Raw genomic sequence first — 144,179 nt, forward strand, 5'->3', positions numbered from 1 at the left:
ATAGCTGCATTAGTCCCTAACAAGAGAGTCAGCCTGTCCTTTGAAGCTTTGAAGTCAGGCATTGTCTTCTCATTAGCTATGAAAGTCCTAGATGGCATCTTCTTCCAAAAAAAGGTGGTTTTATCTATTCTGAAAATCTCTTGCTTAGTGGAGCCACCTTCATCAATTATATTTGCTAGATTTTCTGGATAACTTGCTACAGCTTCTACATCAGCATTTGCTGCTTCATTTTGCACTTTTATGTTATGGAGATAGCTTCTTTCTTTAAACCTCTTTAACCGACCTAAGCTAGCTTCAACTTTTTGTCTTCAGCTTCTTCCCCTCTCTCAGCCTTCATAGGATTGAAGAGAGTTAGGGCCTTGCTTTGACTGGATTAGGCTTTGACTTACGGGAATGCTGTGGCTGGTTTGATCTATCCAGATCACTAAAATTTCTCTATATCAGCAATAAGGGTGTTTAGTTTTCTTATCATTCATGTGTTCACTGGAGTAGCACTGTTCCAGTTTGCTAATGCTGCCATTAGGCAAAATACCAGAAAATGGGTTGGCTTTTATAAAGGGGGCTTATTAGGTTACAAATTTAGAGTTCTAAGGCCATAAAAGAGTCCAAACTAAGGCATCAACAAAAGGATACCTTCACTGAAGAATAGCCGATGGCATCTGGAACACCTCTGTCAACTGAGAAGGCACATGGCTGGCATCTGCTGTTCCTTTGCTCCCAGGTTGTGTTTCAAAATGGTGCTCTCCAAAATGCCTCTGGGTCTCTCTGAGGCTCCCCGGGGCAAACTCTGGGCTTCATCTCTTAGCTTAGATTCTTCAAACATCCTTCTGTCCACATCTCCAACCATCTCTAAGCGTCAGCAAGCAGCTGTGTCTGTGCCAGCTCTTAGCTTCTCTCTTAAATACTCCAGTGAACTAATCACTAATCCTCCACAGAAATAATCTAATCAAAAGTATCACCCACAGTTGGGTGAGTCACATCTCAATGGAAACACTCAATCAAAAGTTTCCACCCTAATCAAAAGATTACTAAATCTGCCCCCACAGGATTGCATTAAAGAACATGGCTTTCTAGGGGACACAATATATCCAAACCAGCACAAGCACTTTCAATTCCCTTCAAGAACTCTTCTTTTATATTCACAACTTGGCCAACGGTTTGGTACAAGAGGCCTAGCTTTTGGCCTATCTTGGCTTTTGACATGCCTTCCTCACTAAGCTTATTCATTTCTAGCTCTTGACAAAGTGACTCTGCCTTTCACTTAAACATAGAGACTTTTGTAGTGTTATTAACTGGCCTAATTTCAATATTTCTGTGTCTCAGGAATAAGGAGACCTGAGGAGAAGGAGAGGAACAGGAGAACAGCTGGTCAATGGAGCAGTCAGAACACATATAACATTTATCCACTAAGTTTACCCTCTTGTATAGGCATGGTTTATTGCTCTCCAACACAATTACAATAGTTAACATCAAAGATCACAGGTCACCATAACAGATATAACAATAATGAACAACCTTGAAACACTAAGGGAATTACCAAAATGTGACACAGAGACACAAAGTGAGCACACACTGTTGGAAAAATAGTGCTAATAGATTTGCTCAACTCAGGGTTGCCATAAACCTTCCATTAAAAAAAGAATCTGTGAAGTGAAATAAAGCAAAGCATAATAAAGTAAAGCATAATAGCATGAGGTATGCCAATATGTGTGTGTGTGTGTGTGTGTGTGTGTGTGTGTGTGTGTGTGTGATTAGTCAGGTTCATGGGAAACAGCTATCAGTTTGATGTATGCATTTTTATCTTTCTTTTAATCACATTATTTCTAGCCTAACCACAAAGAGTTTAAGGCATTAAATGATTCTTATGAGATAATCAAAATTCAAAGTCTTACTATGTGTAAATCTTGAGGATTTAGTGCTGCAAATCCTTCATAACCAATGAAGCATATAACCTGAATATGACTGTTAAATTCATTGTTAAATATTTCCCATCATTTTTTGCATATCAGGAAACCTAGCTGCAAGAATTATAAAACAATTATTTATTGAGCAGTTTTTACATACCATGCATTATATGAGGTGATGAGCAAAGATTCAACCTCTGTCCTATGGGAGCCCCCATGAAAGAACTGGAAAGAGGTCTATAAAAAATACAAAATAAAAAGTAATTACAACAAAATTCATAAAATCATTGTGGAAGTAGTAACTATGCTTGGTGAATCAAGAAAAATTTCACAGAGAAATTATATTTGTTTGGAGACTCAAAGAGTATTTACTATATATTTACTGATAGATCTCTACTTTCATTTATTTTAGGAAGAACTCTTGGCACAAACCAATGGCAGCCAATAAATTGCTTTTAAAGAATCCCTCATTTCCTTTCATCTCCAATAAACGGAGGTGTGGAAACTTGGCTGGGAGGAGTAAAGGCCTCTTCCTATCTAGTGTTTTCTCTTGTCCTAATAAGACCAGGAGTTGAAGTGTCCTCTTGCATGGAACATGGCTTTAGCCCTGGAGTGCTGAAAAAGTTTAGGGATCATTAAGCCTCTACAATTTAAGTGTTTAAATTAAATTTGCAAACTTAGAAACCAACTTCATCTCTTAATGACTGTTCCAGTTTGCTAATGCTGCCATTACACAAAATACCAGAAATGGATTGGCTTTTATAAAGAGGGTTTATTTGGTTACAGAGTTACAATCTTATGGCCATAAAAGTGTCCAAGTTAAGGCATCAAAAATAGGGTCCCTTCACAGATGAATTGTCAGTGTCATCTGTTGTCTGAGAAGGCACGTTGCTGGCATCTTCTTCCTTTGCTCCCAGTTTGCATTTCAAAATGGTGTTCTCCAAAATGTCTCTCTTAGCTGCAGCAGCTCTGAGGTCCTTCTGTTTGGGAGCTTTTATAGGGCTCCAGTAAACTAATCAAGACCCATGCTGTATGGGTGGGTCTGTACCTCCATGGAAATAATCTAATCAAAGGTATTACTCACAGCTGAGTGGATCACATCTCCATGGAAACAGCCTAATCCAAAGATTCCAACATCAACACTAATATGTTGGTCCACACAGGATTGCATTAAAGAACATGGAGTTTTGGGGACATAATACATCTAACCTGGCACAATTACTTAAGCAGCAATTTAGGATCCTATGGCCAAATCATAATTGATATTTTTCTATGAAATCACAGGTGGGATACAATATTCGTTATTCATTGTTATCCACTATTCATGTATAGACTGTGATAATGCTAAAGAGTAGGGAATATATGAGAATTCATGGGTGAGGAAAATGTACTTTTGGGTAAACGAGTTTTAAAAATTCCCTTACTTTGTTGACTTTGTAGCAAAGTTATTTTTTCATTCATTCACTAGTTTAGAAAAGATTTATTGAGTGTCTATTGTCTATTAAATAAGGACTTTTTCTCACACTTTAAAGACAGGCATTTATTGCATATATTATCATGGTGTTGTCATGTTAATAGTGCTGTTAAGATGATAGTTACAGAAATCAGAAAATAATTTTATTTTCTTTGATGATAATTGCCATCATCACATTATCAACTTTATTCTAAAGTCCAAGGTTGCCCCTGAATCACCCACATGAAATTTGCAATGAGAAGGCACACCTCTAGACCAGTTTCTTAAAAGACCATAAAGCAATGCCAAAATTTCTCCAAAGTCGTATCAAAAATGCTTCTGAAATTCTCTCCATAATTTTTTTTCCTGGATCTGATGGTAGTAATTGATCAAATCCATATCACCTTTTAATTTGTTTCAGAAAAGGGAAAATGATGATGTAGCTAGTTGAATATTTAAAGTATAAATTTAAAATTCATTTTAAGCGATCAATTACCAGACTGACTTACATTTACATTAAAAAATCTGTTTTCAGATCCTTTTATAGAAACCACTGTTTCCATGGGAGAATCAAAATCAAATGTTACCTAATCAATCTGCTTAGAGCATAGTTTCTTAGCATGCAGCTGACATTATGTGCAGGGATTGCCACCATATTTTCATTACATATGAAAAGTTAAAAGAGTATCTGAAGCACAAAATGAGGCCAGATGGTATTTTGTCACTACAAATAAATATCCCAATATTGCCTTTATCTGTACCTCTTGCTTTCCAAACCCTCAGTGCACACATGCTCAAGATGACTGATTAGTTTGGAGGAGGTAAAAGGATGTGATGATCAAGTTCATCTTGCTTTAGATTATGCCTCAGAAGAAGAAAGTGGAAACGTATAAAGAAGAACTAGATAGGACCAAGTAAAGGAAGCTTGCTCAGGCCATTGAGAAGAATACTAAGAGGATGAGAATATCAAGATAGGAGTTAGTTCCTCTCTTTGCTCCTCCTCTCTTACCTAATCTCTTCTTTCCTGCCCTCTTTCCCTTCATACTTTTCTTTTTAGTTTTTTCCCACCTTTTCTTAGTCCAGACTACATGATGACCTAGGGATATAGTGAACGACAAGGAGGTTAGCAGCTGGAATAGCAGCTCTAATTGCATGTCAAATACTTTCCCCTAAATATTTTCATGGAAATGGGCTATTTTGTTTTGTTGTAATGCTCTAAGTCCCCAGATACCCAGGGATTTAGAAAAAAGGAAAGCCCAGAGAAAAATCGAGTTACTCATAATTTCTAAGATATCTGAGGTGGTATAGGTCTCATCCCTTTTAGCAGAAGAAGGCAGAAAGGGGTGTTGGCAAAAGCGAGCATGGAGCTACATAAGAGAACTCAAAGCAGTGCCATGGGCTGAGGAAGCAATATCTCCCCCAACTGTAACTTCACTGGCTGTGAGATAGAATCCAGACCCTTTCAGTAGGTGCAAAAGGAGCCTTGCTGAACATATTGAGGAGAAAATGGGGTATATGTACATGCATTTGGTGGGTCTACAAGGCATGGGACAGGTGTAGAAAAAAACTACAGCTTTAACTTTGTCAGTTGTATAGTACAAAAAATGACTTCTGTTTATATCAGCATGAGGGTTCAGGTCTGGTTTTAACAAGAACTAAGACCTATGAAGCAATTATTCATTGTGTTCATAACAAACTTGTGTGGTAGATATTACCACACCTATTGTGCAGGTAAAATAAAAGTTGAGGCTGACAGTATTGTCTAAAGTCACAGGGCTGGGCTAATGCTGTCACATGTAATCAAAACAAGTCCAGACTTCAAATTACATTATTTTATCCCCACAGCAACTCTTAGTAATACTGTCTCAGCATTATTGATCATGTTATGCTTACAGTTTTCCTAATAAGCACACTTTTGTTCTTACCCATCCCTCTAGAGAATGATAATAATGATAATTATTATAACTACCATTTATTGTCTGTGTCAGGTACACGGTGTTTTGGCATCTATTACTTTATTTAATGTTCACAACATTATAATATAAGCTGTCCCATCATTTCTAGTTTGCAGTTGAAAAAACTGAGACAGAGAACAGCTAAGTAAATTCCCACCCCCAAGTGATAAATGCAGGACTTGTACCCCAGCACTATGACTCCAGAGACAATGTTCAGCAACTTCTCTGAAATCTCACTGCATTTTATCTGTACCTCTGGTATGACACTTAAGTTATCATTTACGTACTTGACTCAAGGCACATTGATCATTGATTAATATCTATGTTTTTCCTTATGTCTAGAATTGGGCTCTATACAGTAATGGCCTCAATAAATGACTGTTGAATTAATTCATGGTTTTTTATTTGCTGTATGGTTTCATCTATGTAGAGTGCAAAAGGGAGAAGATGCTACGAGTTATCTTTACATTTCTGACATTTTCTTGCTCTTGTTTAGTTCCTCAACAATTTGAATGACAGATTTTCAGAGATTTGGCTATTTTAACAGAGTGTCTATATTCTGAGGAAAAAGAGAGTGGTTGGTTCTAACAGCTAAAGTTCAATTACCTCACAGCGAGTGCACATGAACACTCTAAAACTTCATTGCGTGTTGAAGGTTTTAAATTGTTGGTCATTTTGCAGCCCAGAAATTATACATTTATTAGATATTTTACTCTTAATCTCAGAATTATTTCACTTCTCCAAACTAGTCTAACCTACTCATTTGCATATATTCATAACAAGAGACCACTGATACTTCCACTTCTTTTCCTCTGTAATGTGAAAGCATGTTTTCCTAATTAAACCTTCCCAGGAGCCAGAGAGATTTTAACTCATCTTATCTTGGATAGTAAGAGGTAGTTACTTTATACACAAGAGAAACTAACTCTACACATAAGAGAAAAGGTATATATCATGTTATTCCTAAATTGACATTAATTAATTAATTAAATAATCATTACATGCCTACTTTGTCTCAACTGCTGTTCTAGGCATTAAAAATATAACTGTACCAAAAAAAGAGAGACAAAAATCCTTGCCTCACCAAGCCTATATAATAGTGAATGGTAGAAAATAATCTAAAAAACATATAATTATATAGTTGATGATAGTTCTATGGAGAGAAATAATAAAATATGGATAGAGAATAGGAGGTGTTTGGGTTGGGATGTGATTAATTTTGAACAAGATAATCAGAAATGGCCTCTCAAACTTTGAGCATTGGCCAAAATAGTTCAGGAGACGAAGTGCTGGGCATGCAGATATTCATGGAGGAGTGTTTTAGGTAGAAGGAATGGAAGTTCAAAGGCTCTCAGGGAGGATAATCATTTGGATGGTGTGAGTGACTGGGGTGGGTGTGGAGAAATAGAAGATGAAATCAGAAAAGGCATCATGGGACCAGGTAACATAAGGACTAAAAGACCATTGTAAAGGCTTCCGGGATTTGCTTGGAGTGAAGTTTTAACCAACTGGAGGGTTTTCAGCATAATAGTGACATTATCTAATTTAACTTTTTTTTTTTTAAGTTACTGCTGTATACTGTGGTGGTTTGAAGCTGTAAGTACCCAGAAAAACATGTTCTTAAATTTAATCCATTCCTGTGAGTGTAGACCCATTGTAAGTAGGTCCTTTTGATAAGGCTACTTCAGTTAAGGTGTGGCCCATTTCAGTCTGAATGAGTATTAATCCTCTTACTGGAGTCCTTTATAAGAGAATGAAATTCAGACAAAGAGAAAAAGCCACAGGAAAAAGAAGCTGAAATCAAGGGCACTTGGAAGAGAAGGAAGATCAGCAGATGCTTCCATGTGCCTTGTCATATGGCAGAGGAGCCAAGGATCACTGGCAGCCAGTCTTCAGGAAGAAAGCATTGCCTTGATGATGCCTTGATTTGGACATTTTCTCAGCCTCAAAACTGTAAGCTAATAAATTCCCATTGTTCACACTAAACCATTTAATGGTATTTGCTTTAAGCAGCCTCAGAAAGTGAAACATTTATATATTTAAAAAAATTGTAATTTTAACCACTTTTATGTGTAAAATTCAGTTGCATTAATTACTTTTCCAATGTTGTGCTACTAAGACCTTCCATTACTAAAACCTTTTCATCACTCAAAACAGAAATTGTTTACCCATTGTGCAATGTCTTCCCTGGTAACCTCCAACATACTTTCTATCTCTGTGAATTTGTTTATTATGGCTATTTCATACAGATATCATACAATATTTGTCTCAGTTTATTTCATTTAGCATAATGTTTTCAAGGTCCATCCATGCTGTAGCATGGATCAGAACTTCATTCCTTTTTATGGCTGAATAGTATTCCATCATATGGATATACCACATTTGTTTATCCATTCATCTGTTGATAGAAGCTGGATTGTTGTCACCTTTTTGGCTACTGTGAATAATGCTATTATGAACATTGGTGTACAAGTTAACTTACCTTTAATAGGATCACTCTCACTATTGTGCTGAGAATAAACTGAAAAGGGGCAAGAATAGAAGCAGACATTTAGAAGCTATTGCAAGAATCCAAGCAAGGGTTGGACCAGGGTGGCAGTGTGAATGTGGGGAGAATTGGTTGAATTCTGGATATATTTTGAAGGTATATTTGAGAGAATTTGCTTGCTTATTGGATGTGGAGTATGAGAAGGAGGAGGCAAGATTGACTCCAAGGAATTTGACATAGAAAACTAGAAGAATGATGGTTTCATTAACTGGGATTAGGCATTTGTTTCATTTCTATATTTATTTATTCCCTGCCTTGTTCCAAAAAAATGTTGGAGATGAAATTGTCAAGCACTTTCTGTAATTCCAATTATATCTTTCTCTCTCTCCATGTTATTTGCCTGCTCTGCATGGAATGTTCCAATCCACAAGAGTTGGTTTTGTCACACTGATCTCAAGACTAAAAGAGAGATGACATATTCTTCCTCAGTTTTCATAATTCAGGTCAAAGTTGCCACAGTTGTGTATCCAGCCTGCTCAGGCATATACTACCTATTTCTCCACTTTAAAAAAAAAATCGTTTCTGCTTACTTACTTGCTTACTTTCTCCTGATGGGAATAATTATGCTTTGATATTTGCAAAAGGTTTTAAAGAATTCAGTCTGTGATCTTATGTTCTATTTTCTTGATTGTATATGAATTCATTTAAATACTGGTTATAAGTCTTGTACCTATATTAGATAGCATACTTTGAGATGTGATTAAAGTTTTTGTAATGTTTTTAACCATTACTGTGAAAAATGGAAAGGCAAAAGCTAGTAAATTGCATCTGGAGGCCCAAAAACTATACTTTGAAATGCATCTCAAAAACTTGCTTCCACCAATTTACTGAGCACTTATAAAACATCAGGTTAAAATATAAAAGTAACTGGGGAAGCAGACATGTTGTCATAATATATAACATGATACAGGAAGTGCATAATTAATTTTCCTGGTAGTAACAAGGAGATAAAAATTAAATTTAACTGGAAGCATTTATGGGCAGGAAGTATTTGAGCTGAACCTTGATTGAATTTTTTTATGAGCAGTAGAAGAGCCCATGTAGAAATTAAAGAGGAGGTGAAGGACATAATTCCTTCTAAACAAGAAAAATATATAAATAGAAAAATCTGCCAATTATAAAAGTGAGTTTTTGGGTATTGGAGGCAATCTCATAGTATGGCTAGGTAAGATAAATATGCCAATTTATGGATTTGGAACCTTGGATCTTTCTTAGTTATCCCTCCCACTCCAGCTCATTGCACAGGGTACATTGCAAACTCTCACCCTATATTTGAATAAACAAATAAAAAATATAATTAAATGAATGAATTGACTATTTAATGAATTCTATAAACTAGATTTCCAGAAGACATTTTTTTTTTTTGTCCTGCAGCTGAGTGGAGGGCAAATAAGAAACAGAGAGCAGTGATCTTGTATTCACTTTCTTTCCTCACTTGCAGGAAGGTGGTGTCTCATTTTTTTAATCTTCTTGCTCCTCACCTACCTGTTCATCATCATTGGTAACCTCATGGTCTTCTTTGTCAAACTGGATTCTCACATCCACACCCAGATGTATTTCTTTATCAGTGTCCTCTCCTTCTTAGAGATCTGGTTTACTGTGACAATCATCCCCAAGATGTTCTCCAACCTAGTCAGTGAGCAGAAAACCCAGCAGGCTGCCTTCTGCAGATGCATTTCTTTCATTCCCTTGGCATTACTGAGGTTTGCCTGTTCACCCCCTGTACTGGTTTGTATATATAGTATGTCCCCCAGAAAAATCCGTATTCTTTAATGCAATCTTGTGTGGGCAGACGTATTGGTGTTGATTAGATTGTAATTGATTGAGTGTTTCCATGGAGATGTGACACACTCAACTGTAGGTGATAACTCTGATTGGATAGTCTCCATGGATGTATGGCCCTGTCCATTCAGCATGGGCCTTGATTAGTTCACTGGAGCACTATATAAACTCAGACAGAAGGAGCAAGCTTGCTACAGCTAAGAGGGACACTTTGAAGAATGCACAGGAGTTGAGAGAGGAGCTGCAGCTTGCAGAGCAACATTTTGGAGATGGCCTTTGAAAGCAGACTTTTGCTCCGAGAAGCTAAGAGAGGACAAACGCCCCAAGAGCAACTAAGAGTGACATTTTTGAGGAGCTGAAGCCTAGAGAGGAATGTCCTGGGAGAAAGCCATTTTGGATCCAGAACTCTGGAGCAGATGCCAGCCACGTGCCTTCCCAGCTAACACATTGGCCATCCTCCAGTGAAGGTACCCGATTGTTGATGCGTTACCTTGAACACTTTGTGGCCTTAAGACTGTAACTGTGTAACCAAATAAAACCCTTTTATAAAAGCCAATCTATTTCTGGTGTTTTGTGAAAAGGCAGCATTAGCAAACCAGAACAACCCCCATGGCAACATCCTCCACTACCTTACACAGTTATGACACTAGGTTGTTGCTTCTGTGGCTTCTTTATACCACTTCCTGAGATTGCATGGATATGCACACTGTCATTTTTTGGTCCAAATCAAATTCAGAATACCTTCTGTGATTTTGATCCCATCTGAATCTGTTATGTATGGACATTGGCACAAGGTTTCTCAACATTGTGGGCATTGCACATGCTGGGCAGATCATCACAGCTGTGATACTTGTGGCTTTGGCCTATGTCCACATCATCGTAGCAATCCTACATAATCTGCTGAAAAGCCTATTCCACCTGAGCTTCTCACCTTGTTATTTTCTTGACGTTTCCTGGAAGTGTAGCCCTGATGTACCTATGCTTCTCATCCAAGTGCCCCTTTTTTTCTGGGACAAAGCCATGAGCCTTATCTACAGTCTAAGGAATAAAAAAATCAAGGAAGCCATAAAAAACCACATGTGCCAGTCTACTATAATTACATATAATATCAAATAAGACAAAATATATACCTATTCATTAAGGAAGTATATCTATACCAATATCTATATTAATTGTTCAGTGTTGCTGCTGTGTATATTTTTTCTGTGCATAGAAAGTAAATTAGATATTTGGTCGTTCTGACTATTTCTGTGAACTTAGTAAATATTCTCAGAGGTTGATTAACCATAGAATTCAATGAAAGTGGGATAAAAACTCACACAGTTCCCTGGCTTATTCTTTCTTTGAATCCAAAGAGAGTAACATAAAGTGCTGCTTCTGTCCTGAAGTCTTCCTTAGTCTTTTGAAACAAAAATAAACACACACTTTTCTCTATGTTTCTGTAGCACAATGCTTAGGCCTCTGCTTACATGATTTTTATTCTATCTTATGTCACAGTTCACTTGTCTTATGTGCCTCACTAAGTTGTAAGCTTCTTGATATAGGTGTCTTTTTATCTTTATATTCCCAATGCTTGGTAGAATGTTTTGTCCATAGACACATTCAATAATGGTTTGCTGAATCAATAAATGAGTAATCAGGGACAGTATTTGTCTCTTGAAGTTATGAGTTATGGAACTACTTATTTCCATATTTTCAGATGCAACAGAAAATGGTAGGATAGAGGGTGGGCAATGGATAAAAACAAGATACACAGCATATTTGCACTAAAGCAGTTTTTAATAGTGAAATAAAATCATAGTACTTAAATAGCTACAACTACAATAAATGTATATGTTGAATAGGACTTTCTGGGAATCTAGTTCTTTAAACATAATAAATAAACCTCACGGTTTAGTCATGGTTATGAAGGAAATAATACATTTAGTCCTGGAACTCAGTTCTATTTCCTAGTTTCCACTGTCCTGAAAGATCATAATTTTCAGATGAGCTCTTTCTAAGTTTATTTCCCTGGGTGGGACCATATCATCAAATGTGTTTGTTTTATAAGGTTTATAATTATTTAGGCTTTTATTATTTCTTCAGGTTGCTATACTCAGAAATAATCATTAGTGGATTGCATCAAGCAGTTTATGTAAGATATGCCAAAGATACATTGCAAATCATTCTTTAAAAGTAAGTACTTAGCTTTATGAGAAATTTCTCCCATATCAGATCTCTTTGCTTTACATTCTAATTTTCAAAATTAATGATGCAGAATGAAATCAATGGCTTGAAGTGTTAAAACATACATGGTAGGTATTATTTAAATAGGTTTAAAATAAGTATTTTATTGTGTAAAATTAAATATAAAGTTCTTTTTTTATATACCACCTAAATGAGACATATAACAATTCTCTGGAAAAGGTAGATTTGTCATTACTATCCCAATTACATGCTTGATAAAATGAAAGTGTATTTCTAAGAATCATCTGATCATTTAATGGTGGAAGCAAGCCTTCACTAGATGTTTCCATTTTAAATCCAATGTACATTCTATTATCCAAGCATGTCTTTAAATTTCAATTACAAAGTTTAGTATAGAAAGGAAATGCCACAGCTTCCTTACTCATTGCAGTAAAATCAAGTTAATGACAGTGAAAAAAAAAAACCATTTTCAATTACATAAGGGAGAGTAAGAGATGTTGAAAGAAGAGAAAGGAAAGAATTATAGTTTTTGATTAGAGAATTATAAACTCAAGAAAATAACCTCAGAGAAGCTGAAGAGGTAAGAGTTAAAATGGATAGAGTTAATTGCAAAAGACCTTCCTATTTTTATTTTTTGAGTGATATTCTGACTGATCAAGGGGCAAAAATAGGAGAAATTTTTAAATGATAGCTAATTCTGGAAAAAAAATAAATTTCAAAGTATTAAAAGAATGATCATTCCTATTTCATGTGAAAAATTATTTTTACATTCAATTGGCATATTTGTCCCTGTTGGTAAGTGAGCTAAGAAAGTTGGACTCCAAAAAAATCCACAGTAAACAAAACATGAATTTTAATGATCCAAGTTAGGGACACCCTAGAATTTTGTGATATGAAGCATCTCCCAGGTTTTCTGAGCCCTGGAGGAGAAGATCAAACACATTGCTTCATTCCAGTGCCTGAGAAAAGGCTGAAGCAAGCTGAGTAGAGCTGATTAAACGGCTGTGTGTAGTACAGATCTGCCCAGAACAGATAACCATGGCCAAATACAGAGGTCTCCAAATTATCCCGCCCTTTAAAACTATACATGACTGCTTTTTAATGAAGCTGTCTGTGATCATCTCTAGCTTATCCTGTAGCTTCTCAGCACTCACTTTTGTACAGTGCAGCATACATTTTTTTATAGAGTGCACATGATCCCATACCTCTAAGGTGTCTACCTTGGTCTTTATCCAGTTGTCCCTGTTGCCTAAAACCTAGTAAGGGAAAGATCCTCATCTCCTCTATCAGAATCCTTACTTAATCAGGATCTCTATGATCAGAGACAAGTAAGCATTCTTCAAGATGGCAGAAGTGACAAGGAGAAGGTCAGAAGTCCAAGAGTTAAGCCACCAGGGTGTAAGAATTTCTCATTATCCTCCTCCATCCATCCCAAGGAGTTGCCCTGATACTTGTACTAATAATGGTAAGTATGCTCAGAGACTGGAGAATCTCAAACTCAAGGAACTGGGAAGACTGGTTGGAATGAAATAATAGCCAGAGAGCTAATGGAACAACTATTTCCATGGCTCTTTCCTGGCTGCAATGACTGAAAACTTAGAGAACTGAGAACTCTTCTATTATGTATCACTCTCTCCCTTTGGTGTCTCCTGTGGACTTCCATATAGCTACCTTGCTTTTAGAGAGTAGAGTTTTTATACACTTTTTAATTTTATTTCATGATGTCCATACCTGTTGGTTGAGCCATTTTATTTCTCTGGTCACAAGCTTACTACATGGTGGGATTCTTTTTTTTTTTTTTTTTTTTTTTTTTAATTAAATTCAGTTTTATTGAAATACATTCACACACCATACAATCATCCATGGTATACAATCCACTGTCCACAGTATGATAACATAGTTATGCGTTCATCACCACAATCTATCTCTGAACATTTTCTTTACATCAGAAAGAACCCGAACAAGAATAAAAAATAAAAGTGAAAAAAGAACACCCAAATCATCCCCCCATCCCACCCCATTTGTCCTTTAGTTTTTATCCCCATTTTTCTACTCATCCATACACTAGATAAAGGGGGTGTGATCCACAAGGTCTTCACAATCACACTGTCACCCCTTGTAATCTACATTATTATATAATTGTCTTCAGGAGTCCAGACTGCTGGATTGGAGTTTGGTAGTTTCAGATATTTACTTCTAGCTATTCCAATACATTAAAACCTAAGAGGTGTTATCTATATAGTGTATAAGAATGTCCACCAGAGTGACCTCTCGACTCCATTTGAAATCTCTCAGCCACTGAAACTATTTCGTCTCATTTTTCATCCCCCTTTTAATCACATGGTGGGATTCTTGATAAGATGGTCCCGGAACAGGGGAACGAGAAGTGTTGATGGACTAAAAGAAGATTGACTAAAACACATGAGAAGCAGAGTGACATGGACTTGACTTGGTTTAAATACCTACTAACTAAATAGCCATCAGACTTTACATTTTAGAGACTTTCTAATTTTTTAAAAAATGGGGATAATAATGGAAATAATAATGCCTGTTTGGCAGAATTTTCTAAAAATTAGAAATTAATGCAAATTGATCACGTAAATATATAAATTAACATATAATAGGTACTAATAGTGGCTCTTATCTCTTTGATAAAGATAAAATAATGTCTTACTCCCACTAACTCTAGACAGCAGTTCTTCTGTTCATGTGATATAGTGCATTTTCTATGATTTATGCTCCAGCTAAATTTGATTTGAATAAAATGAAACCATCTGGAGAAAAAAAAATAATATTAGACTCTCAAGAAAATAACTTAGAGATCTCTGTTTCTCCAGATGAGATGGTCCAGGAACAGAGGAAAAAGAAATGTAGCACCTTGATCTCCTCTGGTAGGCCATGAAAGCTGGGTTATTCAAATTGGATTGATATTGAAATGAGGTTTGGCATGGAGAGCCCCACTGTTCCGTAAGAAGGTTTGAAACCATCCCATTTTCTGCTTGTTTGTTTTGTAAAGTTGTCTAAAAGAACCATGCCTTTGAAAAAGAATTTCTGCTTCCTTTTTACTCCACTGAAAATAATATGTGAAATAGGATGACTTTTATCCCACATTTTAAAAGTCAGTATCATTTCCAAAGTTTTGTGACTTTCATTATGTGGTTTGTCAAATGAGGTGTCCTAATTTTTGTTTCATGACATATAAATCAACACACTCATGTAGCTTACTTCTTTTGTTCCCTAATTTGAATGATTAAGGGTGCACTGAATTCTTAAACTTCTGTACAGAGTTAGAAGAATATTCAACCCAGAATTCCTTTCTGATTTATGACTCTTAGACACTATGAAATCTTAAACTAATCTAAGAAACAAAGCTTAATCTCAACACAGTCTCTTCCTCTTACATCTGTAACTCCATTTTTTCCTTTCTAAGTTTTCATCTAAAGACCTTTCCTTCAATTTTCTGAAGTTCTTTTGAGAAACTTTGAGAGCCATAGCAAAAAAAAAAAAAAAAAAAAAAAGTCTGCCAAGTCACCCAGCATCTGTAAAAGTTAGCAGCTGCCTCAGCTTCATCTGCCTCCTAAAGATAAAGTCAATTATTTATGGCTGGTGCAATTCTGGGCGCAAGCAGGAGTCAGGAGGCTGCTGTTGGTGCTTTTTTTTTTTTTTTTTTGGTCTGCCACATATTCAACATTTTCTGTCATTTCTATCTGAATTAGATTAGACAACTCACAGCTCCATGTGAATTGTCTCTCTCTCTTTCTTTTGGATATATTTTATCTTATCAGGTTCTAGATCTTCAGGAAAAATGGAGCAGTTTTCAAAGGAAAAGGAAACCGTGAGTACAGAATTCTCAAGTGCAATTCATCATTGACATAATCAGGAAAACTGTCTCTTTTGAACTTTCTGTACTATCTTTGACAGGGACATTAAGAATTGGCTTTTGGCTTTTAAGAAGTAAAAAAGTTTAATTTTAATTCTCTTTGTGAATGTCTCACTTTAAACAGTGGACTTGAGGTTATGTCTATGTAGCATCAATATCCAGCAATGATTAAGTTGGTTCACATAGAGAACAGCTAGGTAGATTGGAACAAAATAACATCCAATTAAGATGTGAGTCTCCAAAGAATGATTTAATTCTATGGCCATGCTAGCAATGACCATCTGCAGAGTAATAATTATATTTAGGAGGAATAAAGAGAGACTAAAATTTAAACTCTATGTTGAGGGGTAACTGTGCCCAAATCCAGAGGAACAGAGGTGGACACCCTGGGGGTTTTGTTGTGTAATGTCACAAGCAGATTGGATCACTCGGTAGGAAAGTGATATTTTATGTTGTTTGACAATACAAGGTTTTATGTTCCAAAAGCCAATTACTGAGATCCTAGTAATTTGAAATTTGTTATAATTGGGTAGAATTTGTTTTAATTGGGTAGAATTGGGTAGTGTCTGTGAAGAAAGCAAACTGCAGGAATAAATAATGTATGCAGCACAATTTTTAAGTATGAAAAAAGCAAAATTTTCAAACTCCTTGCATATAATATCACTTAAGTTAATTGCCAGCCCATCTTAATTATTCACTAAAACAAGTTCAGAATGATCACTACTGCCAACACCTTTTTAGCCTTTGAAAGAAATGAAATTCTGTTTTTCATTTGAAATTTTCTCATTTACTAATTTAAACTTGTCTTTGGTCATTAGTCCAAATTAATTTTATTTCTAGAACTTAATAAATATTGGCACAAGTTTATGCAAAAAGTTAGGAATCTTTTAAATGATTAAGAATTATTAGCCTAAGGGGTAACCGTATATGTTGAAAAATGATATGAATGTGCTACAGGCTTTCTGCCAACATTTAAGCCTCTTGTACAGGCTTAAAGATACCTGGACATAGTTCTAACATTAGCAGATGTCTTGAGAAATATAAGAGAGGCAGAAAAATAGAGATTTGAGAATTAGCAGTAGACAGAAATTTTTGATTTGCAGATGCTGGAGAGCGGTGGGCCCAAGGTGCTGGAAACGGCTGAAGAGATCCAGGAGAGGCGTCAGGAGGTCTTGACTCGGTACCAGAGGTTCAAGAAGCTGGTTGTTGAGAGAGGCCAGAAGCTTCAAGAGTCCTATCACTACCAGGTTTTCAGAAGGGATGCAGATGACCTGGAGAAGTGGATCTTGGAGAAACTCGACATTGCAGCCGAAAAGAGCTATGAAGACCCAACCAACATGCAGGTCACTCAGTTCCCTAGAGCAGAGTAGGATCTTTAGGAGGGAAAAGGTTTTTATTTATGTTAATGTTGAGGGGTGGATGTAGGTACAATCAGATACCATTTAGGAAAACAAACAAACAAAAACAAAACAAAGACAACAAAAATATGCCAGTAAAGTGGAAAGTTAAAAGGTCTGAGTTCAGAGAAAATCTAAATGTGCATTTCTCCTTATTACATAGTACAATAAGACTTTGGAGGGGTGAGACTGAAAAAGAAAAATCAATGAAAAGAAGGAGGCAGTCTATGGGTTCTAGAAAGCACAAAACTGTTTCTCATAATGAACTTACTTTTAGAACTTACAGTCTTGTAATATAAATGTACATCTGGTTAACTGTAGGGCAACAGTGTAATAGAAAGATTAGATTATCTGTTCAGGACAGTAATTCAGCCTCTAAATAGTCCATGTCTTCAAATTCTTAAGCCTCAGAGTCTTATTCATAAAGGAAGCTGTCATTCTAGATAGTATTCGCTGGATATAATATTAGTCTAAAGTTAAACCATGGGCAAAACAACCAGTTGACTTACAGTTCAAGGTATTTTTGACATACCGTGTGATTTCAGTATTTCGTGGCTTTAGGTTGGAATTGAGGTGAAGTAACAGCAATGCTTCTGAAGTATCTGCTCTCCATTCCCCTCAGAAAGACATGAATTAATCAATGTAACCAGTTTTTCTAAATTGCTGCTCATGCTCCTGGTTGAATTGAAATGAGACATTTCAAAAGGAAGAATTTGATGAAAGCTCTCTGTCCCTACCTGCTTGGGTAGTATTTTGGCATGTGACATAATCATGATCAAAGGAAAGAGTCACATACTTAAAAGAAGCAATTGATGTTGAATAGGGAGCACCTGGAAGGAGAATAAAGTGACGTCATTAAATGGATTAATTGATATATGACAATAAGAACAGAGTCTGGCATGCAATAACCTCTCAGTTAAAAAAAAATCCATTATTTTAATTATCATCATCCTCATTGTGTTTTAATCTCAATAGCACTTAGTTATTCCTCTTTTCTGAAGAGAAGAAGCACTATGTGCCACTCTTATTCTCATCAAAGTTAACTGAGCCTTTAAAATAATGAGGCATTTACTGGAATTTCCCCAAAAGCAATGGGGAGAGGAAAAGGCCCTATTCTACTGTCTCTGATTTTGAGCCTGGTACTCTTTGAAAACCTAAACACAGTGGCTGTACCTGGAGTAACCATTTCTTTTAGGAAGTGATTTTTCCAACTGTGGTCCTGCTACTTCCAGGTTGGGAAACGAGTCATTCTGCCTGGAAGTACAAGGAGAAAAAATGGGACTGCATTATGGTCCAGGAACACTAGACTTCATTAACCGTAAACTCTGGTTTCTAAACTTCAGGTGAAATATCAAAAACATGAAGCCTTTGAAGCAGAGGTGCAAGCAAAATCAAGGGTCATTCGTGACCTGGAAGAAACCAGGGAAGTCCGATTTGTTGAAGGACATTTTGCCCATGAGGACACCAAGGTATATGTATGGTAGAGCTCTTGAAGAGAGATTCCTAATTGTGGATTATATCATTAGGGTTTTAGTTAATATACCCAGTATAAGCCTTGATAAAGCTGGCTTGGAACCAGTGTTCTTGCTTCATATCTTCTATCAGGGTTGGGGCAGGAAAAATGAGATTTCCTTGTGCTTCTTGGGGTAGATGGGGGAGGGAGCCACAATACAGACACTGCCATTGAATGGAATCACAGTACTGCTCATGCTCCCTCAGGATATTTTGGATCAAAATTCACACCCTTTATCCCTTTGTTTCACATTTCCCAGATAAATTGTCTTCCCCAAAGGTCCTTTCCAATTCTATCTTCTGACCTTGGGATCCTTGTGCCTTATCCTGCTTCAAACAATAGTTGCCCTCCCCTTTTGGTCTCTCTGAAAACTTTCTCCTTTGTCTAGGATGCCTCTTTCTCTTTACACTGCACATCTGACCACTACTATTTATCTCCCCAAACCCTCTCTTTTGCTCATTTCAAGAATCTCCTAAAATTCCATGTGTTCAGAAAATCTTCCCTGAATATGTATAACTGAGGATCACCATCATTTCAACATACATTTATCACTCTGGAATCCATCATAAATGTAACAGTTATGTTCTGACTTAATCCATGTATACTTCCAGTATGTTTGTTGATATAGTCAATTCAGGATATTTTTGAGGGAGAGTGGATTTTTATCTGTATGTACATTTTTAAATTATCAAAACAAATTCCTATTACATCTTTTAAGATTGGGACTTGCCTTTCCATGTTTAGTATACATAGTCCAAGCTACTGTGTCAACTAAATGTGGAGAAGGAACACAGATTTAATCAGAGTAAAACTAATTGGACAGAAGAATCTGTAATGAGAAAATCTTAAAATTTATTTATTTATATGAAATTGAAAAACATTATATTTAGTTTTGTGAGTCACTGATCCCCTACATAAATCAAAATATATAAAAAAATGATTGCAACATCTTCACACCACAATGATTCTCAGAGTCACTGAGGCTATGTTGGACAGCATCACTTCAGCCTTCAGAGGAAAATGAAGTCCATGTGCTACCTTGAGCAAGGGAGTGGTTGAAAAATATAGGATTCTTGAAGACATGTCACCTATGATAACTTCAGTTTTACAAGATATCTGATACATACTCTTCTGTGCTAACATGACATTCAAAGCTCTAAATTATATGGTCTCTACATACTCTTACTAGTTTGATGCCACTGATTTCCTTATAACTCAGCAAAATTGTAACTCTCTTCTTTTCTGGTTATCAGTTTATTCTGTTTTCTCTATGCCTTTGCCAGGTCTGCTTGCTGTATTTGAAACACCCTCTGCTTATCATCTGCCTGTCAAAAATCTATCTGTTCTTCAACGACCAGCTCAAATGGCCCAATTCTGTAAAAGGCACTCTTCCATCTTACTGTTTATAATCATTCCATCCTCTAAAATCTCAAAGTATTTTTAAAAATCTCTTATGGAAGATCATATTTGGTTTGGTTTAATAGCTGCTCACATACATGTTCCATTTCATCCTTTAGATATTTGTTGAGCAATTAATGTCCTAGAGAACAAAAGAAGGATTATTTATCCACTTGCCTCTCTACCTGAGCCTCTGAGCTCCACAGTCCCTGTGCTTCTCCTCCCCAAGGTCCATCTTGAGGAACTGCGCCGCCTGTGGGACCTGCTGCTAGAGTTGACCAAGGAGAAAGGCATCCTGCTGCTGAAGGCCCTGAAGTTCCAGCAGTACTTTCAGGAGTGTGATGACATCTTGGAGTGGATTGGAGACAAGGTATGAGAAGGAACAGCATACATATAGGACCTTCCACCCCTCTGTCCTAGCCACCCCAAAAGCAATTTAATGCAGGCTCTTTGTAATGAACTCAGGATCTCTGTGCCTGAACTTCATGTCTTAGAAATGGGAGGGATTTTGGCAAAGATTTGGGGTTATTCTGGGGGCTTTTGGCTTTGTAGGGAGTGGGTCTAAACTTATGGATCTGAATATGGAGAAGGAAAGACACAAGGACTCTGCACTGAAGGATGATTTAACTTTCCCACCTTCTATTTTCCATGATCCTTGACTTCTCATAGGTTTTTGTTCTTCTCTGGGACTGAGATGAGGGTATTGCTATATCTTTTCCTAACCCTTTGTTCCTCAAGGTCTATAAATACATAAGTTTCTATTTTTCTACTCACTGAATAATTCTATATTTAGAACTGAAGATTTACCCAAGCAAGTGCCTGAGAAGAATGCTTTTGTAGATACTCAGTATGTTAAAATGAGTAGGACTAAGGTGAATTTATTACCCATATTTCAAAATGCAAAAATGGCTGCTTCCAGGTGCTCTATCCAACAAGACTCTCTGGAGCATTACTCCAAAGCAAACTGTCTTCTGAGTCAGGGTCCATCTCAGGAAGTGCATTCCTGCTTCTGGCTCTTCCTGGAAGGAGTTATTCCAGGCTCCAACCGTATCTTTGTTTCAAGTTATTTAGGAAATGTGGGCAGGTATGTTGGGTGTTTGACACGTAAAATTTCTAAATGTTTGCTAGTAACTCATCAGATTTTTTTCTATTTATAGGAGGCTATAGTGACATCAGTAGAGCTGGGTAAGGACTGGGAGCGCACAGACATTCTGCATAAGAAGTTTGAAGAGTTCCAAGTGGAACTGGCAGCTCGAAAGGAGCGAGTGGATGGAGTGAACCAATATGCCAATGAGTGTGCCCAGGTGAGGCAGAAGCAAAAGAGTCATTTCAGGGAAAGGGCTCCAATCTTCAAGGAGGACCTCTGCCCAGTTGTAGGGGATATGAGGAAGATGGCAAATAGTGGACAGAGAGATGACTGTCTCTGGAGTAACATGTGCTGAGCAGTCTCCTCTCCCCTCTGGATTTATCCCTTATCTGTCAATGGAAATGGGGGTGGGGCACAGGAATATGTGAACACTTGTGTGTGTGTGTGTGTAGGGGAATTAATCCGCAATGAGGTAGCTCCTTCACTCTGCAGTAGGCTGATTATTCATGTTTATTCAATGTGCTCTTCATGAAGATGAACAAGAATAAGATAGCAGAGAAAATAAAAATGTTGTTTTGGGGGGATCCCTTATATGATTATTTTGGGGAGAGAAGAGGAATAGAGGAGGATTTGCCTTCAATTAATAAAGAAAATATTTAAATAAATTTGCAGTCTCTGCAGACAAGGGCTAATTATAAGAATAAATGACCCTAGTAGGTATAAGAAAAGTTGGAAGCTAGTCCAATTTTGTGTATGTATTTATGTATTTACACATAAAGTAAAGAATCTCCAACAGTTGGTTCTATTGTGTGTCCCCAGTTATAGTTTCATTTCATTATGATTGCATCTCTATAATGAGAATGATTTATGGTGTTATAGAGTCATGATTGCAGGATAAATAGGAACTGGAGTAGGAAAAATAGCCCATGTTTTTCCCATTTATGCCAGGCTACAATTCCAATAGTCAGTCCCTAAGTTTTCTCCCTCCACCAGTTTTCTCAAGTTGGGCATTATTTCAGTTACCTATTTTACTATCACTATCTAAAAATGTTACCAAAAAATTAAAACAAACATATTTTTCATGATTCAGTGAGTCAGATTTTTGGGTTTCTCAGCTGGTCAGTTCTGTTCTCACCTGATATTCCCATGAGGCAGCTGATTGAAGATCTAAGATGGCCTCTCTCTTATGTCTGGGGCCTTGGAAAGGATGATGAAGGCTTTCTCTGTGTGATTCCTCAGCATTTAGTAGACTTGACTTCTTTTGCTGTCAGTGTTCCAAGAGGGCAAGAACAGAATTCAAAGGTTTCCTAAGGCTTAGGTCCTGGAGTTCATAGAATTTCACTTATGCCACATTCTATTGGTACAAGCAAGTCACAAGGACATCTCAGAATCAAAGGGTGAAGAAACAGACTTCAACTCTTGAAGGGAGGAAAGGCAAAATAATGTGTATTTTCCCCCATCTGTCCCACAGGATGCTTATGTCCAACATGGGTAAAGTATATCCTCTGCCTTTGGGTAATGGGCCTCACTCAACTACAATAGAAAGTATCACACACTCAAGAAGGAGAATGTGGGCAATTTCATTTGGAGATGCTTGGGAATGGAAACAAGAAGAATGATGTCAGGTTGCTGTAGGGAGACTTGGGCATACGGCAACTCCTCAAAATAGCCAAGTATCCAAATAACATGATGCTTCTAGCTTAACCGGATATTCATGGATCTTATTGTTTCAGATAGTTTGCAACAATGCCTGAAAGTTTCTGCAAAATTTTGTGTGTGCATGTGTGTGTAACTTTAGGAAGAAGCCTTAGAAATAGCTTTCATTGGATTCTCAAAGTTGTCAGGACCCACCTCCAAAGAATTAAGGACTACATTACTAGAATTTGGGAAAACAAATCCGATTTCAAAAGGGAATTTTCTCTTCTTTTCCTTGGTTTCCAATATTTCTAAGGGATTTGGCAAGCATCAACAAGGTGTAATTCTGAAAATAACTTCAGAGTTGAGCAACATCTATTAGTAGGCTAGTATAGTGCTATGGGCACAATCTCTGGTGAGTTTTCTAGGTTTTGATATTGTGGCTCAAGTCAGAGCTAGGGGTCAGGACTAAAGTGAAGCTCAGTGTTCAGTGACTATAGTCATTCTCTGCTTCTGAAAAAGTATGGATCAGTGTGAACTGAGAAGTGTTTACATTATTTGGAGTGTAATCTCACCTTTGCATTGATTTCCTCTCACAGGAAGACCATCCTAAATTACCCTTAATTAAGTCAAAGCAAGATGAGGTAAATGCTGCCTGGGAGCGTCTCCATGGTCTGGCTCTGCAACGACGTGAAACCCTGTCCAATGCCGCAGACCTCCAGCGATTCAAGAGGTATGGGCCTGACAAGGGCATTATGGGAAACTCTGACATAGCATCACGTTTTTTATCTTGGTTAGTCTTTGTTTATTTTCCTTAGCAATTAGTGGCCAATACCTCAACACAAAGAGGATCATGCACTTGACTTTGGACAGTGAGGTATGGGGTAGTTAAGAAAATGGTGGCCCACATTATAGGCAAGATTGTGGAGACTGGAATGCAAAGCAATAGAAATAACAGTGGCAAATTAGTAACAGGAGCTCTGCAGAGGCAGAGAAAGCTGAATAATATTGGATGGGGGTGGAGGGAGGAGTTGGGAAGATGAAATACATTTACGATTTGTTACTATGGGAAGTATCTCTGGAGGCTCAACCATCAGGAGGCCGATGCCATTCTTTTCTCAGTGGAAACCACTAGCAAGCAAGAGCCCTTTAAATTAATTTTTACCAGTGTTTGAGAGGGCCAGGTATTTGCTTCCTTGGGTGAAATAGGATGGTCCTTGCTGTACCTTCTGTTGCTCTGTTTAGCCTGGAAGGCTTTCCTTCTTTTGCTGGAGCTTATGTAGATGTCTCACAGGGATGTGAGTGAAGCCATCCAGTGGATCAAGGAGAAGGAGCCCCAGCTCTCCTCTGAGGATTATGGCAAAGACCTTGTTAAGTCTGAGGCCCTGTTCCACAGTCACAAGGGACTTGAGAGGAGCCTTGCAGTCATGGAAGACAAAGTAAGCCATTGTTAGAGGAATGGTTCTCCCCTTGACCTGTAAGAGGCATTTGGTGGTCATTTGCACAACACCACGCCTCCAGAGGGCCCAGTAAATTCACTCTTTATAATGAAGAAGACATTCTCTAGCACTTAAATGTAACTCCAATTCTATATCTTGACTTGAATGGTGGATACTAGATACTTACTATTTTTTAAAATTAGTTTATTTAAATGTACATGTATGTTGTATGTATTTCTGTGATTTTATGACATATTTAACAATCAAAAAACAAAGATGATATCTCCAAAGATGGTTTACTAATCTCCCTCAGTAAATAGTCTGGTGGCCAGAGTATTTCCTTTCATCTTACAACACTTTCTTCTGTTAAAGCTGAATTTTGTTTCTTTTTTTCTTTCACTCACTAGAAAAGGGAAGCATTTTCTTCTTCCCCTTTCATGATAAACTCTGAGACACTTAAAACATATTATGAAATCCACCTTTGGGTTCCCTTCCTAAGACTGGAAAACCCCAACCCCTTTATCTGGAGGAACATAGACCTGCTAGAACTTGGAGTAAGCCTATATTCTTGAATGATTCTCCGCCTTTCTTCTTCCTCTCACAACTCTAGCCATCACTTAACCAGTTGCTGCTGAGCATGCACAGGGGAGTCACCTGCAGAAAGATCCACACGTGCTGTGTTTGCATTGCATCGTAGCCCTGTCCCTGTGTCCACTTTCTGAAAGCTGTCCACCATTCTACTACTTCTTTCATTTCTCCAAATTTTTTTTTTTAATTTTTGGTCTTTTTTCCTAAAGAGTTGATAATGACATTCCAAACTCCAGAAAACATTTGATTATGGCTGAGCATAATGAGGGGACCTAATGGTAACATGTGGAAAGTTACCCAGGTCCACAATTTTGCCCCAGGAACCTTGCTTCTCAAAAATCATGCCCCAAATGATCTGGCATTACTGGAATTCTCTTGCCCTGCTGAGCAGAAATGTCTTTCTGACTTACAAAATAACATATACAAAACAGTATAGAAAGGTGGTGAAGGTAACAGTTGGATCTAAACCTTCCTTCTAATACTTACTAGCAGAAAGACATTTAGAAAAGAAAATACCTTACCTCTCAGTTTTCACATAAGTAAAAGAGGAATAGAATAATATCTACCTCTTAGTATTATTAAATGAAGAATTAGATGAAGATATTAAATAAGAACATGCATGTGAAGCACTTAGCACAATGTGAGACAAAAAGTACAAGGTAAATTATTATAATTAATATAAGATATTCATATATTAATATAAATGTCATTGTAAGTCTATATTAATAAATTATCATATTATTGTTTTGTAAAAACCCTCCCACAAAACTTTGTCAGGAGGAGTAAGGGTGCTTGGATTTCCTACTAGGTTTCTTTTTCATCTCAAAGGTGAAGGAGTTATGTGCCAAAGCAGACAAGCTGAAGCTTTCTCATCCTTCTGAGGCACCTGAGATTCAGCAGATGAAAGAGGATCTAATTTCCAACTGGGAGCACATTCGTGCCTTGGCTACCAACCGATACGCAAAGCTGCAGGCTTCCTATTGGTGGGAAATCCTTCCTCTCTGTTGTTCTATTTATCTCTGTAGGGCCTGGATAGAATATTAAAAGCAAAAATAAAAGAATGAATGGTGTACAATAATAATAATAATGATAGAGGTCCAGTCCCCCTCCCTGCCCTTTTAGTTTTAATTTGCCAAGGGAATTCCTTTGCAGGCTGATAAAACCCTGAGAATCCATTTATCCTTCCCATCCATCTTTCCCTGTTTTCCCTGCTGACTTTTCCTGTTTGTATGGTTGTAGGATTCTATGAAGTGGCCCTTGAAGCTGGAAAAGCACCTGAAAAAACCTTTGCAATACATACCTTAATGTGGTTAAAAGAGGAATGTTAAGTTGTAAAAAATGTTAACAGAAAAAAATTAAAAAAAAAAAAAAATCCATGGAACTGCACTACACAGTGACCCTAAATTGACCTATGGGCTACGCTTAATAATACAATTATAAAAATGTGTTTTCATCAATTGTAACAAATGTTCCACACCAATGCAAATTGTTAATAACAAGGTGGAAAATGGAAATCCTGTATTTTATGCTTGATTGCTCTGCAAAACCACAATTTCTCTAATTTAAAAAAAAACCACAAATTAAATCCTGGACTAAGCTAAGGAGCTGAAATAGGTTTGAAGCTGCAGAGCATCAGAATAAATCTAGAATTATTTCATGCCTGTAGTTTCAACACTTTCAAATAAACTGATAACTGGGCATCATTTCTGAAGTTAATTCTTATGGCTAGTCATTAAATCAACAGAAAATAGTGTTTATCTTGGGATTTAAAACCAAGTGATGAGCATTTAATTTTTTTGAACAGGTAACTTTGTTAATTTGTGAGATTAAGGATGAGCTGTGATACATGAGGTGCTCTTAATCCTAATTCCAGTACCCTTACTTCCCACTCACTTTTCCAACAGGTACCAGCGCTTCTTATCAGATTATGAGGAGCTCTCAGGCTGGATGAGGGAGAAGACTGCTCTGATCAATGCTGATGAGCTGCCAGAGGATGTGGCTAGTGGGGAAGCCCTACTGGACAGGCATCAGCAGCATAAGGTACTGAAGAAACGTCTCCCTATTACGAGGAGGGTGGTGACCTGGTTCAATGCCAAGAAAGCCAGAAACTTTCTGCTGCAATTTGATTCCTTTTGTCTTGTGGTCACAGCATGAGATTGACTCTTACAATGAACGATTTCAATCTGTTGATGAGACTGGTCAAGCCCTGCTGGATGCCAACCATGAAGCCTCCGATGAAGTTCGGGAACAGGTAATCCAGCTGAACACACTTTGTGGGATTGTGTGTGGGGAACTGAGTCTTCCATGTTGCCTGAGGCATATCTGGGGTGGTGGCTTAGAACGCTGAGCTGCAGGCCTGCATAGAATGCCATGCAGGCCCGCCCTGTAAAGATGTGTGTCTTGTGACTACCATTGTCTTAAACCTAGATTGTATGTACCTGATGTAAACATAAGTATCTGGTGGGCTCTCCCCCACCCGAGCACCTTTAGCATATATACCTGATCTTCTGAAATAAATAGCTGGAGCAAGGCTGCATTGTCATCCACTTAGCACGAGATGCAAGTGGGCCCCCTGCTCCCTTAATTCTTAGCTTTGTGTCCGTGTCTCATTCCTGCATTGCCCTGTCAGCAATAATTGTGATTATATATTTGGTCCTCACTTAATCCCTTAATAAAATGGTAGTCTCCAAATGGGAAGAGAACAGAGTCATCTAAACATGTTAATAATATGGACCCAACTTTCACACTGCTCTCTTTCAAATGTTGTGCTTTAGCTGACTTGAGTCACCTGAAATTCTCAGGCTATGATTTGTGCTTCCTTGCCTCAGTGCCTTTGTTTCATCAACCCCCTGACTCCCACCTAATTTGAAACCTCCTTTCCAGTTTACCTAGTCCGTATATCCTGCTTTATCACTTTGTCATGCTCATCACTATAATGTAAATTCTGTTAGGACTGAATCCCATAAATCTTTGGGTCTCATAGTGCCTAGAACAGTGCCTGGCACATGGTTCACACCTGCACATTTTCCTCTCTCCTTTATGCAAACTGAAATCAAACTGCTTTTGCTACATCTTGTATGTCTCAAATTTAAAGTAAGTAACTGGAAAGCATTAAAACACTCAGAATTCCACTGAATGAAGAACTCAGATCTACCACTATGCTAACTTCCTGGATCATGGGAGTCCACGTCAGCCCCCTGACCCAGAAAGATTGTGCTTCAGTCTCAGAGTCACAGGTGCTCTTTAGGATGAGACTCAAATTAAGATTTGCAGACTTGCAGCTCACTGGATTCCAAGTACAGTGTCTAGTGCTGCATGACGGGTGAGGGTGAGATAACTTATGTTTGAACTCTCCCAGAACTTGGTGAAAACATTATAACATGGATTTTTATTATTAACAATTTTCCTCAAAAGGAATAGTAGGATCCTAAATACTTGCAAACTTGACCTGTTATCCTGGGATCTTGAGAATTTATACTGCCTTTTTTATGGAATTAACACAATAGCAGCTAGAATTTCCTGGGCAGATGCTTGAGGTGAAACAAAGGCTTTTAAGGGTTTGAGAATGTTACTTTTTCTTTCTTTGATGATTCTTGTTTCCAGAATAAAATGCAAATGTCTCAGTCTGGAATTTTAAGTGTTCTGTGAACTTGAACTTCGTCAAATGTTCAACCTGTCTGGAGAGTGCACTTTTCTCTGGAATGTATTCTATAATCTATTATTTGGAGTTTCAATAATACAATTTACCAATAGTGTTATGTCATTTTACGATGCTGAACCCTATCTCCTACACCCCCTACCCCACTCTTTGGTAAAATCATTCCCACGTTAAGATCTGTTTCCTGGTTTTTCTAATCAGAATTAATATTTTATTCTTTCTTTATACATGTGCTTTGTACCTTTTTTTAAGATTTATCCAATTTTTCCTACACTGCAGTTATTTGCTTAGATTTTAGAGCTTTAAGAGAAAAGCCCATTTCCTGTTAATCTTTGTATTCTGTAGAAACCTTTGCATTTATTAGATTCTCAGTAAATGTAGGATAAATAACAGCAATTAAATATCTTCCTGATACATTATCTCTTCCTTTCCAAAGATGGTAACCCTTGCCAACAGCTGGGCTGCCCTGCTGAAACTCTGGGACCAGCGTCAGCGTCAGTATGAGCAGTGTTTGGATTTACACCTCTTCTATCGAGACAGTGAGCAAGTGGACAGTTGGATGAGCAGACAAGAGGTAACTCCAGAAATCATTTATTCCACCCCACATTTACCACCATGACTACTGCCAGCACCCTCACATCAACTTTTGTGGGCCAAAGCTTTTCCTGGGAAATGAAGGTTGATTCAGGAAAAGAGAGAGGGTCCCTCTCTACAAGAACCCTACAGTTCCCTCATAGACAAATGTATAGAAAAATACTTAAGAACAAAGCAAAAAGGCTGTTTTCACAACTGAACATGTGGCAAAAATGAATATCAAACTGTTAAAGAATCAGAAAGAGAAAATTGTGATAAGATTCAGGCAGGGTTAATCTGGGAAGATTTCCTGGAAGAGGTGACTGGTCCTCTTGGGGCAGCTTTGAGAGCTTAGGATAGTACCTAGACTGGCTGTGAAAATGCTATGTTGGCAGACCCAGAGACATAGCTGAGAAAGTGCCTGAGGGGAATGGGAATGAGATTTTAAACTTGTGCTGCTTTGTCTCTAACTATCACCTCTCTCCACTTTACACTACCTTCCACATGGCTCTCTACCCCCTCACCTCCCTTCTTAGTCCTTGTCTCAGAGGTATTCAAAGAGGACTGTTTCTCACCAATGAAGGATATTTGGAATTTGTCTTTTTGTATTCTGCAGGCCTTCCTGGAGAACGAGGACCTGGGAAACTCCCTGGGCAGTGTACAAGAGCTTCTTCAGAAGCATGAAGACTTTGAGGAAGCCTTTACTGCTCAGGAACAGAAGATAACAGTAAGAAGTTGGTCTTAATTTGGGCATTAGACTTCATTTTTTAAATAAATCATATCGTATACCTGTCCCTAGAGAGAACCACTCCTGTAACTACCAGACCTCACATGAGGATTATTCTTAAAGGAGAAATCATTCAGAAAATTAGTCTCATACCCATTTTGTTAATATATTTCTCATTCCATAAAGAATATTTGGAATGCTTCTGAGGATGTCAGTCCATTCATTTCTTTCCGATGATGTCCATGATTATGCCTTGTTTTTTTCTTTAGTGTAGATAGAAACTATTGGATCCATATTCAATATAGAATCATTGAAATGTGTTAGATTGCTCTTTAGTTTTTCCTTTTCTAATAATATCTATACTTAGTTTATTCTTCTCAGTAATATATAAATATCTACTCTTTTCTTTTTATTATCCCTTTTTTCATCCTTGTGCTTTTCATCTAATGCTACTATATTTATAATGTCCAAGAAAATTGGCCAGTATATAAGCAAAGCTCAGAGTATTCTAAAGAAGAAGTCTTAGATTCAATATATTGTATGCCTTTGGCTGTCTTCTAGGATAGTGATGGCTTTAAATTCACATATGTCACCACCAACACTACTACAAACAATAGCAACAACAATCAAATCCCAAACCTTCACTGAAAATCTTCAATAAGCAGGGCTTAATAGGGTCCTTTGTTAATCCACATGTCTGTCCTATTGATGCTCACTCATAAAAGGTAAACGTATAAAAACTTTATAGTTTTTAATGTGCTATTGCTTATTGTATCTCATTTCTCTATTCCCAATCAATTCATCTATTCTGAGTTCTAGCAATTTGAGGGGTTTGTGGATGAATATGAGTACAAATCACCTCTACAATTTTTGACTGCATGTATCTAGGTATATAGATGTAAATGTAGATATAGATGTATATATGTATGGATGGATGGATACATAAATACAAGCATACAAACATATGTATTTGCATAAATACATATATATGTACATAAATTGGCCACTGGACATGACTATATCATTCTCTTAAAGGTTTAAGACTAGTTCAAATATTCAGCTTGTAATGACATCAGAATTGTTAAGTAAACTAAATGAAAAAAAATGTGGTACAGAGAAAGTAATTGGCTTGCCTAAGGTATACATTTTAAAATAAAATTTAAAACAGAAATCAGAACTAGGACCTAGATCTTCACACCCTCAACCTGTGCTCTTTTGATATTACCATGCTTCTTCTTTAAACATCTGCCTAATACGTGGCCACTCACTTACAGGCCACTAAGGACAAATCACTCATTTTTTTCAGAACTTAGACAGGACTGCAAGCAAACTGATTGACAATGACCATTACGATTCACGGAACATCGCTGCTATCCGAGATGCGGTATGTTCAAGGGCACAGATGCATATCTGCCTGACTCTGCATGGGGTTCAGTGTTGGGGACATGGTGACCAGGATGGGCGGTGAAACTCAGGTGTCGTATTTTCTTTTGCTGACAGTGATATTGCTCATGGTTTTTTGTAGCTGTTGGCCCGACGGGATGCCCTTCGTGAAAGGGCTGCAGATCGATGCAGAATGCTGAGGGATTCGTTGCTTCTGCAGCAACTGTATCAGGACTCAGATGACTTAAAGAACTGGATCAACAAGAAGAAAAAGTTGGCAGATGATGAAGATTACAAGGTAGGCAGGGTGTTCAGGTCTTAGACATATTCATCAGAACTTAGTTTTATGGAATTATAGTCTTGGAGCTGTGGCAATTTATCTTGTAACACTGATTTTATAGATGAGGAGACAGGCTCAGAGAAAGGAAATGAGTTCCCTAAACTATGTGGCTAGTTAAAAGATGAGATTCTAGATACTCGTTTTCTAATACCCTGCTGTTACTCACCCCTTTTCTCAGGCACAACTTCCAAATATCCTTAACAGAATGGGGGAAGGGAAACACTACTCTTCATTGAACTGCTTTTTGTCCCTTTGTCATCTCTTCTGTTTCCCTGTGCACTATCATAGTACAGAAATGTTGTATATAATCCCAATGATACATTCAAATTTATTGAACCAGACAGAACCCAAAAGTAGTCTAAGGGTTTGGTTTAATATGGACTTATACAGTTTTGTAGTTGGAAGGGAGCAACTCCTCATTTTATAGATGAGGAAAATGGGGATCTGAGTGGGCACTGATTTGCCTAAAGTTACCCAGTTATTTAGAAAATGGTTTAATGTAGTGGTTAGAGGCAAGAACTCTGGAGAACGTGACCCTGTGCTTGAATTCTTGTCCCTCTTTTTCAGATTGTATAACTTTGGGAAAATACTGAATTGTCTCTGAGCCCAAAATTTCTCTTCCTTAGGGTTATGCCAAACACATATTTTGTACTCATAAATGTTATATAATATGAAACATTACATATGCACAAATATATTTACAAACATTAACATATACAGTCAAGAGTAGAATTAGCCTTAAGCCATTGTGTCTTTGCAGTATTTAAGATATTTATCCAGGTATTAAGTCTGAAATGTATACCTCTCACCCTTCTATTCTTATTTCTCTATAGATCTTCAAGCTTCTGTCTTTATATTTCATTCTGTGATACTAGGTACTGTGTGTTTTTGTTCTCTAGAAGAGTTATGGTTCCACTGTATATGGGATAATCAGATCTTCCCTGTGAGACACATGGAAGGATGGTTCATGTACTAGGTTAGGGATAGATAATTTCCATTTTTCATGACAGCAATGACAGACTATTACTGTTTGTGTTGGATACCATATTCAAAAGAATCTTCAGCTATATCCAAGCTCAGTAGACATAAATGCCGGAGTTGATTAGCCATGTCTGCCTTGTGCATAGAAGGAGGGGTTGGTGACATGAATTTCTCAAGCATTTCCTGGCTCAGTATTTGAACTAGGGCAGCCTTTTCTTGTATCCTTTCCTTGATTCAGTTAGACTTAGAGTGAGAATAACCCCCTGTCCTCAAAATTTCTACCCTTCATTCTTTAAGTAATGGTTTCCTTTTATATTTTCGTCTTGTCTCAGGATACACAGAACTTAAAGAGCCGTGTTCAAAAGCAGCAAGTCTTTGAAAAAGAGTTGGCAGCTAATAAGCTCCTGCTCAACAACTTGGAGCAAACTGGTCAGGAGATGATTGAGGGCAATCACTATGCCTCTGACGACGTGGCTGCTCGTGTGCATGAGGTTGCCACCCTCTGGAAGGAATTGCTGGATGCTACAGCACAGAAAGGTTAGACACCAAGGTTTTGGTGAAAGGCCAATTCCTATATTCTGAAAACTACCTCTTTCATCTTCACCACCACAAGTTCACCTTCTAGCCTCTTCAAGAAGAGATAGTACCTATTTGCTGTTTTCCCCTTTGTCTTCCATCTTGTTGGTGAAGAAGTTATTAAAAACCAATCTAAATTGAACACAGTGTATATTAACGTAATTTTATGTTTTCTTCATACGTGCAATTTTTTAAAATCTTAAATTACTTTTGTTTTTTCTCTTTTCTCCTATTTTTTCTTTCTCTTAAATATTCAGGAACCATGGATTCAGTGTTGGTTAGTAACTAAAACTAATGCCCTTAAATTAGTTTTTACATATTTTGATTCTATAGACAAACATATTATGATCCAGATTATCAAATTAGACATTAATAGGTTGTTGACACCCTTTTTAGGTTCTAGTGAATTGGAGTAGCTAGTAGTAAATACCTGAAACTATCAAACTACAACCCAGGACCCTTGAATCTTGAAGACGATTGTATAAAAATGTAGCTTATGAGGGGTGACAATGTGATTGGGAAAGCCATATGGACCACACTCCCCTTTGTCTAATTTATGGATGGATGAGTAGAAAAATGGGGGAAGGAAAACAAACAAACAAACAAACAAAGGCACCCAGTGTTCTTTTCTACTTTAATTGCTCTTTTTCACTTTAATTGCTCTTTTTCACTTTAATTACTCTTTTTCACTTTAATTTTTGTTCTTGTTATTTTTGTGTGTGTAGTAATGAAAGTGTCAGGGATTGATTTTGGTGATGAATGCACAACTATGTAATGGTGCTGTGAACAATTGAATGTACAATTTGTTTTGTACGACTGCATGATATGTGAATATATCTCAATAAAAGGACTTTAAAAAAAAAAAAAAGGTTGTTGGTGCCATATGCAGTGTTCCTAAAATATTTTATTCTTTGAAGTAGGAGTTGAGGACTTTTTGCTTTTTTCACCTGTCTGAAAGTATTCAGGCTCTGTGGTGAACTCCTAGAAAATCTATATATGTCCATTTGAATGTAATATAACTCTCTACTTACACTTAATCTTACCTATTACTTTGGAGAATTAATCAAATGTTGGTAATCAAATAATGAGTTTCCCCTTTCAGTCATCCTCATGTCATGAAAATGGTCTATAGACATGACTCTCCCTGGTTACAGAAAAGATGCATTATACTAATTTGGTCTAATGTTATCTTGATTTTGGGTTTGGTGGAAAAAACATCCAACTTGACTGTAATAGGAGGTCTCTGCTGCTACTCCATAATCCCCCACCATCAGGAGACACAGAAATTGCTTAGTGGGAGTAATTCAAATCATTTCTTTAAGATCATAGAATAAAGAATTTGGCTGAAGACAGTGTGGATAATCAAAGAAGATTTTCTGAAAGAGAAAATTATGGGGCATGGTTAATGGGGAAGGACAGACACTAATAGGGGCTATGGTGGAGTTCAGAGGAAGACATTTATAAAAAGACAATTCAAAGTTTAAATGGAGCCAATCCTGCGTTCTCCACATCTCTTGTAAAGTGCAATGTTTGAGGTTGAATCCTTTGAAGAAGAGGTTAAATAGAGTGCAACAAACGCTATGAAAATACCTTAGATGGTTAAAATTTAATACAATGTTTCTCTGCCTCACTAGGAAATAATAATTTGTTGTTTAGCTTTGCTTTGAGAACTTTACTATATTAAAAACAATTACCGTTTAAAGTGATTTCATGTACCATCACATGTGACATAGCTATCATTTCTTTCCTTTGGAATATCAAAATGTATTACTCCTTAGTTAAGGTAGGATATATTACAGTGTAGAGAGGAGAAGCTATGGTACCTAATATCTTATACTTAATTTCTTCTCTCAGGGACCCAGTTGCATGAAGCTAACCAGCAGCTGCAATTTGAAAATAATGCAGAAGATCTGAAGCGCTGGCTGGAGGAGGTGGGGTGGCAAGCTACCTCCGAGTATTATGGGAAAGGCCTGGCAGATGTCCAGAATCTACTCAGAAAACATGACCTCCTCGAGTCTGCTGTGGCTGCTCGTCAGGTTTGTTGCTAGCTTTTTGGCTGATTGTGGGCAATAGGTATATGCACTGAGCTCATCAATAAGAAATAATGCCAAGGGGAAAGACTCAAAGGCAAAAATTCAAATTTTTCAATTTGTCAGCTGCATCTTCCCAATATCTCCTCTAACCCAGCCATTCTCCTTGGTGTCCAGTGTCTTCTTCCAGAACTTTGTTCACTCTTCTAAATATAACACTGTTCCCTCAATCCAGAGAAGTAGGTTCTATATATAGTTTCGTCACTTACTAGTTATATGACCTTTGGTAGGTTGTTTCACCTTTCCTGACCTCAATATTCCCACCTGTAAAAAAAGAGTTTGGGATAAATGTGCCTCTTTCTGTTCTCGTATTTTGTGATTCAAAACTTGAAAATATCCTGAGCCCATTTTTTTAGTGAAGAAAAAATGAAGCTCAGGAAAGCGACTTCCCCAATGCCATAGAGAAAATTAACAGTACGGCTAGGACTATCATGCAGATGTCTAGACTCCTGGCTTCAGGGTTCTCCCTTCCCCACCGACTTTCTACCAGACTTATTCAAAGTGGATTTATTCAGTAAGTCTCTAGAGCAAATATACTGTATGTGAGTTTCTGGAGACTTCAGTGGGAATCCAATTCCAGTTGACTCAATTTCTTATTCTAGAAGTCCTGGCTCATTTATAAGATAGATTCTGCTGTTCTCCTTAAAGGCCTACTGATCTACATTGTTGAAATACACATTTATGATGTCTGTTCTTTGGTCACTTCTGGTCAAGGGAAAAGACATAATAATAAACAATAATATGCAGAAAACAGAAAGAAAAAGTCTAAGCCTTAAGAATAGTTTGATGGGGCTCTAAATAAAGTAAAAGGCTACAGGGAGCAAAACCATGTAAAGATGGCTTTGAAGTCTAATGGGAGAAGAGAGTTTGGAACAGATTTTTGAAAGCAGGAAAAGATAAGGTTTGGTGAACAGTAAACGTGTCAACACTTAAGAAATTGGAGTATGTGATCCTATTTGGAAAAGGTAGGACAGCCAATTGCTAGGAATTGGTTTTCCTAGTGGGATTGGAGGCTAAGATATAATGTTTGCAAAGGAAATTTAAATGCTAAAGGTTAAAGTTGGAAAATTTCATCAAAAATCCTCTAGTCCCAAGTCCTCATTTTGATAGATGAGGAAATTAAAATCAAAATGGGTGAAAGAAATTTCCCAAGATAACATGACAATTAAGTGAAAATCAAGAAAAGAAGCCATATATCCCATCTCCTTAGTCTGAGACATGTTCCACTTCATTGGTCATTTTCAAACAGTACAGTTGATCAGTGATGATGATGATGATGATGATGATGATGATGATGATTGAAAATCACTTTATTACATGAAGTTGTTTTCCAAAGACAAAGCAACCTAAGAGATGAGAACTGTTGGGGAGCAAGATACTTTGGCTTTAATTCTTTATGAAGCCTTTCATTCTTACAGAGAAATAGGTATATGTTTAAAGAAGCTATTGATTGCAAATGTTATGTTCCAAATTGAGAAGAGATAGATCAAACTCAACACTTTGTGCACTAGATCACAAAGTAGAATAAGTAAAACCAATGCCTGCTGTTCCATTGCTTTTTGAAGAACTTCTCTCATGGACCATTCAATACTCCCTTCCCCCTAGAGACAAACAAACAAAAATCAACAAACAAAAAAACCTGGGTACTGCAGTTCTACCAGGTATTTATGGGTGACATCACTTGTGAAGATGGAATGCATTTCTTAAACCTCTTTTACCATATGGGCTAACAACCAAAATTTTATTTCTAGGAATACCCTTCAAAATCCTGTTCTCAAAATAAAGCTTCAGTGGCTGAGAGATTTCAAATGGATTTGAGAGGTCACTCTGGTGGACATTCTTATGCACTATATAGATAACACTTTTTAGGTTTTTATATATTGGAATAGCTAGAGATAAATACCTGAAACTACCAAACTCCAACCCAGTAGCCTTGACTCTTGAAGACAATTGTATAACAATGTAGCTTAGAAAGGATGACAGTGTGATTGTGAAAACCCTGTGGATCACAATCCCTTTGTCCAGTGTATGGATGGATGAGTAGAAAATGGGGCAAAAACTAAATGAAAAATAGGCTGGGATGGGAGGCGGGGGTGACTTGGATGTTCTTTTTTATTTTTATTTTTTATTCTGATTATGATTCTTTCTGGTGTAAGAAAAATGTTCAAAAATAGATTGGGGTGATGAATGCACAACTATAAGATGATACTGTGAACAGTTGATTGTACACCATGGATGATTGTATGGTATATGAATATATCTCAATAAAACTGAGCTTAAAAAACAAACAAAAAACAAACAAACAAAACAAACAAATAAACATCCTGTTTCTGTTCTCTTCTTTTTTCAGCTATGGTCCAGTTGGGGACTTCTATTAGTTCAAATTCACACAAGTAGATAGTGGCAAGGCAATGTCTTTGCTCTTTCTGAGGATCTAACATTTTCTGACTTTTTTTAACATCACATTTCAACCCATAGGTATGGTTCCTGCTATGCAACAAACTTAAGCCTCAGAAGTTTCCATTTTATTTGTATTTGTGGCTCATTTTAAAGATAGAGAGAAAGAAAAGATGGAAGGGGAAATGAGATAGAAAAATTCTCCCACTATTTTCCTTGTGGCCATAATTTATCAACATTCTCAAATAGTTAAGCTTCTGCAGTGCTGATTTATCTGATTTCCTTGGAGAATCCCTCTAAATATTTTATCTTTTCTGAAATATGGTTTGAGAACTACTACCCTACAAATAGCTCTTACCTCGATGTAGTGGTTCTCATATGGCTACCCCAGCCACTCTTTTTCACTAATTTAATTAGAGATCCTAACAGTATATATGGGAGTGGATCCTTCCACATGCCCTCATCCCACTCCCAAACCCAATCTCTTCCTAGTAAATTCCTGACACCCATTCCTATTTCTCCCTCAGGATCAGGTGGACACCCTCACAGATCTGGCTGCATATTTTGAAGAAGCAGGCCATCCTGATGCTGGGGATATACGAGCAAGGCAGGAGTCCTTGGTGTCCCGGTTTGAAGCCCTAAAGGAGCCACTGGCCACCCGGAAAAAGAAGCTCATTGACATCCTCCAACTGCTGCTGATCTGCAGAGACACAGAGGATGAGGAAGCCTGGATCCAAGAAACTGAACCCTCTGCAGCTTCCACCTATGTTGGTTAGTACAGTTTGAGCAGGCTGGCCGTAAACAGAGTACCAATGGTGTCTTCAAATAGTTTGAGAGATCTGGGATACAGCGAGAGGGTAGAGAGTTTGTTCTCAGCTCTTTGCCCACAGGCTCATAAAAATTTGTCCAGTCCTCCACTGGAAGAATTGTTGGTGGTGGTGGTTTTTTAAAATTGATATTGAAGAATTAACTTCCTAAAACCAGACATAAGCAAAGCCATGAATTCAGGGCTTCTGTAAAGAGCTAGAGCATACACAATTTTGCTGCTCATGCCATATATCCAGTTTAAGGATAACCCCAGATTTTGAAATCCCTTTTATTTGTAGGCAAGGACCTGATTGCCTCCAAGAATCTTCTTAACAGGCACGAAGTCATCCTGGCTGACATTTTGAGCCATGAGCCACGCATCCAAGTGATAACAGAGAAGGGAAACAAGATGGTAAATGAAGGTATGTATGGTTCAGATTGGGCTGGCCAAATCATCAGTATGCCAGTCCGCTGACTGGGAAGAAGTTTGTGGAATCTTAGAACCTCAAGGGAATTTAAAGGTATCTGATCCATCTTCCCACCCAATGCAGAAATTCCCTTTGGACATTTCTAACATATTTGAAATAGTTTTGTTTGTATAAGAATCCCTCTACCTCATGAAAAAGTTTATTTTTTTGAAAAACTGAAATTGCTAAAAAGAAAATACTTTTACCCTAATCATCAATATATTACTCTGTAGAAGTTACAGAATTCAAAATTTAAACTCTGAAGTGTCATAAAATAACTCAGATCTTTTTTATCTTTTTATCCTATAAAATTTATTTATATATATATTTAACTTTTTGATTGTAGTAACATATATACAACTCAAAATATCCCATTTTAATCACTTTCAGGTATACAATTCAGTGATATTTATTAATAACATTCACAATATTATGCCACCATCACCAACATCAATTACCCCAACTTTTTTTCACCTCAAACAGAGACTCTGCACCCTTTAAATAATAACCCATTCTTTCCCTCACCCTCAAACCCTGGTAACCTGCAACCTACTATCTTTCTCTATGAATTTGCTTATTCTAGGTATTTCATATGAGTGTTCATACAGTAACTGTCTTTTTGTTTTCCATTTATTTCATTCAACATGATGTCTTCAGGGTTCATCCATGTTAGAGCATGTGAAGTCAGGTCCTTTTACCTTGTGGTAGCTTCCGCATTTTTGAAGACAGCTCTCAGGTTCCTAATGCCTTATTGTCTTTGTGACAAACAGTCCCATTTCTTTAAATTTATCACTTTACATAGTTTCAATGCCTCTCTCATCCTAGTCTACCATATTCAGAGACTCCTATTGCTTGAATATGATGTTCAGAACTGAATATCATAGGCCAGGTATAGTATAAGCAATATAGATTACATTAGGATTTTCTCTCTAATCATTGAAGAATAAATTTCTGCCATCTAATATCCAGCTTACAAAGATATAAGTTAACATTTAGACTGCTGAGCAAACCAGATCCCAGCTCATTGAGTCAACCTATACATGTTTGTTTGGGAGTCCAGTGTTACTACACTCACCTTATATATATTTTTTTTTGATCAAAACCTCCAACTGTCATTGTGGATTTGTTTATTTTTCCTTCCAGTTTTTGTTTCATGTATTTTGAAACTCTGTATTAGGTGCATATACATTTGGGATTGTTATGTCTTCTTCATGAATTTAAATCTTTAAGAATGTGAAATATCTCTCTTATCCTTTGTAATAGTCCTTGTTTGCTACTCCAGCTTTCTTTTGATTAGTGTTTGCAATGAACACTTTTCTTCATCCTTTCACTTGTAGTCTGTTTCTCCATATTGATAGCAGATTTCTTATATACAGTATATAGTTAGGCTTTGCTTTTATTTTGCGCAATCACATGATCTCTTACTTTTAATTGGCTCATTTATATCATTTACAGTTAATGCAATCATCAATATGATTGAGCTTAAATTTAGATCTTGCTATTTGTTTTCTCTATGTTCATAGGTTCCACCTTTTAAAAAATTAATTGCATATTTATTATGATCCTGTTTTCTCTCCATATTGGTTTATTAACTACAGCTCTGTTATGTATGTGTGTGTATGTTTATTTTATGGCAGTGGCTCCCCAATTATGGCCTGGTGACATTTTGTGGTCCTTGAGACACTTTCAGGGGATGCAAAGAGTCAAATTTTTTACAATAATGCTAATACAGTATTTTGCTTTATCACTGTATTCTTTCATGCGTGTATAGAGGACTTTTCCGGAGCCTGCATGATATGTGATAACGTCATTGCTCCTATGGTTAATGGAATATATACCTGTACATTCTTTTGGTTTAAAAATTTCTGTTTTAATTTCTGATATGGTAACCATCAACAGAGATAACCCATATTGGCAAAAGCTTTTTGGAATCCTCAATAGTTTTTAAAATTGTAAAGTGAGTCCAAGAGCAAAAATTGGAGAGCCACTGCTGTTGGATTTACAGTACATTGTGGTCTACTTTCATATAATATTATACCACTATGTGAAGTACAAGATCCTTAAACAGTATATTTCCATTTCTCCCCTTTCCTGTTTGTGATATTGGTGTCACACATTTTAATTTTACATGTGTATAAACCCCATAATGCATTTCTATTATCTTCCTTTTAATAGTCAACTAGCTTTGATAGAGATTGAGAAATGAGAAAAAAGGTTTTAATATTTACCCATATATTTACCACATCCAGTGTTAGTCATTCCTTTGTGTAGACAGATATGTTTACCTGTATAATTTTCCTTCTGACTAAAGAATTTCCTTTAGCTTTTCTTGTAGTACAGGTCTACTAGCCATAAATTCTCTAAGATTTTATTGTTCTAAAGGTCTCTATTTTGCCTTCATTTTTGAAATATATTTTCACTGGATATAGAATTCGTGATCAACATTTTCTTTCAGTACTTTCAAGATGCTGCTGCATTGTCTCTTGACTTGCATAGTTTCTGATGAGAAGTCTGTGCCAGTAGTGTCTTTGCTCATCTGAATGTAATTGTTCCAGTTTGCTAAAACTGCCACTATGCAAAATACCAGAAATGGATTGACTTTTATAAAGGGGGTTTATTTGGTTGCAAATTTACAGTCCTGAGGCCATAAAAGTGTCCAAACTAAGGCATCAACAAGAGGATACCTTTACTGAAGAATGGCCGATGGTGTCAGGAACACCTCTGTCAGCTGGGAAGGCATGTGGCTGGCATATACGGATCCTTTGCTCCTGGGTTGCATTTCAAATTGGCTTTCTCCAAAATATCTCTGGTCTTCTATCTCTCTTAGTTTGTCCAGGGCAAACTCTGGGCTTCATCTCTTAGCTTAGCATCTCCAAACGTCTTTCTGTCTGCATCTCCAGGTATCTCCTAGCAACAGCAAAGTATCTGGGTCTCCTGGCTTAGCATATCCTGGGACGTTTTCATCTCTCTGCTCTCGGTGTGAGATCCCTTTAAAGGACTCCAGTAAACTAATCAAGACCTACCCTGAATGGGTGGGGGCAAATTTCCATAGAAATTTTCAATCAAGAGGTCACACCCTAATCAAAAAGGTTAATCAATCTGCCCCCACAAGACTGCATTAAAGAATATGGCTTTTTCTGGGGGAAATAATATATACAACAAGCACAGTAATGTTGCCTTTTGTTCCCTCTTTTAATCTTTTTTCTTCATAACTGGTATTCACAATTTGGTTATGATATAACACGGTGAGAATTTTTTTTCTTCAGTGTGGCAATCATTGCATGTCTTGGATTTACTTTGTTATGGTACCTCCAGGGCAGCCTTTATTCTTGGACTAATTTAGAAATTAATCCACTAGTAAGGCATGACCTTACTGAGGACTCTACCTCATTTATTACAATATCTTTCCACTTTTTTGGGTGGTAATTTTCATATTCTATGTGAGCCCTAGGAATTACTTAGCCTACATTCTTCATCTTCAGGGAGTTTTCTCACATGTGTTCATATGAATAATTGGCCAGATATTCTGGGGGACTCCTTTGCAGATTTCTGAAGCTCTGTTGCTGTGCATCTGACTTTTGTTCAGTACTCTGCACCACAGATACTAGCTGTCTTGTTCTCCCCAACTCTGGTCTCTGTCTCTTCAACTTAGTGTGACCAGGCTCTTTTTGGGTTATCTCTCCCAACACTGCAGCTAGAAACTCTCCAAACATAAGCTGCAACAGTCATAGGGTATAACTTATTCATTCCCTTCTCTCAGGGGGCACAATCCTCTGCACATTGTCTGAAAATCATTATTTGTTATAGTTGGTCCTGTTTTCTAGTTGTATATGGTGGGAGAACAGTTGCTATAGTAGCAAACCTTTTATGGGCAGAAATTCAAGCTTGCTGGTTTTTCTGTTTAATGTAGAGAAGACACGTTTTTGGAACTCTGAGCAGTGTTCACATGTAGGTGTTCTGTTTTTAAGTCTGCATGTCTTAGAATATACCAGTCCATTCACCATCACATATACAAGCCTATCATGCATTGGCACCTACTGCTTGTGCCTCCGTTGCTCTCTCCTAGGTCACCAAAAATTAGATACGGTGGACATTAATGAGAGTCACACTCACCTTGTCTGTAACTACTCCACAGGACACTTTGCTGCAGAAGATGTGGCATCTAGGGTGAAAAGTCTGAATGAGAATATGGAGTCTCTACAGGCTCGAGCTGCTAAGCGAAAGAATGATCTCGAGGCCAATGTCCAGCTCCAGCAGTACCTGGCTGACCTGCACGAAGCTGAAGCATGGATTACAGAGAAAGAACCTATTGTGGACAACACCACCTATGGGGCTGATGAGGAAGCAGCTGGGGTAAGATGAACATTGTCTAGCAAATACTCACCATATGGTACAAAATTACTAATTCAGTATTTCCTTGGTTTGTGGCACAACTACAGGTTCTGCTAGATTATTTGGGACTTTCAGAGTGATCACCTTTGGCCTTCATCTGCTGGGAAATCCTCAGGAGTTGACAGGAATCCTAAAAGATATACCACATTTTCCTATACTCACAGAAATCCATAGATTCTTTAGAGATTATCTAAATCCAAAAAGGCATGGTCAGAAATCCATGCTTGTCTTGGTCCAGTTCTAAACTTCACAGAGTAACTGTGGGCTTTCACAGCCCATCAGGATAAGATGCAGGCTTCTGAATTACTTTATTGAAATAAAATTAGGCAGGTAATGTTGGGCAAAAAGAACTTCAAATTTGTGATTACTCTTCATAACCGTTTCTCTATTTTGCTCATTGTTGTATGGGAAGCCAGTATAGTATTTCACAATGCTTCAGCCCTAGAAATAAATGAAGCTGACATTTAAAGTTATGTTAATGTTTAATCCTACAAATGAACATTATTGGCAGTATCCTCTTTGAGCTATGATGTGCATTGGTAAAATTCTTGTGAATCTTGAGTTCATTTTGATCGAATCAAATATATTAATTTTTTTAATTTATTAATATATATATGTTTGACACTTTCAAAGTTAGGATTAAACATAACTTTATAATAGATGGAAAGTGGCACCTATTAGAAATTTGAACAATCGGTGTAACTCTAACATTTCAAGTATCCCCCAGGGGTGCTTGGTGTTTCTCATACATGCCCTCTGATGATATTCCCATCAACAAATCCAGGCTCTTTTAAAGAAGCATGAGGCCTTCCTGGTGGATCTCAATGCCTTTGGAAACAGTATGCAAGCTCTACGGGATCAGGCAGACGCCTGCCAGGTAAGGAGAGCTTCAGGATCACTGAGATCCACATTCCCCAACATAAAGGAAAAAAATTCTCTTTATCACTGGTTTTTACTCTCTACAACCAAGAAAACAATTGTGAATATAACAGTAAATTCCATGATCATTTTAGGCAGGAATTGTGGCATCTTCGTAGCCTCTACGAAAGATTTAATCCAAAACATGTATTCATCGATACCTTTTTTCTTTCCTCTTTCCTTCCTTTTTAATTTCTACTTTCCCTTCTTTCTTTCTTTCTTTCTTTGCTTTCATCTCTCCTTCTTATCTTCCATCTTAAAACCCTTTCTTTCTTCCTTAGTTTTTTAATGTCTGCCGTATTCAAGCATGGATATAAAAAGTGATCCTGGCTTGCAGGAAAATTATAGTAACTTAGATGGCCATAAATTTAAACAAATAAGTTCAAATATTTGATGTATGAAGATGACAAATGCTCTCAAAGAAAGGAGTGTTCAGTTCTCCTCATAGCAGAATGCTAGAAGATAGGAAGATGTTCATAGCTAAGGTGAACCAATTTATCTGAGTTATTTTTAAAGAGAAAAGAAAGGTGGTTTACTGTGAAGACAAGGAGGAGAAGGACTTCTGTAGTTGAAAAGCTATGAGTGAAAATGCAGAGGTGTGAAAGAATCAGGTGTATTTAGGAAGTGGGAAACACAAATGGTTAAGAATGTGAGAATGTCAGGGTAAAAGAGATGGCTATGAAGAGGAATGGAGCAGGAATCAAATCAGAATCAGACAATGATATAACAGTGCTTTCAGTGTGTAGCAGAAGAAAAAAAGAAGCACACTTCTTTGTATTCAGGCAATTTTTTTAATGAGAGTCCCGAAATTCATACACTTGGAGTAGACAAAAGATAGAATTGTCATATCAAGTCAATATGCATTTTTTTTAATTTTTTTTATCTTCATTTTATTGAGATATATTCACATACCACGCAGTCATACAAAACAAATCGTACTTTCGATTGTTCACAGTACCATTACATAGTTGTACATTCATCACCTAAATCAATCCCTGACACCTTCATTAGCACACACACAAAAATAACAAGAATAATAATTAGAGTGAAAAAGAGCAATTGAAGTAAAAAAGAACACTGGGTACCTTTGTCTGTTTGTTTCCTTCCCCTATTTTTCTACTCATCCATCCATAAACTAGACAAAGTGGAGTGTGGTCCTTATGGCTTTCCCAATCCCATTGTCACCCCTCATAAGCTACATTTTTATACAACTGTCTTCGAGATTCATGGGTTCTGGGTTGTAGTTTGATAGTTTCAGGTATCCACCACCAGCTACCCCAATTCTTTAGAACCTAAAAAGGGTTGTCTGAAGTGTGCGTAAGAGTGCCCACCAGAGTGACCTCTCGGCTCCTTTTGGAATCTCTCTGCCACTGAAGCTTATTTCATTTCCTTTCACATCCCCCTTTTGATCAAGAAGATGTTCTCCGTCCCACGATGCCAGGTCTACATTCCTCCCCGGGAGTCATATTCCACGTTGCCAGGGAGATTCACTCCCCTGAGTGTCTGATCCCACGTAGGGGGGAGGGCAGTGATTTCACCTTTCAAGTTGGCTTAGCCAGAGAGAGAGGGCCACATCTGAGCAACAAAGAGGCATTCGGGAGGAGGCTCTTAGGCACAATTATAGGGAGGCCTAGCCTCTCCTTTGCAGCAACTGTCTTCCCAAAGGTAAAACCTGTGGTAGAGGGCTCAACCCATCAAACCACCAGTCCCCTATGTCTGTGGTCATGTTAGCAACCATGGAGGTGGGGTAGGTGAATACCCCTGCATTCTCCACAGGCTCCTCAAGGGGGCACTACATCTTTTTTTTCCTTGTTTTTTTTTTGTTTTTTTTTTTAACTTTCCCTTCTTTTTTAAATCAACTGTATGAAAAAAAAAGTTAAAAAGAAAACAAACATACAATAAAAGAACATTTCAAAGAGACCATAACAAGGGAGTAAGAAAAAGACAACTAACCTAAGATAGCTGCTTAACTTCCAACATGTTCCTACTTTACTCCAAGAAAGTTACCTAATACAGCAACATTTCTGTGAACTTGTTCCTACTATATCCATCAGAAATTAACAGACCATAGTCATTCCTGGGCATCCCCAGAACGTTAAATGGCTTATCTGTTCTTCTTGGATTATTGTTCCCCCTTCCTTAATTGCTCTCTAATGCTAGTTCCCCTACATTCTACATTATAAACCATTTGTTTTACATTTTTCAAAGTTCACATTAGTGGTAGCATATAATATTTCTCTTTTTGTGCCTGGCTTATTTCGCTCAGCATTATGTCTTCAAGGTTCATCCATGTTGTCATATGCTTCACGAGATCGTTCCTTCTTACTGCCGCATAGTATTCCATCGTGTGTATATACCACATTTTATTTATCCACTCATCTGTTGAAGGACATTTGGGTTGTTTCCATCTCTTGGCAATTGTGAATAATGCTGCTATGAACATTGGTGTGCAGATATCTGTTCGTGTCACTGCTTTCTGATCTTCCGGGTACATACCAAGAAGTCCAATCGCTGGATCGAATGGTAACTCTATATCTAGTTTTCTAAGGAACTGCCAGACTGACTTCCAGAGTGGCTGAACCATTATACAGTCCCACCAACAATGAATAAGAGTTCCAATTTCTCCACATCCCCTCCAGCATTTGTAGTTTCCTGTTTGTTTAATGGCAGCCATTCTAATCGGTGTGAGATGGTATCTCATTGTGGTCTTAATTTGCATCTCTCTAATAGCTAGTGAAGCTGAACATTTTTTCATGTGTTTCTTGGCCATTTGTATTTCCTCTTCAGAGAACTGTCTTTTCATATCTTTTGCCCATTTTATAATTGGGCCGTCTGTACTACTGTCATTGAGTTGTAGGATTTCTTTATATATGCAAGATATCAGTCTTTTGTCAGATACATGGTTTCCAAAAATTTTTTCCCATTGAGTTGGCTGCCTCTTTACCTTTTTGAGAAATTCCTTTGAGGTGCAGAAACTTCTAAGCTTGAGGATTTCCCATTTATCTATTTTTTCTTTTGTTGCTTGTGCTTTGGGTGTAAAGTCTAGGAAGTGGCCGCCTAATACAAGGTCTTGAAGATGTTTTCCTATATTATCTTCTAGGAGTTTTATGGTACTTTCTTTTATATTGAGATCTTTCGTCCATTTTGAGTTAATTTTTGTGTAGGGTGTGAGGTACGGGTCCTCTTTCATTCTTTTGGATATGGATATCCAACTCTCCCAGCCCCATGTGTTGAATAGAACATTATGACTCAGTTCAGTGACTTTGGGGGCCTTATCAAAGATCAGTCGGCCATAGATCTGAGAGTCTATCTCTGAATTCTCAATTCGATTCCATTGATCTATATGTCTATCTTTGTGCCCGTACCATGCTGTTTTAACAACTGTGGCTTTATAATAAGCTTCAAAGTCAGGGAGTGTAAGTCCTCCCACTTCATTTTTCTTTTTTAGAGTGTCTTTAGCAATTCGAGGCATCTTCCCTTTCCAAATAAATTTGATAACTAGCTTTTCCAAGTCTGCAAAGTAGGTTGTTGGAATTTTGATTGGGATTGCATTGAATCTGTAGATGAGTTTGGGTAGAATTGACATCTTAATGACATTTAGCCTTCCTATCCATGAACATGGAATATTTTTCCATCTTTTAAGGTCCCCTTCTATTTCTTTTAGTAGAGTTATGTAGTTTTCTTTGTATAGGTCTTTTACATCTTTGGTTAAGTTTATTCCTAGGTACTTGATTTTTTTAGTTGCTATTGAAAATGGTATCTTTTTCTTGAGTGTCTCTTCAGTTTGTTCATTTCTAGCATATAGAAACATTACTGACTTATGGGCATTAATCTTGTATCCCGCTACTTTGCTAAATTTGTTTATTAGCTCTAGTAGCTGTATCGTCGATTTCTCAGGGTTTTCTAGATATAAGATCATATCATCTGCAAACAATGACAGTTTTACTTCTTCTTTTCCAATTTGGATGCCTTTTATTTCTTTGTCTTGCCTGATTGCCCTGGCTAGTACTTCCAGCACAATGTCGAATAACAGTGGTGACAGCAGGCATCCTTGTCTTGTTCCTGATCTTAGAGGGAAGGCTTTCAGTCTCTCACCATTGAGTACTATGCTGGCTGTGGTTTTTTCATACATGCTCTTTATCATGTTGAGGAAGTTTCCTTCAATTCCTACCTTTTGAAGTGTTTTTATCAAAAAGGGATGTTGGATTTTGTCAAATGCTTTTTCAGCATCTATTGAGATGATCAATTGATTTTTCCCTTTTGACTTGTTAATGTGTTGTAATACATTGATTGATTTTCTTACGTTGAACCATCCTTGCATGCCTGGAATGAACCCCACTTAGTCATGGTGTATGATTTTTTTAATGTGTCTTTGGATTCGATTTGCAAGTATTTTGTTGAGGATTTTTACATCTATATTCATTAGGGAGATTGGCCGGTAGTTTTCCTTTTTTGTAGCATCTTTGCCTGGTTTTGGTATTAGATTGATGTTAGCTTCATAAAATGAGTTGGGTAGTGTTCCATTTTCTTCAATGTTTTGAAAGAGTTTGAGTAAGATTGGTGTCAGTTCTTTCTGGAAAGTTTGGTAGAATTCCCCTGTGAAGCCATCTGGCCCTGGGCATTTATTTGTGGGAAGATTTTTGATGACTGATTGGGTCTCTTTGCTTGTGATGGGTTGGTTGAGGTCTTCTATTTCTTCTCTGGTCAGTCTAGGTTGTTCATATGTTTCCAGGAAATTGTCCATTTCCTCTACATTATCCAGTTTGTTGCCATACAGTTGTTCATAATATCCTCTTATAATTTTTTTAATTTCTTCAGGATCTGCAGTTATGTCACCTTTTTCATTCATTATTTTGTTTATATGGGTCTTCTCTCTTTTTGATTTTGTCAGTCTAGCTAGGGGCTTGTCAATCTTGTTGATCTTCTCAAAGAACCAACTTTTGGTGATATTTATCCTCTATTGTTTTTTTTTTCTCTATGTCATTTATTTCTGCTTTAATCCTTGTTATTTCTTTTCTTCTACTTGGTTTAGGATTGCTTTGCTGTTCATTTTCTAGCTTCTTCAGTTGATCCATTAGTTCTTTGATTTTGGCTCTTTCTTCCTTTTTAATATATGCGTTTAGTTCTATAAATTTCCCCCTTAGCACTGCTTTTGCTGCATCCCATAGGTTTTGGTATGTTGTGTTCTCATTTTCATTCGTCTCTATATATTTAGCAATTTCTCTTGCTATTTCTTCTTTAACCCACTGATTGTTTAGGAGTGTGTTGTTTAACCTCCAGGTATTTGTGAATTTTCTAAGTCTCTGATGGTTATTGACTTCTAATTGTATTCCATTGTGGTCAGAGAATGTGCTTTGAATAATTTCAATCTTTTTAAATTTATTGAGGCTTGTTTTATGTCCCAGCATATGATCTATTCTGGAGAAAGTTCCATGAGTACTAGAAAAGTATGTGTATCCTGGTGATTTGGGATGTAATGTCCTGTATATGTCTGTTAAATCTAATTCATTTATCAGATTGTTTAGGTTTTCAATTTCCTTATTGGTCTTCTGTCTGGTTGATCTATCTATAGGAGAGAGTGATGTGTTGAAGTCTCCCACAATTATTGTGGAAACATCAATTGCTTCCTTTAGTTTTGCCAGTGTTTCTCTCATGTATTTTGTGGCACCTTGATTGGGTGCAAAGACATTTATGATTGTTATTTCTTCTTGTTGAATTGCCCCTTTTATTAGTATGTAGTGGCCTTCTTTGTCTCTCAAAACATCCCTGCATTTAAAGTCTATTTTATCTGAGATTAATATTGCTACACCTGCTTTCTTTTGGCTGTAGCTTGCATGAAATATTTTTTTCCATCCTTTCACTTTCAGTTTCTTTGTGTCCCTGTGTCTAAGATGAGTCTCTTGTATGCAACATATTGATGGTTCATTTTTTTTGATCCATTCTGAGAATCTATATCTTTTAAATGGGGAGTTTAATCCATTTACATTCAACGTTATAACCGTGAAGGCATTTCTTGAATCAGCCATCTTATCCTTTGGTTTATGTTTGTCATATTTTTCCCCTCTGACTATTAATATCCTTTATTGTACCCATACCAAATCTCTTTAGTACTGAAACTTTCTCCAAGTCTCTCTGTCCTTTCTTTGTTTCTCTGTCTGTAGGGCTCCCTTGAGTATCTCCAGTAGGGCAGGTCTCTTGTTAGCAAATTCTCTCAGCATTTGTTTGTCTGTGAAAAATTTAAGCTCTCCCTCAAATTTGAAGGAGAGCTTTGCTGGATAAAGAATTGTTGGCTGGAAATTTTTCTCACTCAGAATTTTAAATATATCGTGCCACTGCCTTCTCTCCTCCATGGTGGCTGCTGAGTAGTCACTACTTAGTCTTATGCTGTTTCCTTTGTATGTGGTGAATTGCTTTTCTCTTGCTGCTTTCAGAACTTGCTCCTTCTCTTCTATGTTTGACAGTGTGATCAGAATATGTCTCGGAGTGGGTTTATTTGGATTTATTCTATTTGGAGTTCGCTGAGCATTTATGATTTGTGTATTTATGTTGTTTAGAAGATTTGGGAAGTTTTCCCCAACAATTTCTTTGAATACTCTTCCTAGACCTTTACCCTTTTCTTCCCCTTCTGGAACACCAATGAGTCTTATATTCAGACGTTTCATATTATCTATCATATCCCTGAGGTCCATTTCGATTTTTTCAATTTTTTTCCCCATTCTTTCTTTTATGCTTTCATTTTCCATTATGTCATCTTCCAGGTCACTGATTCGTTGTTCAACTTCCTCTTGTACTATGAGTGTCCAGAATCTTTTTAATTTGGTCAACAGTTTCTTTAATTTCCATAAGTTCATCCATTTTTTTATTTAGTCTTGCAATGTCTTCTTTATGCTCTTCTAGGGTCTTCTTGATCTCCTTTGTATCCCGTACTATGGTCTCATTGTTTATCTTTAGTTCTTTGAGTAGCTGCTCTAGGTGCTGTGTCTCTTCTGATCTTTTGATTTGGGTGCTTGGGCTTGGGTTATCCATATCGTCTGGTTTTTTCATATGCTTTATAATTTTCTGTTGTTTTTGGCCTCTTGGCATTTGCTGAACTTGATAGGGTTCTTTTAGGATTTGTAGACCAATTGAAGTCCTTATCTCTAATTTATCAGATCTACAGCTTTGTGGAGTACACTTTCTCTAACTAACCAGCAGGTGGCGTCCACGAGCCACCGGTTCTCCACAAGCCAGTTCTCCCCTGCTTAGCCTTTTTGGTGAGTGGGGGAGTGAGTCTTGTGGGGTCCAATTGGTATACCAACCTTGTGTGTGTAGTTGGTGTTGCCCGCCCTGTATATGGGGCGTGTTTCTGGGCAGTCAGGGAGGGGGGGTGGCTCTAACAATCAAATCTCCCTGGTGATCCTAGAGTTTTAAAGCTGCTGCAATAGTCTAATCCTTCAGTTCAGTCCTGCCACAGTTTATCTCTGCCACTGACCCACAAGTCCTTGGTATTGGCGTATGGCTCCTGAGACTTGCAAGTGGGCCCCTCTTCCAGGCTGTGCACCCCGGGTCCTCTGTTGAGGGATGACTGTGCTATGTCACAGGTGAGTGCCGTCCCCCCAGGGCAGTTCTGGGCTGCTGGGCTGTGTAGGGAGGCTCCCAGTCTGCCGAAATGATGACTGAATGGGGCTTTGATAATTCACACTGCTCCACCTTCCCAACTCTGGGACAATCAGCTGAGGTTGCAGGGAAGGCTAATGTCCACGCCCAGTTTTGTGGTGTATGCCTGTTATTTGAAGCGCTTCCATCACACTGGGTTGTCTGGGGCAGCTCTGGGCTATGGGGCTGGCGATGGGCAGGAGTGTTTCCTGTCCACCAGGATGATGGCTGTGAGCAGACACCCCCCTTTTCTTGGGAAGTTGTGGTGTTTAGTGAATTTTCTCAGCCACTGGATTATTGCCTTTTGTCTCAGAGCTCTCTTAGTTTTGCTCTTGTCTTGACCTGCCCAAATTGCAAGTCTTTGAAGCTTTCTGTATTGGACTTCTTAGAGTAATTGTTTTAGAAAAAGAAAAAAGGATTAAAAAAAAGGGCCCTCCTCAGAGATCTAATGGGCTATTGAAATGCTAAGAGACAAAGCAATTAGGGCCATTAAGGAAAGGTCCACAGGGCAGAGAGATCAGCTTTTCTTTGGGATTTGCATATGAGCCTCAGGGCTTGAGCTTCCCCTTTCTATGTTCACCAGAACTCCAAAAATCCTCCGCTTTTATTTTGGAGTTTTTCGTGTTGTTTTTTCTATGCCTGTCTCCTCTCTGCTGGGCTGGCTGCTCTCAGATTCTCTGGTGTCTGGTCTCAGTCTATCTATGGTTGGAGTTTGGATCAGTAGAATGAGTTTCTGACAAGGGCTGCCACTGCAGTTCTCCCTTCTCCTTCCCAGAGCTGACAGCCCCTCCTCCCACGGGACTGAGCCTGGCAGGGAGGGGTGCGGGTCCCCTGGCCACAAAGACTTACAGATTTCGCTGATCTCAGCAGTTCCACGTTTTCATGAGTGTTGTATGAAGTATGCCCAAAGTCAGATTGCTCTGTGGTGTCCAGTCCACGCAGTTCCTGGCTTTCTACCTACTTTCCTGGAGGAGTAACTAAAACATACAGCTCACCAGTCCGCCATCTTGCCCCGCCTCCCCCTCAAGTCGATATGTATTTACAGAGCTCATGTACTGTGCCTTTATCAGGCTGTGCCCATTGGGTGCCTAAACAAGAACAGATAGCTTCGGATAGGCTCTGAGGAAACACAGGACTTGAAGGATATGGTGTCAGAGAAATCTGTAAGAAGAGATACAACTTCAACTCCAATCTAAAGAAGGGGTGTGTCATGGCTTAGGAAGAGGCACCTATTTCACTTATTTTCTCAGAGATATAACACTTGCAGAAATAAGAGTCAGAAAATACTCTATTTTCAAGAACAGGTTCTTGCCAAGGAGAGATACAAGATATTTTTTCAGGATCTCATTTTATTTTCTCAATTTTTAAAAATTTCTGTGGCTTTCCCTATGCTGTAGATAACCCATCTCCTGAAAAGAAAGTCCATATTTCCTTGATATAACAGTTTAAAGGCCAAGAGGTGAGAAGGATTGCCAGTGAAGGCCCAGAGAATGAGGAGGGTAAGAAGAGATAGTGGGTCTTTCTGAAATGTTGATGTGTATAATCCTTTTGGAACTTCTTAGAAAAGGATATTGCCACTCCCACTTTAAGAACTAGTGGTTTTGAGCATTTAATATGGTGCTGACAAACTACACATTCACTTACTAACCCTTGTTTCAGATTTCCCAGCCTGCCTGTCCCAGCATGCCTGTCCCCTGAGAAGTGTTAGAATTGGGTGTCATCTCTGAAAAACTATATTTTGCTGTTTCTCTGTTTCTGTCAACCATGTAAAAGGTTCTAGCCAGAGGCTGCTCTCTCCTGTTAGGCACAGAGACTGTCCATCTCTGGTATGAATCTAGAAGGAGGGGCTGGGGTGATATTTCCAGTGTGTTGCTAACATTCTCTACCTCCTGTTTTCATTCAGCAACAGCAGGCTGCACCGGTGGAGGGAGCTGCTGGAGCACAGAGGGTTATGGCTTTATATGACTTCCAGGCCCGCAGCCCCCGAGAAGTCACCATGAAGAAAGATGATGTCTTATTTCTACTCAGTTCCATCAACAAGGTTACTTTCCCTTCTAAGCTTCTTTCCATCAACAAGGTGGCTCTTCTAAAACCATCTCTCCCAACACTGCCAGTGTTCACATTTTGGCCAGCCAACACTTTTCTATCACTTTCTCTCTTAAATAACTAAAATTGATTGAGTAATATCTTTCCTCTAGATATTGTGCAAGTTCCTGTGCATACATTTTCCAATCTTAATAGCAGTTCTATGAGTTAGGATTATAATTTCAATTTTACAGTTAAAAAAATGACAATTCGAAGAGCTTAAGTAATTTCCCTAAGGACACATAAACCACGAGTGACAATTCTGTAATATGTTTATAGGACTGCACTGTCTCTTTCTTCTCATATCTTTGCTCATTCCTCTTCTGTGCCTGATAAAAGATACGGTTTATTCTAAATCTTATCAACCTGATTTTCTTTAGACCCATGTGAACAGTGGGAAAATATCGACTAGGATTTTAAATATATTTTTCGTAAGAGCTCAAGTAGTTTTATATTCTAATAGCTAGTAAATAAATAAATATCTAAAAATTCTTGGGAAGAAAGGAAGAAAGAATGGGATATTTTTCCTCTGAGGAAAAGTGAATTCCTTGAAGAGGTAAGATGTTTCATTATCAAATGAATTGTATTCCAGTCCCCCTTTCTCTTTGCCCAGTTCTATTTCACTTCATTGTTCTCTGACACTATCTCCATAGTGGTTAGTGTAGCACTCCCCCAGATATTCTGGGGAGCAGGGTGAAAATTAAGTAAAAATTATTCAGGTAAGTGAATTTCAGGGCAACCCACAATTTTTGGGAGTTCTAGGAAAGGGATAGAGGAGGAAAAAATCTAGTGTAAGATTGCATACACAGATGCACCAGTGGAGGGAGCTGCTGGAGCACAGAGGGTTGTGGCTTTATATGACTTCCAGGCCATATAAGAAGAAGCCTAGTTCAGTTCTGACTCCATGGGTTTTTTGTGAATTCCTTGTTGGACAGGGTATCCCATCATTAGGAGAACTGTCTTTGGGTTTTGAAAAACTCTCCAAACTTAAGGGTCTAACATCAAATGTCAGATTCCTAGATTTTGGAGGCTTATGCCTGCAATTCCTGCAACTCCTCATTTAACTTCTCTGTAATATGTAAAAATATGCCATCCAAAAGCTTCTCTTGGCCATTGGCTTGTATCTGTGCCTAGAGACATAGTAATGAGAGCAGAAACCTCTCCTGTTTATGGATTTTACAAGTACTAAGGAAGGAGTCAGGATGTACTCTCTTTTCAGGACTGGTGGAAAGTAGAAACTGATGATCACCAAGGCTTTGTCCCAGCTGTCTATGTCAGGAAACTGGCCCATGATGAGTTTCCAATGCTCCCACGGAGGCAACGAGAAGAGCCGGGCAGCATTACCCAGCGCCAGGAGCAGATTGAGAACCAGTAAGTTCTGAAACCTGAAGAACTGGACAGTGTTTGGCTAAACATTTCCTTTTGGTCAAAGACACTCTTCTTATGATTCTGCATCTGTTAAAAGATGAGAGATGTCATTCAAAATTCACAGATTTCAAGAACCAAAAGAAATACCTAGAGTCTTTCAAATACTTCAGTTTTTATATGAGAAAAGAGAACCCCCAAACTCCCTGAGGTCAGACACTTAATAGACCCATGTCTACTGACTCCCTGCCCATGGTTCTTTCACATTTGTCAAAGTTCTTCTGATTTTCATTTGAACTTTGTTTGCTACATAATAAGCTGTCTCATAATCATTTGCCACTTGGCATGTGAAAAGTTCACTTTCATAGACTGAGAAAAATATGTTGTCAGCCATGTTACTGGAACCTTGACACCTTTATTATTTTTAAATGTAACACTGTGTGTTTGTCTCTGTGCTTCTAATGCCATTTTCCTTCCATCTTCATTCCCTCCTCTCCTACTTCTTCTACTTCTTTTGATTTTTTCCTCTCTCTCCATTTTGTTCCTTTCATTCTCTTTTCTGTGCCTCCACTATTCTGTGTTTTCTCTATCTCTGATTCTGCCTTTCCCATTTTCTTGGCTTCTTCACCCAGGTACCAGTCCCTCCTCGATCGGGCAGAAGAGCGCAGACGTCATCTATTAAAACGTTACAATGAGTTTTGGCTGGACTATGAGGCAAGAGACATGCTGAACTGGATCAGAGACAAAAAGGCAGAAAACACTATGGTGGAAATAGATGATGTTTGGGAGCTGCAGAAAAAGTTTGATGAGTTCCAAACGGTGAGAAAGAGGAATCTTATCTTCTAGACATTTTCTTGAGGATTGTCGTGATTTCCTTTTATCCCCTATTTCCTCCTATGTGATCCCTTAATTTACTTCACACTTGCTAAATATTTCCCTCAAGGCCATTGAGAGCTCTGTAGCTCAGATCTTCCTATGGGTGTTGCAGGCATTAAGAACTGGAAAGGAGAGGGAGAGGAAAATAGTCAGCACAACTTTGCAGCCCTCAGTTTCTGCCACTCCCAAATCCTGCTAGGAGTGCTGGTCTCCCGCAATTCTTCAAAATTTCCCCACCACCATGCTGTGTTCCTGATGCCCAGTTTGAGATGGCTGCTGTGGGGCTTTGTGTCACATTTAATCTTGGGAGAGGAGTTGAGCTGGGAAGAGAAGAACAACCTGACCTTACAGTTTTTTAAATATATTCCTACCTTAACCCTTTTCATTCCCCTTTCTTCCCTCAATTTATTCCATTATCTTGATTAGTAGTGAGTATAAATTTATTCTTTCCTTTCTTTTTTTATGATACCTTCCACATAGAATTTTGTCAACTTTAAAAATGTGTGTGTGTATATATATATATATATATATATATATATGTGTGTGTATATATATATACACACACACACAAATATTAGTCTAGAATAGAAAAGTGAAATAAATGGGGATGCAAATATAAAATTATAAAATAATATCAAGAATGAGAATTCCATGAATGAATTTATTGAAGCATCATTTTTTAATGTATTGAATAATTTTCTGACCATAGACATAGTAATGAGCTTCCCAAAGCTTTTTTGTACATATCTCCAAATATAAACAGATTGCATCACCTTGAAACATAACTCAGTCAAAGAAATATTCTATACAAGGTGGAGGAAGCTATAGAGGTAGAAAATAATATTCTATGGTTCTGATGGTGTAACTTAATCCAGAGGAAGATTTTGAGAAATCTAGAAAAATGTACGTGCATCATACTTCAGCTTTCTTGGCCAAGTTTGTGATAGCCATTGGGCATCAGGGAGTTTAAGAGTGCACTCTACTCACTGGCAGATTGAAAGAGGGCAACAGTGTGTATTGAATGAGGTTAGGATTAGGCGTTGATATTCAGCTAAGAGAGGGCAGGGATGAACAAGTAAGTTCTTGAGAATAAGTTTTACACTGTTTGGGGCAAATCTTTTCACCCAGGATTTGAAGACCAATGAGCCTCGGCTGAGGGATATCAACAAGGTGGCTGATGATCTGCTATTTGAATCCCTTTTAACACCGGAAGGAGCTCAAATCCGGCAGGTAACTAATGTTTCCTCCATCCCTCCTCACTGCTAGACTGGGCTTTGTGAGTCTTCATTTCTCTTTAGTCTATTCAACTTTATATTCTGCAGGTCAGCTAGGTACATGGAGAAGGCAATGGCAATGTGCAGCTAGCTATGGAAAAAGTCAAGGACAAATTATCTAGTCTGACCATTTTTATTGTCAAAGCAAATATAGTTAAAACAAGCTAAAAAAAAAAGTCAAGCTCATTTTTTTTTTTTTTTTCACTTTAACAGGTGTCCTTGATGCTCCCATAATAGGTGTTGGGTTGAGGGGAGAAATGAACATCAGGATCATCAATTCAGATTAGCTTCAGGTGGTAGTATTAGCTAGTTCAGGGACTAGGAACCTGGATGTCAGGAGAATTGCATTTTAAGTCCTGGTTCTCTGTGTGTCCGTGGGCAAGCCAATTCATTTCTAAGGACCTTGGTTCCCACATCTGTAAAGCAAGACTATTGGATAGCACAATATCTAAGTTTCCCTTTACTTTTTGTTCTGTGCACCACTAAATTGAACATAAAGTTCCTGACTGACACCCAAAAATCTAACTTTCTTATTAAAATTTTGGAATAGATATGTTTGAACTGACCTGAAAAATTTAAATTGCAACACACATTCATCCCCACTACCACACACATATAGGAAATTCAGTGCTCAAATACATGAATGCAAAGAATGTAGATAAAGGAACCGTTAGAGTGGGAAGGAAGTAATCAGAAAGTTTACTTAAAGGTGTATGTTCTTATGAACTTATGGAAGAAGGAAAAGAATATGTCAGCAGAGATGGGAGAGAGGGAATGCTGGGTTTGATTCATTGTTCTGGACCTATGGTTCCTTGAAGACCTAACATATATTTATGCAATGTTCTATCCAGTTCTCTGGATTGTCATAAACCAGTGAGGAGGAATCCCCTGCCTCTTTTTGTGGTGGATGTCATATGATAAAAGGGAGAAGGAATATTTACGTGAACAATTTATTTACTGCTGCAGAAAATAGGGCTGTAAGGGACTACTTGGTTTATTCAACCGAGAATGCAAAAAGGTATTAAATTTCTCCTAGAGAAATGTGATAGCATCCAACCAATGAGGCAATACTTTCCACTCATTTTTCAGCCATTATAATGAAGCCTCTTTGGCAAAACCATCAATTGCTGCTCCAGAATTGATGGGTCCACCTGGAACATCATTTTGGGAAAAAAAGAAATCTCTCTACCATGCTGGCATAAATGAGGCCCAAATGCATGCTCTCCAAAAAAACAGTAAAGCTATACATTTTTGGAAGGAAATAACATGAGAGCAGCAATGATTTAAGTTCTGTCTAGTCTTTAGCACCACTGAACTATCTGAGTGAGCTCTCTGGCTAATGTCTGATGTGCCTGCCCATTTTAGGAGCTGAATGCCCGCTGGGACTCCCTGCAGAGGCTTGCAGAAGAACAGCGCCAACTGCTGGGAAGTGCCCATGCTGTCCAGATGTTTCACAGGTGAAAATTTTAACTCCGGAAAAGCAGTGCTCTCTAGGACTCACTCAAAGATCCCCAAGTCTAGTTGCTATGGTAGATTGACAGCTACTAGTGTAACCCTTCTTCCTGAGATAGAGCCACTTTGCTAATAGGAGACCAAGTGTGTCAGTAGTAGATTCCTTACTTGACACATAAAACACTCCAAGATAATCAATTTCACTTTTCTTGTGCCTAGACCCTAGTACGTGGTAGTCTATAAGATGGTTCTGAGATAGTGAATGAAACTTTAAGTAGATACAAGAGGCTTAAGTAATTACATTTCTGAACCAAAAGTGGATGGTAGACTACATTGACTCTGTTTATTTAAGGTTTGTTTTAACATCTGATTTCCAAACCCATATCTCCATTGAAAAAGCAAACACACAAGCAAATGAACAAAAAAACAGAGACCAAACACCTTCTCTGTGTATAAAAGTATTCTTGAAGATTCAAGAGAGAGAAAACCAAGACCCAGTTGTTTAGAATGACTTAAGATGGAAGGCCGTGAAATATAATGGTTGAGCATGTGGCTTTGCAGACTGACCACCTGGTTCAATTTTGGGCTCAGCCATTTAGCACTGGTATAATCTGGGAAAATACTTATCCTCCTTAATTATACTTCAGTGTCTTCATTTTTGAAATGGGAATGATAGTAGTAACTGTGCCTCAGAGAGCTGTTGTAAAGATTAAATGAGCCTCAGTGCCTAGCACACAAAAATTGATGATGATGATGGTGGTGGTGGTGGTGCTGTGTGGTGGTGGTAGTGACAGTCACTGATGACTCCTTGTGAGCCCAGCCAGTCTGCCTCTGGTGCACATGATTGCCCCCTGTGTCTTTACTCTCTTGCGTACCAGAGAAGCAGATGACACGAAGGAGAAGATTGAGAAGAAGTGCCAGGCCCTCAGTGCTGCTGACCCTGGCTCAGACCTGTTCAGTGTTCAAGCCCTTCAGCGACAGCATGAGGGCTTTGAGAGAGACCTGGTGCCCCTGGGGGAGAAGGTAAGACAGCATGTGCTTTCAAGCTTTTTCGACACATTCCTCTTCATGTTTACACCTAGTAAAAATATTCTGGGGTTCTTTCTCAGCCCCTTATTCTTACATTTCTCTTTATCTTGCTCCGTACTTGTTCTTGTACCCTGTCCCTAAGGCAAGGACAATAAAATATGACCCAAGACCATAAACACGTGGTGAAGACATGTTGGAAATAAAAAAACCCCTCCTAGCCAAATGGCTACCTTAATTTTCCTTGCCACTTTAGTGGGTTCCAAGTGACCATTACCTGCCCAAAGCTAGTGAGAGACAAGCAGCCAAGGATGGCCAGGCCTATGCCTGAGCATGCAGTGTTTCTTCACCCTGGGGTCAAACGCACTTTCCCAACGCTATCCTGGCCCAGAAGTGGACTCCTGAGCTTGCCAGTGGCACTCTGGATAAAACAGAGGCATCATACAGCTTGGCATTATTATATAGAACAAAAAGCACAGAAGATATCTATATTGAAAAGATCTTCACCAGCAGACTCATCATGTTGGCTAAAAAGGGGTTGGTATCATTATTTTATAAAGTAGCAAGATGCGATTTTACATCACTGATATCTATGGGAAAATGAGCACTGAGGGTCCAGACTCCTCCTTTTTTTAAGTTTTAAACTTTTTATTGTAGTAACAAATATAAAACTCAGAATTTCCCATTTTAAATGCATTCAAGTGTACAAATCAGTAGTATTAATTACATTCACAATATTGTGCTACTATTACTGCTATACACTGCCCCTAATTTTTCATCACTTCAAACAGAAGTTCTTTATTTGTTAAGCTATAACTCTCCCACCCCCTGCCTGGTAACCTATAAACTGCTATCAGTCTCTATGAAGTTTGCTTTTTCTAGTGCCTCATATAAATGAGGTCATACAATATTTATCTTTTTATATCTGGCTTGTTTCACTCAACATAGTATCTTCAAGGTTAATCCTGGTTGTAGCATGCATCAGAGCTTCATTACTTTTTGTAACAAAATAATATTCCATTGAACATATATACCACATTTTGTTTATCAATTCATCTGTTGATTGACATTTTGGCTATTGCAGTAATACTGTTATGAACATCGATGTACAAATGACTGTTTGATTCCCTGCTTTCAATTCTTTGGGGTATATACCAAGAAGTGGGATTGCCAAGTCATATGGTAATTCTATTTTCAATTTTCTGATGAACCATCAAACTTATTTGTACAGTGGCTACGCCATTCTACAGTGCCACCAGCCATGTATAAAGGTTCCTATTCCTCTGCATCCTCACCAACAATTATTTTCTGTTTTATGAATAATAGCCACCCTAATGGGTGTCAAGTGGTATCTCATGGTTTTGATTTGCATTACCCTGTGGACCAACAATATTAAGACTCTTTTCATTTGTGTGTCTTCCTTAGACAACTGTCTATTTAAGTCTTTTGTGTATTTTTATTTGGGTTATATATCTTTTGCTGCTGAGTTGTAGCAGTTCTTTATATATTCTGGATATGAAACACTTATTAGGTATGTATTCTATAGGTTGTCTTTGCACTTTTTTTATAGTGCCCTTTGACATACAAAAGTTTTAAATTTTGACAAAGTCCATTTTATCTACTTTTCCTTCATTGCCCATAGTTTTGGTGCCATGTCTAAAAAATCACTACCAAATCCAAAGTTACTAAGGTTCTCCCTTTTGTTTTATTGTAGGATTTTTATGGTTTTAGCTCATATGTTTAGATCCTTGATTCATTTAGAGTTAATTTTTGTATATAGTGTGAGGTAGAGGTCCAAATTCATTCTGTTTCAAGTGGAAATCCAGTTTTGCCATCACAATTATTTTGCTAGGAGTCAGGTTTGAGTCTAGGCTGGTTAGTGGAGCTCTTTAACCTCTCCAGGTGACCATCCTGGGGGAAACAGCGGAGCGGCTCAGTGAGTCCCATCCAGATGCCATGGAGGACCTTCAGTGGCAGCGAAAAGAGCTGAATGAGGCCTGGGATGACCTGCTGGGGCTGACAGAGGATCGTAAGGAGAATCTAAGTGAGGCCCAGAAATTCTACTTGTTCCTCAGCAAGGCCAGGTAAAGTCAAAGGCAGACTTTCACCAGTGGGGGTGGGAATCCCCATGTTTGGCCTGGGACTCCATGAGCCATCTGGGTACGGGTGCCGTGCTGTTCACTGCTGGGTTTGGATGGCACTGCTATGTCCGGTTCTCTTTACCTTTAGTAAAGACCAAAATTTCAGGGCCGATACCTTAAGAAATTGAAACCATCTAGGCTGATTAAGTGAGCTTCTGATGAGTGTACATGACATGTAAGACACTGTGACAGGAGTTGTGAGGACCCCGTACTTTCATACTATGGGGAAGCAAAAAGCAAAGATAACCGTGTAAAACATGATATGGCCCAAAACATGCATCCCTAACAAACACCAGAAGAAATTCAGAGGTGAAGAGAACAACTGATACATTGTAGAGAAAGTAGCATTTTACTGAGCATTATTATTGAGGATTTTAACCAGTGGGATAGAAGGGAAAGACATTAATGTAGGGGAACTGTGCAAACAAAGGCATAAGGATAAGACAAATACAGCATGTTCATGGGGCAGGGAGTGTTCAGGGTAGCAAGAGTCTGAATTTTATATGTCAGGGGTATAAGGAGAAGTAGCAACAAATGAGATTCAAAATGTTGGGATCAAATCCTGGAGAATTTGGAGTGTCTTTTAACAAGTTTAGACTTTAGCACAAAAATCACCTGGCAAATGCACATTTTACCTGTTAAGCTCTTCCCTCAGCCTACCCCTGTAACCTGCATCTGATCCCACAGAACCCTTAGACCCAGCTTCACTCACCATTAGGAAGGTTTGGGGAAAAATGTGGTTTGTCACCTTCAAGTACCTTGCTCCCTCTGTCTTTGCCTGCCACCTTTCTGAGTAAACCTGAACCTTAGCAGGACCAGAGAATCTCCAGCTTGGCAGGTCAGGCAAATCCTCATCATATCAGTCTACTTGGAGAAACTTTTAGAGTTGAGGGTGGGTCAGGGATCTAGTCCAGATGTTTCCTTCTAGTAACATCACATAGGTCAAACCATTTACCCTCTCAGAGCTCATTTCATCATCTCCAAAATGGAAACAAAAGAATTACTAGCATTTTATACAGGATTATTACAAGCATTGAAATCTATATATGAAGTGATTTTTCAAATGCAAGGGTTTGCTATCCTTAAGTGATACAGGGCAAATCGTTAAATCTCAGATGTGTGAAGCATGTAAAGTCAGATAGAAGACATTAATCTGGAAATGTTTACTAGAGAGGGAAAAGCCATAGGACAGACATCCCTGTAGAAGGTTTCAAGGTGTTCTTATCAATGCCAATGCCAATATGTCTGTTTGTCTAGGGACCTGCAGAATTGCATCAGTGGCATTGGTGGCATGGTGTCATCACAGGAGCTAGCCGAGGACTTAACTGGCACAGAGATCATGCTGGAGCGACACCAGGTGTGACTGCAAAACCACAGCCACTGATCACTTGATCTCACAACCACCCTTCATTTTACAATTTTTGGTGTAATCGGCCTCACCAGTTTCTGCCCACTTTTTCCCACAGGAGCATCGTGCTGACATGGAGGCAGAAGCTCCCACCTTCCAGGCCTTAGAGGACTTTGGTGCACAACTGATAGACAGCGGGCACCGTGATAGCCCTGAAATTGAAAATAAGCTTCAAGCTGTCAGACTAGAGAGACAAGATTTGGAGAAAGCTTGGGAACAACGCAAGAGGATGCTAGACCAATGTCTGGGTTTGAAGGTACAGAAAATTGCCAATAGCTGAGCAGGGTTAGTCTCAGTCTGTTCCTTCTGTGCAATTTTACATGGTTAGGATAGGCTCTTAGTACACTGGCCTTTCCATGCGGTAAACCAAGGGCACCTCTTGAACATCTGACATTGGATTCTCTGCTTTGCAGACTGATCATTGTGGTGTTCTTTGCCCTTATCCCTGTTAGAAAAGCCAAACAATGTGGGGGTCAGTCCTGAGCATGGATTTCAGTGATTGTCATTTATTTATTTACTTGCTTGCTTGCTTATTTATTTTTTTAATTGAGAAAATATGTGTGCAGGGCCCTGGGGACACAAAGATTGATAATATAAGATCTCTTTTCTTAAGTGGTGAAATTAGACATGTTAGTTCTCATAGAGTAAGGTGATAATTAATAAAACAAAAAGCATGGATTACTCTGAGGTTAAAGAGGAGGGAGCAATACACATTTTTTTTTTTTGAAGGAAGAGAGTGGGGCTGTCACAGGCTACTCTGAAATGTAGCGTTTACTGGAGTCTTACAGAAATAGCTAGCAGGTATTTACCAGGTGTAGAGTATGGGGAAGGGTGTCCCAATTTTGGGATATAGCTTATATAAACACATAAAATATATGTTCAGGGAAGAGTAAAAGATCCAGTATAGATAAGATTCATGGCATGAGTGCTGTAGTATGTATGGTGCTGTGTGTACTGTGTGTCCCATAAATGCTTTGGGTTTGGGGGTTATGGCTATCAGAGTAAACAAACTCCAGTCTTTTCTTTCCTAGGAAAGATGATCTGACATTGACTTTTCCCTTTTCAAAACATCTTAATAACACTTGTTATTTGCTATGTGGCTCTCTTGTCTTTATCTCTGCTTCAAACAAGGCAAGTTCTTACCTCATTAATTCTAATTTTCCTGATTTTCCCAATACCTCTAAGTTACTTTAGATCAATCTCTAATTTACCTGCCCACTCAAAGTTCCCTGTCAGGGAGACTCTCCCTGAATTCACCTAACATTCATGTGTCTCTGACCTGTAGAAATTTGAGGGATGACTGGAAGATTGTCAAAATGCTAATACTAACACTACTAATAATATCTTCTCATTTTTAACAAAAACTCATAGACCCTGTTCTAGTTTGCTAATGCTGCTGGAATGCAAAACACCAGAGATGGATTGGCTTTTATAAAAGGGGGTTTATTTGTTTACACAGTTACAGTCTTAAGGCCATAAAGAGTCCAAAGTAATGCATCAGCAACCAGATACCTTCACTGGAGGATGGCCAATGGCGTCCGGAAAACCTCTGTTAGCTGGGAAGGCACGTGGCTGGCATCTGCTCCAAACTTCTGGTTTCAAAATGGTTTTCTCCCAAGACGTTCCTCTCTAGGCTGCAGTTCCTCAAAAATTTTGCTCTTAATTGCACTTGGGATATTTGTCCTCTCTCAGCTTCTCCGGAGCAAGTCTGCTTTCAATGGCCGTTTTCAAACTGTCTCTCATCTGCAGCTCCTGTGCTTTCTTCAGTGTCTCTCTTGGCTGTAGCAAACTGCTCCTTCTGTCTGAGCTCTCATATAGTGCTCCGGTAATTTAATTCAGACCTACCCTGAATGGGTGGGCCAACACCTCCACGGAAATTATCCAATCAGAGTCATCACCCACAGTTGGGTGGGGCGCATGTCCATGGAAACACTCAAAGAATTTCAATCTAATTAACACTGATAGGTCTGCACACACAAGATTACATCAAAGATAACGGCATTTGGGGGACATAATACATTTGAACTGGCACAGACACTTATGTATCAATTCTCTATAATGTGGATTGTACATTTCCTTGCTGCCAATTTGAACTCTAACTTTTAATATTTCCCACTCTTCATGTTTCTCTAGTTGCCTTTCTACTCCCTTTGCCATAAGAGATATACTCTACTTCAAATAAAGTTTGGAGTGTGTATTGCTTTTAGCAACCCATGCTAGTGCTTAGTCCTTTTGTATTTCTTGAATTAAGTTTGCAGATGTCATACTGAGAGAGGAAGACATCTTTAATTCTTCATCCTCTCTAAGGAGTCCTGTGACCTTTCTTTAAACCATATTTCTTCTTTCTTAAAAAAAAAAATCCATGATTTATCTCACCACAGTTTATCTGCTGCTAAACAGCTGTTGAGAATTACATAGCTCAGGTCTTTCTCAGATATGTCTGGCAATCATAATGCTTGGAAAAAATATATAAGTTTGAACTGGAAAAAGGGGTGGGTTGCTTCCAGGAGTTGGAGGAGGCTATTCTCCATATTCCTGAAGCCACTACACCACAATGAGAACTGAGGCTCTGGTCCCTAGAAAACTTTAGGAATATCTCATTGTTCTTTCTGGAGGGCTTACTGCCTTTCTAAGAATTAGACCAGCATTGACTGAGCATTGCTTTTACATTTTGAACAAGGTTAACTGCATTTATAGTTTATCCCAAGCAAAGATCCATAAGGAAAATTATACATTGAACAACTGAATTAATGAATGCATTCATGGGGCCAGAATGCCAAAAAAAAGTTCCCAGGAAATCAATATCCACACATGTAAGATAATTAAAATGTTGATGTGGTAAGTAAAGGTGGGATTAATCAGTTTACTGTTCACATTTTACCCCACACTCAATTTCATTACCCTCCCCCACCATGAACACATACATACATACACACACACACACATACTTCTTGGAACAATATTAGAATTCTGCAGGATCTCTTATGGTCAATATTATGAGAAAGGGATAAGAACATTTCCTTTGTCACCCTGGAATGAATGCACCATATGCCTCTAACTTTATTCCCCATAGTTGTTCCAAGGGAACTGTGATCAGGCTGAGAGCTGGATGGTGGCCCGTGAGAATTTCCTGAGGTCAGATGACAAGGACTCCTTAGACAGCCTGGAGGCCTTGATGAAGAAACGTGATGATTTAGACAAAGCAATCACTGCCCAGGTAATAACAACTAATATAATAGTTCCAAGAATAACTACTAGTGATATAACAAAAATCCTACACATTTGCGCAGTTTTATCATTTATAGGTATTTAGAAACCCATTTGCTCCTTGTAGAAAACTCTGAGGTAGTCAGGCACCCTCTACAATGGCCCTTGGACCCCATGTCAAAGTTGACTGGTGGTGACTATTAGATGTTTCTCCTCCTGTTGAGTTGAAATTCACCTCTCCTGTACAAGCATTTAAACTTTTGTTCTGGATCTGACCCCTGAAGCTACAAAGATAGCTATCTCTATTGCTTTCTAGGAAGGAGTCTTAGATTGCTCCAAGAATCTAATACCCAGGCATCTGGACTCTTTCCTTTTCCTTTCTCCAGGAAGGGAAGATCACTGACCTAAAACATTTTGCTGAGCAACTCATAGCTGATGACCACTATGCCAAGGAGGAGATTGCTGCCCGACTCCAACGGGTGCTGGACAGGTCAGGCCTGGGTGATTGTTTTGCGAGTTACAGGAAGATGTAGCAAAAAGACCTTTTTGCTAGCATTCAGCCTGAAAGGACCTTTCCAGATGCCTAAAAGTGACCTTGGCATCTTGGGGAACTTTCTAACCTGGACTCATAGAATGAAAGGGTTGGATGGTACATTAGAAATTATCTGATTCAGCTGTTGCATTTTATATCTGGAAATAATGAGACTGTGTGAGAGGAGAAGGGACAGGCTGGTGAATGGGAACATTCATGGATATGACATCAGAGCTTGGGGAAAGGGTGGAGTGCAGAGAGTGTTCTGACCCTTCCTCCAGGTGGAATGCTCTCAAAGCACTGATGATTGCTGAGAGGACAAAGCTTGGAGACTACGCTGACCTGAAACAGTTCTACCGTGACCTCAAGGAGATAAGGGAGTGGATCAGTGAGATGCTGCCCACAGCCTGTGATGAGTCCTACAAAGACCCTACCAACATTCAGGCAAGTTCAAAATAGGACTCTAAGAAAACTTCACCATCCGCAGATTGTTAGTTGAATGGTCATCCTCCTATACTGAAACTCCCCTACTTTTGAGGCTGCTGTCCCTGCCCTTAGGAATTCTTGAGTCTGATGTGGAGTGAGTTCTTGAGAAATACTGACAGAAATATTAACTCTTCCTTGTAATCAGAAGTTAACTTATCCTGCTTCCCTAAAAAAGAGGATCAATTTTGTTTCTGCTTTGCCTTCAGAGGAAATACCTGAAACACCAGGCTTTTAAAAATGAGGTTGATGGCCGAACTGAGCAGGTAGAAGGAGTCATCAGTCTGGGGAGCTCTCTGATTGAGCGGAACGCATGTGATGGCAATGAAGAGAACATGAAGGTAGGGTTTCAGCTCAGGATGAGTTCTTGGCCACAAAGGGACATGAACAGAAATCTTTTTGCTCTTTCAATATTTCCATCTATAGGGATATGGAATATTTTCTGTGGTTTAGTCTTCCCTTTGATTGTTGCACAACAGAAGAGGAAAACAGATGCTCAGACTTTTATCACTTCCATCATACCCAGTATCCAGAACTCCAGGAAAGCTTTTGACTTAATTCCTAAGTCTTTTCATGCTTGTTCTATATTTTCTGCTTCTACTGTCAATCATCCTTTGGCATTTGGATTTCAATCTCTTTAATCAGACTGGCACCCTTCCTTCAAACTACCCTTTCTTCCAACACCCACAGTTGTGTCCCAGATTAAGTATAATTGGTTTAAAATTTATGACATTCAAGTACCAGCAAATTTTGGTAAGTCCCTCCTCTCCTTCCAGAGCCTCCATACATTGTCCTCTCAGGTTATCACAGGATCCAGGCCTCTAACCACTCTAATGACTCCTTGCTTTCCTTGGGTTAGGAACAACTGGAAGAGCTGGAAAAACAATGGAACCACCTGCTTGAGAGGACAACTGACAAAGGGCAGAAGCTCAATGAGGCCAGTCGCCAGCAGAGGTTCAACACAGGCATCCGGGACTTTGAGTTCTGGCTCTCAGAGGTAATAGAACCTGGAAATGTTGGGGGCACAGGAGCATCAGATGGATGGAGATGAGGGACACCTGTTTTGCTACAAGAAGGCATTGAGACTCTAAGTCTTTCTGTACAGTAAGGATGTAAATTAACCAACAAACTATCCAGTAACCTAGCAAAACAGCAGAAATGCCAGGATCTCAGCTCATCTAGGGGAATTTGTGTCATGGAGAAATCATAGGTTGCCTGTGTTTGAAGAAACCTTGAAGACCATCTAATCACCCATCAAATTCAGAAATCCTTACTGTGCTGTCTCTGACAAGAATTTTTCTGGCCTATACTTGCAATATATATATATAAAATGGCAGGGGAAGCATTAACTTATAAGGCAGATCATTCCATCTTTGGGAAGATTTCACTGTTGAGACATTTTCCCTTGTATTGAGCTGAAATATGCCTGTTTTAATTCTCTCCCTAAAGACACACACTAAATTAGAATAGTTTTCTCCTTGGCTGTTTTCTTCAGCTGTTTCAAAATTTTCTTCACATCAGTTGGTTTCAAGTCTTCAGAACATGCATCACTCGTTCTACTGATCACTGTGGTGATCAGAACTGATCCTGATGTTGAAGGTAAGTCATATCAGTGCAAAACAGAGTGTTCAGAGTATTAGAGGATCCAGTATTCAGGATACTCTATATATGCTGATGCAGCCTAAGAATGTTGGTGACTCCTTTCTTGGGAGGAATGTGTTGATCCAGTATAAAGGCCTAAAAGAAGAGAGGTTGCAGTAGGAAAAGGAAATCCAAGCTGAAACGGAAAGTTGAGTTGAATTTAGATGCTTAAGGAAAAGCCTCACTGAAATCCTCTTTTGCCCTCTGATTCTTCTCTATCCAGATTCAGACTTTGATTTCACACTGAGGAATAAAATGCAAGTGCAAGTCCTAAATCTCCGTCAGTAGGGTTCCATCAATATGATCATTCATATGTTGCCTAAGCTGGAAGAGACTTCAATGACATTAATGATACTAACCCCACCATCACTTCCAACAGCAATTTACTGAACATGTGGCACTTAGCAACCATCACAACAACCCTGTTCAGCCAGCAGTATTAAATATTTGTTTAATACTCAGACATTTTCAGCAACCTAACAGCTAGTAGACAGCATAGCCAGCATTTAAAATCAGGCCTGACTGATTCCAAAGATTAGTTGGAGCTTATCACACCCCCTCATTTTCCCCAAGTTTCTCATATCACCCATCGCATGGTCTCTTGAACCCAATTCCCAACTCTACTAAGACATCTCTCCAAAGTCTAGTAGTCTCATAAGTGTAATATATGCCAAAGCTATTGGAGGTCCCATAGCTATGTCTAGTTTGCTATCACTGCTATTCTTTTCATGGAGGGAGGGGTTTAGACCAGGATGTACTTCTCTAGTCTTTGCTGTAAAGTCTCTTGGAAAGCTGCAGCATTGTCCATCAAACCTCTTTTGAAATGCATCAACATCTTTTCATTGGAACATAGAAGCTGATTCCTGGGCAACTACAATGTGCCAGGTACTTCATATATCTTAATTGACTTCACCCTCACAAAATTCACAAGACCAAAATTTTACTGATGAGGGCACCAAGGTTTACAGAGAAATTAGGTGATGGATCCAAATACACAAAGACATGAAGTGGAAGAATTCTGATCCAGTGTGAGCACCAAGCCCACATTCTTTACATCATACTACCCATCTCCCTGGATTTAGAAATGCAACAATATTTTTTTCTTCTTCTTGATAGTTTTGCTTTGTCTTATTTTAATGCCTATTTATTTGGGAAGTAAACTTTGTGAAGTCTTTTCATCAACCAATTCATTTGTCAAAGATTTAATAATCAAATGATTCTGTACTACTTGGTACATGTTGCTTTATAAATATGAATATAAATCACATATGAAATCAATACCTTTTTAATGACCTTTCGAAGCAGACACCAAAGCAAGGTACATGGAACAAACATAAGTAAAGATCTATGATACCAGGAAAGTTACTGAACTTGTTTACCTGTACTATCCACAGTAATGAGTACACTGTCTGGAAAGCAGTAAGCAATTAATAAATACTTGTCAGATAAATGAATTCATACTTGAATGATTGATTTTGTTGATCCTTCCTGGGAAGAGTTTGGGGACATAGTTGCTAAACTTGTTTTCCTTAAAGCCGTTTTTCATTCGACACCTTTATTGCTTATTTCTCCATTCCCAGGCAGAGACACTGCTGGCCATGAAAGATCAGGCCAAGGACTTGGCATCAGCAGGTAACCTGCTCAAGAAGCATCAGCTATTGGAGACAGAGATGTCGGCCCGAGAGGTAAGTAGTGCTGGAATCCCACTCCACTGGCCAGGATGGAAATGCTTCTGATTTTTTTTCCTGTGGTCTTAAAAGACCATTTGAGAACGCAGCCTTTCAAAATTGACCTTAGTGTTCTCAGCCAGCACTCATTATAATAAGGCCAAACCCGGGTGCTGAAGAGCCATTTTAACTGCCATTGTTAGCCAATTATCATTACCCTATATATTCTAAGACTCTGAGAGGCAGATCTTAAAGTTATCTTGTTCATTTTTTTTCCTGATGCATGCATATAAAGTTACTATCTTCCAAATCTATTTGATCTGGTATTTTAAAAAATAGAAGTTTATTTTACAGAATTGAATAGAAAAAATAACATCAGATGGGGGTATGTGCCCTGAAATTGTAAAGTGTAGACAAAACTAGATATGGACTCTGGAAATTCTATAAAGGATTCCTCTTAATACAAACCACAGATTGGTCTTGGAACCAGTGAGGAACATTCTGGTTGGTATCAGTTTCATGCTGAAGAATTTTTATATTACCAGCTTTATTTGATAGTTTAGATACACCAGAAAGACAGGAAGTCAAAGGTTTTCTAAGTTCAAGAGTCAGGATTTGGTGACATTCCCTGTGACATCACTAAGGGACAGGGTTAGAATGGGAATAAACACAGAAGAAGCTGGATAAGGCCTCGCTGGGTTCTATGGCCAGCCTAAGAATGTTACCAATAGAGTAGTTCTTGTTGAGCATTTCAATCAATCAATCAATCAATCAGTCAATCAATCAATCAATCTGTGACTGCCAAATTCAGTGTTGTGAAGAAGACAGTCTTGTGTGAGACAGAATGCTTGCTCGTCAGGATCTTGTTTTCTAGCTGCGGAGAGAATACAGGTGAAAACATCAAGAACATCAAGATAAGGAATAAGATGGGGAAATGTGAAATTCAAGTAATACAATCATGCTATCTACATTTCTTTCTGATCTGGTCTTTAGTTAACCTGAGTTAAAAGAGCACACTATCAAATCAACTACCTTCAAAAACAATCTGTGTTGATTGTAAAACTATATAGCTCTTAAGGTGTGACTGTGTAATTGCAAAAACTTTGTGACTGACTCCCTTTATCCAGTGTATGGACAGATGAGTAAGAAAACAAAGACAATAAATAAATAAATAAATAATAAGGGGGATAAGGGGTATGGGATATTTTGTGTGTTCTTTTTTATTATTATTTATTTTTTCTTTTTTTGGAGTAATGAAAATGTTCAAAAATTGATTTTGGTGATGAATGCACAACTACATGATGATATTATGAACCACTGAGTGTACATTTTAGTCAATTATCTGATATGTAAATGTATCTCAATAAAATTGCATTAAAAAAGAGCAATTTATGTGACCTAGTCCTTGAACCTGAATAAGCAGTGCGCAAAGGTCTTGGGTTTGCTTACCGTGTCAGTACTGTTTATTGAGCACATTGGGATTTTCTAGGATGCCCTCAAGGATGTGAACGAATTGGCTGCTGATCTGCTCTCCAGTGGGACTTTCAACACTGAGCAGATTGTGGAGAAGAGGGATAGCATCAACAAGCGCTTCCTGAATGTCCAGAATTTGGCAGCTGCGCACCATGAGAAACTGAAAGAGGCCTATGCCTTGTTCCAGTTCTTTCAGGACCTGGATGACGAGGAATCCTGGATAGAGTATGTACCATCAATTCACAATTCATGGATAATCCAAGAGGGTAGATAACCCACCAAGCAGGGTTCTAGTTGAAACTAAAATGGAAACTGTAAGTGTTTCTACCAGTTGGTACTACTTAATCATTTTTGCCTGTACCTAAAGTTAGCATTGTTTTTATTTTTCCAAATTTCCCTCGCTGGATGCAAGCAGAGGGAGATGAGCATGAAGAGAGTGGGAAGCAGCTAATATACATGCTGGAAACAAAATTAAAAAACCATATCTGTTTGCTCTAAATAGCTTATAAAATGTGCATTAATCATGGAGACAGCTAGGCACGTACAGCACTTACACAGATGAAGAAATCATTGTCTTTTTTTCTCTATATTCAGTGTGTCTTTTATGGCACTGGGCAGGACACTGGACAGAGAATGTTACACAGTGTTTGCCATGGTTTTCTTACTACCTCAATTTCTGTTGTAAAAAATATTATTGGCAAAATCTTAGCAAATCAACTTATTTTCCCTACTGTCCATTTAATCGGCCTCATTAAGTTCCTCATCTGCAAACCTACTGATTCTTACTAGTAATCAATGAATTAGAAGGAAACATAGTACATAAGGTTTTTCCCTTCTATCAGTTTTCTCCATCGCTGGTGCAACAAGTAGACCATTGTAGAAGCCAGAAGATAAGATAATCTTGTCTATGTCATTTGTGATGCTTTGTGGTTATGTTCAACCTTTTCACACTCAGAGCCATCCCAGCTGCCTATAGTATCAGCCCTTTATTTCCATTCTACTTAACTTTATTATTGATAATAATATACAAAAATAATAAAAGTCCCAAAGACCAGGTATGATTTTCAATTTTTTTTTTCTTGCGGGGGAAGAGAAACATCAATGTTATGTTCTTAAGCAAAGAAGAGAAGATACACAGGTAAATAATCAAAGGTATGAAAGGCTGGCTGACATAACTTTGCACGTGGTAGAGATTAGCATGTTATTTTAACTTGTAATTGCGTAAGTCAGAAGTTTGCCTGCAAGCCACTGCCATTAATTATCTTTTTGTTGTTCCAGAATTTACCACCTCCTCTGCCTCCAGGCACAAACATTCTTAGAAAACCATTAGTCAAGGGTGTTCTCAGATGTCTAAACCCTAACTTCTCTGTTTTCTTTCTTTCCAGGGATAAATTGGTACGAGTGAGCTCCCAGGACTATGGGAGGGATCTGCAGGGTGTTCAGAACTTACTGAAGAAACACAAACGCCTAGAGGGGGAGCTGGAGGCACACAAGCCAGCCATCCAGGTAGGAATCAGAATATCAGACCCAGAAAGACAGAAATCACCTAATACCAGTCTGTCATGTTAAGAGTAAATAGGATGGGGTGACAAGACATGCAGGCAACATACCAAGGTAACACAGAGTTAGTCGTAGAGTTTACAAGTGATTTCTTCTCCTACACATTTTGTCTCCTATAAATAAAAGAATTCTGCAACAGGAACCCAAGATCTTCCATGGCAGAGCACTTCTAACACTGGGCCCAATTGTTCACAAGTGGGATGTGGGTTGGGAAAGATTTACTTGAATCATATGGTAAAAAGTTGAGTCTGAATCCTGGCTTGGGCAGCAAATCAACCTTTGACCATGAACAATCCACAAAACAGATGGTGGACAGTAGCCTAGGATATGAACTGAGATATTCACCAGGAGACCTGGTAAAGTTTAGCATTGTAGATCATCTTCATTCTTTCAGGATTTGCAGGACCACCCAATGTAGCACAGGAGTTTATAAATGATCTGGAAGGTACGAAGGGCTAGATACTTTGCCAGGGGATCATGAAGGGTAAACAGGGAAAGATTGTGGGGTGGTGGAACATGAAGGCGGTGTGTTCTTCAGAACGTGCTGGATATGGCAGAGAAGCTAGGAGACAAAGCTGCTGTGGGGCAAGAAGAGATCCAGAAGCGGCTGGCTCAGCTTGTTCAACATTGGGAGAAGCTGAAGGACTTGGCCAAGGCTCGGTGAGTGAGGGACAGGCTGTCCAACTCTTCCTGGGTTGATGTTGGGAGGATACTTAAGTGCCTGTTCAGTATTGACTACACTCCCCAACTGCCAATCTCTGTATATCTTTTAAGTTCTTGTCAAAAGCCACATTTTACTTGATGCCTTCCTCCATTTTCCCCTAGCCCAAAATGATCACTGCTGCTGTGTTCTAAATATACCTCTCCTCCTGCATTTTCTTGCAGTTGTCTGCCTTTTATCATTGTCCTATGTACGTAATCCTTCATACCAGGGAATTAGCCACAATTTCCGGTTTACCTTATGTATCTACCAACAGTTTTAACTTTATATGCAGCAGTTAGTAATGAAGTAATGAATGAATATTTTTTCTCTCTCTTATAGCCATATAACCAAGAATGAACAATTTCTGTCTATAATTTCCTGTGTCTTGGCAGTGGGAAGAAATTTCTTTCTGGAAACTAAAAGGAAGATTCTTTGACTTTGTCATGTCTTCATGATATAAGAAAGTGCTCAGAATAGAAAGAAACACTGCTTAGCTGCTGCTATTTTTCAACTCTGAAGTCTAGGCACTTCCTTTTGTTTAGCCAGCTTCCTTTCTCCAACAAAACTTCCTAATCAGGGATAATGTCACATAGCTTCTGGGGCTCTTGTCTCCTCAGCTTCATAGGAGGTTGCATCGCTGGCCCATAAGCACGTGAACTGTGCTCTGGCCCAGTTCCGCTGTGGTTGGCTTGTGTGAATAAGCTGGATTGCTTTGATGGGATCATGCCACCATGCTATAATCCACTGCCTACCAGATTTTCTTCTCATTGGGTCCTACCTCTGCTCACACACCATTATAGAGGGCTTCATTTGGAAGAATCCTTAGAATACTTGCAATTCATGGAGAATGCCGAGGAAGAGGAAGCTTGGATCGGTGAAAAGGATGCTATGGTTGCACAAGGGCATTCTGGAGATACATTGGCTGCTACTCAGGTAAGGAACAGGATGAATGGAATAATTTTCTTCCATTTAATATGAACCTTTTCCTAGGAAGTCAGTGTTTTTACCTGTGAAATCTGAATCTTCCTCCTGATGGGAGAAGGAAATGAGGGACATATAGATGATACTACCAATTTTAAACATGAGAAAATCAAGGTCCAAAGACATAAGGGACTTATTTCCAAGGTCATGAAACCAATCAGGTGTGAAGGTGCAACTCAAATTTAATCCTGTGATCTGTGAGCTGTCTATGAGTCCAAAGTCATTGTGGTTAAATATAGGTAAGCCTTTCCTTATAGAGATAGATTTTCTAAACTTCCTTCAAACCTTGATGTTACACTGATTTGGAAAAATTCCTTTTATGCTTGGCCATTGGTTTCAGCTTCTAGAAAATATAGTTTCAGGGTAAGTACCTTCTGGATAGAGTGGTCCCAGAGTTTAGAGACACCTTTTGAAAATTCAGGATTGGCTTTCTCAACAATAATGGACATGTTCTCAGTGAAATTCTGGACTAATCGGGATTTTGAGAACTTCTGAAAGAGAGATTACAAAACAATTTTCTAGGGGCCTTGAGAACTGTGCATAGAAGCCTGAAAACTTAAGGATTTACTAAGAAACATTTATGGAGATTGATTTACTTTTGTGTGCTGGCATGAAAGGAAAGACTTATTAAACTGACAGAAGAAAGCTTTAAAGTCTGTACAGCATATAACAAAACTGTGAATTCCTCCTATTTTGAAAAGTCTTTTGGGGACATGTGCACACTGCTGCATATGTTCAAGCATTTTACATTTTACCCAGATTTCTCCGATGGTAACATCTAGAAAAATTATAGTGCAATATCACAACCGAGATTTGGCATTGATACAGTCAAGATACGTAACATTTCCATCACCACAAGAGCCTGTTGCTCTTTTACAGTTACACCTACCCACCCTCATCTCCTCCTTAACCCCTGGCAACCACAAGTCTGTTTTCCATTTCAATAATTTTATAATTTAAATAATGTTGTATTAATGAAATCATACAGCGTGCAACCTTCGGCGATGGACATTTTCCAATCAGCAGAATTCTCCGGAGATACATTCAGATCTTTGATTAGTTTATTAAGATTCCTATATACCTACCTTCAGTGACCTCTTTTGTGGATAAAAACCTTACTTTCTGCTTTGTTAGGTTCCTGGGTCCACATAAATTAGCTGATAGTAGAAGGGGGGATGTTTCCTTAATTTGTGAATCAGGATTTTCTTCAAAATTATGCCATGTTCTCCTTTTCTTTTACGTATAAAGAGAAGATATTTCTAAATCATCACTTATAACTATGAAAGCCACACTCAATGTTTTTGACAAATTCTCTAGGCTTTTAGTGCCTTCTCAATATTTTTTTCCTGAACATTAAGTTAAGAAGGCTATTTAGGAACATATTTAAAGGGGGGACAACTAGATTTTATTTAAAAGAAACATACATTAGATGTGCAGTATCTGAACTGCCTGAGATGTCCAAGGGGAAATTCAGCGAAATGATTGGGTAAACAGGGTGAAGATGTCAACGAGGCTGCATTTCATGCTCTTTTACATGCAGAAAAACATGATTAAGTCAGGCATTTCAATCTTACAAAGTAGATCATCTGTCTAATCTCCATACAGTTTCTTCATAAAAATGAAATATAATACAGCCATATAATATAGTGTAGTATATCCTGTATTAAAAGCAGTAAACATCTTATTTTAATGTCTAAGAATGCCATGTATCATAATTTTATTTCCAAAAGGTGATTTATAAAAAGTATGTTAGTCATATGGATTCATTTCATTCTTTACCCTGGTTTCCTATGTGGTATAGGGAAAAAAATAATGGGTGCCTTTATGACAAGAGATGGACAAAAAAGGCAGGAGTGATAGTAGCAAAGGGTGGGTTGTGCTGTGGTAAGGGTTGTTATAGGTATTTCTTAGGAAAATGTGAAGGAAGATGCAGAAGTACTGCTCCTCGTGGGTCTTCATTCCTCTCCATTCTGCCTGCTGTACAGGCATCATGTTTCCAGAAAGCAATCAGAAATAGAGAAAACTTGGAGTCATATTCAAAGACAATTCCTGGTTCTTTTCACTCCCCCTTAGTGTCTATTTTTAATGTAGGGTTTTCTTAATATTTAATATTTTTTCTGCTAGATATGATATTGCATAGAACATATAAATTTAAATATGGAGAAATCCTTACATATCTTCTCAAATAGCAACCTCATTTCAAAATGCAGAAAGTTTAGAGTCACTAGCAACAGTGTCCCTTGTATTCCTGACTCTTCTCTCTGTTAAGATTGTCCCCTTTGACACGAGTTTGGAGAAGCATTTGGTAGAGCTGTGCCTGAAGAAATGGGCACTCACCTAGTCTGCCAGTTTAGCTGAATCAGCCCTGGTGAAGGGCAGCAAAGGAAGCCAGAATGTGGGTGTGGATAGATTTCTCAGTCCTGGATGTTTTGATTCTCACTGACTCATTTATGCAGAGCTTGCTGAAGAAGCATGAAGCTTTGGACAATGACTTTGCTGTCCATGAGACCCGAGTGCAAAATGTGTGTGCTCAAGGAGAAGACATCCTGAATAAGGTGAGCTAGTCCAGGGATTTCATGTCAAGCTTTTCATTTTCAAAAGGGATTGGTCCATAGTGAGTGGGGAGCTGTGCTAAAATCATAGGAGGGACTTTAGTAATCACGTGCCATTTTTTATTCTTAACAAGAATTATCTGCTCAGTTGCCTTTTCCTGGAAATTCTTTCTTTCAGGTTTTTATAGGTACACCTTTCAGATTTCTGTAAATTTTTTTTGACACTCTTACTCTGCTATGTGAAATATGGGGTTTATCAAGATCTTATCACTGGCTTTGGCCATACATTATTGTAGGAACTCTGAAGAAATTTGTTTGTAAGCCTGTAGGGAGGGGACCCCACTGAAACTTCTTTGTAACTTGAGAATCATTCCTCTGTTTAAAAGCTTATTTAAACAAAGCTTTCAAGTGCTATACAAAGAATCTAAACAGAGATGATTCATGTCTTCTGAAACTTACCCAGCCAAGAAGTCCACACTTATGTATATGACAGATATAAGCAGAATATCCAGATGCCAGATCAGAAAAGACCATCTGGGACATGTAAACATAGTAGAATAATGTCATCTGACCTAGAGGAGAGAATTATGTATTTGGAATGAGAGGCATGAAAACTTTTATATGGAACTAAAGAAATTCAAATTTCTAGCTCTGGACGCTCATCAGTACACCTGTCTCTTTCCCTCTTCCCTCAATCTTTGTGTTGCAGGAGGAGAGCCAGAAAAAGGAGGAAATTTCTGCCAAGATAGAGGCTCTGCATGAGAAGACCCTATTTCTGTCCAAAGCAGTAGCTGGTTGGAAGCACCAATTGGAGGATGATTATGCCTTTCAGCAGTTTAACTGGAAGGCTGATGTGATCGAAGCCTGGATAGGTATGATGTGTCAGGGCCAGGGTCCCTTTGGTTTGAGAGATGCTGAGAAATGCCATTGGTAGAGTGGTTTCTGGGGCTTTCTCATTTACCTTTGGAAAAGGCATGCTTCCTTCATCAAACACCCTCCATTCTCTCTGGACATAGTGACACTCACACACAAACACACATACACACACACTTGCACACATACACAATGAATCATGCTGAGGATATGACTAAATACAATGATTCCAGAGAATGCATTTCTGGGGAATTGGTGATTTCATATGTGATATTTGAAAATGTAGAGCTACAGCAAAACTCTCTAGTAAAAAAAAACTAAAATGTGCATTTGATTTACCCATAATTTTTATCTAAACTGCAGTTTTCTTTTGTTCTAAGACACTTAGAAGTTATCCTGGCCCTAGCTGTGTTTCAGTCAGTTTTATCCTGCATAAGCCTGGAAAAATAATGCACTGGGCCCCACTGCTCCCATATTCCAATGAAGTACCCACTTTGAAAGTCTGGAGAAGTTCTTGCTGTCTATAGTAAATATTGTTTTTCTCTTTACTGAAGTTGATAAGAGACCAACCATCTTCCCCATCTGATTAATTATCTTTGCTTTACAGCTGAGAAGGAAAGAAGCCTGAACACCAGTGGCAACGGTGCAGACCTTGCTGCGTTCCTCACTCTCCTGGCAAGACAGGTGAGAGCAGGGCTGCCCTGCTGGCAGATTCCAGTGGGGCCCAAACCCCAAAAACTGCTTTTAAAAAATTTACATCTAACCTAAAATCTAACCACAAAATGCATCTAAGTGGAATGTAACTATAACTCAACTCCAAATCTTCACTTAAATCTCTAAATCATATTTCATTTTTCTTGCTGATTACCCAAACTCTTAACTAATCCTTATCTTGTTCATGATCAAAATCTGTTGGAATGCAGGTGGGAATGGCCCCTTGGACCCTGAACTGTTTCCCTGTAAACAGCATCTCTGTGGGTCTTTCTTAGGACACACTGGATGCAAGTCTGCAACACTTCCAGCAAGACAGGCTGTTTGAGATCACTGACCTGAAGGACCAGCTGGTGGCTGCTCAGCACAGCCAGACCAAAGCCATTGAGGAGCGCCATGCTGCCCTGATGAGGCGCTGGGAAGAGCTGCTGGAAGCTTCTGCAGCCCACAGACAGAAGCTGCTGGAGAACCAGCTACCCTTTCAGAAGGTAAAAAAAAAAAAAAAAAAAAAGGAGATGTGATCAGGCTTCTATTACCTCTATCATCATCTGGGTATTAGATGTGGAATCTAGAAACAGATACTGGAAACCCTGGTTAGATGATTACAGAGATTTGAGTGCAGTGAAAAAAGATAAGGAATACATTCTTGGTGAGCAAGCAGTAGTTCATCTGGGCAAGTGTTACTTTAGATTGATTGACCAGATCTTCAGCTTACTGGAGACCGGCCAGGCACATGCATGGGAAGAGGTGGGTGAGGGCGGAGGGTGGAGAATCTTAGTGTATGGTGGAACTGAAACTGGCAGGCAGGAGTCAAGGTTGTCCTTGTGCTTTTCTCTAATTCCAGTTGAAGGAATATTTACGACTAGCCATAAAACGTGGTTTCTTGTCTTGTAGCTATCTTTCCTAGTTGGGAACTTTGTATATGTCAGTTAACATCTCTGAACCTTGATTCCTCATTTATGAAATGAGGATAATATTACCACTCCTCCTGCCTTTCTGGGTGATTACTATTAAAAGAAATAATGGATGAAAATGCAATATAAATCACTAAGTTCTGTACAGATATAAATGACTAAAATGTTCTTTCTAGTGATGGCTGCTGTAGCACTGGGTGTTGATCTTAAATAATCCTGATAAGTAAAGGAAATCAGGATAATCAGTGAAATTATTGAGCATGCCTAGACCATGAGAACCAATGTGCCTGGTGACAAATTAGGGCAGGTTGCTAGAGGAATTAGTAAATATATACATAAATTAAAACAAAGCTCAATATGGACCCTTAGTTAATTTCTACTCTATTAAAGGGCACAGGAACTGCAGAAATAAATCTTATGTGAAAAAATTAAATCAACTAAATGGGCAACTTCTTAGGAAGATAGTTCACATTCTAATTTTATTTTGCTCAATATTCAAACTGCAAATAGTTTTGTTACCTTATTTTCTGGATACAAAGTCTTTACAAAATATTCATCAACATAAAATTATGAAAATAATATGATGTATCTTACAGGTTTTCATTTTCTTCTGGGTAGTGGCCATATTAATTTTCTCTGTATTGGTCTATTTTAGCATATAGATTACTGAAATGAGTAACAGGTGAGATACAATGATTCAATACTTTCGTAATAATCCTTCCTCCATTTTGGCCAATTTTATCCTCCCCAATCCCCTTGTTTAGAAGAAGAAGCATCTTTTTCATATGTTCTCATGACAAATCTCTTTCAAAGTACAATCTGCTGACCCAAAAATCCATGATACATTTTAAATAGAATCAGAAATAATTTTTGATCACCTACTATTTGGACCAACCCATGCTATTTTTCTCATTCAGTAATACAGATAATTCAGAGTCATTCAACACATGTAGATGACTCTAGCTAGTAAAGCAGAAATATGCAGATCCATGCTAAGGATGTGGGTTAGTAGGTAGGAAGTGGGTTTAAGCAGGTGTTTTAGTTTCCTGGGCTGCTCAACAAATACCATGTCATGGGTCAGGTTAAACAATGGGAACTTATTCACTTACAGTTTTGAGGCTAAAAGAAAGTCCAAATCAAGGTGTCATCAAGGTGATGCTTTCTTCCCAAAGCCTGGTATTCTGGGGCTGGCTGAGGGTGATCCTTGGCCATTAGCGTGTCACATGGCAAGGCACATGGCCGCATCTCCTGGTCTCTTCCTTCTCTTCCAGATTCCACTGATGTTCAGCTTCTTGCTTTCTGTGGCTTCCTCTCTCTGTGTCTGAATTTCATTCCACTTACAAAGGATTCCAGTGATAGGATAAGACCCACCCTGATTGGGCTAGCTCATACCTTAACTGAAGTAACCTTATCAAAATGTTCTACCTACAAAGGGTTCACACCCACAGGAATGGATTAGATTAAGAACAGACTTTTCTGGGGTACATACAGCTTTAAACCACCACAGCAGGGATGGTTTGAAAAGCTTTAGGCATGAGATGATCCCAGAACAAGGTTTAGAAGGATTATAGGAAAAGGACTCAGCATAGACCAAGAGAAGTAAGAAGAGTATAATCTTGACAAACTCACAAGAAAGAGAAAAAGAAGAAGTAGATAAAGGATGGGACAATTTGCCAGTTTTATTTGTTTAATCATTTATCCGTTCATTCATTCAACACATATTTTTTCTTAGTTATCATGTGCCAGGTAGAATTGGAACATAGACGTTAGATTAAGATATCATGAAATCTTACAAATGAAAATAACCCTTACCATTCTTAGGATCTTTGAGCCTAAACAACCTTAGAAGTCATTCAGCTTCCTCATTTGTAAACAGTGAGAGAAATGACCAATTACTCACGATGAGAAAATGCTAGGACAAGGGCTGTTGTACCACTGGCTCATGTATCCATTCATCTGCTCACGTGGTTCTTCATTGGTCTTAGTTCTTCCCTCGCAGACTACTGGCCTTGCAAACATTTAAAGACAGTCATTATTTTCTTCCTCAGTCTTCTCTTCTGCTAGGAGGCTTCAAAGGAAAGGTGGCATGTCTCCTTTTTTCTCTGCAGGCCGAGGAGCTATTCATGGAATTTGCACACAAGGCCTCAGCTTTCAACAGCTGGTGTGAGAATGCCCAGGAGGACCTGTCAGAGCCTGTGCATTGTGTCTCCCTGAATGAGATTCGGCAGCTGCAGAAGGACCATGAGGCCTTCTTGGCCTCCTTTGCAGGGGCTCAAGCTGACTTCAACTATTTGCTGGAGCTGGATCAGCAGATCAAAGCCTTAAATGTGCCATCTAGCCCTTATACCTGGTTAACAGTGGATGTGCTAGAAAGGATCTGGAAGCAGCTACCTGATATCATCAAGGTAACTTTTTTTTTACATTTTTTATTGTGAAATATAACATATATACAGAACAGTGATAACTTTCAAAGTATGAATTAACAAGTTAGAGAGCAAACTTCAAAGAATGTTGTGGGTTACAAGTCCACAATTTCAGTCATTTTCTTATTGTGAAATATAGCATATTTTTTTTTCTCAGCCAGTAGAACTCTCTTCAGTATTTCTTGCAGGACAGGTCTCTTGTTAGCAGATTCTCTCAGCATTTGTTTGTCTGTATAAATTTTAAACTCTCCCTCAATTTTGAAGGAGAGCTTTGCTGGATAAAGAATTTTTGTCTATCAGTTTTTCTCTTTCAGAATCTTAACTATGCCACCACTGCCTTCTCACCTCCATGGTGTCCCCTGAGTAGTCAGTACTTAGTCTTATGTGGCTTCCCTTGTATGCGGTGAATCTCTTCTCTCTTGCTGCTTTCAGGGCTTTCTCTTTCTCTTCAGCATTTGACAGTCTTATTAGTATATAACTCAGAGTGTGTCTATTTGGATTTATTCTATTTGGTGTTGGTTCGGCTTCTTTGATTTGCATATTTATGTCATTCATAAGGGTTGGAAAGTCTCCCCCAACTACATCCTCAAATACTCTTCCTAGCCCTTTACTCTTCTTTTCTCCTTCTGGGACACCAATGATTCTTATATTTGTGATTTTCATGTTGTCCTTCATTTCCCCAAGATCCATTTCAAATTTTTCAATTTTTTCCACCATTTGTTCTTTTGTGCTTTCACATTAAATTGCCATGTCCTCTAATTCACTTATTCTTTCTTTTGCCTCTTCAAATCTGCTGTTGTGTGACTCTAGTATATTTTTAATTTGATCTACAGTATCTTTTATTTCCATAAGATCTGCTATTTTTTTATTTACTCATTCAAATTCTTCTTTATGCTCTTCTAGAGTCTTCTTGATGCCCTTTATGTCCTTAGCCAACTCATTAAAGTTGTTTTGGAGATTTGTGTATACTTTTTTGATTAATTGCTCCAGAGTCTGTGCCTCCTCCAGCTTTTTAATTTGGTCATTTGGCTTATTCATATCTACATGGCTCTTCATGTGCTATATGATTTTCTGCTGGCTTTGGGGCATTTGCTTCTCTTGATAAGGTTATTTTGGGATATGCAGGATTATTTGAACATTTATCTATAATTTGACAGAGCTGCAGCTTACTGGAGTGCACTTTCCCTGTGTTCTCAGCAGATGGTGCTCTTGAGTCACCTCTTATCCTCAAGTCAGCTTTCCCCCGACTTTGCCTTTGCACAGTACGGGGTCCAAACCAGGTGGAGCTCCAATCAGCACACCAGTTCTCCTTGTGCATTGGGGACTGCCAGACCTGTGGGTGAGGGGTGAGCCCTCTAAGGTTCGGCAGGGAGTCTGCTCAAGGGCACAGAAGGTTTGCTGGTTCCTTGAGCTCCATGTGGACCACTCTCAGTCCGTGGGGCTGTGTGTCTCAGACTCCAGCTCAAATGCACCACAATCCCTGTCTGCCATGTGCCTGTGAGCCTCTTGGGTTGAGGAGGATCTCCTGGTGCTTCCATGAAGCACCCTTGCCTCTCCCCACCTGTCACCTGTGCACACTGTGGGCTTCCATGGAGGAAGAATAAATACAGTTACCACAAGTCTGTTGAATCCTGAATTCCTTCATGGGAACTCCCAGCATGGGGCTGTGAAAGGTTATCTCTGCAGCCAACTGCTGAGATAGGTGCACGGGGAATGGATAGCTGGACCCTCCCCGCTACTGGCAGTACTGATTGAATAAACTTATCCCATCCTTTCAGATGCAATTTCTCCATTTTTTCATCCAAGTCCCCACTATGTGTCGTGGAGGACCCTCTCCAGCTGGTCGCACCCTAGAAATGCTGTTCTGGGGTGTTTTTTACACTTTATCTAGTTTTTTCATGGAGAAGAATTTCGCTCTGCCTCTCCTAGTCTGTCATCTTTCCAGAAGTCCATCAAGGTAACTTTGAGTACAGCAGAGACTTCCTTTGGCTAGTGTGGTTATGACCACTTAAATTGTTGTCCAGGTTGGAGAACGTTTGAGAAATAAAGGGACACTATTAATAATAATACTGGGACAGCTGGCATAACCTAGGACTGCCTAAGAAAAATTAGAAAATATATTCACAATAGTTATAGCCCTGTGCCCTATAGTTGGACCTTTTGCTTCTGGGAATTGAGCAGAGTCAGAGAAGCAATCAGTAACTTCAGGAGGTGTCTCTAATGATCAGTTATAAAATATTCTTTATATATATCCAGAGTCCATACATTTTCCCCATTCAAGGCACTTTCTATTTTATACACACCTCCAAGAGTTCCTTTTTTGTGTCTATATTTAATTTTTGTCTATCTATTATGATGTCTGATACAGAAATTATAGAAGGTATAAAAATATTTAACAAAGTAACCTTCATCATAATGTCACTATCCTTAGATAGCAACCCTTTTGTTACTTCCCTTCCCTTTAAGGCTGCTTTTATGCTCATATAAGTTAAATTTCACCAGAAAGAGAAGACTGAAAAAAGATTTGCCTTCATTACTGGGTTATTGTTTATTGGGCTTGGTCTTAGAGATTCCTGCAAGAACTTATAGGAAGTAACGTGGGCTTTATTCCCATTTTGGAGATAAGAAGAGGTGGGCTAGAAGAAATATGAGCACATAGGCACCTGCCTCTGAGAGACAGGTTAGATTTGGAAGAGGGAGGTGTGCAGACAAAACTAGGAATCAGTTCTTTTACTGCAGAGGAAGGCCTTCAGTGGGAACTCCAAAGTCTATGATTTGGGGTCTAGGAACGAGAGCAGGAGCTGCAAAAAGAGGAAGCAAGACAAGTCAAGAACTTTGAGATGTGCCAGGAGTTTGAACAGAGTGCCGGTGCCTTCCTGCAGTGGATCTTAGAGACAAGGTGAGCTGTGCTACCCCCAAATCCATGATCCCTATGCCCACACCCAATTTGAAATAGGGTTGAAATACTTGGAGTGTGAGGAGCGATGCCTTTTGTATTCATGCTGCCCTAAAATCACCACATGCTGTCTTGGTCTTATGTGTGGAACTGACTGCTTTCTGAAGCAGTCCTTGCTAAAATCAAGAAATGGTCATTTCCTCCAGCTGCCCATCGTATATCCTTCTATACTCTCTCATTGATATTCTAGCTTTTCTTCCTGTTGCATGTAACTGCATTCCAAAAACTATAGCAGCATCTTATGTTTGCATGTCACTTTGCACCTTCAAAAGTACTTTCCCTCACTTAACTTTCAAAGCAACCTTGAAAAGTGTACAGAGCATATTTTATTACCTGCCTTTCCAAGAGAGGAAAGTTCAAAAAGAAATATTGAATTGCTCAAGGTCACATATATGTTTATTAGCACAACCAGAAGTAGAGCCTACAGTGAGCACTTAATTTGAAGCTATTAGGTTGCCTGTTTGCTAAAGCTATAGTAAGAACCAGGTGAGATAATATATGGTAGTTGCTTTTATTAAATGAAAAATGGTCTATACCTGAAGGTAACATTTGTCACATCTTTTGTAAGTAAATGACCTGGAAAAGAGAAGACTTAAAGGGTGTGATACATGAGAATAAGGGATCAAATTTGGGACACTTCATCCAGTAAGTGGGTCAGACTTGTGGAGTTTTGAGGGTTAAAGTGGTGATTTAGAAAATCTGTGATAAACATTCTTACTACATCACAATGACAAGGATAAATCAGACCATGAGCAAAAGGAAGTCCTGTGTTGTGACTGAAGAAAACCACAGAAGTCACTGGAAACAGAGATTATCCTCCTCTGCTTCTGATTTTTGTCTCTTTATCATAGGATCCCCTCACAGAGTGTGCCCAGCACTGAGCATATCTGCTGAAGTCTGTGCTCTTTGTCTTGAAGCAAGGAGCTGCGTAGAAAGCTCTAAGTTTCTCAGAGTGGGAGAGGTTTTGGGGACAGTGGGTGGGGCAGGTTCATATTTTGTAGCTAACAGGGATTTTAGGAAGTCTCACAGATCTGAGGAAAAAAGATCACTGAGGTAATCCATGCTAACATATGCTTTCTTTTTTTTTCCTTTTCTGATTCCTGTTCTGGACCTCCATGTCAAGGGCTTATTTTCTGGATGGGTCAGTATTTTATGTTATCCCGTTTGTTTTGTTAAGTCTTATTCTGGAGAGACTTGTTAAGGAGGTGTAATAAAAATAAATAAATAAATAAATAAATAAATAAATAAATAAATAAATAAAATATGGGGTTAGAAGAAGAAACACAATATCATTCTGGCCTTGCACCCCAGTATGCACAGTCTTGCCTACATTATGTTCAGGGTACAATGAGAATAAGAACTAGAAGTGGGGTGTGGGAGCCCTCTTGTAGGTAAAGAGGAGAAGGGCTGTGAGTTGTTACATTTTTGTGAACTATTGATAGATGATATTAAAAGTAATGTTTCCCTCTGTTTCTTACTAGATCTTTGCTCAAAGAAACAGGAACTCTGGAATCCCAATTGGAAGCAAATAAAGTAAGTGATGCTTACTCATTATCTGAGGTTGTTGCCAGAGTATAAGTAAAAAATAACTTTGAGGCAATTGTATTGATCCTTTTAGGTGAACACTCTAGCCTGAAAGTCAAGAGCCTAAGGCTCTGGTCCCAAACTTGCCATCAATTTGGTGCCTAATCACAGGCCATCACTACATAGACACTGACCTCAATTTACTTAAATCTCTGAACTCTAATTTCTGCATCTATACAATGGAGCTATTAATACTTACATTGTAAAGATGTTGTAAGGATTAAATAAGATAAGTACAAAAGTTCCTAACCTACAACCTGGAACATTGGCAAATTTCTGCTATTATGTATGTGGTAAAATGATACAATTCAATCTATATAATCTCTTGACAATTGAGTAAAGTAATCTTACTTTCATCATTGCCTTCTTCTTGGAGAAAAACTTAATTTAATTTCTCACTAATGAGGGATTTTTTTAAATACTAAAAAAATATGATTCTGTCATGTAAGGTTAACCTTTGAAGGATCACAAACCATTGTAATATCTAAGATTCTAAGATTTCCTTCATCCCACCCCTGAAACCAATCCCCTCCTTTGGGGTGATATCCCCTTGTCAAGAAAGCATGGACTAGATGCAGAATGTTGGCATATAATGGTTGATGCACAAGGCCCAGAAGTGAATGCTAGGGAGCTTAAATGGCCTTAGGCCTCAGTCATAATCAACACTACAGGTAATTCACAAAATATATCACTGGGATCTGACAACATAGATCCTGGAAATTCCACTCGTTTCCTTTCAGTAAATAACCACTAACACTAAGATTTGATTAACTGCATAATGCCAGTGACCTTAGAGGTGACCTTGTCTAAATGAGGACTATGAAGTTGAAATGGTTTTACAGAGTAGTCCCTTTTCACAGAGGACAGGAAAATCCCTGAAAGAAATCCCTTGAAAATAATTGTAAAGGAACAAATAGGGGAAACCCCAAATTAACACCTCTGTTTTCTTCTGCCATATCCCAAGTTTGGAGCCAGTGTCTTGGGTGAATATCTCTCTCCTTTCTTTGGCTTTTTTCAGAGGAAGCAGAAGGAGATCCAGGCGATGAAGCGTCAGCTGACCAAGATTGAGGACCTTGGGAACAACTTGGAGGAGGCAATGATCCTTGACATAAAATACAGCACAGTTGGGCTGGCCCAACAGTGGGACCAGCTCTACCAACTTGGAATGCGGATGCAACACAACCTGGAACAACAGATCCAAGCCAAGTACTGAGGGCTCATAGCCAGGGCTGGGGAAGGTGGGGGGCAGGTCTTAGATATTAGGAACTTAATCCAAGGGTCTGGAAAGAGTATGGGGTATTGGATAAAGTAGCTGCTTCAAAGGTAGCACACTCACACTCACCACCTCCATTTTTCTCTTGCTTTATTGTTTCACAGAACAACTATCTCCCTTCATGAAATAGGAGACAGTGCTCCCATTTCTGAGTCTACTCATTTTCCAATCTGGACAGTACCCAAATCCTACATTCATTTCTCAGAGTCCCATAACCACCTTCTGTGATCTCTTCATAAAATATTCCTTTTGGTAAAATTCTCTCTAAAACATAATATCTAGAGTAGAAGAAATATTCAAGGTATGGTCTAACAGAACAGAAGAGCATAACAAATTTTCTAGATAAATTAGTTATATCAAAGCAGTTTTAGGCCCTGAAAGATCTTTTGCAATCTTACTGTCTAAATCAGGGATTAGCAAAAATTTTCTGGAAAGGACCAGATAAGGTCTCTGCAACCACTGAACTCTGCTCTTATATTGCAAAAGCAGCCATAGACAATATATAAATGAGTGAGTGTGGCTATGTTCCAACAAAACTTTATTCATGGACTCTGAAATTTAAATTTCATATAATTTTCATGCTTCACAAGATTTTATTCCTTTTTTAAAAATTACTTTCAAACATTTAAAAATGTAGAAACCATCTTTTTTTGCCTATGGGCTCTGGAAGACTAGATTCAGAAAAACAAGTGATGGGCTAGGTTTGGCCCATGGGCTGTAGTTTGCAAATCTCTGATCTAGATGACTCAAATAGTATAACATCCACTAAAATTCCTCTTTCTTTCACATGGCATGTCTTCTTCAATTCTTTGTTTTATTTCATGAATTAATTCATGTTTTTCCTTTCAGAGACACAATCGGTGTGAGTGAGGAGACATTACAGGAGTTTAACACAACTTATAAGTGAGTATAACTTCATATTACTATGGTTCTAGATTTTACTTTGTTTACTTTATGCTTCTATATACTACTTGGACCTGTAATTTATAGACCTTTCAGAGTGAGTCTCCAAATAACTAATATTCTTATCCTTCAGTGTGATTTGGTAGGGCCTAAAATGAAGATCCAGGTATGTTAATTAGCTTCAGTCATGGCTTTTAATGTAATATGTCTATAAGATCCCTGGGTTTTAGACAATGCATTTCTTCCATATTCAGAGAGTTATGTTTTTCCCTCCAGCTTTTAGGTTAAAAAAGTTCAGGGACACGTGAGGCTCTCTACTCAGATTCCTGACAATTTTTTAGTATCAATAAAGCCCCAGTTCCTCCAATAATAACTGCTCCCTTCTGTTCTGATCTGTTTCTCTATTGAACTTGATTCAATGTGTTCATTCTTTAGACACTTTGATGAGAATCTGACAGGGCGCTTGTCTCACAAGGATTTCCGGTCCTGCCTGAGGGGACTCAATTACTTCTTGCCCATGGTGGAAGAGGAGGAACCTGAGCCCAAGTTTGAGAAATTCCTGGATGCTGTTGATCCAGGGAGGTACGAGAAGGACTAACAGATAGACCATGGAAGGCAATGGGGCTTGGAGGGACAAGCACAGAGGCTAAACAGGATCCATGTATATGAGATTAATTCATGTAAGGATTGGAAGATACAGACTACCCTAAATGAACTGAGTAGTTCTTGATGCCATTTTAGGATTAGCTCAGAGGTTAATGACACTAACTCCAACTCAGGTACCAGCTCTGTCGTGGTCTGTGTTTGATTTATGAATTTTAGCTGGTTCTGAGGAGGGAAACTGATAGAGGAATCCCTTTGTGTATTTGAGGTCCTAAGGAGACATGGATGATTCAGAGACCAACATGTGGAATGGCATTAGTGTTTTTGAGGGTGGGGTAGGGTCACAGCAGAATCAAGTTACTGTGAGGAACTAATTCTTTCTAATACCCAGGTCTAGAGGAGACCAGAAATCACTTGAGGTACCTGCTGATGGGAAATTCCAAAACTCGATGAGAGGGTCCAATTGAGTGACCCATGTGGAAACAGAGACAGAGCTTAGGAACAAACAGTATTTATTTGGCTGTAAGGAGATTGAGGAGGGGAAATGGTGGTCCAAATAGAGGGCCTAGTCCATAGTCTCTGGGAGGTTAGCTGGAAGAATAGTATGGAGAATCTGACTTCCCTGTGTCTGAGACACTAAGCAGCATAAGAAAGGGGTCTGACTTCCTCTTTGAGTCCTGAGACTGCGAGTTCCGATCGCTTTCTTCCACAGGAAGGGTTATGTGTCACGTGAAGACTATACCTCATTTCTGATTGACAAGGAGTCAGAGAACATCAGGACCAGTGATGAAATAGAGAATTCTTTCCAAGCTCTGGCAGAGGGCAAGGCCTACATTACCAAGGAGGACATGAAGCAGGTCAGGTTTATGTTGCTCCCACTCTCACCACACTCTCCTCATCATCTGGATTTTGGTCATCTCAGGCCTGGCTGTCTACTGTAGGCATCGCTCCCATCCCACCCCTTTTTTCCTCAAACCTCCTCTTACACAAGATAGCATTTGATTTGGTCACCACTTCATTTTGTCTTGGCCCAGCTCAAAATACTACAGTGCTCCCTCTTGACAATCAGTCAATCCAAAAGCCTTCAACACAGTTCTGAAGCCTGTATTTATTTTATCCCTTCTATTTAGAAACCAAATTTAGGGAATGAGATATGTAGTCAAAGTCAAACCAGACTTTTTGGGAACTGAAGAGCTAAGTTCATCTTATTCATTAGAAATCATAAATTTATGAGAGAAATATGTGATAAAACAGGACTGAATCCTCTTCATCCCCTGAGTTTAAGGCATATGGGCAGCCCCAAGGAAATGGTCTTTGAATTCTTATAATTACATCTCTCTCTTTTTATGCTTTTCAGGCCCTAACCCCTGAGCAAGTGTCATTCTGTACCACACATATGCAGCAATATGTGGATCCACGGGGTCAAAGACACCCTGCTGGCTATGACTACGTTGGCTTCACCAGTTCCTACTTTGGCAACTAATAAAATGTTCTCGTGGAACATAGAAGATGTTGGTGTGGTGGGAAGTATTGGGGGACAAAGGGGATAGGCAAGTGCGTAGGGTGGGGAGATGATTCTGTGTGTGAGTGTATGTTCATTACATTTACTGCAAGACCTAAAACCCTCAAGCTTGGAGGTATGACAGGTTAACAGCTGGAAGAGAGGGGACTGCATTCATTTTACGGGTGACTAGTCATACTGAGTTGTGCCAAGTTTTCTATTTTTTGTTTTTTGGATTTATATATTTTTATTATTTTGTTTTGTTCTGATTATAAAATAAAGTATTTCTTTTTACAAAAAAGTATTTCATTTTAATAGGTCCAAGTGAGTTAAAATGTTACTGATCCAATTGGGTTTCTGTATTTCTGCAAATTATACTGTCCTCTAAATATAGGAAGCTAATTATACTATAAAAAAGGATCATGGTGAAGTAGATAAATAAAATCTAAGATGATTTACAAACTATTTCTCTTTAGCTTTAGAATTTGTAAAAATGCTTATATGTGAAAGTGAAGGTACTTTATATTCTAGGAACCCCTGATATTTTAGTCTGTACAATCGAATCACAGAGAAGACAAATGTGTCAACTATTTTGTTCTTAAGCTGTCCCTTTCTCATACTTCACCATTAGAGTGGATGTTACTATTCTCAGAATGACAAAATTCCAGCACAGCAGGACTCATTTTTTACCCATAAATTTCCTCTTAAAGTTTAATGTGATAAAAAGAATAATTGTTTTGATTAATTTGCAAAGTTCTGTTATAGTAAGAGTCAATAGAATTGGTTATAAAATGAAGAATTTAGGGAAAAAAAAGCAAGAAAAGATAGTACTGTCTGCAAGAATTTTCAGGCCAGGTTTGATCTGATTACATTCAGATGCTAAAATTCTGTCCTGATTTGTTCAAGTAGCTGGTGTCATTTGCTAATGAGAATTCTTAGGTCATTTCTTTGCTTGTTGTTAAACTGATACTCTCCTGCACAAACAATGCATGTATTGCCACTTGATTACTGTCTTCAGTCTCAATTTGATCCTCTTCATAGACATTAATCCTCCCTCAGTTTGGAGACAAATCCTGTCACAGTAGCCATTTAAAATGTTTTACTTGAAACTAAAAAGTTATCTTTGCTGATAATAATGTGTAAGTGTTTTCACTGGTTTTTGGTTACCTCAATTGTATATGATGTCATATGACAATCGTATTTCAAAGGGTTTTGAAAATGAAATGCATAAATGTGTAAATTGTCCGAATATGTCACCAAAAATGGTTGGAGTAGGAAAAAAAGTATAGTCCAATAGGCCATGAAAAAAACAGCATCACTTAGTTTCACATTTATCAAGTTTGGAGAGTTTAAAAATATGTGTGATGGAAATAACCAAAAGCAAAGTTGGGTGTGGTTCCAGTCTCTCCCCACCCCTGCTAAGGATTTGCAAGGCCTGGATCAGATTATTAAGCTTGTGATGGGTCAAGAAATCTTCTTTTAAGGCAAAGGCACATTAACACCATCTGATAAAAGAGACTAGATATATAAAGGCTAAAGAAGAAAATATTTATCTGAAGAACCAATGAAAATATCATAAGAAGATGAAACTGCCAGTGAGACATACAGAAGCTTCTGAAATCATATTGTGACCTCCTGTGTACTCAAGCAAAGAATGACAATAGCAGAATCTACAGGCATAATTTAGTCCCAGACTATAAAAGTTCAACTTATAATATTGAAGCAGTTATAACTTGTATCAGATTTCCCTGTTGATCTCAGGGTTAAGGTCCTCTTAACTGATACTCATCATTTCTTGACCTTCTGTCCACTTTAGACTGGAATCCCTCCTTACTCTTGCTAAAACTCCTCTTTATGATTCATAGTTGGAGCTTATCCCTGAGCCCCAGTCCTATTGCTGCATCACTGATTTTTCTTTCATGATTCCTAGTTGCTTCAAAATCTTCTGCCCCTAAGAGAACACTCACTTTTACTTTTTTATAGATCTCCTTGTGGCCAACCATTTTCCTGGATGCCATCTGATTCTCATTTCCATGTTCTGCCTGTAGCTTGACCCATTTCCCAGTACATAACCATCTCAAGTTTCTGGGTCCAGATCCCTCTCCAGTCAGACCCTGTGCCAGGTGACAGCACTTTATTCTTCTTTGTCTTGTGGTATCAGGAATTATATGATGTCAGGCATTGCTGGCTCTAGATTCTGATAACACCAACAAGGTAAAAGACAGGGCAGCCTCAGGTGGTATTACACAGAAACTCCAAACAATAATAGATGGCATGTATTGACTGCTTATTGTATGGTAGGTTCTGTTCTAAAGATTTCATATTAAACTTTGCAATAATGCCGTAAAAAAATATACATTTTTTATACTATTTTTCAGTTGAGGAAATGTAAATAGAGAAACGTTAAGAAATTTGCCATAGGTCACACATCTAGAAAGTGGCAAGACAAGGCTTTAAACTTAGGAAATTCAACTCCAGAAGCCTGGTCTTATTTGGCTCTTTCAAAGGGCCATGAGTTGGGCATATGTGACCATGTTTATATCAGAGGGACCTCTGCCCTGCTGTGTGTGTGTGTGTGTGTGTCTGTGTGTCTGTGTGTCTGTGTGTATCTTAAAACTTGTCTGTTTTACGCATGGTCAAGTTCTTAATCGAGGGAGGCAATGCGCATCACCTAGGGAGATTTTGTAGACCATTTAAGCTTGCTCCCAACCCAGACCAATTGTGTCAAGGTCTACAGAGATAGCTCCAAGAATAGCATTTTGAAAAAGTCTCTCCCAAGTGATTTTTCATACTCTTCCATACTTAAGATTACTATATGTGAACATTAGATTGACTTTTGAGTATTACTTAGCAGCTCTTGGAACATCTGTACTCACCATTGGTCAGTGTGCATTAAGGAAATGTTATGCTAGATGGACTGAAGATACTTTGGAACTGACTTTGCTCAGACAGGCTCAGTGCAATGGGAGATTATTATAACCAGCCTGTTGTAAGGAGGAGGCTAGAATACATAGTCTTTCTCCCCCAACCCATGCCCTTTCTGACATCTAACTAACTCACCTACTTCTCCTAAACTTTTCTCTTTCAGAGGATCTAGCTTCTTTCCTCCTAACTTTTCTTTCCACTAACTTATAACCAAAGAATGTGTTCCTTTCTCTTTTTTTCCCCCTTTTTGAATATGAATTCCTGTCAAAAGAAAAATAAAATCCCCTCAAATTCCTTCCTCTTTCTCAAGTCATGCCTTACTTCTAACTCATTGCTAAATCATGTGACATCTACCTTTACAAAATCCCTTATATTTGTAGTTTCCTTCAATTTCTGTCACCACTGTCCAAGTTCAGGCCTCTTGAGGATAATAGCAATGGGTTTCTCACTAATCTCCTTGCCTCTGGTTTCTCCCTGCTGAAATCCATTGTCCTCTGTCCTGCTGGATTAATCTTCCTAAATCATTTCTCTACTCTCTGCTCAAAGGTGTTCTGTCCTATCTCCCATTGCTAAACAGATCAAGTGATAAAAAAAGGCATAAAAACTGCTGCTCATGCTCAACAATAAAATCTTGACCCAAGCTAACTTTTCTTCATGATCTGCAGTGAATTTCCAGTCCCTCTGGACAACTCAACACACTCTGAAACAGACCTATTCTGCCTCGCTGCCAAGCCCTCCAGTGTGCTGTTCTCTCTTCCTAGAATTCCTTTCTCCCCCTACTCGGATATTCAAAACTCACCTAGCCTTTAGAAACAAGCTCAAATACTACTTTAGCCATGAAGCCATCTCTGCTCCTCCACCTGAAATAACCTCTCTTTCTGATAAAAGCTAATATCACTTTGCTTAGCACACTGTTAGTGATAGCAACTGACAGTTACTGGAAGATCACCGTGATCCAGGCACTGTGCGGAGTGCTTTACATACCATGCTCCTGTTTAGTCAGCAACACAAAACTGAAATGATCCCCATTACACAGGTGAGGGTGTTAAAGCTTTGAAAGGTTAAGTAACTTACACAGGGATCCCACAGCTAGTAAATGGCAGAGTCATTATTCAGACTCCTGCATGAGAACTGTGAGTTCAATTACACTTTTATTTACCATTAAGAGTGTCAGCACAATGCATAACTCATTGTAGGTGGAGACTGAAACAGACAGGATGGGTAGTCCTGCTGCAGATTCAAGAGCATAACATCCATGTTGAGGATGGTCTGAAGAGACATGGGTCCTTGACATCCAGGATTATGAGGCTACCAAAGAGCAGCAGTAATCATCAAGGAAAATAGGAAATAAACATATATTCTGAAGTAGAATCTATCCATCTAGGTGAATCAATTCATAGGAATAGGGCAAAGTAAGAATAAGCGAGAGGAAGAGAGGATGACTACATTTTCATTTAGCAAAGGATTCAAAGAGAGCTGTCAAACTGATTTAACTGAATTTCAAATCTTGGAAGAAACTTACATTCACATAGTCTACTTATATGGCAATTTTAGAAATCTCTACAGTATCCCTGATAGGGCCACTCTGTCTTTGAACTTGGGCACTCAAAATATCCTCATTTTGTTAGGTTCAGTTAGAAAAATCTTAATGAACTGGATTTCTGTAACTAGGGTGATATGTATGAGGCTGAAAGTAAAAATTCAGATCTGGAGCTCAGTGTGGCAGTAAGCAAAGAGGGAGGCTTCACTTCTGCATTCCAAGCAGCCCCAGGGGAAGTGCAGGGGGCAGGTTGGTTCTCCCAGGGTCCTGGGTGTGGGACAGCTTTGGCCTGAGGCCCTGAGTATCTGGCCCATTTGCCTGGGTTCCTGGACCATGCCCAGCCTACTTGGAGGAGACCCTCGGATTGGACGTCCCCTCATCCTTTACCCATCAGTCTCCCTTGGAAAGCATTTCTTAGAGCTGTCTTCACAGCTCTATTCCTTAGACTGTATACAACAGGGTTAAGGAGAGGTGTCACCACAGTATAGGTGACAGCAATAAGCTGATCCCGCTCAAGAGAGTAGCTGGTTTTGGGTCTCAAGTACATGAAGGAGGCACAGCCATAATGGACGATGACCACGGTGAGGTGTGAGGCACAGGTAGACAAGGCCTTCTTCCGCCCCTCCGTAGAGGGGATCCCCAGGATGGCAGCCAGGATGTAGACGTAGGAGATGGCGATGAGGGAGAAAGAGACCAGGAGGACCAGCAGGCTGAGGATGAGGATCCCCAGCTCACTCAGGCCTGTGTCCCCACAGGCCAGACTCAGCATAGGGGGCATGTCACAGAAAAAGTGCTGGATCTCATGGGAGCTGCAGAATGGGAGGTGGAAAATGACCAGTGTCATTCCCAGCCCAAAGAGGTACCCACTCAGGAAAGAGGTGCCAACCAGCTGGGCACAGAGAGTAGGATGCATGCGACTGGCATAGTGCAGTGGGACACAGATGGCCACATATCGGTCAAAGCCCATGACAGCTAGAAGGAAACAGTTGGTACAGGCCCACGAGGCAGAGAAAAACATCTGGGCTGCACAGCCTACGTGGGAGATGGCCTGGCTCCCCATGACCAGGCCAGAGAGCATCCGAGGGATGATACCCAAGGTGTAGCAGGTCTCAGAGAAAGATAGGAAGAAAGGAAGAGGTACATGGGGGTGTGCAGATGGCTGTCCAGCCTGATGACTACAATAATGAAGACATTGCTGGTCAGGGTAACAAGATACAGAGAGAGGAACAAGACAAAGAGCAGGAGCTGCAGTTCCCCAAAGCTGGAGAAACCCAGGAAGAGAAAGCCTCTCCAGTAGGTTACATTGGTGTGCCTCATTCTGAGTGATACCCCATATGGATTTGTTGTTGATTCCTTCAAACTTGCTGACAGATGGCTAGCTTCTTTAGAAGGCAGGATGAGATGGATTCTCTTTTCTCTGTGCCTTTCGTAAGCTGAAAGGGAAGCTCTGATTTAGACTGAATCCAAAATTCCTAAAGGTGTTTGCTACATGAAACACACAGATGTATGGATCCATTCTCACATGCATGAATGTACGTACACACATACACAGTTACACAATCATCACACACATTCATATGCACACATTTGCATCCAAGCACATACATGATCACCTATTTGTAGGATCAAATATACATGCAGATGTCTATTCCACATACAAGCACTCACAAATAATTATTCACATTTCACATATTCAGAACTATGCACTGGATGTTTATCATTAATGAACATATGTACAAATCTAGAAGGCACACACATAAAGTACAAACACATATATTATGTATTCAGATATCACTTAAAGAGGTAGATATATGCATCACAGACATGTTCATGCAGACATCATACATATACTATCACAGAATACACATGGGAGCACATACATTTTGCCTATTAGAACTTGGGGGCAGGGGCTTGATGTATATTATTTTATAAATCACATAACAGGGACAAAGAGATGTAAAATGACTTGCATTAAGTCACACAGAGTCAGACTAGACAGCAAGTACCTTGAGTGCTAATCTAAAGTTATTTCCCACATACGGTAATGACTCTCCTCAGACACTGTGGTACACTCACTAATATGGATACAGAACCAGAAACATTTTGCTCAATGATAATCTGTTGGTGTCTATACCACCCCACCTCATACTACATGTCCTTTCACCCTTTCATAAGTCTTTGGACACAGGAGTATCCTTTCATATGTGAGACTATGCAGAGCATTTAAGGGAGAATCAGAGCTCAGGACAGGTTGAGCCTCAGTTATGCCTCAGCCCAAAGATCAGCTATCAGGCTCAGCTGCCTCCAAAAATGCTGCTGTGAGGTGTGAGGGTTCTCCCCTCACCTGAAGGGGCTCACAGTGAGGGTAAATCCTGTTCTTCAGCATCATGCACAAGGCCACCCCCGGCAGTCCTGCATGCAGCAGAAAATACTGCAGATCCGTTTCAGAAACTGCTTTTTTGACAAAGAGCCATATTCCCAAAGGATACCAAGAAACCTCCTCCCACATCCCTAGCCCCAGGTGGTGAATTATACCTGCTTCCATCAAAACAGCTTCTCTCTCTCAGGATTCCCCAGCCCCAATGGGAATCTAATTGTGTTACTCGTCATCTATTTGTGTTACTTGTCATCACTAGGAATACCCTTTCTGGGGAAAGGGGGAAAGGGAATGTGAACAAAGAGATTCTAAGATCATGATTCAAGCAGTAATTTGTATATCAATTATATGCTAAATGTTATATTAACTCTTTTCACATATTAGATCTCTTTTAAAATTGATATCATCCTAATGATAGCTCCATTTTTTAGAAGAGGAAATTGATCCTGGTAGAGTTTAAGTGACCATCCCAAGATCACAGAACCCAGTACTTAAGTTTCTAAATCCACACTAGGATCAAGACCAGGAATTCACCTCCCCCGTGCTGTCGTCTCAAGAGCCTGAGATGACCGTTTCTGATATGAAGCTGGTTTTAAAGTCACTCTGAAGAATAACCTGTTCTCTCTCAGGTTCAATACCTTTCTGTATTTGCCTACACCATTTCTTCCAGACTCATCTTTTTAAAGTAATTTTACTTCATTTTAATCTTCTTTCTTTCCTCTTGTCACAGTACTGCAATATCTAGAATGAACTTTCCAATCCACGTATTACAACTCAGATTGTCATGAAACCTCAGATTCTCCAGAAAACCGGGAGAATAAAATATTCCTTGCAGGCAGAGGGATAATCTAAAATTTCTTTATCTGGCTCTCCACTCTAAAAGTACATGTTTCTCTAATATATTTATAGTGTAAATATTTGCAATTCCAAATACATTTTCATTCATTCACTGATTCAATAGTTACAATAATAATTGTTAACATGTACCCAATGACAGATATTTTGCTAACTTCATTATAAGGCTATTTATTTACTCCTCTCAACACTGAAGTACTTTACTTATTAACATCCCTGTTTTTCAGAAGAACACAGAGGCATAGGAAAAGTAAACAACTTACTAAGATAGCATACCCAGTTGGAGGCACAATGACAAGTCAACTTGAGCCTTACCCACTCTCTTAACCACCATACTGTTTCTGGTAAGCTGGGTTGGTTGTGATGACCTAAAAGATGAGCAAGATGTGGAAACTAGTATATCAATAATACAAATATTGGCTTTCTAGCTATTTTTTTGCACTGTTATTTTATTAGTTGTTCTAGTGATTGTTACATGCACATTTAACTTAACGCAATTGACTCAAACCTATATTGAATTACTTCCGGTAAAAATACAGAAACTTTGTGAGTTGGAATCAATTTCTATTGATGACTTTTTTTCTTGTGTATGGATCACAGTTTCTTAATTTGTAGCGTGCGTAAAAATATTAGCCTGAAAACTCAAAATTTTAGATAAGAGATTGCATGATTTATCTAAAGTGACTAAAATTGGCTGTTTTTCCTAAGGGTTGTTTTTTTTTATTTGTTTTTTTGTTTTGTTTTCTTCTCCAATGGGCAATTAAATTCTCTGAGATAAAAACACAAAATCTTTTTCACTTGTAGCTTACAGAAGCTGATGTCTCTGCTCAAAATGTTTCGCTTCCAGATAATGCTAATTTGTTTTATTCTGGTTTCCTGTATATCTCTCCTGTGCATGCATAGTTTAGATGCCAGTAAAGATATGGACAGATTTTACCCTCAGATCTAGGAATTCTCCAAAGTTCCCCAAATTTCTGGTTTCTACGCTATTCCTGAGTTCTCTTCTCTGACAACTCAAGCCAGTTTAGTGCCTGCTTGTAAAACACTCAGTCAATGGCATATGCAATCTATAATCTTTCTAGGAGTAGTTGTGTCATTCAAGGGTATTGCTTCTTTAGTTTTTTTTCTCTGTTTTTTTTTTTGTTGTTGTTGTTGTTGTTGTTTATTTTTGTTTTGTTTTGGTCACTGAGGTCCCTGTAGTCAATCAGGACTTTGGACTGAGATAATATTCTAATTTAGGGTTTAGATTCTTCTCTAGCTCTATTATTTACAAAATTTCCCCTCTTAAATGACCAATTTTCTGCTGGTGCAAATTCTAACATCTTCCTCCTTGAGGCAGAGGGATGAGGTGGGTTGGGGACCAATCACTGACAAAAAGGCTTAAAACTCACAGTTCATACCTGATGTAGTAAAATATCAATCTTTTAAAATTAAATATTTCTCAAGTTTTTGCCTGTCATTGGTCATCTCCCAGTGACCTGAAATAGTTGTTTTTAATATATTTGTATATGTTTCACAATTTTAATCCACGGTGGGTTTGTTAGTTTGAAGCTGTTATGTACCCCAGAAAAGGTCATTTTCTTTTAATCCATGGCTTTGGGTATAGACCTATAGTGGGTGGGACCTTTTGGGTGGTTATTTCAATTGAAATATGACCTGCCTCATTCAGGGTGGGTCTTAATTCTCCTACTGGAGTCATTCAGAAGAGGATAAAATACCTACAGAAGCTAAGAGACGATGTAGAAATGAATATAAGAGAAGCTCATAGAGAAAAGCCCCAGAGAAGCTAGGAGAGGACCCGCAGAAGCTCAGACAGGAAGCCACTAGAACCAGACGCTGAAACCAATGAGCCCAGGAGAGAAGCACCAGCAGATGCTGGCCATGTGCCTTCCCATGTGACAGAGGTGTTCCAGATGCCAGCGGCCTGTCTTCAGAGTCCAGGTATCTAGGTATCTTCCTGTTGATGCATTGAGTTGGACATTTTCACTGCCAAAGAACTATAAATTGTACCTTAATAAATTCTCATTGTAAAAGCCAACCATTTCCGGTATATTGCATTTGGCAGCTTTAGCAAACTGAAATAGTGGTTATTGCTGTATCTCTTTACATCAACACTTTTGTTTCTATTTTATACTCAGCATCCCCACTCTCTATATTTATTATTAAATCTTCTACACCCTCAACCCATACTTACATCTAGGAAAGCCACAGATTTTATCTGAGCCAATTGGAGTTCATCAGTCTCTGAGTGCAGCAATTGGTACAAGGAACTGAGCAAGGGAATAAATTAAATGTCCTACAGTCATACAGTCGTCTTCAAGAATCAAGGCTACTGGTTGCAGTTCAACAGTTTTAGGTATTTCCTTCTAGCTATTCTAATACAGTAAAAACTAAAAAGTGGTATCTATATAATGCATAAGAATAACCTCCAGAATGACCTGTCAACTCCATTTGAAACCTCTCAGCCACTGAAACTTTATTTTGTTTCATTTCTCTTCCCTCTTTTGGTCAAGAAGACTTTCTCGATCCCACAATGATGGGTCCAGGCTCATCTGGGAAGTCATGTCCCACTTTGCCAGGGAAATTTACACTACTGGGAATCACGTTTCATATGGGGGGTAGGGCAGTGAGTTTACCTGCAGTGTTGGCTTAGAGAGAGAGGCCACATCTGAGCAATGATGGAGGTTCTCTGGGGGTGACTCTTAGATACAATTATAACTAGGCTTAGCCTCTCCTTTGCAGTGACAAGCTTCATAAGGGCAAGCCTCAAGATTGAGGGCTTGGCCTACTCTAATGGTAGTCCCCAACGCTTACAAGAACATCAAGAAATCCCCAGCTGGGGATGTTTAATATTTCCAATTTTTCCCCAGTCCCTCAATGGGGCTTTGCAAATACTTTTTATCTCTGCACAAATTACTCTGGGATATAGCCGAGTTTCATGCTTACCTGAACAAACCAACCAGACCTCACCCCTAATTAAAGTTCCATGTAATTATGGTGTTTGAGTAAATTGACTACACAAGTTAAATTATATAGCGTGCTACAGAAAATATAGATTTTCCACCAATAAACATCTCTTCCTTTGGTCTCCCACAGAAGTCAAAGTTTTAAAACACAGTCATTATCATCCTTTTCCCTTTGTCTGGTTTACCTTACTCCTAACCAAGTGCATTTGTTCATGTCCCTAATTAAAGTCTGATCTCTACTTCAGCTTCTTTAATATTTGCTGTATAGGGTAATGCTGACTCTCATAGCTGACAAACTCTGGCTCTGAGTCTCAGGTGTCACACAGATAGCCAAAGTTACAGGGACCGACCAGGTTATACACAAATAGCTCATCACCTCAGAATTTAGAAATAGCCATAACAACTCAAGAATAGATGTGACTGTTGTAAGAGCTGACAAGAAACCTTTACCATAAGCCTTTCCCTGATAACCTATGATCTCAGATTGACTTCTCAGAATTTGCACATTATGGTTAGTCCATATTAGTGACATTACTTATAATGTTTTTCTTTTCATTTCTGATTATGTCACTCAACATACTGTCCACAAGGTCCATTCACCTAGTTTCATATCTCACAACTTCATTTCTTCTTGCTGCTGCTCAATATTTCATTGTATGTCTACACGATAGTTCACCATTCTGTTTATCGGATGATATACCCTTAAGTCAACCTCCATCTATTGCAAATCATGACTACTGCCAACATAAACACCAGTGGAAAATGTCTATTCATGTCTCTGCCCTCAGTTCTTCCACGTAGATACACAATAATGGGGTTCCTGGACCATATGGCAGCCCCATAATTAGCTTCCTGTGGAACCAACACACTGCCTCCAGATGAGCTGCCCCATTCCACTTCTCTACCAACAGGGAATCAGTACATCCCTTTCTCCACATTTTCTCCAGCACTTGTATCCCTCTGTTTATTTTCTAAACAGTTTTATTCACACACCATACAATCCATTCTAAGTAAACAATCAATGATTCCAGGTATAATCATGTAATTATGCATTCACTACCACAATCTATTTGAGGACATTTCCATTTCTTCTGCAAAGAAAGAAGAAAAGGAGGGAAAAAAATGAAGAATAAAAATATTAAAGACGGACGAAAAAACAAAAATAAAATAGAATACAATGAAAAGGTCAGACAAAAACAACACCACTGTGCCAGTTTGGATTTATCATGTCCCCCCAAACGCCATGTTCTTTAATGCAATCCTGTGGGGACCAAAGTATTGGTGTTGATTAGGTTGGGATCTGTGAATTAAGCTGTTTCCATGGAGATGTGACCCACCCAACTGTGGGTAATATCTCTGATAAGGTTATTTCCATGGATATGCGGCCCTGCCATTCAGTGTGGGTCTTAATTAAATCACTGGAGGCCTGTAAGAGCTCAGACAGAAGGAACTGCTTGCTGCTGCAGCCAAGAGAGACATTTTGAAGATGTCCATTGAAAGTAGACTTTTGCTAGCTCAGAGTTTGCCTGGGGGAACCTAAGAGAATACCCACAAATGCCTAGAGAGAAACATCCTGGGAGAAAGCCATTTTGAAATACAACCTGCGAGCAGAGGCTGAAGATGCCAGCCACATTCCTTCCCAGGCAACAGAGGTGTTCCAGATGCCACTGGCCATTCTTCTATGAAGGTACCCTATTGTTGACACCTTAGCTAGGACACTTTTATGGCCTTAAGACTGTAACTTTGAAACCACATAAACCCCCTTTATAAAAGTCAATCCATTTCTGGTATTTTGCACAATGGCATCATTATCAAACCAGAACAACCACCAACAATCCCATATCACTCCCTATATCCCCCTCTTATAGACATTTAGCTTTAGTATGTTGCCTTTGTTACAATAAATGGAAGCATCTTACAATGTTACCATTAACTATAGATTCTAGTTTGCATTGATTGTAGTTTTCCCTTATACCATCTGTGCCAGGTTGAAAATATGACGTCCCCTCAAAACGCCATTATCTTTGATGTAATCTTCGGTGGGCAGATTTTTTAGGGCTGATTAGATTGGAATCCTTTGAGTGTTTCCATGGAGATGTGACCCACCCAAATGCCAAATGTAGGTGTTAACTCTGATGAGATAATTTCCATGGAGGTGTGGCCCCGCCCATTCAGCATGGGCCCTGAATTAGTTCACTGGAGCCCTATATAAGCTCAGACAGAAAGAGTGAGCTTGCTACAGCCAAGAGGGTCACTTTGAAGAGCACACAGGAGCTGAGAAGAGTGGAGTTGAAGATGAGAGACAGTTTGAAGACAGTTTTTGAAAGTAGACTCTTGCTCCACAGAAGCTAAGAGAGGACAAATGCCCCAAGAGCAACTGCGAGTGACATTTTGAAGAGAGCTGGGAGAAAGCCATTTTGAAACCAGAACTTGGAGCAGACGGCAGCCACGTGCCTTCCCAGCTAACAGAGGTTTTCTGGACGCCATTGGCATCCTCCAGTGAAGGTACCCCATTGTTGATGTGTTACCTTGGACATTTTATGGCCTTAGGACTTTCACTGTGTAACCAAATAAACCCCCTTTAAAAAAGCCAATCCATTTCTGCTGTTTTGCATTCCAGCAGCATTGGCAAACTAGAACACCATCCAATTTTCAACACCTTTCAATGTTGACATTCATGTTCTCCCTCTTTTGAAAACATTCTTATATTTGTACATTTAATCACCATCATTGACCACTCTAGATTTTGCTAAGTTATACAATCCCCGTCTTTATCACCTATCTTTCCTTCTGGTGTCATTCATGCCCCTCGCCTTCCACTTTCAACCATCTTTGTTCAGAGTACTTACAAACTCATCTTTGTTCAGAGTACTTACAGTCTGGTGCTACTATCATGCAGTGTTACGCCATCCATTTCTGGATCTATGCAATCAATCCTGTTGAACCTTATATACTCCTCCAACAACAAAGGCCCAATTTCTAACTTCTTTCTATCTCCTGACAACCTGTTTTTCTCAACTTTAACTCTCATATTTCATTCATCAATCTTAGTTCATATTAGTGAGTCCATAGAGCATCCATCCTTTCGTTTCTGGGTAATTTCACTCAATGTAATATCTACTGCCCACCATTTTGTCTTTTGGATTTTATACTTCATATCGTATTTTAAAGTTTTTTTTTTCTCTCACTATTTTTCTTTATTCTTACTGACAGTCTTCATTTCTACTCTCGTCTCCAAACCTCTCTCTCCTGTATTTTCCTATCTGCCTGTAGTGCTCCCTTTGCTAGTTCTTGTAGAGCAGGTCTCCTACTCACAAACCCTCTCAGTGTCTGTTTGTCTGAAAAATATTTTAAATTCTCCATCATATTTGAAGGACAGTTTTGCTGGATATAGAATTCTTGATTGGCCGTTTTTCTCTTTCAGTATCTTAAATATATCATGCCACTGCCTTCTCGCCTCCATGGTTTGTATTGAGAAATCCACACATAGTGTTATTGAGCTTCCTTTGTATGTGATGGATCACTTTTCTCTTGGTGCTTTCAGAATTCTCTCTTTGTCTTTAGCATTGATAATCTGATTACTATTTGTCTTGGCGTAGGCCTATTCAGATCTATTCTGTTTGGGGTACACTGCACTTCTTGGATCTGCAATTTTAGGTCTTTCATAAGAGATGGGACATTTTCATTGATTATTTCCTCCATTATTGTTTCTGCCCCTTTTCCCTTCTCTTCACCTTCTGGGACGCCCATGACATGTATATTCATGCACTTCAAATTGTCATTCTGTTCCCTGAGACCCTGCTCATATTTTTCCATTCTTTTCCCTATCTGTACTTTCTTGTGTAGGATTTCAGATGTTCTGTCCTCTAGTTCCTGAATCCTTTCTTCTGGCCTTTCAAATCTGCTGTTGTATGTCTCTGTTGTGTTTTTCATCTCTTCTATTGTGCCTTTCATTCCCATAAGATCTGCCAATTATTTTTTCAGACTTTCAAGTTCTTCCTTACGTTCACCCAGTATCTTCTTTATATCCTTCATCTCTTTTGCCATATCTTCCCTCAACTCATTGATTTGATATTTGAATTGATTTAGCATATTTCTTTGAAGGTCTTTAATTAGTTGTTTCAACTCCTGTATCTCATTTGAAGTGTAATTTTGTTCCTTTGACTGGGCCATATCTTCATTTTTCTCTAGTGTGATTTGTAATTTTTTGTTGTCTAGGCATCTAGTTTCCTTGATTACCCCAATCAGATTTTACCAGACCAGAGGGGCCCATGTCTCAGGAAGAAGGTATAATCAGTATCAGGTTTCCATAAGGATGGGGCCTAGAAAGTTGTCAGACTTTCCTGTGAGGCCTCTAGATGCTGTGCTTTTCCTATCCTGCCCAGCAGGTGGTAATTGTCAGCCTGCAGCTCCCCACTGGTGTAAAGAGGTGCATTGCCTTAAATTCTCAGTAGACCCTGTCTTTGCCAGGGTCTGAGAGTCAGAAACTAGGCTTAAACTGTTTCTGTTTTTCTTTCCCATACCCTAGGGTCTGAGTTCTCTGGCAGAGGGAAGTCACTTAAAATGGGCCCTGCCTCCCTCTTTTCTTAGGGAAGATAAGCCCTTTAGGGATTTATCTCCTACACTTGACTTCTTCCTTTGACTCTCTGACTATCTTAACTCCACCCTTGCCTGGGTCAGCATTGACAATTGAAAATGCCTGAGGCTTTCTCTAATGAGCTACTTAGAATGAGAGGAAAAAAATGAAAAAAAGAAAGAAATCCCCTTTTCAGAGCTAATTTCGAGCCCCCCAGATACCAGTCAAGAACCAGAGCTGGTGCCCAGTTCTATGTGTCCCTTTTCTTGGGACACAGCCCTTTTCCAGTATTCTGAGATTTGTCAATTCCAAAAGCCTCAGTTTTTCTTTATTTATGTATTTTTTTCCATCAGCACTGCCTCTTCTCTGCCAGGAGAAACCTCTGGTTTCCTTTCCTGCTTGCTCCAGGTTTATCTGTGCTTGTAGCTTGTATTCAGAGTCCATATTTGTGAATTAAAACTGCAATTGGGGCTTGGTTGAGCTACCGTCCCCTCTTCCTAGTACACTTTTTCTTTTTCCCACAGGGAAGTCTTCCCCATCAGCCTGCCATGCCAGTGGGGGAGGGGTGCCAGCTACACAGTTTGGGGAGCTTTACTTACAGTTCTTACACTGTGATTTCAGTCACTCTACCCATTCCAGACTGGAGTACGATGTTTGTCCAGTCACAGATGTCCCCCAACAGTTGTTCCAGACTATTTACTAGTTGTTCCTGGCAATATGCTAGTTGTTCCAGAGGATTAACTAAATTCCACACCTCTGAATGCCACCATCTTGCCCCACCTTGGTTGATTCCATTCAATCTTTTTTTTTATTTTTAATTGGGATTGTTCAGGTACCATACAATTATCCAAAGATCCAAAGTGTACAATCAGTTGCCCCTGGTACCCTCATACAGCTGTGCATCCATCACCACACTTATTTTTTGTTCAATTTTTAGAAACTTTTCATTACCCCAGACAAGAAATAAGCTGAAAGATGTAAAAAGAAAAAACAGAAAAAGAAAAGGAAACTCAAATCCTCCCATATCCCTAACCAACCCCCCTCAATTGTTGACTGGTAGTGTTGGTATAGTACATTTGTTACTGTTTATGAAAGAATATTGAAATACTACTAACTGTAGTACGTAGTTTGCAATAGGTATATACTTCTTCCCTATATGGTCCTATACTTCTAGTTGTATTGTCATACATTTGTTCTGGTTCATGGAAGAGTTCCCTAATATTTATATAGTTAATCATGGACACTGCCCACCATAGGATTCAGTTTTATACATTCCCATCTTTTGATCTCCAACATTCCTTCTGGTGACATATATGATGCTGAGCTTCTCCTTTCCACCTCATTCATGTGCCATTTGGCACTGTTAGTTAGTCTCACATCTTGCTACCGACACCTCTGTTCATTTCCAAACATTTAAGTTCATCCTAGTTGAACATTCTGCTCATACTAAGCAACCACTCCCCATTCTTAAGCCTCATCCTATATCTTGGTACCTTACATTTCATGTCTCTGAGTTTACATATTATAATTAGTTCTTATCAGTGAGACCCTACAACATTTGTCCTTATATGTGTGACTTATTTCACTAAGTATATTGCCCTTGAGGTTTTGTCATCAACCCATTTTTTTTTTAAAGATGGTTTTGTTCACATACCATACATTCCATCCTAAGTAAACAATCGATGGTTCTCTGTATGGTCACATATTTATGTGTTCATCACCTTCACCACTATCTATATAAGGGCATCTACATTTCTTCCACAAGGCAGGAGGGAGAGTCAAAGAAGGTAGAGAGGCAAAAGAAAGAGGAAAATAAAATGACAGCTAGGAAGCAGCAAAAGGAAAAGTAACCTTCAATCAGAGTAGAATGAAGAGTCAGACAACACCACCAATGTCAAGTGTCTAACATGCCTCTCCTATTCCCCCCTCTTATCTGCATTTACCTTGGTATATTGCATTTGTTACATTAAAGGAAGCATAATACAATGATTCTTTTAGTTACAGTCTCTAGTTTATGTTGATAGCATCCCTCCCCCAGTGCGTCCCCATTTTTAACACCTTGCAAGGTTGACATTTGCTTGTTCTCCCTCGTAAAAGAACATATTTGTACATTTTATCACAATTGTTGAATACTCTAGATTTCACCAAGTTACACAGTCCCATTCTTTATCTTTCCTCCTTTCTTCTGGTGTCTCACATGCTCCCAAACTTCCTCTCTCAACCGTATTCATAGTTGTCTTTGTTCAGTGTACTTACATTGCTGTGCTACCATCTCCCAAAATTGTGTTCCAGTCCACACACTCCTGTCTTCTCCTATCACTCTGTAGTGCTCCCTTTAGTATTTCCTGCAGGGCGGGTGTCTTGTTCACAAAGTCGCTCATTGTCTGTTTGTCAGAAAATATTTTGAGCTCTTCCTCATATTTGAAGGACAGCTTTGCTGGATATAGGATTCTTGCTTGGCAGTTTTTCTCTTTCAGTATCTTAAATATATCACACTACTTCCTTCTTGCCTCCACGGTTTCTGCTGAGAGATCTGCACATAGTCTTATCAAGCTTCCTGTGTATGTGATGGATTGCTTTTCTCTTGCTGCTTTCAGGATTCTCTCTTTGTCTTTGACATTTGATAATCTGATTATTAAGTGTCTTGGCATAGGCCTATTCAAATCTATTCTGTTTGGAATACGCTGAGCTTCTTGGATCTGTAATTTTATGTCTTTCGTAAGAGATGGGAAATTTTCATTGATTATTTCCTCTATTATTGCCTCTGCCCCTTTTCCCTTCTCTTCTCCTTCTGGGACACCAATGATACATACATTCCTGTACTTTGTCTCATCTTTAAGTTCCCAGAGACGTTGCTCATATTTTTTCATTCTTTTCTCCATTTGCTCCTTTGTGTGTAGGCTTTCAGGTGCTTTGTTCTCCAGTTCTTGAGTGTTTTCTTCTGCCTCTTGAGATCTGCTGTTGTATGTTTCCATTGCATCTTTCATCTCTTGTGTTGTGCTTTTCATTTCCATAGATTCTACTAGTTTTTTTTGAACTTTTGATTTCTGCCTTATGTATGCCCAGTGTTTTCTTTACAGCCTCTATTTCTTTTGTGAAATATTCTCTAAACTTTTTGAATTGATTTAGCATTAGTTGTTTAAATTCCTGTATCTCAGTTGAAGTGCACGTTTGTTCCGTTGACTGGGCCATTGCTTTGTTTTTCTTAGTGTAAGCTGTAGTTTTCTGTTGTCTAGGCATCTGACCTCCTTGGCCACCCCAGTCAGGTTTTCCCAGATGATAACAGGCTCAGGTCAGTATCTGGCTTCGCTGATGGTTTTTCTTAGAGGATTGATACACCTGTGCTTTTCTGCCCAGCAGGTGCACCTGTCAGCCTTTCACTGCCTATGTAACAAGGTGTGGCCTGTGGCTCTCCTCCCCCAGGCTTTGGAGTCTGATTCCGGTAAGGCAGGCAGTAGAGCTGGGCCCCTCCCTTTCCTCTTGGGAAGCTATGACCCCTCCAGAGAGGTCATCTGCATATCAGTAAGTTCTTTGTTTCTCTGACTCTACTGATCAAAGTGTTTTGATTTTAAAATGGCTGAGTCTGTCTTTACTGCAAAATGCCGTGGGCTGAAAATGGCTGAGGTTTTCTCCACAGAGAGAGAAAGGGACAGAAAAGGTCCCAGGTTTACCTGTCAGCCAGAGATAGCACCCGATCCTCTGGGCTCCCTGTCCTGAGACAGATATGTCCCCGGACTCTCCCAAGGTCGGTTGTCACCAAAAGCCTCTGTCTGCTTGTTGAGGATTTGCTGTCTGTATTGAGCAGTTAACATTAAAACCCCAGTTGAAGCTGGGATGAGAGAGTGCTGCCCATGAGGGAGGGGCTCTCAGCTTTCCGCTCTCAGCGTGGGTCCACAGATTTACTTACAGATTTTATGCTGTGATCTCGGGCATTCCTCCCAATTCAGGGTGGGTGATGATGAGTGAACAGTCACGCTTGTCTCCCCACAGTTATTACGGGTTATTTACTAGTTTTTTGGTCATTTATGAATTGTTCTGGGGGGGGACTAACAGTCTTCCACTCCTCTCTATGCCGTCATCCTGATTCCATTCAATCTTAATCAAAATTCCATCAAGTTTTGCTCTAGGTTGGGAAGCTAATGCTCAACTTCATATGGAAATTCAAAGGTTTAAAATTTTTTGAAAAAAAGCTTGGAGAACTTAAACACCTGATTTAAAATTATTATAAAGCAATAATAATGGAAACAATGTGTTACTGGCATAAAGGTAGGTAAATAGATTGAAGGTACATATAGAGATTCCCAATGACAATAAAATTAGTTTTTAAAAGCAGCTTTATTGAGGTATAATTGACATACAATAAATGTCACATTTTTATTATGCACAACTGATAAACGTGTGTGTGTGTGTGTGTGTGTGTGTGTGTGTTTGCGTGTATTCTGGTAGCTTGAGTTATGTAACTCAAATTTAAACATGTTCTTGGTCTTAATACACATTCCTATGGGTGTGAAACCATTGTAAATAGGATCTCTTGATGATGTTATTTTAGGTAAGACATGGCTCAACCAAATGAGGTTGGGCCTTACTCTGGATTCCTAGAGTCCTTTATAGACAGTATGAAATCTACACATAGAGACAGAAAGCCATGGGGAAGACCCAGAAGCTGGAAACCATAAGTCAATGGAACCCAGAAGGAAATGGACATCACCTTGTGGTGGACATGCCAAGGAACCCAAGGATTGCTGGCTATCCAGAATACTACCACCCCCAGGAGGAAACAAACTTTTTAGTTTCTGAAACTAAATAAATTTGTATTGTTTAAGCTAACTTACTGTGTGGTATTTGTCTTAGCATCTGAGAACCTAAGACATATATCATATAGATCTGGGAAGCCATCACAATCAAATTGTATGATTTCTCTTATATGAAATATTTAGAATAAGCAAATTCATAGAGACAGAAATCTGGATAGTAGTTACCAAGGATGGCAGGAGATGGGGAATGAGGAATTATTGCTAAATTATATGAGTTGGTTTAGGATGTTGAAAAGCCTGGAAATAGATAGTGGTGAAAGTTACACAATTTTGTCACTGTACTTGATGTCAAAGAATTGTGTACCTTAAATGGTTAAAATGATTTTTATGTTATTTATATTGTACAACAATTAAAAATAAATGAAAAAAGAAAAAAACCTCAGCAAGATTTTTTGTAAAGACAAACTTATTCTAAAATTTATATGGAATGGCACATACCCTTGTATAGATAAAACTATCTTAAAAAGAAAGAATAAAATGTAAGTCCTTTATGTGATATTAAAGCTTACTGTATAGCTACAGAAATCTAGAAAGTGTAATACTAGTAGAGGGATACATACATAGATCAATGGAACAGAATAGAGAACCTAGAAACAGCCACACAAAAATATCCAACTGATTTTGACAATAGTGCAGAAGCAATTCAGTGTGAGAAGGATAGACTTTTCAACAAATGGTGTTAGAACAATTGAAAAAATTTACCCAAACAAATAGTAAACAAAAAAAATGAACCTCAACCCAAGTCTTAAGCTTTATTCAAAAATTAATTCAAAATGGATCACAAAATTAATTTCAAAATATAAAACAATAAATAGTTTAGAAAGAAACATTGGAGAAAATCTTTAAGGAATTTGGATTAGGCCCAGAATTCTTAGGTTTGACATCAAAAGCAAGATACATAAAAGGAAAAATGATAAAATTGGACCATACAAAATTTAAAAAAATTTCTCTGTGAAAAATAATGTTAAGAGGAAGAAAACATAACTACAGACTGGGAGATAATATTTGCAAACTACCATATTTGTGGGAACAAAGGAATGGAATCTAGACTATGTAAAAATAATCAATGTAAAAAACCAAATAACCTAATTAGAATTGAACAAAAGACATGAAAAGACATTTCACCAAAAAAGGATATTCTGGTCATAGATAAGCATACAAAAAGATGTTCAACATTTTTAGACATTAGAGAAATGAAAATTAAAACCACGAGATGTCACTACACACCTATTAAAATAGGTATGATCAAAAAGTTACAACACCACATGCTGACAAGGATGTGGAGAAACTGGATCATTCATGTATTACTGGTAGAAATGCAAAATGATAGAACCATTCTGGAAAATCATTTGGCAGTTTCTTAAGACACAAACATGCAATTTCCACACAACTCAGCATTTGAACTCTTGAGCATTTATCCCAACGATATTGAACTTTGTGATTATGAAGAAACCAGTATATGAATGTTCATAGCAGCTTTATTCCTAATAGTCAAAAGCTGGAAAAAACTCTGATGTCCTTACATGATTTATGGTACATTCATATCATTAAAAACTATTCAGCAATAAAAAAAATGAGCTATTGATACACACAAGAACTTGGATGAATCTCCAAGGAATTGAGTAAATAATGCCAATCTCAAAATGATTCATTTAAACAATATTTTTAAAATGACAGAATTATGGCAAGATAACAGAGTCATAGTGCTATGTGTTATGGAAAATAGGGAGAGAACTGCATGCTATTTTGAAAAGACAATACTAGGGATTTATGGTGATCTAAGCGTTCTCTCTCTTGGATGCGTTGGTAATCATATGAATTTACATATTGATAAATTGCATAGAGATAAACACACACATGAGCATGTGTAAAAATGTAAAACTGCTGAAATCTAAATAAGGCTGATGAATTTTATCAATCAATTTCTTTGTTGTGATATTGTACCATAATTATACAAGTTGTTATCATTTGGGAAAATTGGGTGAAAGGTATTTGAGATATCTTTATTTTATTTCATATAACTGCATGAAAATCAACATTTTCAAAACAAAAACTTAAACAAGTTTAACATCTACTATCATATGAACCCAGCCATGCAACCTTTAGATATGTTCCCAAGAGAAATAAAAGCATATGTCAACACAAACAATTTTACTAGTGTCTATCAAATATTGACTAGATTAACATACAATATAACAATACTAGACAATATAATAGAATAGACTTTTTATACACATGACATAGATGAATCTCAAAATAATTATTTTGGGGGAAAGAAGTCACTCAAAAAAGACTATGTACTCTTTTATTCTATCTATATACAACCCTAGAAATGATAAACTATTTTAGAGGGATGGAACAGATTATTTCAGATTAATGATTTCCTAGGGATCACAAGTGTGGGGAGCAACAGTCAGGGAGGATTGCAATGAGATAAAGAAAGCTTTCTGTTCTGCTGTATCTCTTTGACATTTTGATTATAATGGCTTCCCAGATCTATATGATATATGTCTTAGGTTCTCAGATGCTAAGACAAATACCACACAGTAAGTTAGCTTAAACAATACAAATTTATTTAGTTTCAGAAACTAAAAAGTTTGTTTCCTCCTGGGGGTGGTAGTATTCTGGATAGCCAGCAATCCTTGGGTTCCTTGGCATGTCCACCACAAGGTGATGTCCATTTCCTTCTGGGTTCCATTGACTTATGGTTTCCAGCTTCTGGGTGTTCCCCATGGCTTTCTGTCTCTATGTGTAGATTTCATACTGTCTATAAAGGACTCTAGGAATCCAGAGTAAGGCCCAACCTCATTTGGTTGAGCCATGTCTTACCTAAAATAACATCATCAAGAGATCCTATTTACAATGGTTTCACACCCATAGGAATGTGTATTAAGACCAAGAACATGTTTAAATTTGAGTTACATAACTCAAGCTACCAGAATACACGCAAACACACACACACACACACACACACACACACACACGTTTATCAGTTGTGCATAATAAAAATGTGACATTTATTGTATGTCAATTATACCTCAATAAAGCTACTTTTAAAAACTAATTTTATTGTCATTGGGAATCTCTATATGTACCTTCAATCTATTTACCTACCTTTATGCCAGTAACACATTGTTTCCATTATTATTGCTTTATAATAATTTTAAATCAGGTGTTTAAGTTCTCCAAGCTTTTTTTCAAAAAATTTTAAACCTTTGAATTTCCATATGAAGTTGAGCATTAGCTTCCCAACCTAGAGCAAAACTTGATGGAATTTTGATTAAGATTGAATGGAATCAGGATGACGGCATAGAGAGGAGTGGAAGACTGTTAGTCCCCCCCCCAGAACAATTCATAAATGACCAAAAAACTAGTAAATAACCCGTAATAACTGTGGGGAGACAAGCGTGACTGTTCACTCATCATCACCCACCCTGAATTGGGAGGAATGCCCGAGATCACAGCATAAAATCTGTAAGTAAATCTGTGGACCCACGCTGAGAGCGGAAAGCTGAGAGCCCCTCCCTCATGGGCAGCACTCTCTCATCCCAGCTTCAACTGGGGTTTTAATGTTAACTGCTCAATACAGACAGCAAATCCTCAACAAGCAGACAGAGGCTTTTGGTGACAACCGACCTTGGGAGAGTCCGGGGACATATCTGTCTCAGGACAGGGAGCCCAGAGGATCGGGTGCTATCTCTGGCTGACAGGTAAACCTGGGACCTTTTCTGTCCCTTTCTCTCTCTGTGGAGAAAACCTCAGCCATTTTCAGCCCACGGCATTTTGCAGTAAAGACAGACTCAGCCATTTTAAAATCAAAACACTTTGATCAGTAGAGTCAGAGAAACAAAGAACTTACTGATATGCAGATGACCTCTCTGGAGGGGTCATAGCTTCCCAAGAGGAAAGGGAGGGGCCCAGCTCTACTGCCTGCCTTACCGGAATCAGACTCCAAAGCCTGGGGGAGGAGAGCCACAGGCCACACCTTGTTACATAGGCAGTGAAAGGCTGACAGGTGCACCTGCTGGGCAGAAAAGCACAGGTGTATCAATCCTCTAAGAAAAACCATCAGCGAAGCCAGATACTGACCTGAGCCTGTTATCATCTGGGAAAACCTGACTGGGGTGGCCAAGGAGGTCAGATGCCTAGACAACAGAAAACTACAGCTTACACTAAGAAAAACAAAGCAATGGCCCAGTCAACGGAACAAACGTGCACTTCAACTGAGATACAGGAATTTAAACAACTAATGCTAAATCAATTCAAAAAGTTTAGAGAATATTTCACAAAAGAAATAGAGGCTGTAAAGAAAACACTGGGCATACATAAGGCAGAAATCAAAAGTTCAAAAAAAACTAGTAGAATCTATGGAAATGAAAAGCACAACACAAGAGATGAAAGATGCAATGGAAACATACAACAGCAGATCTCAAGAGGCAGAAGAAAACACTCAAGAACTGGAGAACAAAGCACCTGAAAGCCTACACACAAAGGAGCAAATGGAGAAAAGAATGAAAAAATATGAGCAACGTCTCTGGGAACTTAAAGATGAGACAAAGTACAGGAATGTATGTATCATTGGTGTCCCAGAAGGAGAAGAGAAGGGAAAAGGGGCAGAGGCAATAATAGAGGAAATAATCAATGAAAATTTCCCATCTCTTACGAAAGACATAAAATTACAGATCCAAGAAGCTCAGCGTATTCCAAACAGAATAGATATGAATAAGCCTATGCCAAGACACTTAATAATCAGATTATCAAATGTCAAAGACAAAGAGAGAATCCTGAAGGCAGCAAGAGAAAAGCAATCCATCACATACACAGGAAGCTTGATAAGACTATGTGCAGATCTCTCAGCAGAAACCGTGGAGGCAAGAAGGAAGTAGTGTGATATATTTAAGATACTGAAAGAGAAAAACTGCCAAGCAAGAATCCTATATCCAGCAAAGCTGTCCTTCAAATATGAGGGAGAGCTCAAAATATTTTCTGACAAACAGACAATGAGCGACTTTGTGAACAAGACACCCGCCCTGCAGGAAATACTAAAGGGAGCACTACAGAGTGATAGGAGAAGACAGGAGTGTGTGGACTGGAACACAATTTTGGGAGATGGTAGCACAGCAATGTAAGTACACTGAACAAAGACAACTATGAATACGGTTGAGAGAGGAAGTTTGGGAGCATGTGAGACACCAGAAGAAAGGAGGAAAGATAAAGAATGGGACTGTGTAACTTGGTGAAATCTAGAGTATTCAACAATTGTGATAAAATGTACAAATATGTTCTTTTACGAGGGAGAACAAGCAAATGTCAACCTTGCAAGGTGTTAAAAATGGGGACGCACTGGGGGAGGGATGCTATCAACATAAACTAGAGACTGTAACTAAAAGAATCATTGTATTATGCTTCCTTTAATGTAACAAATGCAATATACCAAGGTAAATGCAGATAAGAGGGGGGAATAGGAGAGGCATGTTAGACACTTGACATTGGTGGTGTTGTCTGACTCTTCATTCTACTCTGATTGAAGGTTACTTTTCCTTTTGCTGCTTCCTAGCTGTCATTTTATTTTCCTCTTTCTTTTGCCTCTCTACCTTCTTTGACTCTCCCTCCTGCCTTGTGGAAGAAATGTAGATGCCCTTATATAGATAGTGGTGAAGGTGATGAACACATAAATATGTGACCATACAGAGAACCATCGATTGTTTACTTAGGATGGAATGTATGGTATGTGAACAAAACCATCTTTAAAAAAAAAATGGGTTGATGACAAAACCTCAAGGGCAATATACTTAGTGAAATAAGTCACACATATAAGGACAAATGTTGTAGGGTCTCACTGATAAGAACTAATTATAATATGTAAACTCAGAGACATGAAATGTAAGGTACCAAGATATAGGATGAGGCTTAAGAATGGGGAGTGGTTGCTTAGTATGAGCAGAATGTTCAACTAGGATGAACTTAAATGTTTGGAAATGAACAGAGGTGTCGGTAGCAAGATGTGAGACTAACTAACAGTGCCAAATGGCACATGAATGAGGTGGAAAGGAGAAGCTCAGCATCATATATGTCACCAGAAGGAATGTTGGAGATCAAAAGATGGGAATGTATAAAACTGAATCCTATGGTGGGCAGTGTCCATGATTAACTATATAAATATTAGGGAACTCTTCCATGAACCAGAACAAATGTATGACAATACAACTAGAAGTATAGGACCATATAGGGAAGAAGTATATACCTATTGCAAACTACGTACTACAGTTAGTAGTATTTCAATATTCTTTCATAAACAGTAACAAATGTACTATACCAACACTACCAGTCAACAATTGAGGGGGGTTGGTTAGGGATATGGGAGGATTTGAGTTTCCTTTTCTTTTTCTGTTTTTTCTTTTTACATCTTTCAGCTTATTTCTTGTCTGGGGTAATGAAAAGTTTCTAAAAATTGAACAAAAAATAAGTGTGGTGATGGATGCACAGCTGTATGAGGGTACCAGGGGCAACTGATTGTACACTTTGGATCCTTGGATAATTGTATGGTACCTGAACAATCCCAATTAAAAATAAAAAAAAAGATTGAATGGAATCAACCAAGGTGGGGCAAGATGGTGGCATTCAGAGGTGTGGAATTTAGTTAATCCTCTGGAACAACTAGCATATTGCCAGGAACAACTAGTAAATAGTCTGGAACAACTGTTGGGGGACATCTGTGACTGGACAAACATCGTACTCCAGTCTGGAATGGGTAGAGTGACTGAAATCACAGTGTAAGAACTGTAAGTAAAGCTCCCCAAACTGTGTAGCTGGCACCCCTCCCCCACTGGCATGGCAGGCTGATGGGGAAGACTTCCCTGTGGGAAAAAGAAAAAGTGTACTAGGAAGAGGGGACGGTAGCTCAACCAAGCCCCAATTGCAGTTTTAATTCACAAATATGGACTCTGAATACAAGCTACAAGCACAGATAAACCTGGAGCAAGCAGGAAAGGAAACCAGAGGTTTCTCCTGGCAGAGAAGAGGCAGTGCTGATGGAAAAAAATACATAAATAAAGAAAAACTGAGGCTTTTGGAATTGACAAATCTCAGAATACTGGAAAAGGGCTGTGTCCCAAGAAAAGGGACACATAGAACTGGGCACCAGCTCTGGTTCTTGACTGGTATCTGGGGGGCTCGAAATTAGCTCTGAAAAGGGGATTTCTTTCTTTTTTTCATTTTTTTCCTCTCATTCTAAGTAGCTCATTAGAGAAAGCCTCAGGCATTTTCAATTGTCAATGCTGACCCAGGCAAGGGTGGAGTTAAGATAGTCAGAGAGTCAAAGGAAGAAGTCAAGTGTAGGAGATAAATCCCTAAAGGGCTTATCTTCCCTAAGAAAAGAGGGAGGCAGGGCCCATTTTAAGTGACTTCCCTCTGCCAGAGAACTCAGACCCTAGGGTATGGGAAAGAAAAACAGAAACAGTTTAAGCCTAGTTTCTGACTCTCAGACCCTGGCAAAGACAGGGTCTACTGAGAATTTAAGGCAATGCACCTCTTTACACCAGTGGGGAGCTGCAGGCTGACAGTCACCACCTGCTGGGCAGGATAGGAAAAGCACAGCATCTAGAGGCCTCACAGGAAAGTCTGACAACTTTCTAGGCCTCATCCTTATGGAAACCTGATACTGATTATACCTTCTTCCTGAGACATGGGCCCCTCTGGTCTGGTAAAATCTGATTGGGGTAATCAAGGGAACTAGATGCCTAGACAGCAAAAAATTACAAATCACACTAGAAAAAAATGAAGATATGGCCCAGTCAAAGGAACAAACTTACACTTCAAATGAGATACAGGAGTTGAAACAACTAATTAAAGACCTTCAAAGAAATATGCTAAATCAATTCAAATATCAAATCAATGAGTTGAGGGAAGATATGGCAAAAGAGATGAAGGATATAAAGAAGATACTGGGTGAACGTAAGGAAGAACTTGAAAGTTTGAAAAAATAATTGGCAGATCTTATGGGAATGAAAGACACAATAGAAGAGATGAAAAACACAACAGAGACATACAACAGCAGATTTGAAAGGCCAGAAGAAAGGATTCAGGAACTAGAGGACAGAACATCTGAAATCCTACACAAGAAAGTACAGATAGGGAAAAGAATGGAAAAATATGAGCAGGGTCTCAGGGAACAGAATGACAATTTGAAGTGCATGAATATACATGTCATGGGTGTCCCAGAAGGTGAAGAGAAGGGAAAAGGGGGCAGAAACAATAATGGAGGAAATAATCAATGAAAATGTCCCATCTCTTATGAAAGACCTAAAATTGCAGATCCAAGAAGTGCAGTGTACCCCAAACAGAATAGATCTGAATAGGCCTACGCCAAGACAAACAGTAATCAGATTATCAATGCTAAAGACAAAGAGAGAATTCTGAAAGCACCAAGAGAAAAGTGATCCATCACATACAAAGGAAGCTCAATAACACTATGTGTGGATTTCTCAATACAAACCATGGAGGCGAGAAGGCAGTGGCATGATATATTTAAGATACTGAAAGAGAAAAACGGCCAATCAAGAATTCTATATCCAGCAAAACTGTCCTTCAAATATGATGGAGAATTTAAAATATTTTTCAGACAAACAGACACTGAGAGGGTTTGTGAGTAGGAGACCTGCTCTACAAGAACTAGCAAAGGGAGCACTACAGGCAGGTAGGAAAATACGGGAGAGAGAGGTTTGGAGACGAGAGTAGAAATGAAGACTGTCAGTAAGAATAAAGAAAAATAGTGAGAGAAAAAAAAACTTTAAAATACGATATGAAGTATAAAATCCAAAAGACAAAATGGTGGGCAGTAGATATTACATTGAGTGAAATTACCCAGAAACGAAAGGATGGATGCTCTATGGACTCACTAATATGAACTAAGATTGATGAATGAAATATGAGAGTTAAAGTTGAGAAAAACAGGTTGTCAGGAGATAGAAAGAAGTTAGAAATTGGGCCTTTGTTGTTGGAGGAGTATATAAGGTTCAACAGGATTGATTGCATAGATCCAGAAATGGATGGCATAACACTGCATGATAGTAGCACCATACTGTAAGTACTCTGAACAAAGATGAGTGTGAGTATGGTTGAAAGTGGAAGGCGAGGGGCATGAATGACACCAGAAGGAAAGATAGGTGATAAAGACTGGGATTGTATAACTTAGCAAAATCTAGAGTGGTCAATGATGGTGATTAAATGTACAAATATAAGAATGTTTTCAAAAGAGGGAGAACATGAATGTCAACATTGAAAGGTGTTGAAAATTGGACGGTGTTCTAGTTTGCCAATGCTGCTGGAATGCAAAACAGCAGAAATGGATTGGCTTTTTTAAAGGGGGTTTATTTGGTTACACAGTGAAAGTCCTAAGGCCATAAAATGTCCAAGGTAACACATCAACAATGGGGTACCTTCACTGGAGGATGCCAATGGCGTCCAGAAAACCTCTGTTAGCTGGGAAGGCACGTGGCTGCCGTCTGCTCCAAGTTCTGGTTTCAAAATGGCTTTCTCCCAGCTCTCTTCAAAATGTCACTCGCAGTTGCTCTTGGGGCATTTGTCCTCTCTTAGCTTCTGTGGAGCAAGAGTCTACTTTCAAAAACTGTCTTCAAACTGTCTCTCATCTTCAACTCCACTCTTCTCAGCTCCTGTGTGCTCTTCAAAGTGACCCTCTTGGCTGTAGCAAGCTCACTCTTTCTGTCTGAGCTTATATAGGGCTCCAGTGAACTAATTCAGGGCCCATGCTGAATGGGCGGGGCCACACCTCCATGGAAATTATCTCATCAGAGTTAACACCTACATTTGGCATTTGGGTGGGTCACATCTCCATGGAAACACTCAAAGGATTCCAATCTAATCAGCCCTAAAAAATCTGCCCACCGAAGATTACATCAAAGATAATGGCGTTCTGAGGGGGTGTCATACATTCAACCCGGCACAGATGGTATAAGGGAAAACTACAATCAATGCAAACTAGAATCTATAGTTAATGGTAACATTGTAAGATGCTTCCATTTATTGTAACAAAGGCAACATACTAAAGCTAAATGTCTATAAGAGGGGGATATAGGGAGTGATATGGGATTGTTGGTGGTTGTTCTGGTTTGATAATCATGCCATTGTGCAAAATACCAGAAATGGATTGACTTTTATAAAGGGGGTTAATGTGGTTTCAAAGTTACAGTCTTAAGGCCATAAAAGTGTCCTAGCTAAGGTGTCAACAATAGGGTACCTTCATAGAAGAATGGCCAGTGGCATCTGGAACACCTCTGTTGCCTGGGAAGGAATGTGGCTGGCATCTTCAGCCTCTGCTCGCAGGTTGTATTTCAAAATGGCTTTCTCCCAGGATGTTTCTCTCTAGGCATTTGTGGGTATTCTCTTAGGTTCCCCCAGGCAAACTCTGAGCTAGCAAAAGTCTACTTTCAATGGACATCTTCAAAATGTCTCTCTTGGCTGCAGCAGCAAGCAGTTCCTTCTGTCTGAGCTCTTACAGGCCTCCAGTGATTTAATTAAGACCCACACTGAATGGCAGGGCCGCATATCCATGGAAATAACCTTATCAGAGATATTACCCACAGTTGGGTGGGTCACATCTCCATGGAAACAGCTTAATTCACAGATCCCAACCTAATCAACACCAATACTTTGGTCCCCACAGGATTGCATTAAAGAACATGGCGTTTGGGGGGACATGATAAATCCAAACTGGCACAGTGGTGTTGTTTTTGTCTGACCTTTTCATTGTATTCTATTTTATTTTTGTTTTTCTTCTGTCTTTAATATTTTTATTCTTCATTTTTTTCCCTCCTTTTCTTCTTTCTTTGCAGAAGAAATGGAAATGTCCTCAAATAGATTGTGGTAGTGAATGCATAATTACATGATTATACCTGGAATCATTGATTGTTTACTTAGAATGGATTGTATGGTGTGTGAATAAAACTGTTTAGAAAATAAACAGAGGGATACAAGTGCTGGAGAAAATGTGGAGAAAGGGATGTACTGATTCCCTGTTGGTAGAGAAGTGGAATGGGGCAGCTCATCTGGAGGCAGTGTGTTGGTTCCACAGGAAGCTAATTATGGGGCTGCCATATGGTCCAGGAACCCCATTATTGTGTATCTACTTGGAAGAACTGAGGGCAGAGACATGAATAGACATTTTCCACTGGTGTTTATGTTGGCAGTAGTCATGATTTGCAATAGATGGAGGTTGACTTAAGGGTATATCATCCGATAAACAGAATGGTGAACTATCATGTAGACATACAATGAAATATTGAGCAGCAGCAAGAAGAAATGAAGTTGTGAGATATGAAACTAGGTGAATGGACCTTGTGGACAGTATGTTGAGTGACATAATCAGAAATGAAAAGAAAAACATTATAAGTAATGTCACTAATATGGACTAACCATAATGTGCAAATTCTGAGAAGTCAATCTGAGATCATAGGTTATCAGGGAAAGGCTTATGGTAAAGGTTTCTTGTCAGCTCTTACAACAGTCACATCTATTCTTGAGTTGTTATGGCTATTTCTAAATTCTGAGGTGATGAGCTATTTGTGTATAACCTGGTCGGTCCCTGTAACTTTGGCTATCTGTGTGACACCTGAGACTCAGAGCCAGAGTTTGTCAGCTATGAGAGTCAGCATTACCCTATACAGCAAATATTAAAGAAGCTGATGTAGAGATCAGACTTTAATTAGGGACATGAACAAAATGCACTTGGTTAGGAGTAAGGTAAACCAGACAAAGGGAAAAGGATGATAATGACTGTGTTTTAAAACTTTGACTTCTGTGGGAGACCAAAGGAAGAGATGTTTATTTGGTGGAAAATCTATATTTTCTGTAGCACGCTATATAATTTAACTTGTGTAGTCAATTTACTCAAACACCATAATTACATGGAACTTTAATAAGGGGTGAGGTCTGGTTGGTTTGTTCAGGTAAGCATGAAACTCAGCTATATCCCAGAGTAATTTGTGCAGAGATAAAAAGTATTTGCAAAGCCCCATTGAGGGACTGGGGAAAAATTGGAAATATTAAACATCCCCAGCTGGGGATTTCTTGATGTTCTTGTAAGCGTTGGGGACTACCATTATAGTAGGCCAAGCCCTCAATCTTGAGGCTTGCCCTTATGAAGCTTGTTACTGCAAAGGAGAGGCTAAGCCTAGTTATAATTGTATCTAAGAGTCACCCCCAGAGAACCTCCATCATTGCTCAGATGTGGCCTCTCTCTCTAAGCCAACACTGCAGGTAAACTCACTGCCCTACCCCCTATATGAAACATGATTCCCAGTAGTGTAAATTTCCCTGGCAAAGTGGGACATGACTTCCCAGATGAGCCTGGACCCATCATTGTGGGATTGAGAAAGTCTTCTTGACCAAAAGAGGGAAGAGAAGTGAAACAAAATAAAGTTTCAGTGGCTGAGAGGTTTCAAATGGAGTTGACAGGTCATTCTGGAGGTTATTCTTATGCATTATATAGATACCACTTTTTAGTTTTTACTGTATTAGAATAGCTAGAAGGAAATACCTAAAACTGTTGATCTGCAACCAGTAGCCTTGATTCTTGAAGACGACTGTATGACTGTAGGACATTTAATTTATTCCCTTGCTCAGTTCCTTGTACCAATTGCTGCACTCAGAGACTGATGAACTCCAATTGGCTCAGATAAAATCTGTGGCTTTCCTAGATGTAGGTATGGGTTGAGGGTGTAGAAGATTTAATAATAAATATAGAGAGTGGGGATGCTGAGTATAAAATAGAAACAAAAGTGTTGATGTAAAGAGATACAGCGATAACCACTATTTCAGTTTGCTAAAGCTGCCAAATGCAATATACCGGAAATGGTTGGCTTTTACAATGAGAATTTATTAAGGTACAATTTATAGTTCTTTGGCAGTGAAAATGTCCAACTCAATGCATCAACAGGAAGATACCTAGATACCTGGACTCTGAAGACAGGCCGCTGGCATCTGGAACACCTCTGTCACATGGGAAGGCACATGGCCAGCATCTGCTCGTCCTTCTCTCCTGGGCTCATTGGTTTCAGCGTCTGGTTCTGGTGGCTTCCTGTGTGAGCTTCTGCGGGTCCTCTCCTAGCTTCTCTGGGGCTTTTCTCTATGAGCTTCTCTTATATTCATTTCTACATCGTCTCTTAGCTTCTGTAGGTATTTTATCCTCTTCTGAATGACTCCAGTAGGAGAATTAAGACCCACCCTGAATGAGGCAGGTCATATTTCAATTGAAATAACCACCCAAAAGGTCCCACCCACTATAGGTCTATACCCAAAGCCATGGATTAAAAGAAAATGACCTTTTCTGGGGTACATAACAGCTTCAAACTAACAAACCCACCGTGGATTAAAATTGTGAAACATATACAAATATATTAAAAACAACTATTTCAGGTCACTGGGAGATGACCAATGACAGGCAAAAACTTGAGAAATATTTAATTTTAAAAGATTGATATTTTACTACATCAGGTATGAACTGTGAGTTTTAAGCCTTTTTGTCAGTGATTGGTCCCCAACCCACCTCATCCCTCTGCCTCAAGGAGGAAGATGTTAGAATTTACAGCAGCAGAAAAATTGGTCATTTAAGAGGGGAAATTTTTTAAATGATAGAGCTAGAGAAGAATCTAAACCCTAAATTAGAATATTATCTCAGTCCAAAGTCCTGATTGACTACAGGGACCTCAGTGACCAAAACAAAACAAAAATAAACAACAACAACAACAACAACAAAAAAAAAAAAAACAGAGAAAAAAAACTAAAGAAGCAATACCCTTGAATGACACAACTACTCCTAGAAAGATTATAGACTGCATATGCCATTGACTGAGTGTATTACAAGCAGGCACTAAACTGGCTTGAGTTGTCAGAGAAGAGAACTCAGGAATAGCGTAGAAACCAGAAATTTGGGGAACTTTGGAGAATTCCTAGATCTGAGGGTAAACTCTGTCCATATCTTTACTGGCATCTAAACTATGCATGCACAGGAGAGATATACAGGAAACCAGAATAAAACAAATTAGCATTATCTGGAAGCCAAACATTTTGCGCAGAGACATCAGCTTCTGTAAGCTACAAGTGAAAAAGATTTTGTGTTTTTATCTCAGAGAATTTAATTGCCCATTGGAGAAGAAAACAAAACAAACAAACAAATAAAAAAACAACCCTTAGGAAAAACAGCCAATTTTGGTCACTTTAGATAAATCATGCAATCTCTTATCTAAAATTTTGAGTTTTCAGGCTAATATTTTTACGCATGCTACAAATTAAGAAACTGTGATCCATACACAAGAAAAAAAGTCATCAATAGAAATTGATTCCAACTCACAAAGTTTCTGTATTTTTACCAGAAGTAATTCAATATAGGTTTGAGTCAATTGCGTTAAGTTAAACATGCATGTAACAATCACTAGAACAACTAATAAAATAATAGTGCAAAAAAATAGCTAGAAAGCCAATATTTGTATTATTGATATACTAGTTTCCACATCTTACTCATCTTTTAGGTCATCACAACCAACCCAGCTTACCAGAAACAGTATTGTGGTTAAGAGAGTGGGTAAGGCTCAAGTTGACTTGTCATTGTGCCACCAACTGGGTATGCTATCTTAGTAAGTTGTTTACTTTTCCTATGCCTCTGTGTTCTTCTGAAAAACAGGGATGTTAATAAGTAAAGTACTTCAGTGTTGAGAGGAGTAAATAAATAGCCTTATAATGAAGTTAGCAAAATATCTGTCATTGGGTACATGTTAACAATTATTATTGTAACTATTGAATCAGTGAATGAATGAAAATGTATTTGGAATTGCAAATATTTACACTATAAATATATTAGAGAAACATGTACTTTTAGAGTGGAGAGTCAGATAAAGAAATTTTAGATTATCCCTCTGCCGCAAGGAATATTTTATTCTCCCGGTTTTCTGGAGAATCTGAGGTTTCATGACAATCTGAGTTGTAGAACGTGGATTGGAAAGTTCATTCTAGATATTGCAGTACTGTGACAAGAGGAAAGAAAGAAGATTAAAATGAAGTAAAATTGCTTTAAAAAGATGAGTCTGGAAGAAATGGTGTAGGCAAATACAGAAAGGTATTGAACCTGAGAGAGAACAGGTTATTCTTCAGAATGACTTTAAAACCAGCTTCATATCAGAAACGGTCATGTCAGGCTCTTGAGACGACAGCACGGGGGAGGTGAATTCCTGGTCTTGATCCTAGTGTGGATTTAGAAACTTAAGTACTGGGTTCTGTGATCTTGGGATGGTCACTTAAACTCTACCAGGATCAATTTCCTCTTCTAAAAAATGGAGCTATCATTAGGATGATATCAATTTTAAAAGAGATCTAATATGTGAAAAGAGTTAATATAACATTTAGCATATAATTGATATACAAATTACTGCTTGAATCATGATCTTAGAATCTCTTTGTTCACATTCCCTTTCCCCCTTTCCCCAGAAAGGGTATTCCTAGTGATGACAAGTAACACAAATAGATGACGAGTAACACAATTAGATTCCCATTGGGGCTGGGGAATCCTGAGAGAGAGAAGCTGTTTTGATGGAAGCAGGTATAATTCACCACCTGGGGCTAGGGATGTGGGAGGAGGTTTCTTGGTATCCTTTGGGAATATGGCTCTTTGTCAAAAAAGCAGTTTCTGAAACGGATCTGCAGTATTTTCTGCTGCATGCAGGACTGCCGGGGGTGGCCTTGTGCATGATGCTGAAGAACAGGATTTACCCTCACTGTGAGCCCCTTCAGGTGAGGGGAGAACCCTCACACCTCACAGCAGCATTTTTGGAGGCAGCTGAGCCTGATAGCTGATCTTTGGGCTGAGGCATAACTGAGGCTCAACCTGTCCTGAGCTCTGATTCTCCCTTAAATGCTCTGCATAGTCTCACATATGAAAGGATACTCCTGTGTCCAAGGACTTATGAAAGGGTGAAAGGACATGTAGTATGAGGTGGGGTGGTATAGACACCAACAGATTATCATTGAGCAAAATGTTTCTGGTTCTGTATCCATATTAGTGAGTGTACCACAGTGTCTGAGGAGAGTCATTACCGTATGTGGGAAATAACTTTAGATTAGCACTCAAGGTACTTGCTGTCTAGTCTGACTCTGTGTGACTTAATGCAAGTCATTTTACATCTCTTTGTCCCTGTTATGTGATTTATAAAATAATATACATCAAGCCCCTGCCCCCAAGTTCTAATAGGCAAAATGTATGTGCTCCCATGTGTATTCTGTGATAGTATATGTATGATGTCTGCATGAACATGTCTGTGATGCATATATCTACCTCTTTAAGTGATATCTGAATACATAATATATGTGTTTGTACTTTATGTGTGTGCCTTCTAGATTTGTACATATGTTCATTAATGATAAACATCCAGTGCATAGTTCTGAATATGTGAAATGTGAATAATTATTTGTGAGTGCTTGTATGTGGAATAGACATCTGCATGTATATTTGATCCTACAAATAGGTGATCATGTATGTGCTTGGATGCAAATGTGTGCATATGAATGTGTGTGATGATTGTGTAACTGTGTATGTGTGTACGTACATTCATGCATGTGAGAATGGATCCATACATCTGTGTGTTTCATGTAGCAAACACCTTTAGGAATTTTGGATTCAGTCTAAATCAGAGCTTCCCTTTCAGCTTACGAAAGGCACAGAGAAAAGAGAATCCATCTCATCCTGCCTTCTAAAGAAGCTAGCCATCTGTCAGCAAGTTTGAAGGAATCAACAACAAATCTATCTGGGGTATCACTCAGAATGAGGCACACCAATGTAACCTACTGGAGAGGCTTTCTCTTCCTGGGTTTCTCCAGCTTTGGGGAACTGCAGCTCCTGCTCTTTGTCTTGTTCCTTTCTCTGTATCTTGTTACCCTGACCAGCAATGTCTTCATTATTGTAGTCATCAGGCTGGACAGCCATCTGCACACCCCCATGTACCTCTTCCTTTCTTTCCTATCTTTCTCTGAGACCTGCTACACCTTGGGTATCATCCCTCGGATGCTCTCTGGCCTGGTCATGGGGAGCCAGGCCATCTCCCACGTAGGCTGTGCAGCCCAGATGTTTTTCTCTGCCTCGTGGGCCTGTACCAACTGTTTCCTTCTAGCTGTCATGGGCTTTGACCGATATGTGGCCATCTGTGTCCCACTGCACTATGCCAGTCGCATGCATCCTACTCTCTGTGCCCAGCTGGTTGGCACCTCTTTCCTGAGTGGGTACCTCTTTGGGCTGGGAATGACACTGGTCATTTTCCACCTCCCATTCTGCAGCTCCCATGAGATCCAGCACTTTTTCTGTGACATGCCCCCTGTGCTGAGTCTGGCCTGTGGGGACACAGGCCTGAGTGAGCTGGGGATCCTCATCCTCAGCCTGCTGGTCCTCCAGGTCTCTTTCTCCCTCATCGCCATCTCCTACGTCTACATCCTGGCTGCCATCCTGGGGATCCCCTCTACGGAGGGGCGGAAGAAGGCCTTGTCTACCTGTGCCTCACACCTCACCGTGGTCATCGTCCATTATGGCTGTGCCTCCTTCATGTACTTGAGACCCAAAACCAGCTACTCTCTTGAGCGAGATCAGTTTATTGCTGTCACCTATACTGTGGTGACACCTCTCCTTAACCCTGTTATATACAGTCTAAGGAATAGAGCTGTGAAGACAGCTCTAAGAAATGCTTTCCAAGGGAGACTGATGGGTAAAGGATGAGAGGACGCCCAATCCGAGGGCCTCCTCCAAGTAGGCTGGGCATGGTCCAGGAACCCAGGCAAATGGGCCAGATACTCAGGGCCTCAGGCCAAAGCTGTCCCACACCCAGGACCCTGGGAGAACTAACCTGCCCCCTGCACTTCCCCTGGGGCTGCTTGGAATGCAGAAGTGAAGCCTCCCTCTTTGCTTACTGCCACACTGAGCTCCTGATCTGAAATTTTACTTTCAGCCTCATACGTATCACCCCTAGTTACAGAAATCCAGTTCATTAAGATTTTTCTAACTGAACCTAACAAAATGAGGATATTTTGAGTGCCCAAGTTCAAAGACAGAGTGGCCCTATCAGGGATACTGTAGAGATTTCTAAAATTGCCATGTAAGTAGACTATGTGACTGTAAGTTTCTTCCAAGATTTGAAATTCAGTTAAATGAGTTTGACAGCTCTCTTTGAATGCTTTGCTAAATGAAAATGTAGTCGTGCTCTCTTCCTCTGGTTTATTCTTACTTTGCCCTATTCCTATGAATTGATTCACCTAGATGGATAGATTCTACTTCAGAAAATATGTTTATTTCCTATTTTCCTTGATGATTACTGCTGCTCTTTGGTAGCCTCATAATCCTGGATGTCAAGAACCCATGTCTCTTCAGACCATCCTCAACATGGATGTTATGCTCTTGAATCTGCAGCAGGACTACCAATCCTGCCTGTTTCAGTCTCCACCTACAATGAGTTATGCATTGTGCTGACACTCTTAATGGTAAATAAAAGTGTAATTGAACTCACACAGCTCTCATGCAGGAGTCTGAATAAAGACTCTGCCATTTACTAGCTGTGGGATCCCTGTGTAAGTTACTTAAGCTTTCAAAGCTTTAACACCCTCACCTGTGTAATGGGGATCATTTCAGTTTTGTGTTGCTGACTGAACAGGAGCATGGTATGTAAAGCACTCCGCACAGTGCCTGGATCACGGTGATCTTCCAGTAACTGTCAGTTGCTATCACTAACAGTGTGCTAAGCAAAGTGATATTAGCTTTTATCAGAAAGAGAGGTTATTTCAGGTGGAGGAGCAGAGATGGCTTCATGGCTAAAGTAGTATTTGAGCTTGTTTCTAAAGGCTAGGTGAGTTTTGAATATCCGAGTAGGGGGAGAAAGGAATTCTAGGAAGAGAGAACAGCACACTGGAGAGCTTGGCAGCGAGGCAGAATAGGTCTGTTTCAGAGTGTGTTGAGTTGTCCAGTGGGACTGGAAATTCACTGCAGATCATGAAGTAAAGTTAGCTTGGGTCAAGATTTTATTGTTGAGCATGAGCAGCAGTTTTTATGCCTTTTTTTATCACTTGATCTGTTTAGCAATGGGAGATAGGACAGAACACCTTTGAGCAGAGAGTAGAGAAATGATTTGGGAAGATTAATCCAGCAGGACAGAGGACAATGGATTTCAGCAGGGAGAAACCAGAGGCAAGGAGGTTAGTGAGAAACCCATTGCTATTATCCTCAAGAGGCCTGAACTTGGACAGTGGTGACAGAAATTGAAGGAAACTACAAATATAAGGGATTTTGTAAAGGTAGATGTCACATGATTTAGCAATGAGTTAGAAGTAAGGCATGACTTGAGAAAGAGGAAGGAATTTGAGGGGATTTTTTTTTTTTTTTTTTTTTTGGACAGGAATCCATATTCAAAAAAGGGGGGAAAAAGAGAAAGGAACACATTCTTTGGTTATAAGTTAGTGGAAAGAAAAGGTAGGAGGAAAGAAGCTAGATTCTCTGAAAGAGAAAAGTTTAGGAGAAGTAGGTGAGTTAGATGACAGAAAGGGCAGGGTTTGGGGGAGAAAGACTGTCTATTCTAGTCTCCTCCTTACTACAGGCTGGTTATAATAATCTCCCATTGCACTGAGCCTGTTTGAGCAAAGTCATTTCCAAAATATCTTCAGTCCATCTAGCATAACATTCCCTAAATGCACACTGACCAATGGTGAGTATGGATGTACCAAGAGCTGCTAAGTAATACTCAAAAGTCAATCTAATGTTCACATATAGTAATCTTAAGTATGGAAGAGTATGAAAAATCACTTGGGGGAGACTTTTTCAAAATGCTATTCTTGGAGCTATCTCTGTAGACCTTGACACAATTGGTCTGGGTTGGGAGCAAGCTTAAATGGTCTACAAAATCTCCCTAGGTGATGCGCATTGCCTCCCTCGATTAAGAACTTGACCATGCTTAAAACAGACAAGTTTTAAGATACACACAGACACACAGACACACACACACAAACACACAGCAGGGCAGAGGTCCCTCTGATATAAACATGGTCACATATGCCCAACTCATAGCCCTTTGAAAGAGCCAATTAAGACCAGGCTTCTGGAATTGGATTTCCTGAGTTTAAAGCCTTGTCTTGTCACTTTCTAGATGTGTGACCTATAGCAAGTTTCTTAACATTTCTCTATTTACATTTCCTCAACTGAAAAATAGTATAAAAAATGTATATGTATTTTGAGGGCATTATTGCAAAGACTAATATGAAATCTTTAGAACAGAACCTACCATACAATAAGCAGTCAATACATGCCATCTATTATTGTTTGGAGTTTCTGTGTAGTACCACCTGAGGCTGCCCTGTCTTTTGCCTTGTTGATGTTATCAGAATCCAGATCCAGCAGTGCCTGACATCATATAATTCCTGATACCACAAGACAAAGAAGAATAAAGTGCTGTCACCTGGCACAGGGTCTGACTGGAGAGGGATCTGGACCCAGAAACTTGAGATGGTTATGTACTGGGAAATGGGTCAAGCTACAGGCAGAACATGGAAATGAGAATCAGATGGCATCCAGGAAAATGGTTGGTCTCAGGGAGGTCTATAAAAAGTAAAAGTGAGTGTTCTCATAGGGGCAGAAGAGTTTTGAAGCAACTAGGAATCATGAAAGAAAAATCAGTGGTGCAGCAATAGGACTGGGGCTCAGGGATAAGCTCCAACTATGAATCATAAAGAGGAGTTTTAGCAAGAGTAAGGGAGAGATTCCAGTTTAAAGTGGATAGAAGGTCAAGAAATGATGAGTATCAATTAGGAGGAACTTAACCCTGAGATCAACAGGGAAATCTGATACAAGTTATAACTGCTTCAATATTATAAGTTGAACTTTTATAGTCTGGGACTAAATTATGCCTGTAGATTCTGCTATTGTCATTCTTTGCTTGAGTACATAGGAGGTCACAATATGATTTCAGAAGCTGCTGTATGTCTCACTGGCAGTTTCATCTTCTTATGATATTTTCATTGGTTCTTCAGATAAATATTTTCTTCTTTAGCCTTTATATTATCTAGTCTCTTTTATCAGATGGTGTTAATGTGCCTTTGCCTTAAAAGAATATTTCTTGACTCATCACATGCTTAATAATCTGATCCAGGCCTTGCAAATCCTTACCAGGGGTGGGGAGAGAATGGAACCACACCCAACTTTGCTTTTGGTTATTTCCATCACACATATTTTTAAACTCTCCATACTTGATAATTTATATGTGAAATCAAGTGATGCTGTTTTTTGATGGCCTATTGGACTATACTTTTTTTCCTACTCCAACCATTTTTGGTAACATATTCAGACAATTTACACATTTATGCATTTCATTTTCAAAATACTTTGAAATATGATTGTCATATGACATCATATACAATTGAGTTAACCAAAAACCAGTGAAAACACTTACACATTATTATCAGCCAAGATAACTTTTTAGTTTCAAGTAAAATTATTTTAAATGGCTATTATGACAGGATTTGTTTCTGAGCTAAGGGAGGATTAGTTTCCATGAAGAGGATGGAATTGAGACTTAAGACAGTAATCAAGTGGCAATACATGCACTGTTTGTGCAGGATACTATCAGTTTAACAACAAGCAAAGAATTGACCTAAGATTCTCACCAGCAAATGACACCAGCAACTTTTTCAAGTCAGGACAGAATTTCAGCATTTGAATATAATCAGATCAAACCGGGCCTGTAAATTCTTGCAGACAGTACTACTTTTTCTTGTTTTTTTCCCTAAATTCTTCATTTTATAACCAATCCTATTGACTCTTACTATAACAGGGGATTTGCAAATTAATCAAACAATTATTCTTTTTATCACATTAAACTTTAAGAGGAAATTCATGGGTAAAATTGAGTCCTGCTATGCTGGAATTCTGTCATTCTGAGAATAATATCATCCACTCTAATGGTGAAGTACGAGAAAGCGACAGCTTAAGAACAAAATAGTGACACACTTGTCTTCTCTGTGTGATTCCATTATACAGACTAAAATATCAGGGGTTCCTAGAATATCAAACACCTTCACTTTTACACATAAGCATTTTCATATATTCTAAAGCTAAAGAGAAATAGTTTGTAAATCATCTTAGATTTTATTTATCTACTCCACTATGATCCTTATTTACCGTATAATTACCTTCCTATATTTAGATGACAGTACAATTTGCAGAAATACAGAAGCCCAATTGGATCAGTAACATTTTAACTCACTTGGACCTATTAAAATGAAATGCTTTTTTAAAAAGAAATACTTTATTCTATAATCAGAACAAAACAAAATAATAAAAATCTATAAACCCAAAAAACAAAAAATAGAAAACTTGGCACACCTCAGTATGACTAGTCACCCCTAAAATGAATGCAGTCTCCTCTCTTCCAACTGTTAACCCCTCATAACTTCAAGCTTGAGGGTTTTTAGGTCTTGCAGTAAGTGTAATGAACATACACACACACACAGAATCATCTCCCCACCCTACGCACTTGCCTATCCTCTTTGTCCCCCAATACTTCCCACCACACCAACATCTTCCATGTTCCACGAGGACCTGTTTATTAGTTGCCAGAGTAGGAACTGGTGAAGCCAACGTAGTCATAGCCAGCAGGGTGGGTTTGACCCCGTGGATCCACATATTGCTGCATATGTGTGGTACAGAATGACACTTGCTCAGGGGTTACGGCCTGAAAAGCATAAAAAGAGAGAGATGCAATTATAAGAATTCAAAGACCATTTCCTTGGGGCTGCCCATATGCCCTAAGCTCGGGGGATGGAGAGGATTCAGTCCTATTTTATCACATATTTCTCTCATAAATTTATGATTTCTAATGAATAAGATGAACTCAGCTCTTCAGCTCCCAGAGTCTCATTTGACTTTGACTACATATCTCATTCCCTAAATTTGGTTTACTAAATAGAAGGGATAAAATAAATACAGCCTTCAGAACTGAGTTGAAGGCTTTTGGATTGACTGATTGTCAAGAGGGAGCACTGTAGTATTTTGAGCTGGGCCAAGACAAAATGAAGTGGTGACCAAATCAAATGCTATCTTGTGTAAGAGGAGGTTTGAGGAAAAAGGGGTGGGATGGGAGCGATGCCTACAGTAGACAGCCAGGCCTGAGATGACCAAAATCCAGATGACGAGGAGAGTGTGGTGAGAGTGGGAGCAACAGAAACCTGACCTGCTTCATGTCCTCCTTGGTAATGTAGGCCTTGCCCTCTGCCAGTGCTTGGAAAGAATTCTCTATTTCATCACTGGCCTTGATGTTCTCTGACTCCTTGTCGATCAGAAATGAGGTATAGTCTTCCAGTATGACATAACACTTCCTATGGAAGAAAGCGATTGGAACTTGCAGTCTCAAGACTCAGAGAGGAAGTCAGACCCCTTTCTTATGCTGCTTAGTGTCTCAGACACAGGGAAGTCAGATTCTCCATACTATTCTTCCAGCTAACCTCCCAGAGACTATGGACTAGGCCCTCTATTTGGACCACCATTTCCCCTCCTCAATCTCCTTACAGCCAAATAAATTCTGTTTGTTCCTAAGCTCAGTCTCTGTTTCCACATGGGTCACTCAGTTGGAGCCTCTCATTGAGTTTTGGAATTTCCCAACAGCAGGTACCTCAAGTGATTTCTGGTCTCCTCTAGACCTGGGTGTTAGAAAGAATTAGTTCCTTACAGTAACTTGATTCTGCTATGACCCTACCCCACCCTCAAAAACACTAACGCCATTCCACATGTTGGCCTCTGAATCATCCATGTCTCCTTAGGACCTCAAATACACAAAGGGATTCCTCTATTAGTTTCCCTCCGCAGAACCAGCTAAAATTCATAAATCAAACACAGACCACGACAGAGCTGGTACCTGAGTTGGAGTTAGTGTCATTAACCTCTGAGCTAATCCTGAAATGGTACCAAGAGCTACTCAGTTCATTTAGGGTAATCTGCACCTTCTGATCCTTATATGAATTAATCTCATATACATGGATCTTGTTTAGCCTCTGTGCTTGTCCCTCCAAGCCCCACTGCCTTCCATGGTCTGTCTGTTAGTTCTTCTCCTACCTCCCTGGATCAACAGCATCCAGGAATTTCTCAAACTTGGGCTCAGGTTCATCCTCTTCCACCATGGGCAAGAAGTAATTGAGTCCTCTCAGGCAGGACCGGAAATCCTTGTGAGACAAGTGCCCTGTCAGATTCTCATCAAAGTGTCTAAAGAATGAACACATTGAATCAAGTTCAATAGAGAATCAGATCAGAACAGAAGGGAGCAGTTATTATTGGATGAACTGGGGCTTTACTAATACTAAAAAAAAAAAAAAAAAGAACAGTCAGGAAACTGAGTAGAGAGCCTCATATGTCCCTGAACTTTTTTAACCTTAAAGCTGGAGGGAAAAACATAACTCTTTGAACACCAGGGACCTTAATAACATATTACTTTAAAAGCCGTGACTGAAGCTACTTAATCTACCTGGATCTTCATTTAAGGCCCTACCAAGTAACACTGAAGTATAAGAATATTAGTTATTTGGAGACTCACTCTGAAAGGTCTATAAATTACATGTCCAAGTAGTATAAAGAAGCATAAAGTAAACCAAGTGAAATATAGAACCATAGTAATATGAAGTTATACTCACTTATAGGTTGTTCTAAACTCCTTTAATGTCTCCTCACTCACACCTATTGTGTCCCTGAAAGGAAAAACATGAATTAATTCATGAAATAAAACAAAGAATTGAAGAAGACATGTCATGTGAAAGAAAGAGGAATTTTACTGGATATTATACTATTCCAGTCATCTGAATCAGAGATTTGCAAACTATAGCCCATGGGCCAAACCTAGCCCATCACCTGTTTTTCTGACTCTTGTGTGCCAGAGCCCATGAGCAAAAGAATGGTTTCTACATTTTTAAATGATTGAAAGTAGTTTTTAAAAAAGGAATAAAATCTTGTGAAACGTAAATTATATGAAATTTAAATTTCAGAGTCCATGAAAAAGTTTTGTTGGAACATAGCCACACTCATTCATTTATATATTGTGTATGGCTGCTTTTGCAATACAAGAGCAGAATTCAGTAGTTGCAGAGACCTTATCTGGTCCTTTCCAGAAAATGTTTGCTAATCCCTGATTTAGGTAATAAGACTGCAAAAGAGCTTTCAGGATGTAAAATTGCTTTGAGATAATTAATTTATCTAGAAAATTTGTTATGTTCTTCTGTTCTGTTAGAACATACCTTGAATATTTCTTCCACTCTAGACATTATGTTTTAGAGGGAATTTTACCAAAAGGAATGTTTTATGAAGAGAACACAGAAGATGGTAATGGGACTCTGAGAAATGGATGTAGGATTCGGGTACTGTTTTATACATTCCCAACTTTTAACCTCCAACTTTCCTTCTGGTGACATAAGTAACTGAACTTACTCTTTACACCACCTTCACACACCTTTCAGCACTGTTAGTTATTCTCACAATGCTACCATCACCTCTGTCCATTTCCAAACATTTAAGTTCACCCTAGTTGAACATTCTGCTCATAATAAGCAACTGCTAGCCATTCTTTAGCCTCGTTCTATATCCTGGTAACTTATATTCCATGTCTATGAATTTACATATCATATCAGTGAGACCCTGAAATATTTGTCCTTATGTGCCTGTCTTATTTCACTACAGGTTTCATCATCAAACCATTTTTTTAAAGACAGTTTTGTTCACCCACCATACATTCCATCCTAAGCAAACAATTATTGGTTCCCTGTATAGTCACATATTTATGTATTCAGCACCATCTCCATGATCTATATAAGTACATCTCCATTTCTTCCACAAAGAGGGAGGAAGAATCAAAGAAGGTAGAGAGACAAAAGGAAAAGAAAAAAGAAAGAGGGATAGAAAAAAAAATCACAGTAGAACGCAACAAAAGGAAAGATGGCATTAAACTAAAGTAGAATAAAGAGTCAGACAACATCACCAATGCCAGGAGTCCCACACCCTTGCCCTATGCCCACCCTCCCATATGCATTTAGCTTTGGTATATTGCCTTTGTTATATTAAAGGAATCATAATACAATGTTTCTGTTAATTATAGTCTCTAGTTTGCATTGATTGTATTTTCCCCCCAATCCCACCCTATTTTTAACAACTTGCAATGTTGACATTCATTTGTTCTACCTCATGTGAAAACATATTTGTACCTTTTATGACAATCGTTGAGCACCCTAGGTTTCAATGAGTTATACAGTCCCAGTCTTTATCTTTCATTCTGGTGTCCCACAGGCTCCTAACCTTCCTCTTTCAATCATACTCACAGTCGTCTTTGTTCAGTGTACTTACATTGCTGTGCTACTATCTCCCAAAATTGTTTTCCAGACCTCTCACTCCTGTCTTTTCCTTTCTGTCTGCAGTGCTTCCTTTATTGTTTCCTGTAGAGCAGGTATCTTGTTCACAAACTCTGTCATTGTCTGTTTGTCAGAGAATATTTAAGTTCTCCCTCATATTTGAAGGACAGTTTTGCCAGATATAGGATTCTTGGTTGGTGGTTTTTCTCTTTCAGTATCTTAAATATATCACCCCACTTCCTTCTTGCCTCCATGGTTTCTGTTGAGAAATTCACACATAATCTTATCAAGCTTCCTTTGTATGTGATGGATCACTTTTCTCTTGCTGCTTTCAGTATTCTCTCTTTATCTTTGACATTTGATAATCTGATTAAGTGTCTTGGTGTAGGCCTATTCAGATCTGTTCTGTTTGGGGTATGCTGCACTTCTTGGATCTGTAATTTTGTGTCTTTCATAAGAGATGGGAAATTTTCATTGATTATTTCCTCTATTAAGGCTTCTGCCCCTTTTCCCTTCTTTTCTTCTGGGACACCAATGACATGTACATTCCTGCATTTCATTTTGTCCTTAAGTTCCCAGAGATATTGCTCATATTTTTCCATTCTTTTCTCTATTTTTTATTTTGTGTGTAGGCTTTCAGGTGCATTGTTCTCCAGTTCCTGAGTGTTTTCTTCTGCCTCTTGAGATCTGCTGTTGTATGTTTCCATTGCATCTTTCATCTCCTATGTTGTGCCTTTCATTCCCATAGATTCTGCCAGTTTTTTTTTGAAGTTTCAATTTCTACCTTATGTACGCCCAGTGTTTTCATTGTATGCTTCATCTCTTTTGCCGTATCTTCCCTAAACTTTTTAAATTGATTTAGTATTAGTTGTTTAAATTCTTGTATTTTAGCTGAAGTGTAAGTTTGTTCCTTTGACTGGGCCATAACTTTGTTTTTCTTAGTGTAGGTTGTAGCTTTCTGTTGTCTAGGCATCTGATTTCCTTGGTTACCCCATACCAGAAAGGGCTTAGGTCTCAGAAGGAGGCAATAGTATCACATCTTCCTGAGGCTATATCTTAGAAGATTGGTACACCCCGTGAAGCCTCAAGTCACTGTGCTTTTCTGCTCAGCAGGGTGTGCCTGTCAGCCTGTAACTCCAGACTAGTGTAAAGAGGTGTGGCCCATAGCTGTTTTCCCCCAGGCTCTGGAGTCTGGTTATGAATGGAAGGCAGGTAGTAGAGCTTGGCATCACCTTCCTCCTCTTAGGGAAAATACACCCCCTAGGAAGAGGTCATTTACATTTGAATAGTCTCTCTGCCTGTGCTATCTCCACCCTTGTCTGGGTCAGGGTGCTGGGAACTGAAAATGGCTGAGGTTTTCTCCACTGAGCCAAAAAAAGGTACAGAAAGCACCCTTCAGGGCCTATCTGTGGCCACCCTCTGGCTCTCCAAGGTCACTTGTCACCAAAAGCCTCTGTCCACTTGTTGGGGATTCGTAGCTTGTATCGAGCAGTCCATGTTTGTTAATTAAAACCCCAGTTGGAGCTCAGCTGAGCTATATTCACTTGCTCAGAGAATGCTGCTCTCTAGCACTGCAAGGCTTTGCAGTTCAGGCCACGGGGGGTGGGGGTTCCCAGCTTGGATCCACAGTTTTTACTTACAGATTTTATACTATGATCTTGGGCATTCCTCCCAATTCAGGTTGATGTATGATGAGTGCGCAGTCACATTTGTCCCCCTGCAGTTATTCCAGATTATTTACTAGTTGTTTCTGGTTATTAGTTGTTCCAGGGGGACTAACTAGCTTCCACTCCTCTCTGTGTGACAATCTTCTGTCTCTAGGTATTGTCTTTTTAAGGATCTTGCCATTTTTCCTTGTGAGGGTTTGGATCAATGGCTACCCTTAGAGCTGAACCCCCAGTGATCTGAAGTAACTGATCCAAAACAGTGATCAGTGATCAGACCACAATTCCCTGGATTTTGGAGGACTCGGTCTTTATAGCCCACCTTGGCACTGGTAAACTGCACCGAGAGCCCAGGCTGTAGTCCCCATTGCTGCCTGCCATGTGATTGGGGATAGGGGATGATAGCCACTACATGGAGGGTGAATTCATCCATATTTACCACAATTTACCAGCCTCTTCCTCCAGCTCCTCCCTGGGTGCTTCACAGTGCTGCACTAGATAGAGTTCCAAAATAGTTGATTCAGATACTTCCTGCCAAGTAAATAGTTGTTTTGTTGGAGGGACTGATTTCTGGAGCTTTCTATTCTGGCATCTCTCCTTGACTGGATTTTCATAGGAATAATAAGCCTATAAATAAAATTGTGTATACATATTTTTCTTTTTCTAGATTCTTCAGTTAGGGAATTAAATTATTTTTGAGACCTTTTCTCTTTCCTAATGTTAGCAATCAGTGCTATAAGTTACCTCTCAGCACCACTTTAACTGTGTTCCACAGATACTCATATGCTGAAATTTCATTTTCATCAGATCTCTGTGTATTTTTTATTGTCTTTGAGACTTCCTCTTTGTCTCATGGATTATTTAGCAGTATGTTGTTTAACTTTCATATGTTTAGAAATTTTCCTATCTTTTTGTTATTTATTTTGAATTTGATTTGATTATTATTGGAGAACATACTCTGTATGATTTCAATTTCTTTTAATTAGTGGAGATTTGTTTTATGACCCAGGATATAGTTTATTTCAGTGAATGTGCTGTACACACTTGAAAACAAGGTATATTCTCCAGTTCTGTTTTGTGGAGTGTTCTATAAATGTAAATTATATAAATTATATCCTGTTGGTTGATGATTTTGTTCAATTCCTCTATATCTTCGCTGATTTTCTGTATACTAGGCCTATTGACTGCTAATAATGGGAAGTTGAAGTCCCCATCTATTAAGAGGGATCTTTCTATGTTTCCTTTCTGCTCTACCAGTTCTTGTTTCATGTATTTTGAGGCCCTGTTGTTTGGTGCATACACATTTAGGATTGCTATGTCATCTTGACTTACTGATTCTTTCATTATTATGTTATGATTTTCTTTGTGCCTAGTAATTTTCTTTGCTTTGAAGTCTACTTTATCTTATCTTAATATAACCACTTCTTTTTTTTTAGATTAATGTTACCATGATACACCTCTTTTATTTTATATATTTTTTGCATTCAAACTATCTACATTGTTGTGTTTACAGTGAATTTCTTGTAGACAGCATATGGTTAGATCAATTTTTTTATTTACTCTGCCAGTTGCTATCTCTTAACTGGTGTATTTAGACCATTCACATTTAAGGTAACTATGGCTATGTTAGTGCTTAAGTGTGTGCCATTTTATTATTTGTATTCTGTTCATTTCTTTTGTTTCTCAGCAATCTATTTCTTTTTTATTGCTTTTCTGAGAGTTACTTGAACATTTTTGAGCTATTATCTCATTTTATTTATATAGTTTTTGAGTATATATTGTTATCTTAGTGGTTCCATATGTATTGCAATATATTTGTAACTTGTCACAGCCTACTGACATAGGCATTATTTCAAGTGACTTATTGAAAACTATTTTCATTTAGATGTCTTTATCCTCTCACTTTAAAAAAATATTTATCTCAATTTTTTCTCTACATTCATTGAGTACCACAACAGTTATTGTCACAATTTTTTATTCTAACATAATACGTGATTTAAGAAATTCACAAGAAGGAGAGTCTATTATATTTAACCTTGTGTTTAACCATAACATTATTATGTTAACACTGCCAAAACAAAAGCTATGGAGTAGCCTGAAGCTTTATTTATGGACAGGATATTAACTCTGAAAGTTTGAAATCCCCAAAGATTCCCAGAAGAGTTTTAAAAGTCATGTGTTCCATAGAGCCCTGTAACTAATGAGAACAAGTTACAAATTTGGGTGAGAAAGTTCTCTGCTCCCTCTGAAGAGAAAAAGAGAGGAATCCCATGGGGTCTTATAACCATAACCAAACCTCTAGAGTTGAGTAACATCAAGCCTGCATGATAAAAAGATAATATATTTAAACTGGTGATAGGAAATGCTATAAGCCATTGTTATTTAGTGGGTAATGGGGCCTAAACAGAGCACTTACAGCCCAGCCTCACAAATCATGCCGCAAAACTCTAGAGCCATAGAAAGCTGCAGCTTGCATGAACTCAGAACTTCTTTCTCACTTCCCTGCTGGGGAAACTCAGGTCCAGAAAGTTCAGGGACTTTCCCAATGTCACTAAACTGGCAGAAAAAATTAATAATTCAGACTCTTAGGCCAGTGCTTTCATAGCAAGTCAACCTTTACTTATTTGGCTGGAGAGCAAAACATGCTTCTAACAATTTGAAGACTGTATTTTCAAACAATATAATCAAGACAGTGAATTGGCTTTGGAACTCTGACAAAATACACAAAGTAGGAAAATATTCTAAATGGTCTGTTGCTATACAAAAAAGTATAATTGAACTAATAATACGTATATTCTCTGAATCAAAACATCCTCTCTCTTTGACTTTTGAGAGTGTGTATTGCTTTTGTCCATGCATATGTATCCACAATTAAGTATGACACAATTGGATATAAGGGACAACTTCAGAGAAAGTGGAGGGAGGGTTGGGTATAGTTAACCCCCCCTCCACAGACACATATTCAAAATATATCAGAAAAAAGAGGGATTCTGACATTTGCACTCAACTGCTGATAATTCACCAACTGGTCATTTAAATATAATTAAGTAGAAACTGTATAAGTAAGGAATCCTTTTCTAATTTGTATCACCAGATCTTTGCATTTCCAAAATGCTTCAGAACTTGAATGCAGACTATAAAGTCAATAACCAGGACCGTTTTGGAGGGGATAGTGAGAGTTCTGTGAAATCAGACTCTTCTGCAAGTCGTATGCTAGCAAAATCTCAAGATTTGCAACAAGGACACTGAGTTCTCATTTTAACAATATATACTTTTATTCCCTTTGTGGTACTTAGTTAATATTTCAATTCTTGAATACATATAAAATCTTTTGTGTAGAATTTCTGTGACAAGTCAAGAAATCTTAAGAGGTTTAATGTGTCAAGTGCTGTACTAATGGGGGGACTTTTTCACAATGGCAGGAGAAAAGGGATAAGCAGGAAGGGAGTTTATGGGGCCCTAGATTTTTCAAGAGGGAGAGAATCTCATCTGAAACAGTCTAGAATGGCAGCAGAAGACTGATTGTAGGAGAAAGAGGAACAAAGTTATGCAAGCTTGGATTTGAATATGAAAGACATACTAAAAGGCCTCATGAGAATGTTCAAAGGTCATCTTCAGACATTGTCCACCAAATATACACTTAGACAAAGGGACAGAAAATTAGTCTGCTCCTCTCACTGGGAGATGATTATTCACACATAGGGAAGTGTAGAAACTGAGAGAGAAACTAGAAAAGAGATGGGTTGATAGAAAAGGAAAGTTTAGGTCAGAGCTGTTTGACTATTAATTAGTGTCTCATCTGTCAGGTCTAAGAGGCCAAAAGATTCAAAGTGGATATATGAGGTAAAGCCCATATGAGCTTTTTATTATTTACGAAACTATTAATAATTTAGAGCATTTCCCCCCTCTGCTTCTTCTGGCTCCTAGTGACCAGCTAGATTCAATGGTGGGGATGCTTAATTTAAGCCAGAATCCCAAACTAATGAGAGGGCAAAATCTGTTAATCATTACACCAAAATATCACATGCTCTGCAGTGCTGAATAACAAAGTAAAACTGAAATTGTTTATAGATTAAGCACTGTTTTCAATGATTACCCCATCCACCCAACATTTACTGGAACACTATTCCCTTCATACAATGCTCAATATTGCTGCCTTGAGAAAAACAGATATATTTG

At 38.8% G+C, this 144,179-nt stretch overlaps 3 protein-coding genes across 3 annotated transcripts; 2 read left to right on the forward strand and 1 right to left on the reverse strand.

Annotated features, from left to right (window-relative positions):
* The first annotated feature begins 15,572 nt into the window (after positions 1–15,572).
* Positions 15,573–92,958, forward strand: SPTA1 (spectrin alpha, erythrocytic 1). Its single transcript, XM_037825628.1, has 52 exons — positions 15,573–15,664; positions 16,813–17,052; positions 18,450–18,575; positions 20,247–20,387; positions 21,175–21,321; positions 23,339–23,472; positions 24,034–24,178; positions 25,595–25,749; positions 26,671–26,806; positions 26,916–27,017; positions 28,861–28,998; positions 29,614–29,724; positions 31,031–31,108; positions 31,250–31,405; positions 32,761–32,965; positions 34,859–35,040; positions 38,019–38,262; positions 38,598–38,720; positions 42,901–43,118; positions 43,942–44,034; positions 53,614–53,751; positions 55,015–55,166; positions 55,793–55,979; positions 57,165–57,266; positions 58,676–58,767; positions 59,641–59,785; positions 61,691–61,872; positions 63,187–63,286; positions 63,396–63,593; positions 66,411–66,554; positions 66,931–67,034; positions 67,358–67,520; positions 67,769–67,900; positions 68,419–68,556; positions 70,781–70,885; positions 72,357–72,565; positions 73,726–73,846; positions 74,439–74,560; positions 75,404–75,536; positions 78,041–78,139; positions 78,846–79,008; positions 79,617–79,693; positions 79,999–80,208; positions 82,743–83,039; positions 85,844–85,956; positions 87,137–87,154; positions 87,495–87,546; positions 88,616–88,803; positions 89,720–89,773; positions 90,209–90,355; positions 91,089–91,233; positions 91,734–92,958. The coding sequence occupies exons 1-52, from the start codon at positions 15,635–15,637 to the stop codon at positions 91,857–91,859; spliced, it is 7,260 nt and encodes a 2,419-aa protein (XP_037681556.1). The 5' UTR covers positions 15,573–15,634; the 3' UTR covers positions 91,860–92,958.
* A 3,760-nt stretch (positions 92,959–96,718) lies between these two features.
* LOC119517881 (olfactory receptor 10Z1) lies at positions 96,719–97,659 on the reverse strand. Its single transcript, XM_037814948.1, is given in 2 exon segments — positions 96,719–97,470; positions 97,473–97,659. Coding segments are annotated over 2 exon segments (939 nt in total).
* Positions 97,660–128,755: 31,096 nt separating this feature from the next.
* On the forward strand, positions 128,756–129,697 carry LOC119517099 (olfactory receptor 10Z1-like). The gene has a single exon (XM_037813609.1). It carries the CDS (start codon positions 128,756–128,758, stop codon positions 129,695–129,697), a length of 942 nt encoding a protein of 313 aa, XP_037669537.1.
* Positions 129,698–144,179: the final 14,482 nt, after the last annotated feature.

Source organism: Choloepus didactylus, chromosome 2, assembly GCF_015220235.1.
Source record: "Choloepus didactylus isolate mChoDid1 chromosome 2, mChoDid1.pri, whole genome shotgun sequence".
NCBI lineage: Eukaryota > Metazoa > Chordata > Mammalia > Pilosa > Megalonychidae > Choloepus > Choloepus didactylus.

Bases quoted from the DNA above. Each gene is read 5' to 3' on its own strand.
- LOC119517099 (XM_037813609.1), top strand. From the start codon at position 128,756: ATGAGGCACACCAATGTAACCTACTGGAGAGGCTTTCTCTTCCTGGGT.
- SPTA1 (XM_037825628.1), top strand. From the start codon at position 15,635: ATGGAGCAGTTTTCAAAGGAAAAGGAAACC. The intron at 23,473-24,033 runs GTATGGGCCTGA...GATGTCTCACAG, and splicing joins GACCTCCAGCGATTCAAGAG to GGATGTGAGTGAAGCCATCC. The intron at 73,847-74,438 runs GTAGGAATCAGA...TGTGTTCTTCAG, and splicing joins CACACAAGCCAGCCATCCAG to AACGTGCTGGATATGGCAGA.